This window comes from Papio anubis, chromosome 3 (genome assembly GCF_008728515.1).
Source record: "Papio anubis isolate 15944 chromosome 3, Panubis1.0, whole genome shotgun sequence".
Lineage (NCBI taxonomy): Eukaryota > Metazoa > Chordata > Mammalia > Primates > Cercopithecidae > Papio > Papio anubis.
Window position 1 is genome coordinate 96,044,056 of NC_044978.1, and position 111,139 is coordinate 96,155,194.

The 111,139-nt window shown below is 39.8% G+C and overlaps 3 protein-coding genes and 1 pseudogene across 5 annotated transcripts; 1 reads left to right on the top strand and 3 right to left on the bottom strand.

Moving 5' to 3' along the window:
- Positions 1–39,546: 39,546 nt before the first annotated feature.
- Positions 39,547–41,813, bottom strand: LOC108585966 (60S ribosomal protein L37a-like). The gene has a single exon (XM_021938625.2). The coding sequence runs from the start codon at positions 40,108–40,110 to the stop codon at positions 39,853–39,855; it is 258 nt and encodes an 85-aa protein (XP_021794317.1). The 5' UTR covers positions 40,111–41,813; the 3' UTR covers positions 39,547–39,852.
- Positions 41,814–48,201: 6,388 nt separating this feature from the next.
- Positions 48,202–79,823, bottom strand: LRRC66 (leucine rich repeat containing 66). The gene is made up of 5 exons (XM_003898904.4): positions 78,780–79,823; positions 78,019–78,519; positions 63,979–64,148; positions 52,306–52,495; positions 48,202–50,750 (listed from the first exon to the last, which is right to left on the bottom strand). The coding sequence occupies exons 1-5, from the start codon at positions 78,928–78,930 to the stop codon at positions 48,943–48,945; spliced, it is 2,820 nt and encodes a 939-aa protein (XP_003898953.3). The 5' UTR covers positions 78,931–79,823; the 3' UTR covers positions 48,202–48,942.
- On the top strand, positions 64,457–65,546 carry LOC108586002 (annotated as a pseudogene). The gene has a single exon (XR_001902647.3). The product of XR_001902647.3 is annotated as a 40S ribosomal protein S2 pseudogene (transcript).
- A 1,725-nt stretch (positions 79,824–81,548) lies between the features above and the next one.
- On the bottom strand, positions 81,549–98,962 carry SGCB (sarcoglycan beta). 2 transcript variants are annotated; one of them, XM_003898905.5, is made up of 6 exons: positions 98,347–98,962; positions 93,526–93,735; positions 89,835–90,020; positions 88,884–89,075; positions 88,435–88,566; positions 81,549–84,973 (listed from the first exon to the last, which is right to left on the bottom strand). In XM_003898905.5, exons 1-6 carry the CDS (start codon positions 98,374–98,376, stop codon positions 84,770–84,772), a joined length of 954 nt encoding a protein of 317 aa, XP_003898954.1. In that variant the 5' UTR covers positions 98,377–98,962; the 3' UTR covers positions 81,549–84,769. The 2 variants fall into 2 exon arrangements, with proteins under 2 accessions (XP_003898954.1, XP_017814312.1); XM_017958823.3 differs by lacking the exon at positions 81,549–84,973 and adding an exon at positions 84,985–86,384.
- Positions 98,963–111,139: the final 12,177 nt, after the last annotated feature.

Genomic DNA, 111,139 nt, shown 5'->3' on the forward strand with positions numbered 1-111,139 from the left:
AACACATGAGTGAAACTCAATATTCATCTTGAGGCAAATTGCTCTGATCTGCGAACCTGTGAAATCAAACAAGTTATGGGCTTTCAAAACACAATGGTGGAATAAGCATAGTATAGACATTCCCACTTCAAAGTGGAGAAATAGGATGGAAGAAGGATGTAACTTTTACAAAATAAATCCAAAATGCAACTGGACAAACAACATTAAACCTTAAGACTTGATCATCATATTCTCTGACTCCATGTTCTGTCTTCTGTACACCCTGAGGCAGGAGTTGGTCCCCCATGGCTCCAGGTGGCTGGGCTCATATCCATGGCTTTACTGGGCACCGCACACACTGCAGCCTTCATGGGTTGGAGTCATTTACCCGGGGCTCTCCCAGGATTGACTTGCACACCAGAGGGTCTATGCTTCTGAAATCTCAGGGAGGATCCACAAGATAATGTCTCATCATGGGGAGTGGAGGAGGGGATGTTCCCTGTGGGGCCCCACCACTCTGACAGTTCTCTTCCTGGGTCCTTGAGGCTCTTCAGGGCATCCTTTGAAATCTGGGTAGAGGTAGCCTTCCCCACAAAGCTGCACACTCTGTACACCAGTGGAGTGAGCACTGTGTAGACACTGTCATGGTTACCACCTGTGACTTCTGGAGAGACAGAGAGGTGTCACACCCAGGCCTTTTTGAGTCCCACAGCTGAAACAGCCAAGGAGTGCTGATGTGGTTTGAATTCATGTCCCTGCCCAAATCTCATGTTGAATTATAATCCACAGTGTTGGAGGAGGGGCCTGGTTGGAGGTGATTAGATCACAGGGGCAGTTTTCAATGGTTTATCACCATCCCCCTAGTGTTGTCTTGTAATAGAGTTCTCCCAAGATCTGTTTGTTTAAAAGTGTGTAGCACTTCCTCCCACTCCTCTCTCTTCCTCCTGTTCCAACCATGTAGGACATGCCTCTTTCCTCTTCACCTTCCACCATGATTATACGTTTCCTGAGACCTCCCCAGTCATGCTTTCTGTACAGCCTGTGAAAGTGTGAGTCAATTAAACCTCTTTTCTTTATAAATTATCCAGTCTTAGGCAGTTCTTTATGGCAATGGTAGTGCTGTACTGGAATGTCTGGAGAAGAGCAATGAGATCATTCTCCCCCAAAATGCTGGCATTTTGGGCCTGTGATAGGTGGGCAGACCCAAAGATCTCTGAAATGGCTTCAGGGTCATTGTATCATTGTCTTGATGAACAGCATCTGTTATCCCCCGATCCATACTAATCTCCTTATCACATGATCACTTGGCCATACCCTTGGTCTTCTCTCTTGAACATGCTTCTTCATTCTTTACAACATGGCCAGGCTGAGACTTCTCCAAATCTTTAAGTTTTGCTTCCCTTTTGATTATAAAGTCCATCTTTAATTAGTTTCTCCTCACATTTTACTATAAGCAGTCAAGGGAAGTCCTGTCATGCCCTGAGATGAAATTTCAGGTTGAAATAATGCATCATAAACTTTTTAAAGATGCATCATAAACTGTTATCTTTCAGTGAAAGGAAGTGTTTAACAAACAAGCACTTGTCAATCTGAAATAATCAAAAGAGTCAGGATCCAGTTTTAAAGAGTTTATTCACGTGAAAAGCTAGGAATGGAGATTCTGGGACACAAAACTCCAGAGAAACAGGGTCAGTTCTCCAAAGTTGAAAGTTAATTTCTTGCGTGTATAGGAAGAACACAAAAATTTTTTTTTTTTTTTTTTTTTTGAGACGGAGTCTCGCTCTGTCGCCCGGGCTGGAGTGCAGTGGCCGGATCTCAGCTCACTGCAAGCTCCGCCTCCCGGGTTTACGCCATTCTCCTGCCTCAGCCTCCCAAGTAACTGGGACTACAGGCGCCCGCCATCTCGCCTGGCTAGTTTTTTGTATTTTTTAGTAGAGACGGGGTTTCACCGTGTTTGCCAGGATGGTCTCGATCTTCTGACCTCGTGATCCACCCGTCTCGGCCTCCCAAAGTGCTGGGATTACAGGCTTGAGCCACCGCGCCCGGCCCACAAAAAAATTTTTAACAGGGTTACAAAATGTTCTATACAAGACTAATTTAAGAATTACAATAAATTAATTAGTTACAGTCTGTCTTCCCCTTGGGAATTGTTTTCTCTTTTTTATATAGCTTGTCTTCATTTCCTTTCCAATTTAAAATAATTTAAGGCAATGTGATAGCCATGAATTCTTTGTTTAAAGAGTAAGAGAGAAGTTGGACTGTCATAAAAGTCAACCTTGGAGAGGAAAGAGGGTCTTCCCTGGTACCCTTAGGCCATTTACAATGTTTTACAAAACAATGCAGGTAAGGGAAAAGGCTTAATCTATAATCAAAGAAACAAAACATTACAGCTTCCTAGGTTACAGCTCCCTGTCACAGTGACTCAGGTTTGATAATCATATTTTTCTAAGGCTCAAAATAACTTACAGTTCCAACATCTTAGATTTTTCAAAAGTTTATTCACTTATTTTTTTTAAAAGATGGTGTCTCACTATGTTGCTCAGAAGATGGTGTCTCAAATTCCTGGTCTCAAGTGATCAGGTCCTGCCTTGGCCTCATAACAGCTTAGATTTTGAATTACTTATTCTGACATTTTGCTTGGATATTTCTTCTACCAAATATCCTAGTTCATCACTCTTAGGTTCTACTTTCCACAAAACACTAGAACGTAAGTATAATTTAACAAAGTTCAGTGTCACTTTATAATAAGGATGCCCCTGAGGACTATGTTATTGGAAACTGGAGGAGAGGTCATGCTCATTATAAAGTGGATCTTTCTGAGATCTCATCAGAAAGATCTACCTTTCGTATTTCTACCAATATTCTGATTATGAAATCCTAGGGAATCTCTAAGAAGATTAAGGTATTTTCTCCAGCTCTCTTCTTTTTCTGACCTTCACCAGAGTCACCCTTTATAGTCCATTCACAGCTCTACAGGCTTTTTCTAACATGCACTTCAAAACTGTTCTAGCCTCAGCTGGGCGCAGTGGCTCACACCTGTAATCCTAGAACTTTGGGAGGCCGAGGCAGGCGGATCACGAGGTCAGGAGATCGAGACCATCCTGGCTAACACGGTGAAACCCCATCTCTACAAAAAATATAGAAAATTAGCCAGGCGTGGTGGATGTGCCTGTAGTCCCAGCTACTCAGGGGGCTGAGGCAGGAGAATAGCATGAACCCGAGAGGCGGACCTTGCAGTGAGCCAAGATCACGCCACTGCACTCCAGCCTTGGTGACAGAGTGAGACTCTGTCTCTACTTGGTACTCAGTTACAAAGCTGTATCCACACTTTAAGATACATTTTACAGTTTACTTATTTATTTATTTATTTATTTTTAAATTTTATTATTATTATACTTTAAGTTCTAGGGTACGTGTGCATAACGTGCAGGTTTGTTACATATGTATACTTGTGCCATGTTGGTGTGCCATTTTACAATTTATTACAGCAGCATCCTATGTCTCAATTTCTATCTCAGTCTGTTCAGGCTGCTATAACTAAATACTTTAGTCTAAAATATTCTGAGCAACATAGTGAGGGGTATGAATATAAACAAGAGAGGGGTAGTTTATAAACAAGAGAAATGTATTGCTCAAAGTTCTGGAAGCTGGAAAGTCCAAGATCAAGGCTCCAGCAGGCTTGATGTCTGGCGAGGGCTGCTCTCGGTTTCATAGATACGGCACCTTCTATGTATCCTCACATGGTGGATATGTTGCCAGAAAAGTAGTCTTGATCCAGACCCCAAAAGAGGGTTTTTGGATCTTGTGCAGAAAGGAATTCAAGGTAAGCCACAGAGTGTGGTGAGAAGAGAAACTACTCAGATACAGGGTAGGGTATCCTCAGAAAACAGGAGGAGGAATGCATGGCCTTTGTTTTATACTCTCCTTATATAGTTGTTTTTTTTTGTTTGTTTGTTTGTTTTTTTTTTTATTTCACAAATGTCATGTTTACTTAACATTCAAAAATAAATCAATGCAATACACAATATTAATAGAATAAAGAAAACAAAACAGTCTTTCAATAGACATGGGAAAGCCTGTAATGAATACAACACTCATTCATTATAAAACCCTTAACAACTAAGAAACTATCCAGAACTGCTAAGGAGCACTTATAGAGAACTCTCCAGCTAATGTTTTACTTAATATTGAACGACTGGCCTTCGTGATAGCTCAGGCGTGTAATCCCAGCACTTTGGGAGGCCAAGGTGGGTGGATCACCTGAGGTCAGGAATTCGAGGCCAGCCTGGCCAACATGATGAAACCCTTTCTCTATTAGTAATACAAAAATTAGCCAGGCATTGTGGTGCACGCCTGTAATCCCCGTACTCAGGAGGCTGAGGCAGGAGAATTGCTTAAATCCAGCAGGCGGAGGTTGCAGTGAGCCGGGATCGCGCCATTGCACTCCATCCTGGGCAACAAGAGTGAAACTTCATCTCATAATTATATATATATACACAAATATATATATATATATATATATATATATATATATATGTGGAAAGACTGGATGTTTATCTATAACTGCAAATGAGACAAGAATGTCCACTTTGACCACTTTATTCAACTCAAGCTGATAGTATTACCCTGAACTCATTTTTATTGCAAGTTTCATAAGCTTCTATATAAAAAGCTGTAAGAAATTAACTAAAATCCAGTAGAACGAGTTCAGTGAAATCAAAAGATACAAGATTAAGATACAAAATTAAATCACACTTAACTAAAATCCAGTAGAATGAGTTCAGTGAGATCAAAAGATACAAGATTAAGATACAAAATTAAATCACACTTTTACATACCAGTTATATGTAATCTAAAAAGTTTTAAATTCCACTCATTATGTCATCAGAAGATAACAGGAATAAACTTAACAAAAAAGTGCAAATCTTTTATACTGGAAAAAAAAGTCATAAAAAAATTAAAATAATAAAACAAGCCAATAAAACTGAAAGTAAAACAACATCCAATGTTCAAATATGTAATATTAGTAATTTCACATTACTTCTCAAATTGACCTAGAAATTTATGCAATTCTTTGAAATTCTGAACTGTAGTTTTATAAAAGTCGACCATCTCACCTTAAATGTTTTATGAAAATGCAAAGGAAACTGAATACCAGAACAATATTGAAAAAACCTAAAATTTGATGGCTCACACTTTTCTTTTTGGTTGTTGTTGTTTTTTTCATTTTATTTTATTTTTTTATTTTTATTTTATTTTATTTTTTTTTAAATTTATTTATTATTATTATACTTTAAGTTGTAGGGTACATGTGCATAACATGCAGGTTTGTTACATATGTATACTTGTGCCATGTTGGTCTGCTGCACCCATCAACTCGTCATTTACATCAGGTATAACTCCCAATGCAATCCCTCCCCCCTCCCCCCTCCCCATGATAGGCCCCGGTGTGTGATGTTCCCCTTCCTGAGTCCAAGTGATCTCATTGTTCAGTTCCCACCTATGAGTGAGAACATGCGGTGTTTGGTTTTCTGTTCTTGTGATAGTTTGCTAAGAATGATGGTTTCCAGCTGCATCCATGTCCCTACAAAGGACACAAACTCATCCTTTTTTATGGCTGCATAGTATTCCATGGTGTATATGTGCCACATTTTCTTAATCCAATCTGTCACTGATGGACATTTGGGTTGATTCCAAGTCTTTGCTATTGTGAATAGTGCTGCAATAAACATACGTGTGCATGTGTCTTTATAGCAGCATAATTTATAATCCTTTGGGTATATCCCCAGTAATGGGATGGCTGGGTCATATGGTACATCTAGTTCTAGATCCTTGAGGAATCGCCATACTGTTTTCCATAATGGTTGAACTAGTTTACAATCCCACCAACAGTGTAAAAGTGATCCTATTTCTCCACATCCTCTCCAGCACCTGTTGTTTCCTGACTTTTTAATGATCGCCATTCTAACTGGTGTGAGATGGTATCTCATTGTGGTTTTGATTTGCATTTCTCTGATGGCCAGTGATGATGAGCATTTTTTCATGTGTCTGTTGGCTGTATGAATGTCTTCTTTTGAGAAATGTCTATTCATATCCTTTGCCCACTTTTTGATGGGGTTGTTTGTTTTTTTCTTGTAAATTTGTTTGAGTTCTTTGTAGGTTCTGGATATTAGCCCTTTGTCAGATGAGTAGATTGCAAAAATTTTCTCCCATTCTGTAGGTTGCCTGTTCACTCTGACGGTAGTTTCTTTTGCTGTGCAGAAGCTCTTTAGTTTAATTAGATCCCATTTGTCAATTTTAGCTTTTGCTGCCGTTGCTTTTGGTGTTTTAGACATGAAGTCTTTGCCCATGCCTATGTCCTGAGTGGTACTACCTAGGTTTTCCTCTAGGATTTTTATGGTATTAGGTCTAACATTTAAGTCTCTAATCCATCTTGAATTAATTTTCGTATAAGGAGTAAGGAAAGGATCCAGTTTCAGCTTTCTACTTATGGCTAGCCAATTTTCCCAGCACCATTTATTAAATAGGGAATCCTTTCCCCATTTCTTGTTTTTCTCAGGTTTGTCAAAAATCAGATGGCTGTAGATGTGTGGTATTATTTCTGAGGACTCTGTTCTGTTCCATTGGTCTATATCTCTGTTTTGGTACCAGTACCATGCTGTTTTGGTTACTGTGGCCTTGTAGTATAGTTTGAAGTCAGGTAGCGTGATGCCTCCAGCTTTGTTCTTTTGACTTAGGATTGTCTTGGAGATGCGGGCTCTTTTTTGGTTCCATATGAACTTTAAAGCAGTTTTTTCCAATTCTGTGAAGAAACTCATTGGTAGCTTGATGGGGATGGCATTGAATCTATAAATTACCTTGGGCAGTATGGCCATTTTCACGATATTGATTCTTCCTATCCATGAGCATGGTATGTTCTTCCATTTGTTTGTGTCCTCTTTGATTTCACTGAGCAGTGGTTTGTAGTTCTCCTTGAAGAGGTCCTTTACATCCCTTGTAAGTTGGATTCCTAGGTATTTGATTCTCTTTGAAGCAATTGTGAATGGAAGTTCATTCATGATTTGGCTCTCTGTTTGTCTGTTACTGGTGTATAAGAATGCTTGTGATTTTTGCACATTAATTTTGTATCCTGAGACTTTGCTGAAGTTGCTCATCAGCTTAAGGAGATTTTGGGCTGAGACAATGGGGTTTTCTAAATATACAATCATGTCATCTGCAAACAGGGACAATTTGACTTCTTCTTTTCCTAACTGAATACCCCTGATTTCTTTCTCTTGCCTAATTGCCCTAGCCAGAACTTCCAACACTATGTTGAATAGGAGTGGTGAGAGAGGGCATCCCTGTCTTGTGCCAGTTTTCAAAGGGAATGCTTCCAGTTTTTGCCCATTCAGTATGATATTGGCTGTGGGTTTGTCATAAATAGCTCTTATTATTTTGAGGTATGTTCCATCAATACCGAATTTATTGAGCGTTTTTAGCATGAAGGGCTGTTGAATTTTGTGAAAAGCCTTTTCTGCATCTATTGAGATAATCATGTGGTTCTTGTCTTTGATTCTGTTTATATGCTGGATTATGTTTATTGATTTGCGAATGTTGAACCAGCCTTGCATCCCAGGGATGAAGCCCACTTGATCATGGTGGATAAGCTTTTTGATGTGTTGCTGAATCCGGTTTGCCAGTATTTTATTGAGGATTTTTGCATCGATGTTCATCAGGGATATTGGTCTAAAATTCTCTTTTTTTGTTGTGTCTCTGCCAGGCTTTGGTATCAGGATGATATTCGCCTCATAAAATGAGTTAGGGAGGATTCCCTCTTTTTCTATTGATTGGAATAGTTTCAGAAAGAATGGTACCAACTCCTCCTTATACCTCTGGTAGAATTCAGCTGTGAATCCATCTGGTCCTGGACATTTTTTGGTTGGTAGGCTATTAATTATTGCCTCAATTTCAGAGCCTACTATTGGTCTATTCAGGGATTCAACTTCTTCCTGGTTTAGTCTTGGAAGAGTGTAAGTGTCCAGGAAATTATCCATTTCTTCTAGGTTTTCCAGTTTATTTGCGTAGAGGTGTTTATAGTATTCTCTGATGGTAGTTTGTATTTCTGTGGGGTCGGTGGTGATATCCCCTTTATCATTTTTAATTGCGTCGATTTGATTCTTCTCTCTTTTCTTCTTTATTAGTCTCGCTAGTGGTCTGTCAATTTTGTTGATCTTTTCAAAAAACCAACTCCTGGATTCATTGATTTTTTGAAGGGTTTTTTGTGTCTCTATCTCCTTCAGTTCTGCTCTGATCTTAGTTATCTCTTGCCTTCTGCTAGCTTTGGAATGTGTTTGCTCTTGCTTCTCTAGTTCTTTTAATTGCAATGTTAGAGTGTCAATTTTTGATCTTTCCTGCTTTCTCTTGTGGGCATTTAGTGCTATAAATTTCCCTCTACACACTGCTTTAAATGTGTCCCAGAGATTCTGGTATGTTGTATCTTTGTTCTCATTGGTTTCAAAGAACATCTTTATTTCTGCCTTCATTTCGTTATGTACCCAGTAGTCATTCAGGAGCAGGTTGTTCAGTTTCCATGTAGTTGAGCGGTTTTGATTGAGTTTCTTAGTCCTGAGTTCTAGTTTGATTGCACTGTGGTCTGAGAGACAGTTTGTTATAATTTCTGTTCTTGTACATTTGCTGAGGAGTGCTTTACTTCCAATTATGTGGTCAATTTTGGAGTAAGTACGATGTGGTGCTGAGAAGAATGTATATTCTGTTGATTTGGGGTGGAGAGTTCTATAGATGTCTATTAGGTCTGCTTGCTGCAGAGATGAGTTCAATTCCTGGATATCCTTGTTAACTTTCTGTCTCGTTGATCTGTCTAATGTTGACAGTGGAGTGTTGAAGTCTCCCATTATTATTGTATGGGAGTCTACGTCTCTTTGTAAGTCTCTAAGGACTTGCTTTATGAATCTGGGTGCTCCTGTATTGGGTGCATATATATTTAGGAGAGTTAGCTCTTCCTGTTGAATTGATCCCTTTACCATTATGTAATGGCCTTCTTTGTCTCTTTTGATCTTTGATGGTTTAAAGTCTGTTTTATCGGAGACTAGGATTGCAACCCCTGCTTTTTTTTGTTCTCCATTTGCTTGGTAAATCTTCCTCCATCCCTTTATTTTGAGCCTATGTATGTCTCTGCGTGTGAGATGGGTCTCCTGAATACAGCAGACTGATGGGTCTTGACTCTTTATCCAGTTTGCCAGTCTGTGTCTTTTCATTGGAGCATTTAGTCCATTTACATTTAAGGTTAAGATTGTTATGTGTGAACTTGATCCTGCCATTATGATATTAACTGGTTATTTTGCTCGTTAGTTGATGCAGTTTCTTCCTAGCCTCGATGGTCTTTACATTTTGGCATGTTTTTGAGATGGCTGGTACCGGTTGTTCCTTTCCATGTTTAGTACTTCCTTCAGGATCTCTTGTAAGGCAGGCCTAGTGGTGACAAAATCTCTAAGCATTTGCTTATCTGTAAAGGATTTTATTTCTCCTTCACTTATGAAACTTAGTTTGGCTGGATATGAAATTCTGGGTTTAAAATTCTTTTCTTTAAGAATGTTGAATATTGGCCCCCACTCTCTTCTGGCTTGGAGAGTTTCTGCCGAGAGATCTGCTGTCAGTCTGATGGGCTTCCCTTTGTGGGTAACCCGACCTTTCTCTCTGGCTGCCCTTAAGATTTTTTCCTTCATTTCAACTTTGGTGAATCTGGCAATTATGTGTCTTGGAGTTGCTCTTCTCGAGGAGTATCTTTGGGGCGTTCTCTGTATTTCCTGGATTTGAATGTTGGCCTGCCCTACTAGGTTGGGGAAGTTCTCCTGGATGATATCCTGAAGAGTGTTTTCCAACTTGGTTCCATTTTCCCCCTCACTTTCAGGCACCCCAATCAGACGTAAATTTGGTCTTTTTACATAATCCCATACTTCTTGCAGGCTTTGTTCATTTCTTTTTCTTCTTTTTTCTTTTGGTTTCTCTTCTCGCTTCATTTCATTCATTTGATCCTCAATCGCTGATACTCTTTCTTCCAGTTGATCGAGTCGGTTACTGAAGCTTGTGCATTTGTCACGTATTTCTCGTGTCATGGTTTTCATCTCTTTCATTTCGTTTATGACCTTCTCTGCATTAATTAGTCTAGCCGTCAATTCTTCCACTTTTTTTTCAAGATTTTTAGTTTCTTTGCGCTGGGTACGTAATTCCTCCTTTAGCTCTGAGAAATTTGATGGACTGAAGCCTTCTTCTCTCATCTCGTCAAAGTCATTCTCCGTCCAGCTTTGATCCGTTGCTGGCGATGAGCTGCGCTCCTTTGCCGGGGGAGATGTGCTCTTATTTTTTGAATTTCCAGCTTTTCTGCCCTGCTTTTTCCCCATCTTTGTGGTTTTATCTGCCTCTGGTCTTTGATGATGGTGATGTACTGATGGGGTTTTGGTGTAGGTGTCCTTCCTGTTTGAGAGTTTTCCTTCTAACAGTCAGGACCCTCAGCTGTAGGTCTGTTGGAGATTGCTTGAGGTCCACTCCAGACCCTGTTTGCCTGGGTATCAGCAGCAGAGGCTGCAGAAGATAGAATATTTCTGAACAGCGAGTGTACCTGTCTGATTCTTGCTTTGGAAGCTTCCTCTCAGGGGTGTACTCCACCCTGTGAGGTGTGGGGTGTCAGACTGCCCCTAGTAGGGGATGTCTCCCAGTTAGGCTACTCAGGGGTCAGGGACCCACTTGAGCAGGCAGTCTGTCCCTTCTCAGATCTCAACCTCTGTGTCGGGAGATCCACTGCTCTCTTCAAAGCTGTCAGACAGAGTCCTTTGCGTCTGCAGAGGATTCTGCTGCTTTTTTGTTGTTGTTGTTGTTGTTGTGTAGCTGTGCCCTGTCCCCAGAGGTGGAGTCTACAGAGACAGGCAGGTTTCCTTGAGCTGCTGTGAGCTCCACCCAGTTCGAGCTTCCCAGCAGCTTTGTTTACCTACTTAAGCCTCAGCAATGGCGGGCGCCCCTCCCCCAGCCTCGCTGCTGCCTTGCAGGTAGATCGCAGACTGGTGTGCTAGCAATGAGGGAGGCTCCGTGGGCGTGGGACCCTCCCGGGCAGGTGTGGGATATGATCTCCTGGTGTGCCTGTTTGCTTAAAGCGCAATATTGGGGTGGGAGTTACCCGATTTTCCAGGTGTTGTGTGTCTCAGTTCCCCGGGCTAGGAAAAGGGATTCCCTTCCCCCTTGCGCTTCCCAGGTGAGGCGATGCCTCGCCCTGCTTCAGCTCTCGCTGGTTGGGCTGCAGCAGCTGACCCGCACCGATCGTCCGACACTCCCCAGTGAGATGAACCCAGTACCTCAGTTGAAAATGCAGAAATCACCGGTCTTCTGTGTTGCTGGCGCTGGGAGTTGGAGACTGGAGCTGTTCCTATTTGGCCATCTTGCTCCGCCCTCCAAATTCCGTTTTTTTTTTTTTTAATCAACGTAAAAGCTAAGCGAAGTTATGACTATGTGTGGGTGGGCTGACAGCATGAAAAAATTTGTTACTTTGTTGATTTAAAGAAAGTTATCCTTGACATTTTAGTGCATAAGTACATCAAAGAATGACTATAATAATCTTAAAAGCATATATTGTTATGTAATATTCGGACATCTGGACATTCTGCTGTCATAGGAGTTTGCGCTTGTAGTCATTATGAGGCAGCTTCCTTAGCCGTAAACATCTTATGACCATGGGTTGTGACTGGCAGGGAGAGTGCCTTGCTAGTTTTAAGATGGAGTGGGTTTTAAAATGGTGTCATCCTGTCTCTCCTATTCTATTTCCCTAATAGATGGAAAAAATAGGCTTTCTCAAGCCTATTTTATAAGGGAACTAATCCCTCATCACCTCCCAAAGACCCCACCTCTTAATAATATTACATTTGAGATGAAGTTTCAACATATGCTTATTTTGAGGGAACACATTCAGACCACAGCAGAGATACCAAACAAGTAAGAGGTGGATAATAACAATAACAACATGGGATATCGTATCCCAGGTGTTTCCTGGGTATTGCACATACATTATGTCATTTAACTCACTACAATCCCATGGGGTAGGTACTATTGTCATCCCTATTGTATGGATGAGTATCTAGGGCTTAGAGACAGTGGAGTGCTGGTAAATGTTTAACAGTTGGCTTGGGAAGGGAAGGAGATACTGATTTGTACTGTCTCCCAATTTCCATGGTGTAAAATATCACTATTGTGAGGTGTTAAGTGAGGTATTTGAGTTAGGTGTTGTCCAGTTTTGACACAGTAAAGGGGTATTTAGATAGGAATGGTGACAAGATTAAGTTTATTACTCACAGATCAGAGAGAGGAAGGCAGCAGAGCCCACAGGGTCAATGGGAAGAGGGGACTTTCCAGGACATGTAACCAGTCAGGGAAAGACAGGGAGGGATCTGTGGGCCGAAGGCTTTATGGGAGTCTAAGGTATTACTTAGGTCGTTTCCTGTGACAGAGCTGGACTGGTTCATTTTCAGGTGGGGTAAGGCTAAGTTTGGGAACTTGGGAGTTACATTCTTGGGTTCACCAGACTTAATGCAGAAGTAAGGTAGTCAAGTGGTTCAAGGTATGGCCTTATCTATCTAGAACATGAAACGGAACTGGGTGCAGAGACTGTCTTACAATATGTAGGCCAAAGGTGACAAGCCAGGGACACAACGAGCAGATAGATGCCAAGGTTGCATTAATGTGAAAGAGAGTTATGACAATCACCATAGCTAATTTCAAGCTACCAACATAATGTCACCGAACGTAGGATTGGAAAGAGATGCACAAAATTTGCTCCCATGTGCCAGTTAAAGCCATCTTTAGTACCTGTCTGCTTAGTTAAACAATTTCCTCAAAGCACTTCTCTGCACATTAATGGCAAAGCCGGGCTCAATCCTCGGTCTCACCCTGAAACACCTCTTAATCATTGCACTATAGCACCTCTGTGTTAAGTCACCCAGGATTTAAAACAAATCCACTTTGGAATGCCAGCAGTAGCAAAGAAGAGGAAAGGATGGAGGAGAGAAAACACTCAAAAGACAATGTTTTTAATTTTTTCAACCCAGCAGTCCTAAAAGCAGAGTTCAAAGATCAATGATCAATTAGTATCTAGCTGACAAAAGAGAATATTGCTTTGCGTTTAGCAGAAAATAATGTAAACTATTCTCTGGGAAGAGATTTCTTAGGGGGAATTAAGTAGCAGTACTAACAGAATTCATTTGGAAGGAACTGAGAAAACTTTCATGTTTAATCCGTAGATTTGCACTTAAAGCTGTGGAGTTGAGCACAGAGGGGTAACAATATAACATCTCTTGAGATTATGGGATTAAAGAATCAGGTTTTTATAGGTATTTCAAAGTCAAACTCATTGGGGGTTATAGCAGGGGAGTGCTGGGGGGTGACTCCTAAATTCTTCTGTGTCGCCTTCTATGCTCAAACTTGTTGATGGCAGTAAAAGCTCTGGCTTCATTGAGCCATTGGCACATGGTGCTTAATTTGATGTATATGGTGCTCAGTGTGGCACATTGGAAAGAGCTTCGAAATGGATTCTAATCTCAGCTTTGCCATTACTGGACTGGCTGACTTAGGGTATACTACACTGGGCCTGTTTTGGCCATTTGCAATTCAAAAGGGTTGGACTAGATTGGTTTTTAAAGTCTGTTCCAACTCTATAAGGCTTTAATTTTGTGATACTTAAATCGTTTCATGTCCTAAGCAATATGATTCATGTAGAAACTTTGAAGAAGCAAGATTAACTTGGAAACAGAATAACCATAACAGTAAACATTTCTATGGCACTTCTTAGTGCCAGACACTGTTGTAAGTGCTTTACACATGTTAAGTCATGAAATCTTTACAACAATCTTCTGAAGTAGGTAATATTATTAGCTCCATTTTACAGATGAGGAAACTGAAACAAAAAGTAGTTACATAAGCCAACGCATAGGGGATATTCTTTTTTTTTTTTTTTTTGAGACGGAGTCTCGCTCTGTCACCCAGGCTGGAGTGCAGTGGCCGGATCTCAGCTCACTGCAAGCTCCGCCTCCCGGGTTCACGCCATTCTCCTGCCTCAGCCTCCCGAGTAGCTGGGACTACAGGCGCCTGCCACCTCGCCCGGCTAAGTTTTTGTATTTTTAGTAGAGACGGGGTTTCACTGTGTTAGCCAGGATGGTCTCGATCTCCTGACCTCGTGATCCGCCCGTCTCGGCCTCCCAAAGTGCTGGGATTACAGGCTTGAGCCACCGCGCCCGGCCTCGCATAGGGGATATTCTAATCCTTACTATGTGGATGAGTAAACTAGGGCTCATAGGCAGTAGTGTGCTCCTAGCTTGTGGCAGAGATGGAACAGGTCCTGTGGGCTGGCAGCAGCCCCATGGATGGACTCAGGAGCACATGCCTAGGGGAACCTGGGAAGGCACAGAAATGAGGCCCAGTCCACCCTCATCCTGGGTCATTGTGGGATAAACCACACCACAGTGGAGCAGAGAGCAGCTGTGGACAGCTGGCTTCCAGCCCCTGTCTCCTTCACTGCACTGCACTGCTGAGCTTCCTTGGCTGTGGTAGCCCCAGGTTGGTGAGGTGGTGGGTGTCTGAGGTGGTCTCCTTCCCAGAGTCCTGAGGCTGTCAGCATTTTCCTGGTCTGCTCTAACCCACATGCTTACCTCTGTATTGAGAAAGCCCATCTCACTTCCTCTCTTATCGCCTCCCACAATCCCTCAAGGCCAGAAGGGGCAGAAGGGACAGGTTCTAAACTTTCCCTCCCATTATTTCATATCTTATCCTCAACAACAAGCTTGTGGTCCAGGCATTATGGGTAGAAAAGGGATCTTCCCTATTCATTGGAAGACACTGTGCATTCAGTCTTCTGAGACTGGTTCTGGAACTGATGGGAGATGCGATGGCCATGTAGGTCCCCGCAAGGTCTTATGGGTGTGCTGAATGTGGGGCTTTCACTCCTGTCTTGGCCACTCCTCAGGGTTATGTTTGCAGGGAGTAGCCTGAGGGATGAGGAAACATCTTCCCCTAGACAGAGAGCAGGGTTGCTGTGAAAGAGTTCTCCCTAAACTCAGTGATTCCTTGGCCATGACACAAATCATTCTCATTCTGCTCCAGTCTATTTGGTGAACTTGATGAGGTTTACTGAAATACTTTGGCAGTTGATGTGTAGCATTTATCACTTTTCTTACTGTACGCAGCTTTAATCTGTAGTTGTGGTTGAGCCAGAACATGTACAAAGCCAGGTGGTTAATTATTTCTAGAAAGAACTAGTTGTTTATTGGCTTCCTGGCTCCAGACAATCTGATTCATGATTTAATATGACCTCCTACAGACTAGTTGGAGGAAGATGAAGCACTATGAACTGTGCTTGCTTTTAAAGTTTGCAAGAGTTTTTGTTTATTTGTTTATGCCAGGGGTAGGCAATATTCCTCCAAAAGATTGTTTTAAGGTAGCAAAGTGGACAAAGGTCACGTGTTAGATGCAAGAAGGTATTTGGTAGGCTGACTACACCCACAGTCCCAGTTTTGTGGAATAAGCCACTGTACCAATACAATTATGTAAAACTGCTCTTTACCCTTAAGGAATGGTAAAACTCCCGGCAGACCCATTGATGAGACCACAGAGGATTGTAATAAAAGCCTTCCACTGCTGTGCGACTGAGCCTTTGGGCACGTGTGCCATGCAGAAATTGGGGTTGTGTCAAAGTGTGGGTGAAAAGCCCAGGCAAGTACAGGACTTTGGTTGAAGCACTGGAACGTGCCAAGTAAGGTATGCAGACTCAAGAGACTAAAGTGAAGTCAAGGGTGAGCTAGATACCACCAGGGACCTAGAATCCCCAGGAATCCTTACCCAATTCCTTTAACGATACAATGACAGGTGCATTTCCTTTCACCAAAGCATATAAAAGTTGGGTCAAAGCAACCACCTTCCAGTGGTGAAAATTGTCAGTATTTGGTAGCTCCTCCTCTACTGAAATTTTATGAAAATGTTTTAAGCAAAGAAAAAGACTGAGACTCAGGCATAGTAAACATTCTGCTGAGCCTTCAAGTTTTTGGAACATGGAGATGCTTCCCATAAAATCACATAAAGTCATTAATAGGGTCAGGCGTGGTGGCTCACATCTGGAATCCTAGCACTTTGGGAGGCTGAGGCGGGCAGATCACGAGGTCAGGAGATTGCGACCATCCTGGCTAACATAGTGAAGCCCTGTCTCTACTAAAAATACAAAAATTTAGCTGGTGTGGTGGCGGGTGCCTGTAGTCCCAGCTACTCGGGAGGCTGAGGCAGGAGAATGGCATGAACCTGGAGGTGGAGGTTGTAGTGAGCTGAGATTGCACCACTGCACTCCAGCCTGGGTGACAGAGTGAGACTCCATCTCAAAAAAATAAATAAATAAAATAGAAAATAAAGTCATTAATAAAGGAGATCGAATGCATTTTTCTTCAGTCCTTTCTGAATTTGGACAGTCTGAGACCTCATTCCCATCACTAATATGTGTGTCCTTTCTAATATAGTATGTTGAAAAGCATTGTTTCTATTTGGTTTATCTGGAGCCCAAATTTATTTGTTGAATCCACAAATGTTGACTGAGCACCAGTATACTGTGTGCCAGGCATTGTCCCTAGCCCAGGAGATGCTGTAGCAACCAAGACAAATAAGATTTTTACCTTTATTGGGAAGACGAATAATATACAAGAAAACACTTCAAAAACCAATAATTCTGTAGATCATTTTAGGGGGTAGGAAGACAGTAAATGCCAAAACATGATAGAGAATGTTTTGAGGTGAGTGTGCTACTTTAGACAGGGTAAAATGGAAAGGTCTGTGTGCACAGGTGAGATTTAACCTGAGATCTTTATTACAATAAGAAACTGGTCTAGGAAATATGGACAGTGCATTCCATGCAGACGAAATGGCAAACATAAAGGCCCTGTAATGGCCCCAGCTGGGATGTTCCGGGGCAGAGAGAAGCCACTGTGGCTGACGCGGTGAAACAGGGAGAATAGCAGGCTGGCAAGGTGGTGGTGGGGCAGGTCACATAGGGTGTTGTGGCCCCAGGAAGAAGCTGAGTTGAAAGATTTTCTACATGACAGCCACAAGATCTGGCTACCCAGTGGAAAGTTTTGCTTTGTAAAGAAAATGATATTTGTTTGTGAATGGGCATTGTAATGAGAATATACATGCCATAGTAAACTATGTACGTATTCAGGACAGTAAAGGAAGACAAAGTGTTTTAATATAAAAATGAGGATTACTTAATTGTTTTGAGACAATTACTGTCAGCTACAAGGATCAATAAGACAGGCAGTGCCAGTTTGAGGCTGGATAGGCAGTTATTGGGTAGATGTCCTTGCAGAAGTAGTTTTGGTGTGTAAGACTTTGATGGAAAGGTTGTGGTATTTGCAGAATCTTTTGTGATAGTTCTTGTTATCTGGCATTCATGCACAAAAACCCTGCATGCCTTCATGGCCTTCTCTGGCTCCATTTTGTCAGGGATTTTAACATAAGTGACTCCATTTTTATTTTGACAACTTTCACAATGGAAACTTGTGTGTGAAGGGCTGGCCTTTCCAGTTCAACTTGCAAAGTCCTTCACGCTGGATCTGTGTGCCATCTGCTGACAGGGAGTCTGTGGGAAGGTAGTACTTCTTGAAAAGTGCAGCCTCCTGCATGCCCATGGAGTTCTTCAGTTTCATGGTTGCTGCTTTAGGGCCTACTGAGATTTGGGCATTCTCCTTTCTCCTTCTTTTTTTTTTTTTTGAGACAGTCTTACTCTGTTGCCCAGGCTGGAGTGCAGTGGTGTGATCATAGCTCACTACAGCCTCCAGCTCCTGGGCCAAGTGATCCTCTCACTTTAGTCTCCCAGTAGCTGGGATTACAGGCATGTGCCACCATGCCTGGCTAATTTTTTTTTTTCTTTTTGTGTAGAGACAGTGTCAGAACATGTGTTGCCAAGGCTGGTCTCAAACTCCAGGGCTCAACTGATCCTCGTGCCTCTGCCTCCCAAAGCACTAGGATAACAGGTGTGAACCACCAACCACACCCAATCCTATTCTTTTGAAATAAATAATATGGCAGAGGTTCCGAGCTAGCAATGTTTTAATGAAGAGTAAAGAAAAGCAATCTGTGCATTCACAGTCAGAATTCACAATTTTTTAAAGGAAAACATTTCATATTTTGTGTGATGATAATCTTATTTTTATACAAAGGAATGCACATTTGCATTTCTTCCGGTGTGTTGAATTTTGCTCATGTATTGCAGTTTGTAACATTACATACTCAAAGATAAAATTTCCGTAAGCTTTCATCTGTAGATTTAGACTGTCCAAAGTGGTTAGGCCTTCATAAACTAAATGTATATAAAAGCTGGTTCATGAGTTTGTAAATCGATTTTTCTTCTACTGACTCACATAGGGCCATAGCCCACTATATTCTAGTAGTTTGGGATGTAATTTAACATCTATTATTTAGATATGTGGCCTAAACAACACATTGGCATTACTTCTGCATAAATCTATATATTACTTTAAAATACAGACAAAAGTCTTGCATTCATATAGTCCCCACCTCCCTAGGCTCTCACTTTTACTTCCTCTCCTCCATCCTTCCCTTCCCAAACATGGAGTTGATCTCTCTGGGCAGCATATGTTTGTACTTTTGGTGTACAAGTTTGCCTTGGTGAGTCTTTCCGAAGGATTCTAAGCTCTTTGAGGGCAGGGCTGTATGGGGGCAGCCCCTACCTCCATTCTCTCTCAAACCTCACTCTCCTCTCATGGCTTGCATTGCATTTTGTGCAGTAGATGTGTTCGATTGAATTGAGTGGTGAATATTTTTCGTGTGTGTGTGTACAATTGAGCAAGCCAATGTAGTGCTTATATTATTTTTTTTTAAATGCATCATGGAGTTAACTGAAAGTAATTCCTTCTAGGCCACTGAATCAGCCAGAGTAAGAGTGGCTGCATTTTGAAGTTGTGGGGATGGTAGTGGTGGAAATTACAGCATGCAAGATTCTCAGGAAGCCTCATCTTTTGAAATTCGCCAAGCTTTTACATAATCCACACTCTCCCTGAAAGTGACTCTCTGTTTCTGTGCAAGAAAGCATTTTTGCAAGTATTTTGTATTTTCATGTTTTATTTTGTTTTTCCTTGGCAACTGCAGGCAGTACTGAATGCTCTGGGTTTTCTCCCCATTGGATTTGGGTGTGAGTGAATTTATACTTCTACTGTTTTGTAAATCATTGCCTAGGCTTTAACAGAGGCACTTTTGTAGGCAGGGGTGGTATGTGCTTAGCATCTCATGCAGAACATACCAGACATGTAATCACTTCTTTGCTGCAGTGGATATAACTCAGCAATATTCACTTTCCTCCACCCTAGCTGGAACTGCAGAACCTTTCTGCACATTACATAGAAGGCTTTTTAGTTCATTTTATTTGAATACTAAAGTAGTATTGCCAGATAAAATACATTTCACCCAGTTGGATCTGAATTTCAGATAAACAATGAATAATACATTAGTATAAATAGTCTCCAAATATTGCATGGGAAATACTGAAATACTAAAAAAGTATTTATCATTTATCTGAAATGCAAACTCAACTGGGCATTCTGTGTTTTTATTTGGTAAATCTGGCAGCCCTAATTAAAATCACAGTTGCAGTCAGCACTGCTGGCTGATATTCTCCCTCAGTAAATGGGAAGAAAATGTTTGATGGAACATGCTGGGTTGAAACTGTCTTTAGCAGGAACAATTTCAGAACAAACACACTACAGCTACTTTTTAAAAAGGCAGTTGAAGGCCATTTTTTGCTGTTACTGCTCTTGTGAATGTAGAGATTCCCTGCTGCTGGCTGCAGGGTATGCCCAGGTAAACTCAAGGGAACGACTGTGTGGGAAAGGCATTGTGTGGAACTGGAAAGGGTGAACTGCAGGGAATGGTAGAGAAAGAAGGAGGATTGGGAAGTGCTCATCTTTGAAGCTGGCTATGTAGAGTCAATCTCAGATGTCAGAAAGATGAAAATTCAGGCTGGAACTGTGAACAGCACAGGCCTAAATACAACTGCATGATAACACCCACACATGGTGAAGGGAGCAGTTAGGCCATCAGATATGGCATTGCCGCTACAGGCAGCCAGTTCTCTTGGAAAGGAGTGTCACAGCAAGATGTTACAGCAAGTTACATGTGTACAGATGTACAGCAAGTGTTACAGCAAGATGCTGTAACATTGTGGATAGAATGTTTTCTAACTCCTGAGTGGCAGGGCTTTCCTATTAAGTGGGCAAGCCAGCAGGAGACAAACAGCAGGAGTGACAGATGCAAGGATAAAGATTGTCCTTATTGATGGGAGACATCCAAGGTAAATTCTAGTTGGAAACAAGAACTAGCTGGGTGACCTTGGGCCCATACATTTACTAATCGGTGCTTGGGTTTCCTCATCTACAGAATAGGTTGGTCAGAACGGTGGGCTCTTGAAAGTCTCATTTCATTATACAACTGGAAACTGCTCCAGATTGGAACAGCACTTCTTCACCATCAGTTCAGTTACCTACTTTAATCATAAGAAAGAGCAGAATGACAAGTTTGGGGGAAAAAAGGGGAGGGGGGTAAGATTTGTTATTCCCTGCATAATTCTCAACATTTCTCATCTTCCAGCATCAGAAGCTCATTCTCAGTGGCTGAAGGATGTGTGGATGACATTCAGGGAATTTGGTAAACATGAATGAATTGATGCTGAGGGAAAAGAAAAGATGTACCTATGGTGGTTTTGGTGTTTACAAGGTGTCCATAGATAATATTATTTCAGATGGAAGATATTTGTGACACAGTATGCATATTTCCCTATGTTTCTGAATTTTATGGACACCTTGTATAACTACTTGATTTCATGTATATATATGTGTGTGTGTGTGTATACAGATATATTTTTATATATTTATATTTATATAAATAATTTCTTGTTCAGAGACAGAAAAATATAATTAGAGAGACATAGAAAGAGAGGAGGCACATATGGCAGAAATGTTAGTGAATGTCAAAATAGTCAATGAAGGTATAGCTTTAGGTTTTCCAGAGGTGTATTCAGGTAACTACTACTTACATGGTCATAAAATTGAATTTGTATGCAAAATCAGCCTTTAAATCAATGAGCTAAAATAAATGACTGCAATATTAAGGACAAGTATAGAGAAAGATGACTTTACATGAATTCAAATAATTTATGGAAAATAGCTAGTATTAATAAAATGTTCTCCTTTCCAATAATAGACACTGAAGGAATAATTTTTGTTGTTTTTGTGGTTCATTTTGGAACTTTATATCTTATTTGAAAAGCATTTCCAATCCCTACACCAACATCTAGGCAACGTTGTAGGGATCATTGGGTCCCATTCCTCTCAACTACATCTGCATGGAGTGAGTCACAGTGCTCAACCTAGAATCAGTTAAGGCTCTGCTAATTCTCCTTGTTTATTAGCTAAAACCTTGCTGCTTTTCATGAAAACTAAGTTTGATGAGATAATTTGCCAGATCAGGATTATTTGAAATTTGGCCTTTCATTGAGTTCTGTTTTATATGTGATACTGTAATGTAGAGGGCAGGATAAATGTGCAAAACGTGATCCTTGCTCTCAGTGACCTTGCCGTCTAGATACTGGAGGACACAGGTGACACTAGTCCGAGGACTGAAGTTTTAGTTCCAGAGATGAAATTGGAAACAGGTTGTTTATCCTCTCCTTTCCCTCCCTCCCTGGCTACCTCCTTCCTTCCTTCCTTCCCTCCTTCCCTCCTTCCCTCCTTCCCTCCTTCCTTCCTTCCCTCCCTCCCTCCTTCCTTTCTTCCCTCTTTCTTCTCCTTCCTTCCTTTCTTCCCTCTCTCCTTTTCTCCTTCTTTCCCTCCTTCCTTCCTTTTCTTTCTTTTTTTTTTGAAGCAGGATTTCACTCTGTCATGCAGGCTGGAGTGTAGTGGTGTGATCTCAACTCACTATAACCTTCATTTCCTGGGCTCAAGCTATCCTCCCACCTCAGCCTCCTGAGTATCTGGGACTACAAGTATGCACCACCGAGCCTGGGTAATTTTCATAGTTTTTGTAGAGACGGGGTTTTGCAATGTTGCCCAGGCTGGTCTCAAATTCCTGGACTCAAGGGATCCACCCGCCCCAGCCTCACAAACTGCTGGGATTACAGGCATGAGCCACCACGCCTGGCCAGGTTCTTTTTTCTCTAAAAGAGTGGACCTTTATGCTACCCCACAAAGAATGAGTAAAACCCAGCAAGTTTCAATGCCATAATTCTAGGCTTTTCAGACAGAGCATAGTAGAGTATTCGCAAAGAAGGGAAGGTATTCTATGGTGTGTCTGTACCACCATGGCACACATTTACCTATGTAACAATCCTGCATGTTCTGCACTTGTGTCGCAGAACTAAAAGCAAAACAAAACAAAACAAAAAAAAAGGAAGAAGAAGAAGGAAAGGGAGAAGGAGTTGTTCTAATAACTTGAGACTTCCAAGCATTAGCAGTGGGACCCAGTGCACATCCTGTTGCCTTGAGCTACTCTGCAGAGAAAGCAGAGAGCCCTGTCTATTTGCAGGGTCAGTGGTGTACTCCTGGCTAAAATCAAGAGAAACCAGGTTTCAAGGCCTGGGTGGCCCCAGCATAATAGCACACCTGCCTATAAAAATACAAGGCAGGAAGTCAAATTCACTCTTACATTTCAAACATAACATTAGGGCCTAAATTTAAGCTACTATTGTTTTCCAGTTGCAAACTTTTTTTACTTATTTATTTTTTTAGAACAGTATTTATTTATGTATTTATTTTAATTAATTAATTAATTAATTTAAATTTTATTTTAAGTTCCAGGGTGCATGTGCAGGATGCACATAGGTTTGTTACATAGGTAAATGTGTGCAATGGTGCTTTGCTGCACCTATCAACCCGTCACCTAGGTATTAATCCCAGAATGCATTAGCTATTTTTCTTGATGCTCTCCCTCTTGCCACCTCCCCACTCCCACAGGGCCCAGTATGTGTTGTTCCTCACCCTGTGTCCATGTGTTCTCATTTTTCAGCTTCCACTTATAAGTGAGAACATGTGGTGTTTGGTTTTCTGTTCCTGTGCTAGTTTGCTGAGGATAATGGCTTCTGGCTCCATCCATGACCCTGCAAAGGACATGATCTCATTCCTTTTTATGACTGCATAGTATTCCATGGTGTATATGTGCCACATTTCTTTATCCAGTCTATCATTGATGAGTATTTAGGTTGGTTCTATGTCTTTGCTATTGTGAATAGTGCTGCAATGAACATATGCGTGCATGTATCTTTATAATAGAATGATTTATATACCTTTGGGTATATACCCAGTAATGAGATTGCTGGGTCAAATGGTATTCCTGGTTCTAGGTCTTTGAGGAATTGCCACACTGTCTTTCACAATGGTTGAACTAATTTACATTCCCACCGACAGTGTAAAAGCATTCCTATTTCTCCACAGGCTCTCCAGCAACTGTTGTTTCTTGATCTTTTAATAATTGTTATTCTGACTGGCATGAGTTGATATCTCATTGTGGTTTTGATTTGCATTTCTCTAATGATCAGTGATGTTGAGCTTTTTTTCATGTGTTTGTTGGCCCCATGAATGTTTTCTTTTCAGAAGTGTCTGTTCATATGTTTTCCCTACTTTTTAATGGGGTTGTTTTTTTGCTTGTAAATTTGTTTAAGTTCCTTGTAGACTCTGGATATTAGACTTTTGTCAGATGGATAGATTGCAAAAATTTTCTCCCATTCTGTATGTTGTCTGTTTGTTCTGATGATAGTTTCTTTTGCTGTACAGAAATTCTTTAGTTTAATTCGGTCCCATTTGTCAATTTTTGCTTTTGCTACAATCGTTTTTGACGTTTTCATCCTAAAATCTTTGAATGTGGCTATGTCCTGAATGGCATTACCTAGATTTTCTTCTAGGGTTTTTATAGTTTTGGGCTTTATATCTAAGTCTTAAATCCATCTTGAGTTAATTTTTGTGTAAGGTATGAGGAAGGGGTCTAGTTTCAATATCCTGCATATGGCTAGCCAGTTTTCCCAGCACCATTTATTAAATAGGGAATCCTTTCCCCATTGCTTGTTTTTGTCAGGTTTGTTGATCAGATGGTTGTCTGTGTGCAGTTTTATTTTTCAGTTCTCTATTCTGTTCTGTTGGTCTAGGCATCTGTTTTTTGTAGCAGTACCATGCTGTTTTGGCTACAGTAGCCTTGTAGTGTAGTTTGAAGTTGGGTAGCATGATGCCTCCAGCTTTTGTTCTTTTTGCTTAGGATTGTCTTGGCTATATGGGCTCTTTTATGGTTCCATATGAATTTTAAAATGGTTTTTTCTGATTCTGTGAAGGATGCCAATGGTAGTTCAGTTGGAATAACATTGAATCTATAAATTACTTTAGGCAGTATGGTCATTTTCACAATATTGATTCTTCCTATCCTTGAGCCTGGGATGTTTTTCTATTTGTGTCCTCCCTGATTTCCTTGAGCAGTGGTTTGTAGTTCTCCTTGAACAGGTCCTTCATTTCCCTTGTTAGCTGTATTCCCAAGTATATTATTCTTTTTTTTTTTTCTTTTTTTTTTGAGATGAAGTCTCACTCTGTTGCCCAGGCTGGAGTGCAGTGGCACAATCTCGGCTCACTGAGACCTCCGCCTCCCAGGTTCAAGCGATTTTCCAGTCTCAGCCTTCCAAGTAGCTGGGACTACAGGTGCATGCCTCCATCCCTGGCAATTTTTTTTTTTTTTTTGTATTTTTAGTAGAGATGGGGTTTCACCGTGTTCCACAGGCTGGGTTTGAACTGCTGAGCTCAGGCAATCCACCCGCTCTGCCCTCCCAAAGTGCTAGGATTACAGGTGTGAACCACCATACCCAGCCTATTTTATTCTTTTTGTAGCAATTGTACATAGGAGTTCATTTGTGATTTGGCTGTCTGCTTGCCTGTTGTTGGTGTATAGGAATGCTAGCAATTTTTGTACACTTATTTTATATCCTGAGATTTTGCTGAAGTTGCTTATCAACTTAAAAAGCTTTTGTGCTGAGATGATGGGGTTTTCTAGATATAAGATCATGTCATATGCAAACAAATATAATTTGACTTCCTCTCTACCTATTTGAATATGCTTTATTTCTTTCTCTTGACTGATTGCCCTGGCCAGAAGTTCCAATACTATGTTGTATAGGAGTGGTGTGAGAGGGCATCCTTGTCTTGTGCCTGTTTTCAAAAGTTATGTTTTCAGTGTTTGCCCATTCAGTATGATGTTGGCTATGGGTTTGTCATAAATAGCTCTTATTATTTTGAGGTATGTTCCTTCAATATCTAGTTTATTGAGAGTTTTTAACATGAAGAGATGTTGAATTTTATTGAAGGCTTTTTCTGTGTCTATTGATATAATCATGTGGTTTTTATCTTTAGTTCTGTTTTTGTGATGAATTACTTTTATTGACATGTTTATGTTGAACCAGCCTTGCATCCTGGGCATGAAGCCAACTTTACTGTGGTGGATACACTTTTTGATGTGCTGCTGGGTTCGGTTTGCCAGTACTTTATTGAGGATTTTTGCAACAGTGTTCATCAAGGATATTGGCCTGAAGTTTTCTTTTTTGTTGTATCTCTGCCAAGTTCTAGTATTAGGATGATACTGGCCTCATAAAATAGGTTAGGGAGGAGTCCCTCCTTTTCAGTTGTTTGCAATAGTTTCAGAAGAAATGGTACCAGCTCCTCTATGTACCTCTGATAGAATTCAGCTGTAAATCTGTCTGGTCCTGGGATTTTTTTGATCGGTAGGCTATTTATTACCGCCTCAATTTCAGAACTTATTATTGGTCTATTCAGTGATTCAGCTTCTTCCTGGTTCAGTCTTGGGAAGGTGTGTTTGTCCAGGAATTTATCCATTTCTTCTAGGCTTATTAGTTTATTTGTATAGAGGTGTGTATAGTATTCTCTGATGGTTGTTTGTATTTCTGTAGGGTCAGTGGTGATATCCCCTTTATCATTTTTTATTGTATCTATTTGATTCTTCTCTCTTTTCTTTATTAGTCTAGCTAACAGTCTATCTATTTTATTTTATTTTTTTTCCAAAACAAAAACAGCCCCTGGATCTGTTGATTTTTTTTTTTTTGAAGGGTTTTTAATGTCTGTATTTCCTGCAGTTCAGCTCTGATTTTGGTTGTTTCTTGTCTTCTGCCACCTTTGGGATTTGTTTGCTCTTGGTTCTCTAGTTCTTTTAGTTGTGATGTTAGGATGTCGATTTGAGATCTTTCTAGATTTTTGATGTGAGCCTTTAGTGTTATAAATTTCCCTCTTAACACTACTTTAGCTGTGTCTCAGGGATTCTGGTACATTATCTCTTCTAATTAGTTTGAAAGAACTTCTTGATTATTTCTGCCTTAATTTCACTATTTCCCAGGAATTATTCAAGAGCAGGTTGTTCAATTTCCATGTAGTTGTGTGGTTTTGAGTGAATTTCTTAATCTTGAGTTCTAATTTGATGTACTGTGGTCTGAGAGACTGTTTGTTATGATTTCAGTTATTTTGCTTTTGCTGAGGAGTGTTTTACTTCCAATTATGTGATCAATTTTAGAGTAAGTGCCATGTGGCGTCAAGGAGAATGTATGTTCTCTTGTTTTGGGGTAGAGAGTTTGGTAGGTATCTGTTAGGTCCACTTGATCCAGAGCTGAGTTCAAGTCCTGGATATCTTTGTTAATTTTCTGTCTCAATGATCTGTCTACTGACAGTGGGGTGTTAAAGTCTCCCAATGTTATGGTGGAGAGTCTATATCTCTTTCTAGGTCTCTAAGAATTTGTTTTATGAATCTGGTTGCTCCTGTATTGGTTGCATATATATTTAGGATAGTTAGCACTTCTTATTGAACTAAACCCTTTACCCATTATATAAAGGCATTATGTAATGCTCTTCTTTGTCTTTTTTTTTATCTTTGTTGAGTTAAAGTCTGTTTTGTCAGAAATTGGGATTTGCAACCCCTGTTTTTTTCTGCTTTCCATTTGCTTAGTAAATTTTCCTTTATTCCTTTATTTTGAGCCTGTGTGTGTCTTTGTATGTGAGATGGGTCTCTCTAATATAGCACACCAATGGGTCTTGACTGTTTATTCACCTTGCCATTCTGCTGTTTTTTAATTGGGGCATTTATCCCATTTACATTTAAAGTTAATATTGTTATATGTGAATTTGATCCTGTCATCATGATGCTAGCTGACTATTCTGCAGACTTATGTGGTTGTTTCATAGTGTGATTGATCTGTGTACATCAGTGTGTTTTTGTAGTGGCTGGTAATGGTTTTTCCTTTTCATATTTAGTGCTTCCTTCAGAAGCTCTTGCAAGGCAGGTCTGCTGGTGATGAATTCCCTCAGCATTTGCTTGTCTGAAAAGGATCTTATTTCTCCATCACTTATGAAACTTGGTTTGGCCAGGTATAAAATTCTGGGTTGGAAATTTTTTTCTTTAAAAATGTTGGACATTGGCCCCCAATCTCTTCTGGCTTGTGGGGTTTCTGCAGACAGATCCACTGTTAGTCTGATGGGCTTCCTTTTGTGGGTGACCTGGCCTTTCTCTCTGACTGCCCTTAACATTTTTTCCTTCATTTTGACATTGGAGAATCTGATGATTATTTGTCTTCAGGCTAATTTTTCTCATGGAGTATCTTACTGGGGTTCTCTGGATTTCCTGAATTTGAATGTTGGCCTGTCTTGCTAGATTGGGGAAGTTTTGGATAATATCCTGAAGTATGTTTATCAACTTGGTTTTGTTCTCTCTGTCTCTTTGAGGTACCCCAATAAGTCATAGGTTCAGTCTTTTTACATAATCCCATAGTTCTTGAGGGTTTTGTTTGTTCCTTTTCATTCTTTTTTCTCTAATCTTGTCTGCCTGTCTTACTTCAGCAAAATTGTCTTCAAGGCTGAGATTCTTGCCTCCACTTGGTCTGTCCAGCTATTGATACTTGTGGTTGCACTGTGATTTTATTGTGTTGTGTTTTTCAGCTCCATCAGGTCATTTGTGTTTCTCTCTAAACTGGTTATTCTGATTAAGAGCTCCTGTAACGTTTTATCATCGTTCTTAGCTTCTTTGGATTGGGTTAGAACAAGCTCCTTTTGTCCAGCAAAGTTCATTATTACCCACCTTCTGAAACCTACTTCTGTCAGTTCATCCATCTCAGCTTCAGCCCAGTTCTGTGCCCTAGCTGGAGAGGTGTTGTGATCATTTGAAGGAGAAAAGGCACTCTGGCCTTTTGAGTTTTCAGCAGTTTTGCATTGATTCTTTCTCATCTTTGTGAGCTTATCTTTGAAGCTGCTGACCTTTGGATGGGGTTTGTGTGGGATCTTTTTTGTTGATGTTATTGATGTTATTGCTTTCTGTTGTTTGCTTGTTTTTCTTTTAACAGTCAGGCCCCTCTTCTGTAGGGCTACTGTGGTTTGCTGGAGGTCCATTCCAGACTCTATTTTTCTGGGTCCTTCCCACACTTGAAGGTGTCACCAGAGGAGGCTACAGAACAGCAAAGATGGCTGCCTGCTCCTTTTTCTGGGATCTCCATCCCAGAGGGGCACTGACCTGATGCCGTGGGAATGCTCTTGTACAAGGTTTCTGACAACCTCTGTTGTGGGGTCTCACCCAGTCAGGAGGCACAGGATCAGAGACCCGCTTAATGAAGCACTCTGGCTGTCCCTTGGCAGAGTGGGTGCACTGCGTTGGGGGCAAATGCCCCTCGTCCAGACTGCCTGGACTCTTCAGAGCCACCAGGCAGGAAAGACTATGTCCACTGAACCATGGAGAATGTGGCCACCCCTCCCTGCAAAGGGCTCCATCCCAAGGAGGTCAGAGTTCTGTCCTTAAACCCCTGGCTGCAGTTGCTGAAATTCACACAGGGAGGCCCAGTCTGGTGAGGAGGGATGGATCTGGTTCCCACCTAAAGAAGCAATCTGGTCACGATCTGCCATAGCCGCTGTACTGTGGGGAATTCCTCCCAGTCCAAACTGCCCAGTCTCCCTGGTACCTGCAGGGAAAATTGCCGACTGGAGCTGCAGTGATGGCTGCAGCCCCTCTACTCCAGGAATTCAGTCATCTTAGGCAGTCTCCAGCCTGCTGCCTAGAGTCTGCATAGCTATGTTCTTGGGACCCAAGGTCGTGGTGACGTGGGCTCATAAGGGGATCTCTTGATCCACAGGTTGCACAGATCAGTAGAGAAAGTGTGGTTTCCCAGGCAAGGTAGCACCATCACTCACCCTTCCTCTTGGCTGGGAGTGGGAGCTTCCCTCTTCCCTGTGCAGGTCCTCGGTGGGCTGTCACTCCACTCCACCCTGCTTTTCCTCACTCTGCATGGATCCCACCAACCACCTAGTCAGTCTCAGTGAGAGAACCTGGATATCTCATTTGAAGGCACAGGATTCATTCGCCATTTTCGTTCTTTTCCTGTTTACTTTTTTTTTTTTTTTTAATTTATTTATTATTATTATACTGTAAGTTGTAGGGTACATGTGCATAACGTGCAGGTTTGTTACATATGTATACTTGTGCCCTGTTGGTGTGCTGCACCCATCAACTCGTCATTTACATCAGGTATAACTCCCAATGCAATCCCTCCCCCATCCCCCCTCCCCATGATAGGCCCCGGTGTGTGATGTTCCCCTTCCCGAGTCCAAGTGATCTCATTGTTCAGTTCCCACCTATGAGTGAGAACATGCGGTGTTTGGTTTTCTGTTCTTGTGATAGTTTGCTAAGAATGATGGATTCCAGCTGCATCCATGTCCCTACAAAGGACACAAACTCATCCTTTTTTATGGCTGCATAGTATTCCATGGTGTATATGTGCCACATTTTCTTAATCCAATCTGTCACTGATGGACATTTGGGTTGATTCCAAGTCTTTGCGATTGTGAATAGTGCTGCAATAAACATACGTGTGCATGTGTCTTTAGAGCAGCATAATTTATAATCCTTTGGGTATATCCCCAGTAATGGGATGGCTGGGTCATATGGTACATCTAGTTCTAGATCCTTGAGGAATCGCCATACTGTTTTCCATAATGGTTGAACTAGTTTACAATCCCACCAACAGTGTAAAAGTGTTCCTATTTCTCCACATCCTCTCCAGCACCTGTTGTTTCCTGACTTTTTAATGATCGCCATTCTAACTGGTGTGAGATGGTATCTCATTGTGGTTTTGATTTGCATTTCTCTGATGGCCAGTGATGATGAGCATTTTTTCATGTGTTTGTTGGCTGTATGAATGTCTTCTTTTGAGAAATGTCTATTCATATCCTTTGCCCACTTTTTGATGGGGTTGTTTGTTTTTTTCTTGTAAATTTGTTTGAGTTCTTTGTAGGTTCTGGATATTAGCCCTTTGTCAGATGAGTAGATTGCAAAAATTTTCTCCCATTCTGTAGGTTGCCTGTTCACTCTGATGGTAGTTTCTTTTGCTGTGCAGAAGCTCTTTAGTTTAATGAGATCCCATTTGTCAATTTTGGCTTTTGCTGCCGTTGCTTTTGGTGTTTTAGACATGAAGTCTTTGCCCATGCCTATGTCCTGAATGGTACTACCTAGGTTTTCCTCTAGGATTTTTATGGTATTAGGTCTAACATTTAAGTCTCTAATCCATCTTGAATTAATTTTCGTATAAGGAGTAAGGAAAGGATCCAGTTTCAGCTTTCTACTGATGGCTAGCCAATTTTCCCAGCACCATTTATTAAATAGGGAATCCTTTCCCCATTTCTTGTTTTTCTCAGGTTTGTCAAAGATCAGATGGCTGTAGATGTGTGGTATTATTTCTGAGGACTCTGTTCTGTTCCATTGGTCTATATCTCTGTTTTGGTACCAGTACCATGCTGTTTTGGTTACTGTAGCCTTGTAGTATAGTTTGAAGTCAGGTAGCGTGATGCCTCCAGCTTTGTTCTTTTGACTTAGGATTGTCTTGGAGATGCGGGCTCTTTTTTGGTTCCATATGAACTTTAAAGCAGTTTTTTCCAATTCTGTGAAGAAACCCATTGGTAGCTTGATGGGGATGGCATTGAATCTATAAATTACCTTGGGCAGTATGGCCATTTTCACGATATTGATTCTTCCTATCCATGAGCATGGTATGTTCTTCCATTTGTTTGTGTCCTCTTTGATTTCACTGAGCAGTGGTTTGTAGTTCTCCTTGAAGAGGTCCTTTACATCCCTTGTAAGTTGGATTCCTAGGTATTTGATTCTCTTTGAAGCAATTGTGAATGGAAGTTCATTCATGATTTGGCTCTGTGTTTGTCTGTTATTGGTGTATAAGAATGCTTGTGATTTTTGCACATTAATTTTGTATCCTGAGACTTTGCTGAAGTTGCTTATCAGCTTAAGGAGATTTTGGGCTGAGACAATGGGGTTTTCTAAATATACAATCATGTCATCTGCAAACAGGGACAATTTGACTTCTTCTTTTCCTAACTGAATACCCCTGATTTCTTTCTCTTGCCTAATTGCCCTAGCCAGAACTTCCAACACTATGTTGAATAGGAGTGGTGAGAGAGGGCATCCCTGTCTTGTGCCAGTTTTCAAAGGGAATTTTTCCAGTTTTTGCCCATTCAGTATGATATTGGCTGTGGGTTTGTCATAAATAGCTCTTATGATTTTGAGGTACGTTCCATCAATACCGAATTTATTGAGCGTTTTTAGCATGAAGGGCTGTTGAATTTTGTCAAAAGCCTTTTCTGCATCTATTGAGATAACCATGTGGTTCTTGTCTTTGGTTCTGTTTATATGCTGGATTATGTTTATTGATTTGCGAATGTTGAACCAGCCTTGCATCCCAGGGATGAAGCCCACTTGATCATGGTGGATAAGCTTTTTGATGTGTTGTTGAATCCGGTTTGCCAGTATTTTATTGAGGATTTTTGCATCGATGTTCATCAGGGATATTGGTCTAAAATTCTCTTTTTTTGTTGTATCTCTGCCAGGCTTTGGTATCAGGATGATGTTGGCCTCATAAAATGAGTTAGGGAGGATTCCCTCTTTTTCTATTGATTGGAATAGTTTCAGAAGGAATGGTACCAACTCCTCCTTGTACCTCTGGTAGAATTCAGCTGTGAATCCATCTGGTCCTGGACTTTTTTTGGTTGGTAGGCTATTAATTGTTGCCTCAATTTCAGAGCCTGCTATTGGTCTATTCAGGGATTCAACTTCTTCCTGGTTTAGTCTTGGAAGAGTGTAAGTGTCCAGGAAATTATCCATTTCTTCTAGATTTTCCAGTTTATTTGCGTAGAGGTGTTTATAGTGTTCTCTGATGGTAGTTTGTATTTCTGTGGGGTCGGTGGTGATATCCCCTTTATCATTTTTAATTGCGTCAATTTGATTCTTCTCTCTTTTCTTCTTTATTAGTCTTGCTAGTGGTCTGTCAATTTTGTTGATCTTTTCAAAAAACCAACTCCTGGATTCATTGATTTTTTGGAGGGTTTTTTGTGTCTCTATCTCCTTCAGTTCTGCTCTGATCTTAGTTATTTCTAGCCTTCTGCTAGCTTTCGAATGTGTTTGCTCTTGCTTCTCTAATTCTTTTAATTGCGATGTTAGAGTGTCAATTTTAGATCTTTCCTGCTTTCTCTTGTGGGCATTTAGTGCTATAAATTTCCCTCTACACCCTGCTTTAAATGTGTCCCAGAGATTCTGGTATGTTGTATCTTTGTTCTCATTGGTTTCAAAGAACATCTTTATTTCTGCCTTCATTTCGTTATGTACCCAGTAGTCATTCAGGAGCAGGTTGTTCAGTTTCCATGTAGTTGAGCGGTTTTGATTGAGTTTCTTAGTCCTGAGTTCTAGTTTGATTGCACTGTGGTCTGAGAGACAGTTTGTTATAATTTCTGTTCTTGTACATTTGCTGAGGAGTGCTTTACTTCCAATTATGTGGTCAATTTTGGAGTAAGTACGATGTGGTGCTGAGAAGAATGTATATTCTGTTGATTTGGGGTGGAGAGTTCTATAGATGTCTATTAGGTCTGCTTGCTGCAGAGATGAGTTCAATTCCTGGATATCCTTGTTAACTTTCTGTCTTGTTGATCTGTCTAATGTTGACAGTGGAGTGTTGAAGTCTCCCATTATTATTGTATGGGAGTCTAAGTCTCTTTGTAAGTCTCTAAGGACTTGCTTTATGAATCTGGGTGCTCCTGTATTGGGTGCATATATATTTAGGATAGTTAGCTCTTCCTGTTGAATTGATCCCTTTACCATTATGTAATGGCCTTCTTTGTCTCTTTTGATTTTTGATGGTTTAAAGTCTGTTTTATCAGAGACTAGTATTGCAACCCCCGCTTTTTTTTGTTCTCCATTTGCTTGGTAAATCTTCCTCCATCCCTTTATTTTGAGCCTATGTATGTCTCTGCGTGTGAGATGGGTCTCCTGAATACAGCAGACTGATGGGTCTTGACTCTTTATCCAGTTTGCCAGTCTGTGTCTTTTCATTGGAGCATTTAGTCCATTTACATTTAAGGTTAAGATTGTTATGTGTGAACTTGATCCTGCCATTATGATATTAACTGGTTATTTTGCTCGTTAGTTGATGCAGTTTCTTCCTAGCCTCGATGGTCTTTACATTTTGGCATGTTTTTGCCATGGCTGGTACTGGTTGTTCCTTTCCATGTTGAGTGCTTCCTTCAGGGTCTCTTGTAAGGCAGGCCTAGTGGTGACAAAATCTCTAAGCATTTGCTTATCTGTAAAGGATTTTATTTCTCCTTCACTTATGAAACTTAGTTTGGCTGGATATGAAATTCTGGGTTTAAAATTCTTTTCTTTAAGAATGTTGAATATCGGCCCCCACTCTCTTCTGGCTTGGAGAGTTTCTGCCGAGAGATCTGCTGTGAGTCTGATGGGCTTCCCTTTGTGGGTAACCCGACCTTTCTCTCTGGCTGCCCTTAAGATTTTTTCCTTCATTTCAACTTTGGTGAATCTGGCAATTATGTGTCTTGGAGTTGCTCTTCTCGAGGAGTATCTTTGTGGCGTTCTCTGTATTTCCTGGATTTGAATGTTGGCCTGCCCTACTAGGTTGGGGAAGTTCTCCTGGATGATATCCTGAAGAGTGTTTTCCAACTTGGTTCCATTTTCCCCCTCACTTTCAGGCACCCCAATCAGACGGAGATTTGGTCTTTTTACATAATCCCATACTTCTTGCAGGCTTTGTTCATTTCTTTTTCTTCTTTTTTCTTTTGGTTTCTCTTCTCGCTTCATTTCATTCATTTGATCCTCAATCGCTGATACTCTTTCTTCCAGTTGATCGAGTCGGTTACTGAAGCTTGTGCATTTGTCATGTATTTCTCGTGTCATGCTTTTCATCTCTTTCATTTCGTTTATGACCTTCTCTGCATTAATTAGTCTAGCCGTCAATTCTTCCACTTTTTTTTCAAGATTTTTAGTTTCTTTGCGCTGGGTACGTAATTCCTCCTTTAGCTCTGAGAAATTTGATGGACTGAAGCCTTCTTCTCTCATCTCGTCAAAGTCATTCTCCGTCCAGCTTTGATCCGTTGCTGGCGATGAGCTGCGCTCCTTTGCCGGGGGAGATGCGCTCTTGTTTTTTGAATTTCCAGCTTTTCTGCCCTGCTTTTTCCCCATCTTTGTGGTTTTATCTGCCTCTGGTCTTTGATGATGGTGATGTACTGATGGGGTTTTGGTGTAGGTGTCCTTCCTGTTTGATAGTTTTCCTTCTAACAGTCAGGACCCTCAGCTGTAGGTCTGTTGGAGATTGCTTGAGGTCCACTCCAGACCCTGTTTGCCTGGGTATCAGCAGCAGAGACTGCAGAAGATAGAATATTTCTGAACAGCAAGTGTACCTGTCTGATTCTTGCTTTGGAAGCTTCCTCTCAGGGGTGTACTCCACCCTGTGAGGTGTGGGGTGTCAGACTGCCCCTAGTGGGGGATGTCTCCCAGTTAGGCTACTCAGGGGTCAGGGACCCGCTTGAGCAGGGAGTCTGTCCCTTCTCAGATCTCAACCTCTGTGTCGGGAGATCCACTGCTCTCTTCAAAGCTGTCAGACAGAGTCGTTTGGGTCTGCAGAGGTATCTGCTGCTTTGTTATTGTTTACTGTGCCCTGCCCCCAGAGGTGGAGTCTACAGAGACAGGCAGGTTTCCTTGAGCTGCTGTGAGCTCCACCCAGTTCGAGCTTCCCAGCAGCTTTGTTTACCTACTTAAGCCTGAGCAATGGCGGGCGCCCCTCCCCCAGCCTCGCTGCTGCCTTGCCGGTAGATCACAGACTGCTGTGATAGCAATGAGGGAGGCTCCGTGGGTGTGGGACCCTCCCAGCCAGGTGTGGGATATGATCTCCTGGTGTGCCTGTTTGCTCAAAGCGCAGTATTGGGGTGGGAGTTACCCGATTCTCCAGGTGTTGTGTGTCTCAGTTCCCCTGGCTAGGAAAAGGGATTCCCTTCCCCCTTGCGCTTCCCAGGTGAGGCGATGCCTCGCCCTGCTTCAGCTCTCGCTGGTCGGGCTGCAGCAGCTGACCAGTACCGATCTTCCGGCACTCCCCAGTGAGATGAACCCAGTACCTCAGTTGAAAATGCTGAAATCACCGGTCTTCTGTGTCGCTGGCGCTGGGAGTTGAAGACTGGAGCCGCTCCTATTCGGCCATCTTGCTCCGCCCGCCTCCTGTTTACTTTTAATTTAGAAATAAACATTGTACATATTTATCACATGTAGCATTATATTTTGAAATATATACATTGTGGACTAGCTAAATGAAGTTAATTAACATATGCAATACTTCACATACTTATCATTTTTTTGCGGTAAGAACATGTAAAATCTATTCTCTCCGCAATTTTCAAAACTACAATACATTGTTGTTAACTATAGTCACCGTGTTGTGCAATATATCTCTTGAATTTTGTTCTCTAATCTAACTGAAATTTGTATCCTTTGACCAAGGTCTCCTTCACCCTACAACCACCCCATACCCCAATCCATGCTAACCACCATTCTACTCTCTATTATGAATTCAACTTTTCTATGAGTTTTGGGTCTTATATGTAAGTCTTCAACTTTTTTTGGATTCCACATACAAGTGAGATCATATAATATTTCCCCTTCTGTGCCTGGCTTGTTTAGCATCATGTCCTCCAGGTTCATCCATGTTGTCCCAAATGACAGGATTTTCTTCTTTTTATAGTATGAATAGTATTCTATGTTGTATTTTCTTTATCCACTCATTCATTGATGAATACTCAGGTTGATTCCATATCTTGGCTATTGTGAACAATGCCACAGTGAACATGGGAGTGCAGATATTTCTTCAACATATTGGTTTCATTTCCTTTGGATGTGTACCTAGTAGTGTGATTGCTGGATCATATGGTAATTCTATTTTTTATATTTTGAAAAACCTCCATACTATTTTCCTTAATGGCTCTACTAATTTACATTCCCACCAACAGTGTAAAAGGGTTCTCTTTTCTTCACATCTGTTCCAATGTTTGTTATCTTTCACTTTTTTATAACAGCCATTTTAACTTGTGTGAGGTGATAGCTTTTAATTTGGATTTCTCTGCTGATGAGCAATGCCGAGCATTTTTTCATAGACCTGTTAGCCATTTGTATGTCCTCTTTTGGGAAATGTCTATTCACATTTTTTGCCCATTTAAAAATTGGGTTATTTGTTTTCTTGCTATTGAGTTGTTTCAGCTCCTTACCTATTTTGGATATGAATCCATATTGTATTTTCTGCAAGTTGTTTATTCACTCTTGATTGTTTCCCTTGCTGTGTAGAAGCTTTTTAATTTGATATAATCTAATCTGTCTCTTTTTGCTTTAGTTGACAGTGCTTTTGGGGTCATATTAAAAAAAATCACTGTCAAGATCAATGTCATGCCATTTTTCCTCTATATTTTCTTATAGTAGTTTTATAGTTTGGGGGTCTTATATCTAAGTCTTTAATATGTTTTGAGTTGATTTTTGTATATGGTAGGAGATAGGGGTCTAATTCATTCTTCTATAAGTGACTATCTGATTGTCCCAACACTATTTATTTAAGAGACTGTCATTTGCCCACTGTGTTTTCTTGGCATCTTTGTTGAAAATCAACTAACCATAAATGTGTGCATTTATTTCTGGGCTCTATTCTGCTCCATTGGCCCATATGTCTGTTTTTATGCTAGTACCACATTATTACTGTTATTATTATTTCTCAAGATTGCTTTGACTATTCAGAGTTATTTGTGAGTCCATCACATTTTAGGATTGTTTTCTGTTTCTGTGAAAAATGTCCTTGGAATTTTGATACGGATTCCATTGACTGTAAATTGCTTTGAGTAGTATGGACATTTTAACAATATTAATTCTTCTAGTCCATGAATATGGAATATCTTGAGACCATGAACAGGGTCTCTCTCTGTCACCCAGGCTGGGTTGCAGTGGTGGGATTGCCCCTCACTATAACCTTGTACTCCTGGACTTAAATAATCCTCCCACCTCAGCCTCCTGAGTAGCTAGGACTACAGATGCATGCCACCATGCCTGGCTAATGAAGTCATCTTTTAAAATAAAATGTCTGGCATACAGGCTGGAACGTATGGGACAATTGGAGCAAGTTGGCAATCTCTGTCTTCTTGTGGCTTCTCCACGTGACTAAATTGAACTTCCTCATATATGGTGGACTTAGGGCATGGTGACTGGCTTCATCCAGAATGAGCATTTCAAGACACCCGGGTGGAAGCTGCAAAGCTTCTTATGACAATCTCAGAAGTGCTGAAGTATCACTTTCTCTGAACTCTATTGGTTAAAGCAGTAACAGGTCATTCCTCACAGAAATAGAAAAAAAAATTAAAAATTAATATCGAAACCACAAAAAGACCTTGAATAGCCAAAGAAATCCTGGACAAAAAGAATAAAGTTGGAAGCATCACACTAGCTCACTTTAAAAAAATGACTACAAAAAGCTTTGTAGTCAAAGCTATAATAGTCAAAACATCATAATACAATCATAAAAGCAGACACATAAGCCAGTAGAACAGAATAGAAAACCAAGAAATAAACCTACATATGTACAACCAACTGATTTTAGACAGAAGGGTCAAGAACATTCACTGGGAAAAGGAAAACCTCTTCAATAAATGATGCTGGCAAAACTGGATATTTATATGCAGAAAAATGAAGCTAGCCCTCTATCTCTCACCATATATGAAAATTAACCCAAAATGGATTAAGAATTAAATGACTACAAGACTTAAATGACTAGAAGAATGACTAGAAGAATTAAATGATTAGAAGAAAACATAGGAGAAATGCTTCAGAACATTGGCCTAGGCAAAGATTTCATGGAGAATATCTCAAAAACACAGGCAACAAAAGCAAAATAGACAAATGAGATTATAACAAACTAAAAACCTTCTGCAAAGCAAAGGAAACAATCAACAGAGTGAATAGACAACTTGCAGAATGGGAGAAAATGCCTGCAAACTATTCATCCAACAAGGGATTAATATTTAGAATACACAAGGAACTCCAACAGCTCAAGAGCAAAAAAACAAATAACATGATTAAAAGTGGGCAAATGAGCTGAATAGACGTCTTTAGAAATAAGAAATACAAATGGCTAACAGATATATAAAAAATACTCAACATCACTAATCATGAAGGAAATGCAAATCAAAGCCACAATGAGATATCATCTCATTCCAGTAACAATGGCTGGTATCAAAAACACAAAAATAACAAATAATAGCAAGGATGTGGAGAAAGGGAAACTCTTATACACTGTTGATGGGAATATAAATTAGTACAGCCATTATGGACAGCAGTTGTAGAGGAGCCTCACAAAACTAAAATTAAGCTGAGTGCAGTGGTGTGTGCCCATAGTCTCAGTTACTCTGGAGGCCAAGGTGGGAAAATAGTTTGAGACCTTCAAGTTGGCAGTGTGCAATGATCATGTGTGTGAATAGCCAATGCATTCCACCCTTGAGTCATGTGGCAACACAGTGAGAACCAATTCTTTAAAAAAATAACAAATAAAAAATAGAACTACAATATGATCCAGCAATCTCACTACTGGGTATATATCCAAAGGAAAGGAAATCAGTATGTTGAAGACATAGCTATACTTCCATGTTTATTAAAGCAGCGTTCGCAATAACCAAGGTATGGAATCAACCTACATGTCCATCAACAGATGGATAAAGAAATTATGGGGACTGGGTGTGGTGGCTCATGCTATAATCCCAGTATTCTGAGAGAATGAGGCAGGAGAATCACTTGAGGCCAGGAATCCAAGATCAGCCTGGGCAAAAAAGTGAGACCCCATCTCTTCAAAAAGGTTTAAAAAATTAGCCAGGCCTGGTGGCATGATGTACTTGTAGTCCCAGCTACTTGGGAGGCTAAGCCTGGAGGATGGCTTGAGGCTAGGAGTTTGAGGCTGCAGTGAGCTATGATCATGCCACTGCACTGTAAAAAAAAAGAAGCGAAAAGAAATTGTGGTACATATACACAATGGAATGCTATTTAGCCAGAAAAAATAACAAAAATGTCATTCATGGCAACATGGATGAGCTCGGAGGACATTGTGTTAAGTGAAATAATTCAAGCACACAAAAAAGATAAATACCACATGTTCTCACTCATATATGGAAGCTAAAATATTTGATTCATTGAAGTAGAGAGTAGAATGGTGGTTCCTAGAAGTTGGGAAGGGTAGAGGATAGTGAGGGAATAGCTAAAGGTTGGTTAATGGAGGAAGAAGCTCTAATGTTCTATAGCACTATAGGAGGACTATAATTAACAACAATTTTATTTATTTATTTATTTATTTTATTATGTAAATTAAGCCATTTATCATAGACTAGTGATGTCTCAAATTGTGGACCTTCTATTGGTCTTCCAATTTCTTCAGTATTCTGATGGCAACTTTACCATGACAGTAGAAGCGGTGTTATAGGTCCAGGCACCACCAGCTACCATTTCCATGCAGGAACCACAGTGCCAGGTTCCCACAGTTTGTCTCTTTATCTTGATTTTGCCACAGAAGGAGCAAGTGTCCTTGGCATGCTGGTAAATTAAAATTTTCTTCACTATTTTCTGGAGGGAGGTACCATAGTGGGTCCTGTATTTATTGATAATTCTGACTTTCTTATTAGCTTTAATCATTTCACCACCAACTGGGTCTGAGCCCAGACAGCAACAACAATTTATTGTATATTTTCAAATAGCTAGAAGAGCGGATATTGAATATTCCCAAAACAACAACAAAAAATGTTTGAGATGACAGATATGTTAATTACCCTGATTTGATCATTGTACATTGTATACATGTATTGAAATATCACCCTGTACCCCATAAGTAATTATTATGTCAATTAAAATTAATAATAAAAGGGAAAAAAGCAGTCATAGGTCAGCTAAGATTGGAGGTGAAAGAATAACCTCCCCCTCTCAATGTACCTTGTATGGTCAAAGACAGAGGTAATTCATGATTTCACAAATTCATGTGTTTCTAGAATATGATTAGTTCATATGTGTAGAGAGACTGATGTCTATGTAACCGAGAAGTCATGTTTGATCAGATCAGGTTTCTCCTGGGCAAGGGGAACTAGAAGAGCAGGAACAGAATCACAACTTTCAGCAGGAAAGGGAAAATACCACATCTCAGCTGCTGTTCTGGGACCAGGATTCTTTTAGCTGCATTTTAAGAAAATGAAAAATGACTGCCAGCACAAGGCTCTCTGGGGAGGCCCCCAGTGGTGTCCCAGCCTTGTGCCACTCTTGCTTGGTGCCTGTGCCCTGGGAGCTTCTGGCTTCGAGTTCCTTCAGTGTGCATTGTTCCAGCACCCCCAGCTCTGCTCTCACAAACCTGTGGTCAGTGTTTCCTCTCACTGGTTTAGGTGAATTTTTAGTCTCTACAGTTGTAGTCTCTAGCCATGCCCAGCTGCCTATCTGGAGCATCCAACCTACCAAGGATTGTTTTTCTTAGTGTTCTGGTTACAAAGTTGACTACATGTGGAGTGGTTTTCCCCACTTCATGTACCCCATAAGCTCTGTGACTTTTGGTGTTGATTTTGCAGAATGTGAGGCTTTTCAGTAATGTAAATTTTATATGATAGCAGAAAATTCTGAACTATTTATTCACCATTCATATAAAGCACCAGCCCTTGGAGAGAAGCTGCTTCCATTCTTGGGGTAATATTCTAGACTGGTTTGGAACATTTTTTGCCACAAAGAAATGATGCTTTAGAAATCCTGGAGAAAGATATAAAAACCAACTTAAAGGAGAATCCTATTGGCCAAGTTCTGATAATTTAAGTATACAAAATAAAATAATTATAATTAATTAAAATATGTTGGGTCATGAAAAGCCAGAGTCAACAGTATTCAAAGAAAAATGAGAGCTTTCTTTTAAAATAACACATGATATACTTGGATAGCATTTCTTCAAATGAGCAAAGATGTTATTGACTTTTAGTTGTATGAATAGTTCAGTATTGTAGATACACACATACACACACAAACACACACACACACACACACACACAAGTGGACAAAATACATGTCAGTCAAAGACTAAAAAGATTTTATGCCCAGATATGGGACGTCCTTGTTCATTATGGCAACTGAGATACATTCATCATATGCTGAATTATTAAGACAATCTGCAAAGCCTTAAAATTCACCAACACTTCCATATCACCTAGAAATTATAGGTAGCAGTAAAACATTAAGGTAGGAATTTGAAAAAAATAAACTGGCTAAGATATTTGCAGAAACTAGACTCAGACAGAGGTCTTGTCCTCAAGCTGTCATGAACATGAGATTATCAGGCAACAGAAAGATGGGACTCTTCCCCTTACTCTTGAGTGGACAGGCTCATGAAAGCACTTGCTTTCTTAAGCCTGTGGCCTGCCACTTACATTTATTTGATGGCATATTAATCTAGTGTAAAGCACTAATCAAATTCATCAAACCTTTTCACTCATAAGATGTAAGAACCCTTTCTCCCCCTCCTACATTTATCTCCCTTGGATCTGAAGGTACTCAAATAAAAAGTGTATCCTTGAGTGGAGTGGATTTTGTCTTTTAAACAGACAAATACATGGACATCTGCTTGCTGGCATTTATTTGCTGTTTTGTGATTCTAGCAGCTATTCCTGGTTACTCTTGGTTACTCCCTTGATTTTTTCCCCTTGTTGTGCATGGTCACCAAAAAGAACTGGACAAAGACTTCCCAGGAAGAAAGAGAGAATCTCAGGCCTCACACCCTGGACCACTGTAGAGGGATAGGGAAAAATTTTGTCCATCTAATCCCAAAATGACTTTATGGAACCTGAAGGGTTTTTAGGGAGGAACATTGAAAAGACAATTCATGCATGGCATTTGCTGCTCTTCAAGGAGAATAAGGTTTTAATGTTTCATATTTTGGGTTTGTGCCCAAAGGACCAAGACATATAATGGTTTTAGGAACATGTGAAGGTAAATTATACCAGAGATTTTCAAAAAGTATTTCTTGGACTAAAATATGCTGATACAGAATTGTTAGGCTCATAAAAACGTGTTTGAGTTACTCTGATAAAGAAAAGGAAAGGGGGAATATGTTTTAATGAAAAAATTAAAAAGGAATATGTTTTAAAAGTCACTTATGTAATAACTAGAGACATAATTGAGACAAGTGAAACTAAAACAGAGGGGAAAACTGGGGTAAAGGGACTCTATAGAACTTAGGTAAAGTTTGAGGCAATTTGAGAGCAGAGTCCAAGGGTGAGACATTAAAAATCAGAAAGTGGAAGGCTTCAAATATCACTCACATCAAGTAATTTTAGCCAAGCTTATGGCAGGCATAGTGACAAGGATTTTTAAAATTTGTTTTTGCAAGAAACAAGAGGCTTGCTGAGAAATCTGCAACACCTACACTATAAACTGTGACATTTATGCCACGCTACCAGATGCTTCTTTTGGAAGTCTAAACAAAACAAACAAAAATAGTGGATGCTGTATATTCCTTTTTTCTCTGTGTTGATGGAATAGGAAGTAATTTTTCACTTTATGAAATACCTGCCAGCTCTGAGATGACTTTATGGACTCCACATTGGGAGTGAACTCTTTGCAAAACTGAATTTCACCTGAGTTGGAAGTTGGCCAATAGAAGAGTCTCTAGCAGATCTCAGTAAAGTCATGTGAAGCCTTGTTTCTTTTATAATACACAAAACGGTACAGTGGAGATCCCAGGGAAGAAGGAAGTGATAGATTCTACTTGGGTGTAATGAGGTGAGAAAAACTCATGGAGGAAATAATCCACAAACAGCTTATTCAAAGAAGAGCCTCTAACCATGCCCAGCTGCCTATCTGGAGCATCCAAACTACCAAGGATTGTTTTTCTTAGTGTTCTGGTTACAAAGTTGACTACATGTTGAGTGGTTTTCCCCACTTCATGTACCCCATTTGCCAGGCAGATGAGATGGAACTTGGTGGGGAGGCCAGAGGTACCACCCAGAAAGCAGGCAGCAATATAGGCCAAGACATAGTCGAATGATATATATAGTCTGGTGAGTTTGTAACTGTAAGCAGTTATACTTGGTGCACCGGCTTGAACTTTGGATGTTAGGAATGGGGCAAAGCACCATGAAATACAATATGGGTGGTAAGCAGGGACAGATGCTAGATGTCCTTGTACACTGCACTAAAGTTTGCTCTTTCATTTATTTAATGAATGCATGTATTAAGGACCTACTGAGTTCCAAGTCTTGGGGAGACAGACACAATTTTTTTGTTTGTGTGGCACTTACAGTATTAAAGGGGCAGACAGACATTAAACCTAATCATATGACTAATTATTTATTTTTACTTGTGATAAGCTCTCATGTAGGGAGGCCAATGCTGTGTAATGACAGAATTTGTAACAGGGAAATCTAACTTAGTATGGGGTCTGAGATGTCCTCCCTGAGGAGACAACAATATGGCGGACACCTAAGTGGGAATGTGTCAGCTAAAGGAGTGCTTGTTTGTGAAAAAGTGCTTTGGGCGGAGCAACATGGACAGGAATGGGGAGATGGACAGGCATATGTATAACCAAGTACCCCCTCTTTTCTAAGAGAAAAAGAATGGATTATGTTTTATTTTTTTCCTTCTTTTCTCTTCCCCCTTTTCCCTTGTTCCTCACTTCTTAGCTCTTTATAAATGAAATTATAACCTTTACCTTCCCTTCACCAGACACTTCCTACAGAGCAAGCTTATCTATTAGCTTGGTGCCAAGGTAATCTGGCAAAAGTAATGGCAAAAACTGCAATTACTTTTGCACCAATCTAATAACTATGCACCAGAGAGGGAATTCTCCCACCAAGAGATGGCCTCAAGAGACAACAGTCAATTTACAACCTGAAGTGTTCTCGCAACAGAGCTCTCTCTCACCTGGAGTGGATCTCAAGACGGTGGCCACCTTACAACCTAGCTCTGCCCACGATGGTGCCAGCTTGGTAGATACAGCACCAAAGCGAGTCATGCAGACCCTACACCTGCTTGCTCCCTCTCCTGCATGCCATTCATGCCAAGTCCCTGCTTAAAAGCCTCTGCTTTCTGCCCCAAAAGTGAAGCGATATCCTTAAAGACAGGAATCTGTACTTCTTCCCCTAAGCTATGCTTTGGAATTAAGTCACTTTCTTTATGTCAGACTCAATCTTGTTAATTGGACTCTGCAGGTGGTGAGTGACTGAACCTCTTTCAGTTACATGTGGAGATTTAGGGAAACAAAAAGAACTATAGTCAATGGATGGTGTCTACTCAGGGAAGCCACATAATCATATTTGCATTTTAGAAACCACCCCCTGGCTGCAGTGTGAGGAATAGTAAAGAGATGTAGGGCGGGAGGTGTGATGGTTAATTTTTATGTGCCTACTTGATGGGTAAGTGATGCCCAGATGGCTGGTAAAACGTGGTTTCTGGGTGTGTCTGTGAAGGTGGTTCTGGAAGAGATTAGCATTTGAGTCAGCAGCCGAATAAAGATTGCTCTCACCTATGTGGGCAGGCAGCACCCAATCCATTGAGGGCCTAAACAGAACAAAAAGGTGGAGAAAAGAGGGCTTTGCTCTGTCTTCTTGAGCTGAGACATTATCTCCTCCTGCTCTTAGACATCAGCACTCCTGGTTCTCAGACATTTGGACTTAGACTGCAACTCACAACACTGGCTCTCCTGGTTCTCAAGTCTTTGGGCTTAAACTGGAACTCTACCATTGGCTTTCCTGGGCCTTGATCTTAGAGACAACAGATTGTGGAACCTCTCAGCCTCCATAATTATATGAGCCAATTCTTCATAATAAGTATTTTTCTCTCTGTATGTATCCTATTGATTCTGTTTCTCTGGAGAATAATGACTAATACAGAAAATACAGAAAGCACTGTTACGATAGATCTCAGAGTGTCAAGGTGAAAGCTTGTCAAGGCAAAAGCTGTGGCAATGTGGACAGAGAGGATGGGATATGTTTGGAAGGTACTTAGGAGCTAGAATTGGCTGTAGTTAGTGACTAATGAGTTAGATAAAGGAAAGGAGGAGAGAGACATCAAAAGAATGACTCAAATTTCTGGAAGGAGCAGCCGGGTAGCTAGTGAGATGAGAACACAGAGGATCAGATTCTGTGAGTGGGGAGGGTTAGGGAGAGCTGACGGGTTTCGTTTTGTATACACTTAGTTTGAGGTGCCCATGGAGATAGCTAATAGACAACTGGATGTGAGTGTAAAGCTCCAGAAAGATTTCAAAGCTAAGAGTTATAGAAAGGGGAAATATCAACACTTAGCTAGTGGTTGAAGCCATGATGATTGATAGCTCACATGGAGAAAGTGAACTGAGTGAAAAGACCAGAGGACCAAAGACCAAGCCCTGAGAAACACACATATTTATGAAGTTAGTATAAGAAGAGGGGTCAGAAAAGGAGCCTGAGAAAGAATCACAGAGAGCCAGAAAAATTAGGAGGAAGTGTGCACTGGATATTCTGTTTGCCCCTCCAAATCCACTATCCTTCTCCATCCTGCTCTGTGGCCTGGAAGGCTGATTGCTGTGGACCACATCAATGCCTCTCTTGTCCTCTGGCTTCAAGAGTTCAGCCACTTGGGGTCATGGCCAGGAGATTGGAGAGTGAGAAGAGAAAGGCTGGGGTGATCACCTTCTGGCTTCCTTCTGCTGTAAATGGATTGTTACTGGCTATGGTCTGCCAAAGACCAGGGCTCCTGCTAGGCAACCTCATGGTTGCAACTTTGCCTTATCTCTACATGTCTAAGGGTGTCAAGGCTGTCCCCTGCTGCTAGCCTATAGGTCCATTACCTTCCCTTGCTAGTTTACCTTAATCCTAGATCTTTGCAAATGATTCCTTCATTAAACTCTCTTCAGTCATCCCTGTTTCTTGTCATCTGTGTACTCCTGAGACCTCATCTTTACAGAGATGTATCACAAAAGCCACTGAAAATGAGTTTCAAGGTGGGAGTAGTCAATGGTGGTCAAAGAAGGAGCCTATACTTCTTCCTTAAGCTAAGCTTTGGGGAATGCTGAAGAGGTTTTCCTTGGTGAAGACTGAAGGGCCCATTGTATGTGGCAACTGGAGGTTGTTGGTGACCTTTACTGGCACAGGTCAAAAGAAAAGTGAGCCAAAGTCAGGCTGCAGTGTGCTGAAGAGGCCATGGCGAGTTGCTGACCATCACTTTGAGACACCTAGCTATGAGAGAAGAAGGTGGCATTTTGAGGGAGCTGCAGGGTGGCATTTTCTTTTAGTATCCAAGGGACTTGAGCAGGCTTATCCTGTGGGAAGAATACATTAGATAGGGGGAGGTTGGAAGAGCATGCAAGAGAAACATGAATGGACCCATGACCTTGGGTCATGAGAGGACATGAATGAGGGTAGGTGTGCACATAAGAAGTGCACATAGCTATGGAGTAGGTGAGTGAGGAGCTTCTTCCTAAATATTCTCAGTGAAAATTCAAGGACAGTGAAAGTTCAAAATAGCAATTGGGGAGAAATTGATAAGGGGCCCAGAAAAGGTCTAAAGGGTTTGCTGAAATAAATAAATGATTAATGTTACACGACATAAACCAGAATGTAGAATGTGCAGTTGAGTGACAATGTGATGAGATGAAGTCGGAAAGGTAGGGTGTGTCTAGATTATGGAATTTGGTTTTTATACAGGCAGTGGGAGTCATCAAACATTTTTGAGCAGGATCATGATGGGTTAGATATAAGATTATTTAGGGGTGAATGAGGGTCAAGGAGAAGTACTAAAGGTCACAATAATCTAGGTAATAGACAAGGGATGTGCTTTATTTGGGGATTGAGAGCACATGTAACAAAGTTAAGAGTCATTGAGGAATTAGATCTGGTTGGACTAGTGATGATGCCAACAGGTGGACTAGGGGGCTCTTAAGGCCCTTCCACAGAACCCCAACACCTTCAACCTTAGTCTACCCTAAATAAATATACACTGTAAGTAAAAACAGTGTGTTTTCTATGCAAACAATGGTTTAACACAAATTGGCTAGCCCTCCTCCATATTATCAAGCCTAAATGTCCACCTGTATAGACATTCAGGAACTTCCACCACATAGAGCTTAGAGGCTGCTCAGATATAGAAAATGAAAAGGAGACAGATAAGTCAGAAATTTTAACTGGGTTTACTGGGTGGATGCTATGATACTGTTGACCAAGAAAGGGAATATGAGAGATTATATTTGTGAAAGGAAAAGATGAATTTGGCCAGACACAGTGGCTCATGCCTGTAATCCCTGCACTTTGACAGGCTGAAGCAGGAGGACTGCTTGAGCCCCAGAGTTCAAGACTAGTCTGGGCAATATAGGGAGATTTTGAGTCTATTACTATTTTGTATAAAAAAACAACAATGAATTTTAGATGGTCAGATGACCTATATGAATTTGGGCAACTAGGGTTAAGAATGCGAGTCTGGAGCTTGGGAGGGAGGTAGGACTTGCCATGCAGGTCTGGCGTATCTGTGTAGAGCCGGTTGCTGAGGCAGTGAGGTTCAAGGAGAAAGGAATCATAAAGAAAGACTAGGAATAAACAAACACCCTTGAGGAGTGCTGTCTTTAAGAGGGCAAGCAGAGGGGGGATATCAAGAAGGAAGATGAGAAAATATTGTGAAGCAGAGGATGAACAGAAGGACACAGCTCATGATGGCTAGAGTGTAGCAAGTCATGCCAAGGAAGGGCTAGGCAAGGATATGCCAGAGAATCTTTTTCTTTATAGAAATCATCAATTCTTTTCTTGAAAATTGATTTTTTAATTTACACTTCATTCTAAAAAGTGGTCCCACTTCTCTTTTAACATAACTTATTTAAAAACATTTATAATTACTCAGAATTTTCTCAATTTTGCAGTTTCATGATCAGCCTCCAAAAAGTTGTGCTAGTGTGTGTTCAGAATTCATTAAAATCTATCCAGCATTTCCACTTAAGTGCTTCAATATGTATGAAAAAATGTCACTTGAATTCTCTTTGATGGTAAAGTTGAACATCCTTGTCTTTGTCATCCTAAAGCTGTTCTTTTCAGAGAGCCAAATCCCATCAGATTGCTCCATGTCTGTATTTGAGAAGGAAAGTTAGAATCATTTTGTCTAACTGCAACAGATTATCTTCTGAATATTTATCCCAACCTATTGATGAAGTGCTCCTGTGTTCTTAGTGAACTGGTTTCATTTGGGAGCTCTTGTAATAATGGTGCATGGTTCTTGGAATGATCTCAAAATATTCCCCTCTTTCTCTTTCACACTGAAGAGCAGGTTCATCCCCACAGGATGTTAACAAGTGTGTTTAGCTTATAACCCTTCTAGAATCATCCTCCTCAAGTGGGCCCACAAAACTCTCATTTGCATCAGTGTCCACCTGGTTGGAATTCATGTTGTCTCCTTCAGGATCTTGTTGTGAAGGTTTTAGTTTTCCCCTGCCATGATCATTAAAGGAATATTGTTTAGAGCTGTGAATATTTCCTTAATGAAAGTTTCTTATTTTAAAATGTCTGAGTCTCTTTCATGGAAGGCAGCCTTATCAGGATCTGAGGGAACTTCAGCAGAACATGGTGGTGTTTGTTGTAAAACATCCACATTAGAAAATTCTAAGTCTCTAAGTGAGCAATGCCATTCTGCTGCCTTGGATTGAAAAGCTGTGTCATAATTATAAGTAAACATGCCCGGAATCTTATCCCCTAAGGGACTATTCCCCAGTGACCTGGGCCAGGGTGATGGGCCCTCAGATCTGTCAGTGTCAGAGGCATTTTCCAGATGAGTCTTGTACACACCAGAGTCTGGAGTGGAAATGAGAGATTTTTCAAAGTGATCTTCCTGATTCTTGCATTTCCCTGGAATTGTTTGGAAGGTGACATTGTCCTCAAGACTGTCTATAGCCGTCACATTGTCCTTGCTTGCCCCTGAGCTCTCGTCCTGCAGGGGCTCCTCGTCAGGTGCTGCCTCTTCAGTCTTGCTCCTCGCACCTTCTGAACTTATGGAGCTCAGAGTGAACAGAGACCCCTCATCAGAGTCACAGTCACTCTCCAACTCACAGCAAGTGTCAGAAAGAGTGGATTTCTGCACTGGTTCCTTGTTAGCAGGAGTGATATCCAGGCCACCATCCCATCTTGGAGGAAAGACTGATGGGTCCGTGTCTCTTGGGTCACCGTGTGGAACCTCGCTGTAGTGGGCTGAAAGTGCTCCCTCAGCTCTTGCCCCCGAGAGCCTTGGCTGCTGTATGCTCAGCAAATCAATGGACGAACTCACTTGCCTTTCCTTAGAAAATTCCATCTGCAAGTCCCAAAGTGACTGTTCAGTGCCCCCTCTTTCCTTACTGTCTCCAATCCTCTGTGCTTCTGCATGTGTTAGCATTTTACAGAGGGAAGCTGTCATTTCTCCGGAGAGGGACGGGTCTAATTCATTGGAATAATAACAGCTTGAGCCAGAGACAGCGTGAGAGGAGCCAGAGACAGCACGAGACGTGCCAGCTACAGAAGAGACGCCCACTGAATGTGCACTGAGAGACTCTTCCTGGGCCACAGTTTCATAAGTCAGTTCTCCAAGAACATCATTCCTATGGATGTGATCCTGTGTTGCTGACATTAGTTCATGGTTACCAGCATGTGGGTATCTCTGGAGAATGGAATAGACTGCACTATCATTTCCACTTCCTGTCCCGGTGTTGTCCCCGCACTGTCCTGAGCTCTGCGGACTGCCAGGATCCTTCCTGCTGCTTCCCAGAGTTCTATCAGGAATTATGGTGGCATGTGAGTGTGGCTGTGTCGCCCAGAAAGGGGTCTGGTTCTTGTAGAGGCTTAGATGAGGAAATGCTTGGCGCAGATGGGACTCTGGGTGTGGTGTGTGCCCCACAGCTTGGATGTCATCGTAAAAGCCCTCGTTTGAACACGCGTTGTCCAGGCTAGGGCTTTTGTTCTGGCACTTTTGTTGCCACAGTCTGTCAACATAAGGCCTTGTGAAAGCCCCCAGGCAGAAGGCGACAAGGAATGTGATGAACACTGACAGGCACACTGCCAGAGCCAGGTCCTGGGGAGCGTCCTCCTTTCTGCCAGCAGCCTGCACATCGCGCGTGCTTCTAACACTCCTTGGCAGCCATCTCTGCTTCTCCCTGAGACCAGAGCTGGTCCTTGCCTTCTTCCCCAGAGTGGAAACACCCATGTGCCTTCCTCCCTGGGGCCTCTCTGCTTTGCTCCTTATGAGGCTTTTCTCGGGATGCAGATGAATGGGAGGAAGGCTGGTTTCCCTGGAAATCCTGCTCTGGGGAGTACCCCCATTGGCCTCCTCACTCCCTGAAAGTGGGATTAAAAAAATACACATTAAGCAAACATTGAAATAAGATTGCAGGGACTTTTCTTCTTTCTTTTTTTCAGAATTGGGGTCTCTGTGACCCAGCATGGAGAGGGGTGGCACAATCATAACTCACTGAAGCCTCAGACTCCTGGGCTCAAGCGATCCTCCTACTTCAGCCCCCAGAGTAGCTGGGACTACAGGTGTGTGCCACCACGCCTGGGCTGCTTTTTTTTTATTTTCCATTTTACAGAGACAAGGGTTGTAACTACGTTGCCAAGGCTGGTCTCAAACTCTTGGCATCAAGCGATTCTTGTTCCTTGGCCTCCTGAACAGCTGGGACTACAGGTGTGAGCCACTGCCCCCAGCTCCAGATTCTAGGGGTTTCAGAAGCTTCTGTGAGTCCTCCTCAGTCCTTATCTAGCTACATGTTAAAGTGTACATTACATCATGATCAGCAGTTTAAAAATATTGTTCATTCATTCGTTTTTGTTTAATGCCAACAGCATGTTTATGGTTGTATGCATTTATACATGGCTATCAGGCTGAGGTCTGTTGCTGAGAGGTCCTGGACGTTGTATGTACCTTAGGCTTTCTGCCTCACTGCTGCCTGTGGGAGGAAGAAGCCAGACTAGAGGGACAGCCACATGTACATGGCTTCTCCTTCCTCCATAATCTTACCTACTCCATGTACTAGTAAACAGCAAAAATATTCCGTTTTCTTTATTGGTTCCTGACATTTCGCTCTCTACCCTCAGAATGTCAGTTGTGGAGTGAAACAAATGTAGCTGATGACATTAAGACTTCTCTCTGATCTTCATGAACTTCCTCTAAACCTGGTAGGCATGGCCATGTTCCTACTTGAATGGCAGTCCTGAATAGAACAGAATCTATGACTCATTTTTTTTCATGGACTTTTTTTTATATATATATATGAGGTTGAGATTTAGCCAAGGTAGTTAATGTAAAAAAAAGCTTCCCAGAATGTTCAACCCCAGTAACATATTCCAGCACTTTGGGAGAGGGGCAAGGAACAAATCAAAGGAAAATATGCTTTTGTAATATGTGTGTGTGTTTTGTGTATGTAGAGGATCACACCTTTATAATGTTAGCAAACATCTAAAATAATTATATTTCTAATTTTAAAAGTTCTTTCTTTAATAGGTTATTTGTTAGGAATTTGGATAAAACTGTGACATTAAATTTTACTCAATTTTTAATTCTTGTCTAATGCCAACAGCCTGTCTAGGGTTCTTGAGAATAAAGTTTAGTGTGTCAGAACAAAACTCTCTTCTAGTGGAATTCCTCCTTTTGACCAAATCCAATTGATGCTGAGTGAGTTGAACTGTGTTTCTTTGACCACATGAAGAAAATAACTGATGAACTGAGGAAAACAGTTATTTGGCACCAGTGATTTTTCTATGACACAGACTGACTAATGCCAAGGATCAGCACTTTTGCTTTCAGGGGGACTGTCATTATTTCAAATGAGACTAAAATGTTTATGTGCATTTTTCAGTATAAACGGAGCCTTTCAGAGAGACGTTACTGACTTACCTATACACCTGTTGCAAATGACATTCCACGTTTTCCTCCAGGATTCAGAAATAAAATTTTGAAAGACTGTCACACTATCATCACACTGCCAGTGATTATCAGCCAAGTCAACCACTAGATGGGGAAATTCTAAAGCTATGATCATCATTGGTAGGATGGTGGACAGATCATTGTTGCTGAGGTCTATGACCTGTTTGAGAAGAAAGAAGTTTAGGATGGTCTGTGGATAAAGACATTTAGAGATAAAATAAATAAGTTACAGAAAAATACTGTTTATGTCTCTGTGGAGGCAATATGGATTTGACACTGGTTTACAAGTCACGGAATAGTGGGTTTTAAGTCTCTGTTCTACCCCTAAAAAGTTTACAAGTCTTGACAAATTGTTTACTTTCTATAAGCCTCCCTCCCAGGGTTGCTGGAAGCATTAAATGTATGTGAAAGCTTTAAGTATCATGCCTATATTTGACGCTTAATCATTTTCTCTTCCTTCTTTCCTAAGTGTAATTTGTATTGTTAAATAAAACCTAGATGCTCATGTTATCAAGGTCTAGAATTGGATACCAGGTCAAGAATTTCTAGAACTACACCAATCTTAAAAGCAGCAGAAAATACTGGATGATGAAAATGTAGAACACAGAACTGTGGTTGACCAGAAATCTTATTTATTTATTTTTTCTGGTAGAGATGAAATCTCACTATGTTGCTTAATTGGACTCAAATTCCTGGGCTCCAGTAATCCTCCCAAGGCCTTGGCCTCCCAAAATGCTGGAATTACAGGCATGCACCTGGCCTCAAAGAGAGGTCTTTTGAATCAAATATTATCTCAAGAGTAGTAATACATTTCTCTGCATCCGTGGCTATTCAGTACATGCAGTATGACTAATTTTTCTAGTCTGATCAGAAATCAAGGGGAAAGGGGAACAAGAAGGATCCAGTGTCTCTAGAAACAGAAAGCAGGATCTGTATACGTCGGACATGACAGGAGCATGACATAGCAGGGAAAGCACAGTTAGGAGGAGCTTTAGCTGCCATTTGCAGAGCCCTGCTGGGTCCCAGATATGCCAGTAGGTACTTCACATACATGACCTCTGATCTTAACAATTTCCTCATTTTCACCTATTATACAGAGGAAGAAGCTGGGTTAAGTCACACAGTATATCCTACATAGACCCTAGCACCTAGTACACAGCAGGTACTGTGTAAACAACAGAAAGGAAGGAAGGAATGAATGAAATGGTAGAGCTGAGATCTGATCTGGCTTCATAGTTGTGTGCCTTCCACTGCAGAACATACCCTCTTGGAGTCTGAGCCCCTGCAGCACTTGAGTGAAGGAAGGGCTGTGTTGAGGAGGCCTGGGGCAGAGGCACCAGAGTGGCTCATGAGGTTTGGCGAGAGGCAGGTGGTTATTAGGAGAAGAGAAAATCATAAAAATGAAAATACAGTCCTTGCTTTCAAAAAAGAGGATGATGAATAAAAGCTAGAAAGGCTGACTGTTATCAAGGCCAATTGTTTTATAGACACCTGGGAAAAATCAGCACTTACGTTTTGGGTTATGTAAATTCCTAAAGAAGGGCTTATTCAAGCAAATAATCAAACAATGCCACAAACAAGACCATTACATACAGAATCACAATTTTTTTGTGAATTTGGGTAGTAAGCGTGAATTTTCCATTAATGAATAGCCAAGCAGTGTTGACTCTCAAAAGAAGGTTGCCAGAAATTGGAGGTAGGAGACTGTGGGATTGGAAAGAAAAAATATTTGGCTTTAGCCTCATCTTGGTGAGGATCAGTAGCTTTCTTATATATTGCTTGACAACAGATTGAAATATTCTGATGTTTTTCAGGTAATTATTTTCTTTTAAGTGCATGTCTGCATTTATTTTTTGTCCTAGCATCTTATTATATTACAAATAATGGAACCAAAAGCAAAACTGGAGGGAGGATAGAAAAATTAATAAAATGACTCAGGAGGAACAATTTCTGAGAGAGGAGTAAAACAGAATGGTACAATTTGGCTAAAGAAATACCCATCTATCAGCATTTGAAAGGGGTATACATTATGGAAAGATTGGGAGAAACATATATAATATTGCTTCACAAATCACTGCATTTAAGAATGGGATAAGATTAGGAAAAGAAGTGCTAATTTGAAATGTCAGTGAAACTTATTTCATCCATCAAAGCATGGTGATGAATTTATGCTTGAAAAATCTATCTGGCTTCTGAAAAGATTTCCACATGGGAAATCACATAGAATAGTGCAAGTATTAAATTCATTGCCCAGAAGAAAACAACATCCATTTTGATATTCAGCATTTTTGGTACCAAATATGTTCATCATGTTCCAAAACCAGTTTTTAGAGATATTGCCAAACATGCAGAAGGGATATTAGAGGAGAAGAAATGGTATGATTCTAGGGCAGTTACAGTGCATTGAGAATTACAGCTGTATATAAAACATCCTCGAGGTTGACTTTTAGTCTGGCTGTGGCATCCATTACCTGTGAGCTGCAGAAGACTCATAGAGCACAATAAAATGCACAGGAAATACAACAGATGAAGGGCAAATTACATTTACAAGGAGTATACAATATACTACCGATTAACTACCAAATTAGGTGGACCTTTCCATCTGTCCTCATGACTACTGTAGCAGACACACTCTAGGATGGTCTCCAATGATCCTGCCTCCTTGGTGATCAGGCCCTTGAGTACTCTCCTCCCCTTGGGTGCAGGCAGGACCAGTGATTTGTTTCTAACCAACAGACTATGGAAAACAATGGAATGCCACTTCCATGATGACATTTATGAAGAATTATAACATTCTTGCTAGCAGACTCTCTCCCTCACTGGCTCTGAAACAAGCTGCCATATTGTGAACTGCCCTATGGAGAGGCCCACATGGCATAGAACTGAAGGCAGGCTTTGTCCAACAGCCAGCAAGAAATTGAGCCCTTACTCCAGCAGCCCACAAAGAACTGAACCCTGCCGACGGCCACATGAACTTGGAAGAGAACCCTTTTCTAGCTGGGCTTTTCAGTTAGATGCTAGCCTTTGCCAGCACTTTGATTGCAGCCTCTTGAGAGACCCTTAAGTGGAGACCCCAGGCAAGCCATGCCTGGATTCCTGTCTCATAGAAATTGTGAGATAATCTATGTGTGTGGTTTTAAGTTCGTAAGTTTGTAGTAATGTATTATGCAGCAATAGATAACTAATACTCCTATCCATGTCCATCACCAATTTATTCATTCCTTTGTTTATTTGATAAGTATTTTAAAATATGTGTTAGGTACCAGGCATATGCTAAGCATGGGAAAAGAAAACAGATACGATGTATGTCCTCAAAGAGTTTACCATAGGGTAGAAGGGTGTGAGGGCACAGGCATTAACAACTAATCATACCTAAAACTAAGTAATTTCAGCTGGGACAAGTGCAATGAGAGGAAATGTATAGCATATTATAAGTGTTTAGGAAGGGGAATTAATTTAATCTGGAGGCCCAGGGAAGGCCTCCATGAGGAAATAATATTTTAGCAAAACTGACAGGATTAACAGAAGTTGGCTCCAGGCAAAGGACCAGCAAGTGGGGAGGAGTTGAAGTGAAAACAGAGGCAGGAGTGCAGACAGCCAGGGAAGAGGCTTGAAAGGAGACTGGAGAGGCAGTCAGGGGTCAGATCCTTGCAGTGAAATCTTGGAAGGGTTTTAACCAAGAAGTGGCAGAATCAGATTTCTATGTTAAAAGAGCAGGAGACAGTGGCCATTTTAAAATTTCTATACACAGACTACATTTATAAAGTGCTTACTGTATTCTAAGCACTGCTCTAAGCACTGTATATGTATTAAAACAATTCTCACAAAACTCTGAGAGGAACTAAATTATCTTCATTTTTCAGAAGAGAAAAGTGAAACACAGAGAGATTTGATAACTTGCTTAAGATACTGTGGCTGGAAAGTGGCTGAGGTTAAGTTTAAGCGCAGGCAGCTGGCTCAAGACCACACTCCCCATCACTGCTTCACTAGTCTCCCTTCTGCAGAAGAGGGATTCCAGGAGCCATTCTGGTTGGAAGTGGGGAGTTGGAGGCTTATCTTGCAGCTATGCCTAAATAGCACTTTGCAGAACACTGGGAAAACCTGTTTTCTATGTTGGCATTGCTTAATATGATAGCCACACCAATAGATGACTAACACACCTATCCATGTCCATCAGCCACTTATTCATTCCTTTGTTCATTTAACAAGTATTTAAACATATGTATCAGGTACCAGGCATATGCTAAGCACTGGAAAACAAAACACATATCATATATGTACTCAAAGAGCTTAAACGTGGCTATCGAGCAATTAAAACAAGGGTGGTCCAAACTGGGATGTATGGTAAGTGCAAAATATCCACCAGGTTTTGAAGACTTACTATGAAAAGGGGATATGGGGGGGTGCACCCAAGATGGCCGAATAGGAACAGCTCCAGCCTCCAGCTCCCAGCGTGAGTGACACAGAAGACGGGTGATTTCTGCATTTTCAACTGAAGTACCGGGTTCATCTCACTGGGGCATGTCAGACAGTTGGAACTGGTCTGCGGCTGCAGCCCGACCAGTGAGAGCTGAAGCAGGGCGAGGCATCGCCTCACCTGGGAAGTGCAAGGGGGAAGGGAATTCCTTTTCCTAGCCAAAGGAAATTGAGACACACAACACCTGGAAAATCGGGTAATTCCCACCCTAATACTGTGCTTTACCAAGGGTCTTAGCAAACGGCACACCAGGAGATTATATCCCACACCTGGCAGGGAGGGTCCCATGCCCACAGGGCCTCCCTCATTGCTAGCACAGCAGTCTGAGATCTAACTGCAAGGCGGCACCGAGGCTGGGGGAGGGGTGCCCACCATTGCTGAGGCTTAAGTAGGTAAACAAAGCCACTAGGAAGCTCGAATTGGGTGGATCCCACCACAGCTCAAGAAGGCCGGCCTGCCTCTGTAGACTCCTCCTCTGGGGACAGGTCATAGCTAAACAAAAAGCAGCAGAAACCTCGGCAGAGGTAAATGCCCCTGTCTGACAGCTTTGAAGAGAGCAGTGGATCTCCCAGCATGGAGGTTGAGATCTGAGAATGGACAGACTGTCTGCTCAAGTGGGTCCCTGACCCCTGAGTAGCCTAACTGGGAGACATCCCCCACTAGGTGCAGACCAACACCTCACATCTCACACGGTGGGGTACACCCCTGAGACGAAGCTTCCAGAGCAAGAATCAGACAGCAACACTCACTGTTCAGCAATATTCTATCTTCTGCAGCCTCCGCTGTTGCTACCCAGGCAAACAGGGTCTGGAGTGGACCTCAAGCAAACTCCAACAGACCTACAGCTGAGGGTCCTGATTGTCAGAAGTAAAACTAACAAACAGAAAGGACACCCACACCAAAACCCCATCAATATGTCACCATCATCAAAGACCAAAGGCAGATAAAACCACAAAGATGGGGAAAAAGCAGTGCAGAAAAGCTGGAAATTCAAAAAATCAGAGTGCATCTCCGCCTCCAAAGGAACGCAGCTCATCGCCAGCAACAGAACAAAGCTGGATGGAGAATGACTTTGACAAGTTGAGAGAAGAAGGCTTCAGTCAATAAAACTTCTCAGAGCTAAAGGAGGAACTATGTAACCAGTGCAAAGAAACTAAAAACCTTGAAAAAAGATTTGACCAATGGCTAACTAGAATAATCAATGTAGAGAAGTCCTTAAAACAATTGATAGAGATGAAAAACATAACACGAGAACTACGTGACAAATGCACAAGCTTCAGTAACCGACTCGATCAACTGGAAGAAAGAGTATCAGCGATTGAAGATCAAATGAATGAAATGAAGTGAGAAGAGAAGTGTAGAGAAAAAAGAGTAAAAAGAAATGAACAAAGTCTCCAAAAAATATGGGATTATGTGCAAAGACCAAATCTATGTCTGATTGGGGTGCCTGAAAGTGACGGGGACAATGGAACCAAGTTGGAAAACACTCTGCAGGATATCATCCAGGAGAACTTCCCCAACCTAGTAAGGCAGGCCAACATTCAAATTCAGGAAATACAGAGAACACAACAAAGATACTCCTCGAGAAGAGCAACTCCAAGACACATAATTGTCAGATTCACCAAAGTTGAAATGAAGGAAAAAATGTTAAGGGCAGCCAGAGAGAAAGGTCGGGTTACACACAAAGGGAAGCCCATCCGACTAACAGCAAATCTCTCAGCAGAAACTCTACAAGCCAGAAGAGAGTGGGGGACAATATTCAACATTCTTAAAGAAAAGAATTTTAAACCCAGAATTTCATATCCAGCCAAACTAAGTTTCATAAGTGAAGGAGAAATAAAATCCTTTACAGACAAGCAAATGCTTAGAGATTTTGTCACCACCAGGCCAGCCCTACAAGAGATCCTGAAGGAAGCACTAAACATGGAAAGGAACAACACATACCAGCCATTGCAAAAACATGTCGAAATGTACAGTTCATTGATGCTAGGAAGAAACTGCATCAACTAGCGAGCAAAGAAACCAGCTAATATCATAATGACAGGATCAAGTTCACATATAACAATATTAATCTTAAATATAAATGGACTAAATGGTCCAATTAAAAGACACAGACTGGCAAATTGGATAAAGAGTCAAGACCCATCCATTTGCTGTATTCAGGAGACCCATCTCACATGCAGAGACACACATAGACTCAAAATAAAGGGATGGAGGAAGATCTACCAAGCAAATGGAGAACAAAAAAAAGCAGGGGTTGCAATCCTAGTCTCTGATAAAACAGACTTTAAACCATCAAAGCTCAAAAGAGACAAAGAAGGCCATTACATAATGGTAAAGGGATTAATTCATCAGGGAGAGCTACCTATCCTAAATATATATGCACACAATACAGGAGCACCCAGATTCATAAAACAAGTCCTTAGAGACTTACAAAGAGACTTAGACTCCCATATAATAATAATGGGAGACTTCAACACTCCACTGTCAACATTAGAGAGATCAATGAGACAGAAAGTCAACAAGGATATCCAGGAATTGAACTCAACTCTGCACCAAGTGGACCTAATAGACATCTACAGAACTCTCCACCCCAAATAAACAGAATATACATTCTTCTCAGCACCACATCGCATTTATTCCAAAATTGACCACAGTTGGAAGTAAAGCACTCCTCCGCAAATGTAAAATAACAAAATTATAACAAACTGTCTCTCAGACCACAGTGCAATCAAACTAGAACTCAGGATTAAGAAACTCAATCACAACTGCTCAACTACATGGAAACTGAATAACCTGTTCCTGAATAACTACTGGGTACATAATGAAATGAAGGCAGAAATAAAGATGTTCTTTGAAACCAATGAGAACAAAGATACAACATACCAGAATCTCTGGGACACATTTAAAGCAGTGTGTAGAGGGAAATTTATAGCACTAAATGCCCACAACAGAAAGCTGGAAAGATCTAAAATTGACACCCTAACATCACAATTAAAAGAACTAGAGAAGCAAGAACAAACACATTCAAAAGCTAGCAGAAGGCAAAAAATAACTAAGATCGCAGCAGAACTGAAGGAGATAGAGACACAAAAAACCCTCCAAAAAATCAATGAATCCAGGCACTGGTGTTTTGAAAAGATCAACAAAATTGATAGACCCCTAGCAAGACAAATAAAAAAGAAAAGAGAGAAGAATCAAATAGACGCAATAAAAAATGATAAAGGGGATATCGCCACTGACCCCACAGAAATACAAACTACCATCAGAGAAGACTATAAACACCTCTACGCAAATAAACTGGAAAATCTAGAAGAAATGGATAATTTCCTGGACACTTACACTCTCCCAAGACTAAACCAGGAAGAAGTTGAATCCCTGAATGGACTTATAGCAGGCTCTGAAATTGAGGCAATAATTGATAGCCTACCAATGACAAAAAATCCAGGACGAGACAGATTCATAGCTGAATTCCACCAGAGATACAAGGAGGAGTTGGTACCATTCCTTCTGAAACTATTCCAATCAATAGAAAAAGAGGAAATCCTCCCTAACTCATTTTACGAGGCTGACATCCTGATACCAAAGCCTGACAGAAATACAGCAGAAAAAGAGAATTTTAGACCAATATCCCTGATGAACATCAATGCAAAAATCCTCATTAAAATACTGGCAAACCGAATCCAGCAGCACTTCAAAAAGCTTATCCACCACGATCAAGTGGGCTTCATCCCTGGGATGCAAGGCTGGGTCAATATATGCAAATCAGTAAATGTAATTCAGCATATAAACAGAACTAAAGACAAAAACCACATGATTATCTCAATAGATGCAGAAAAGGCCTTTGACAAAATTCAACAGCCCTTCATGCTAAAAACGCTCAATAAATTTGGTATTGATGGAACGTATCTCAAAATAATAAGAGCTATTTATGACAAACCCACAGCCAATATCATACTGAATGGGCAAAAACTGGAAGCATTCCCTTTGAAAACTGGCATAAGACAGGGATGCCCTCTCTCACCACTCCTATTCAACATAGTGTTGGAAGTTCTGGCTAGGGCAATCAGGCAAGAGAAAGAAATCAAGGGTATTCAGTTAGGAAAAGAAGAAGTCAAATTGTCCCTGTTTGCAGATGACATGATTGTATATTTAGAAAACCCCATTGTCTCAGCCCAAAATCTCCTTAAGCTGATAAGCAGCTTCAGCAAAGTCTAAGGATACACAATTAATGTGCAAAAATCACAAGCATTCTTATACACCAGTAACAGAAAAACAGAGAGCCAAATCATGAATGAACTCCCATTCACAATTGCTTCAAAGAGAATAAAATACCTAGGAATCCAACTTACAAAGGATGTAAAGGACCTCTTCAAGGAGAACTACAAACCACTGCTCACTGAAATAGAGGAGGACACAAACAAATGGAAGAACATACCGTGCTCTTAGATAGGAAGAATCAATATTGTGAAAATGGCCATACTGCCCAAGGTAATTTATAGATTCAATGCCATCCCCATTAAGCTACCAATGAGTTTCTTCACAGAATTGGAAAAAACTGCTTTAAAGTTCATATGGAACCAAAAAAGAGCCCGCATTACCAAGACAATCCTAAGCCAAAAGAACAAAGCTGGAGGCATCACGCTACCTGACTTCAAACTGTACTGCAAGTTTACAGTAACCAAAACAGCATGGTGCTGGTACCAAAACAGAGATATAGACGAATGAAACAGAAGAGAGCCCTCAGAAATAATACCACACATCTACAGCCATCCGATCTTTGACAAACCTGACAAAAACAAGAAAAGGGGAAAGGATTCCCTATTTAGTAAATGGTGCTGGGTAAATTGGCTAGCCATAAGTAGAAAGCTGAAACTGGATCCTTTCCTTACTCCTTATACGAAAATTAATTCAAGATCTATTAGAGACCTAAAACCATAAAAACCCTAGAATAAAACCTAGGTAACACCATTCAGGACATAGGCATGGGCAAGGACTTCATGTCCAAAACACCAAAAGCAACGGCAACAAAAGTCAAAATTGACAAATGGGATCTAATTAAACTAAAGAGCTTCTGCACAGCAAAAGAAACTACCATCAGAGTGAACAGGCAACCTACAGAATGGGAGAAAATTTATGCAATCTACTCATCTGACAAAGGGCTAATACCCAGAACCTATGAAGAACTCAATCAAATTTACAAGAAAACAACAAACAACCCCATCAAAAAGTGGGCAAAGGACATGAATAGACACTTTTCAAAAGAAGACATTCATACAGCCAACAGACATGTGAAAAAATGCTCATCATCACTGGCCATCAGAGAAATGCAAATCAAAACCACAATGAGATATCATCTCACACCAGTTAGAATGGCAATCATTAAAAAATCAGGAAACAACAGGTGCTGGAGAGGATGTGGAGAAACAGGAACACTTTTACACTGTTGGTGGGACTGTAAATTGTTAAACCATTGTGGAAAACAGTATGGCGATTCCTCAAGGATCTAGAACTAGAAATACCATTTAACCCAGCCATCCCATTACTGGGGATATACCCAAAGGATTATAAGTCATGCTGCTATAAAGACACATGCACACGTATGTTTATCGTGGCACTATTCACAATAACAAAGACTTGGAATCAACCCAAATGCCCATCAGTGACAGACTGGATTAAGAAAATGTGGCACATATACACCATGGAATACTATGCAGCCATAAAAAAAGGATGAGTTCCTTTCCTTTGTAGGGACATGGATGCAGCTGGAAACCATTAGTCTCAGCAAACTATCGCAAGAACAGAAAACCAAACACCGCATGTTCTCACTCATAGGTGGGAATTGAACCATGAGATCACTTGGACACAGGAAGGGGAACATCACACACGGGGTCCTATTGTGGAGAGTGGGGGAAGGGGGAGGGATAGCATTAAGAGATATACGTAATGTAAATGACGAATTAATGGATGCAGCACACCAACATGGCACATGTATACATATGTAACAAACGTGCACGTTGTGCACATGTACTGTAGAACTTAAAGTGTAATAAAAAAAGGGGGATATAAAATATTTCATTAATAATTTCTATATTGATGACATGTAAAATATAATATTCAGTAAATAACACCACTAAGATGAAATTCACTTGTGTATTTTAACTTTTTCCGTCTAGCTACTAACATTTAAAACATTTCACTCTAACTACTAACATCTAACATTTAAAATTGCATGTGTGGCTCACATTCTATGTTTCTATTGAATGATGCTGGCCTATATAAAGAATGGGAGTTGTGGTGGAGGTTATGGAGATGGAGGACTAAAGACTCTTCCAAACCATCTCGTAGTGTTACACTGCAGGCCACTCCGGTGTTGCTAAAGGACCACTGAGAGGAGATTTTCCAACATTCTCCCAAAGGGAAGGGTGTGGAGAAAAGTGCTTGGAGGAGAAGGGGCTGAAGCTGCCAGACCTAGAACAGGGCTTCAGGAGTTCCTTACGCTTACAGCTATTGGCACCTTGGCAGATTAACTGCGATGTGCCAGAGACAGGAGCTATGGGGCCAAAATGTGACATAAATCTCCCCAATATGGGTTTGGACATTTAGAACTACATGTGGCACATGTGTTATACAAGTAGGGAAATATTATCATTATCATTTTTATTGTTTTGTGTCCAATTTTGAAATGGAAGCAACAGGGTCACTGGGTTTCAGAGGCCCATCTAGTCCTGGGTCGTTGACATCTTAGCATCAGCCAGGTTGGTTTACAGGGGCCTCCCCAAGTGTTCCATATTGCATAAGACCCCTGAGACCTTTCACCAATCTTGTAGCTTAGGGAGACAGCCTTACTAATAACTAAGATTTAATTTCTTGCCAACTGGTAAGTGGAATGTAGGAGTCGGATATAATTTGACTTAGAAAAATAATGTGTCAATTCTTGCTGTTGAGTATTATGTTGGAGTAAAATTCATGTGCCTTATTGTGGCCTTTGATTTTTGAGGCAAGAAAGAGACTTGAGCTCTTTAAGGGATCTTAAAATAGACTAATAGTTTTTGATTAATAGCCAGTACTACTGGACATGAAGAAACTCTTCAACAGAAATATGCTTCTAATGTAATTGCCCATGTGTCTTCCTTATTCAAATATTATAAAAATGATTTTAGAACCTGTAATTTTTTGAGGTCCTTGAAGGCTTGTGGGTGAATTTTGAATATCTTGTTGCTCTTTAAATAGAGATTCTCCAGTTGCAGGCAGTTGTGAAAATCAGACCACCCTATTTGCAATATCCCATTGAATGACAGATCCAAACTCTGCAATGACTTCAGTTTCCACAGTCCTGTTAAAATGAAAAAGTAAGTTAAAATCTAAACTGGTGAAATTTACTGCAGCACTGTTTGTAATGTTGAAAAATTGGAGACAACATTAAGAGTTCTCAACTGAGGTATTGCTAAACAAAGTATAGTATATTAATACTATGAAATAATATGTAATCTCAAAGGATAATGAGAGATCAACATGTAAACTGACTGAACAGGAAGAAAAAAGTTAAGTACAGAATAGTATAGAGTATAAGTCCAATGTCCTTGGGAAAAAGAGCCATATGCAAACACATACATAGATTTTGAGTGAGCAAGAAAAGGCCTGGCAGGAGATAAACTCAACTACTAGTAGTTACATTTAGGACTAGGATGATTGAGGGAAGTGAAGAGGGATAAGAAAAGAAACGTTGTTTTGAACACTTTTGAATTCTTTCTTTCAATGAGCATGTACTACTTTTAAAATAAGAGAATCACTTCTTCTCCAAGAAAACACCAAATGGCAGATGACGCCGGTGCAGCGAGGGGGGCGGCCCGGAGGCCCTGGTGGCCCTGGGGTGGGGAAGGGCGGTGGCTTCCGCGGAGGTTTCGGCAGTGGCATCCGGGGCTGGGGTCCCGGCTGTGGACGGGGTCCGGGCCGAGGCCGCTGAGCTCGCAGAGGCAAGGCCAAGGATAAGGAGTGGATGCCGGTCACCAAGCTGGGCCGCTTGGTCAAGGACATGAAGATCAAGTCCCTGGAGGAGATCTACCTCTTCTCCCTGCCCATTAAGGAATCTGAGATCATTGACTTTTTCTTGGGGGCTTCTCTCAAAGATGAGGTTTTGAAGATTATGCCGGTGCAGAAGCAGACCCATGCTGGCCAGCCCACCAGGTTCAAGGCCTTTGTTGCTATAGGGGACTACAATGGCCACGTCGGCCTGGGTGTTAAGTGCTCTAAGGAGGTGGCCACCGCCATCCGTGGGGCCATGATCCTGGCCAAACTCTCCATTGTCCCCATGCGCAGAGGCTACTGGGGGAACAAGATTGGCAAGCCCCACACCGTCCCTTGCAAGGTGACAGGCCGCTGTGGCTCTGTGCTGGTGCGCCTCATCCCTGCATCCAGGGGCACTGGCATCCTCTCAGCGCCTGTGCCCAAGAAGCTGCTCATGATGGCTGGTATAGATGACTGCTACACCTCAGCCCAGGGCTGCACTGCCACCCTGGGCAACTTCGCCGAGGCCATGTTTGATGCCATCTCTAAGACCTACAACTACCTGACCCCTGACCTCTGGAAGGAGACTGTGTTTACCAAGTCTCCCTATCAGGAATTCACTGACCACCTTGTCAAGACCCACACCAGAGTCTCCGTGCAGCGGACCCAGGCTCCAGCTGTGGCTACAACATAGGGTTTTTTATACAAGAAAAATAAAGTGAATTAAGCCTGAAAAAAAAAAAATAAGAGAATCAGTTAAAAACATAACCTTGATTGAAAGATATGAAAAATATTTATTTGACTGAACTATATAGTAAAACTAAATAATCTTGCTAAACAATAGAGGAAAAAAGTTGTTTTGATGCTTTATTTACATGGATAAATTCTTCCAGTTTTAAGATTTTTCTTATTCTATTTTTTTCTGAGGCAGAGTGTCACTCTGTCACCCAGGCTGGAGTGCGGTGGCACAATCCCCACTCATTGCAACTTCCACCTTCCAGGTTCAAGTGAGTCTTCTGCCTCAGCCTCCCGAGTAACTGGGATTATAAGTGCCTGCCACCATGCCAGGCTAATTTCTTTTTTTGTATTTTTGGTAGAGACGGGGTTTTACCATGTTTGTCAGGCTGGTCTTGAACTCCTGACCTCAAGTGATCCACCGCCTTGGCCTCCCAAAATACTGGGATTACAGGCATGAGCCACCACACCCGGCTGTCTTACGCTATTTTGTAGCCATGTCCTTTCTTGTAGCTACTTATTGTTGACATTATGACTATTTCCTAGGCATTCTTGTGTTTTCCAAAGGTAGTAAGTTATAGCTAGATTTTGTTTTCCAGCAAAATAATCAAATTGAATTTTGGTCTCTGCCTTTGTATTTCACTTGATTTCAGAGAGTAATCAGGAGGTCCATTTGGCACTGAAAATAAATAAAGGTTCAGAAGGAGGTGCTAGTCATAGCTGTCTCTCAAATTTCATTTCCCATATGGGTTTCAGAAGGAAATGTTTGCATTTTTACATTTCCTTCTGCTCTGTTCTTGCATGTAGCCTGTGTCTTTAATCAACAGAACAAGATCAGGTTGGTTCAATTACAGGAGGCTTTATTCCTTGCCTACTGTCTGCAAGCTACTTATTGTAAGATTGATTATACAGGGAGATGACTTAATTGAAATGGCTGCATCATCAAGATTGTCATATGTTCATTTAATTGTATACATGCTAAGCAAGAGATCATCAGGACAACGAATCGATCAAAACATTATGGGCAAGTCAGTCAGTGCTGAGGACAAGCATGGACAACATAGAATCTTTACTCTTAAAAGAGTTTAATCTGATCCAATGATAAGACATAAACTCAAGGTAAAGTTATTAGTTATACAGAGTAGTTCATCACATGGACCGTCCAACCATAAAATTAATTTTTATTTGTTTGTTTGCCTATCAGATGATCAAGTCCTCTCAGGGCAGAATTCACATCTTTGAACTTTTGCAATGCTTGGTGGAATATAGTATACATTCAATAGGCCAGAGGCCACCATGTCTGGCTTGCATAGAGATTTAAAAATCATTGTACTGACATTAAAAATTCAATAAAAATTTGCATTTCTGGCTTCTCTTAAGAAAACTGGAAGTTCTAATTGGCACAAGATGACATTTGGCTGGAGCTGAATGAAGGCTGCCTGCTGTCGACGAGGGTATGAGCTTATAGAAGATTATCATTTCTTTGTACTCATGTCTCTGTCAAAAACAAGAAAACAGACTGGGCACAGTGGATGATGCCTGTAATCCCAGCACTTCGGAGGCTGAGGCGGGTGAATCACTTGAGGTCAGGAGTTCAAGACCAGCCTGGGCAACATGGTGAAACCCTGTCTCTACTAAAAATACAAAAATTAGCCAGTGTGGTAGTGTTTGAGTCCGGGAGGCAGAGGTTGCAGTGAGTCGAGATCCATACCACTGTACTCCAGCTAGGGCAACAGAGTGAGACTCCGTCTCAAAAACAAACAAACAAAAAACAACAACAATGACAATGACAAAAAAACAGGAAAACAAAGGATAGGCCAAGAAGACTTTTTTTTTTTTTTTTTTTTTTAAATGGGAGAGAAGTAAGACATATTCAGCTTATTCTGGTAAAAAATATTTCCATATTGGTTTGGAAATGACCATTGCCGAAGTCCCTGTGCACTACCCTGCTGCCCTGAGCACTTACTTCAGTCTATCTTCTCCTTGCCCCCGGTCCAGCTGCACCTGGCTCCAGCACTACAGCCAGGAGGCATCCAACTGTGGAGCCCAGGCTGAAGGCCAGTTGTTAAATATTTTGAACATAACCTCTGGAGAAAAATGTTTCTTTGTGCATAGAAGCATATTCCTACATCTTTTAATATGCAAGCATGTGGGTCTGTCAGAAAAAAATGCAAAATAAGACACCAATATGAAAGAAGCTACAGCGTTCCTAACATTTTCAAGATACCTGCCTGGCCTATATAGGGATGCAAACTCATGATTCCTAAAATATCTCAGTGCTTAATTGAATTGAGTAAGTGCCCTAGGAGCTCAGTGGAGGCAGCGATCATGCCTAGCTTTAAAGTGACGGAAGAAATTATTTTTAAACTCCTAATTGTGTACTCTTTATGCTCTAAGCATTTCACAAACATCTCCTTTTAGCCTTCACAAAGCCTGAGGAGTTATCAATATTTTACAAACGAAAAAAAACTAGGTTCAGCAAAGTTAAGAACTTTCTCAACAACACCATGGTGGGTGGAGCTGGAATCAAAACCCAGATCTCTTAACCATTACCCTTAACCATGCCCATCTTTTATTAACTAAAAACAAACAAAAACAAACAACCCTCCCTCAAAGCCACAAAAGGGTGGTCTGGGTCATGGAGTACATAATGAAATTGCCAGATGTATTGGGGGTTGCTTAGTTAATCTGCTTGTGTCACGGAGTAATAGGGTGCTGGAGAGGAACTTAAGAGACTGAGGTTTATTCCACCTTTATTTGTGAGTTTTTGTTTGGTTTTGTTTTGAGACAGGATCTTGCTCTGTCACCAGGCTGAAGTGCCATGGCACAATCATAGCTTACTGTAACCTCGAGCTCCTGGGCTCAAGCGATTCTCTTGCCTCAGCCTTCAGAGTAGCTTGGACTACAGGTGTATGCCACTATGTCTGGCTATTATTTTTTTCTTTTAATTTTTTGTAGAGATAGAATCTCACCATGTTGCCCAGGCTGGTCTCAAACTTCTGGCCTCAAGCAATCCTCCCACTTTGACCTCCCAAAGTGTTGGGATTACAGGTGTGAACCACTGCTCTCAGCCCTGTTTGTGACTTTTGATGTGAGCCAAAGAAAATCACTTAAGGCCTCCATGCTTATTACATTCCTTAAAAATGGTTTCTCATAGCTGGAATTGAGACATGTCTTTGATTACTATGATCTTCAAGCTTTTGGAGTTCAGTGGAAGCCAGGTCCATTAGTTTGGATGATTGTTCATCAAATATTTATTGTCTTGTGGGCCAAATACACTTCCCCATCCCACTGAGTTGAGTTTGGCCATGTAATTTGCTTTGGCCAAAGGAATGGCAGCAGAGGTGGTGTGAGCAAAGATCTGAAACACGCTTATGTGGCAGGGCTTGCTTTCTTGGTTTCTGCTAGTGTCATTAAAATAACATGGCCTGGTAGCCTGCTGGTCCAAATGAGGGCCTTGTGGAACAGACTAAGACCCATGTGTAACTTTCAAGATAATAGGGATGAGCCCTTGAGGGATAACAACTAACTATATTAGAGTAGGGTTAGAGCTCTTGACTGTCATTTTTTTTTTTTTTTTTAATGTATAGAATCGAAGTTGTTTAGTGAGATCTGGCAGGAGTTCTACTAGCCTCAGGTGACTATGTGTGAATTATGCTGGATTAAGTTCTGTTAAATTCTGACACTATCTTGTGAATGGGCTGATGCTAGGATGAAGATGAAGACAGAATCTGTTTGATAGGCTAGAATCGAAGATGGCTTCCCAACTCTGGTCTGCAGAAAATTCAGGGCATGATACCTAGCTGGCCCTGACTAGTGGGGATGAGATGCTCTGACATCAAGTTTTCAGGAAAAGAGCTCCTGATTAAATAATTTGACCTGGGTGAATTCCAGCGATCCGCTGCAGACATTATTATAATCTCCACACAACAAAGTAAATTTCAGTTGGATTATAAGTATAATATGCCTGAAAAATCTTCTCTGACAATTTTGCCATCCATGGAGTTAAGGTACATATAAATAAAATATTGGTGTAGTTGCACATGGGGAAAGCTGTTTTTGAAGATTAAAAAAAAGAAATTATGAAGGAAAATATTAGTACATTTGATTGCCAAAAATTTAAATTGAGTGTATATCAGGAACACTATAAAAAGAATAAAGATAAGGATGAGAGTAGATTTCTTATTGGAAATAATGCAAATTCAAAATAATGGAGCAACATTTAAACAAACTGAAAATCTTTTAAAAGGTCAGCCTAGAATTCCTTATTGAGTAAAAATATACTTGAAAAACAAAGGCAAATAAAGACCTTTTACAATAAAGATTTGAAAGCATTCATCAGGAGAAGACCTAGACTAGAAAAAATGTTCAAGGAAGTCCTTTAGAAGAACAATGAAACCAGATAGAAGTCTGGATATAAGAAAGGAACAAAGAGCTCCAGAAATGTATGTACATTAATTTAAATATTTTTTTTTATATTTAAGTTTCTTTAAAAGCAACAGTGAGAAGCAAAGATAGTAAAAACATATTGTGGAAATTATAACATATATAGGGGTAAAATGTAGGACAATACTTGCACAAAGGACAGAAGAGGGGAAAAAATGGGAGAACGCCATTGTAAGGTTCTTATGTTATAGGCAAGTAGTATAATACCAAATAAAAATAGACTGTGATCTTAAGATATATATTGGAAACCCCAAAGCTAGAACTGTAGGATATCCATAGATTATTGGATATTCATAACACACTTCTAAATAACCCATGGTACAAAGAAAAATAAAAATAGAAATAAAGTATTTTGACTCAACTAAAAATGAAAACATCACATATCAAAATTTGTGGGATGTAGCTAAACCATTTTTAGAGGGAAATTACTAATTTATTATTAAATTGCACTAAATGGCTATTAAAGAAGAAATGCCTCAAGTCATTGACTTCAGCTTCTCCTTTAAGAAACTTGCAAGAATGAATGAAATTGAAAGTAAGCAGAAGAAAGGAAACAATAAAGACCAGAGAAGTAATAAAGTAGAAAATGTAAAAATAATAGAGAAAAATCAATAAAACCAAAAGCTGGTTCTTTAACAACAATAAAATTGATTTAAAAAGACTTCTAGTCAGGCTGATCAGAAAAGATAAGATATAAATTATCAGTATCAATAATAAGAGAGGTGGCATTACTACAGAGTCTATAGATATTAAAAGGATAATGAAACATTGTGAACAGCTTTATGCTAATAAACTACCAATACTCACTCAAAAAGCAATAATGTGAATACCCCTGCATCTATTAATGAAAGTAAACTTGTAATTAAATAGCTTCCATGAAAAAAACTCCTGTTCAGATAGCTTCACTGGGGAATTCTATGACACATTTATGGAAGAAATAAAGCCAATTCTAAACAAACACTTCCAGAAGACGGAAGAGGAATAAATATCTCCCAACTCATTTTATGAGGCCCGCATTACTCTAATACCAAAACTAGACATCAACAATATAGCAAAAGAAAATAATAACCCAATATTCCTCATGAACACAGATGTAAAATTTCTTAAAATTTTAGCAAATTGAATCTAAAATATATAAAAAAAGATAATAAATCACGACAAAATAGAATTCATCCCAGGAATGCAAAGTTGATTTAATATTAGAAAACACAATTCTCCAAATTAACAGACTGAAAAAAACCCCATATGATCATCTCAATGGATCCAGAAAAGGTCCTGGGCAAACTGGGAATAGAGAGAATTTCATTAACCTGCATACAGCATTTATGAAAGATCTAGCAGCTTTATTTTTAATAGCTAAAAAGACAACCTAAGTGTCCATCAACAGATAAATGAATCCTCAAGATGGAATTCTACACAGCAATGAAAAGGAATGAACTTTTTCCCCACAGTTCACAGAAGTTTTTCTTTTTGTCTTAGTTTTTAAAATAATGTCAACTTTTATTTGAGAGTACATGTGCAGGTTTGTTACATAGGTATATTGCCTGATGCTGCCAGGTAGTGAGCATAGTACTCAATAGGTAGATTTTCAGCTTTAGTCTCCCTCCTCCCACACTCCTCCTCCTTCTAGTGGTCCCCAGTGTCTATTGTTCCCATCTTTATGTTTGTTTGAACCCAAGATTTAGTTCCCATTTATAAGTGAGAATATATGGTACTTGGCTTTCTGTTCCTTCATTACTTTGCTTAGGATAATGGCCTGCAGCTACATCCATGTTGCTGCAAAGGACATGATTTCCTTCTTCTTTAGAGTTCTGTAGGAGTCCATGATGTATATGTACCACATTTTCTTTATCCAATCCACTGTTGATGGGCACCTAGGTTGATTCCATGTAATTGCTATTGTGATTGGTGCTGTGATGAACATATGAGTGCATGTGTCTTTTTTGTAGAATGATTTATTTTTCCTTTGCATATACACCCACTAAGGGGTGTGCTAGGTCGAACTGTAATTCTGTTTTTAGTAGGAATGAACTTTTAATATACAAAATGACATGGATAAGTCTCAAGATAATTGTGCTGAAAAAATAAGTTAGACCAAAAATAAAAGCATATATTGTATAATGCCTTTTATATAAAATTATAGAAATGCAAGTGAATCTATAACAAAACAGAAAGATCAGTCGTTACCTGGGTTGGGGAGAAGGGATGGGTGGAAAAGATAGATTACAAAGGGGGATGAGGAAGCTTTTGGGGTAACAGATAGTTCATTACCTTGACAGTGGTGATGGTTTCATGAGTCAATGTAGTTCAGAGAGTCAGAGGACAGATCAGAAAGTGCTCAGAAAAAGGAAGAGCAGGGGCTTCCAATATTATGCAGACCTATATTAATATCAACAGAGGCACCAAGACTGTTGGCAAATACTCTAAACATCTGAAGACAGAGAATGAGAATCCCCTTTAATTATCTATTGTGCCTGAAATCAAGGAAGTTACCATTATAGTAAAGACCAGGGCGAGAAATACAGAATTAAAGACTCAGGACAATCAAGTGGCACTAAAGAGGAACTAACACTTTTGAACACCTGTCGTGTGCCAGGCACTATGAGAGATGTTTTACATGTATCATCACTCTATGTGTTACAGTCTTGATATACACTGTCTCTAACCCTCACACCAACCCTATACATATAATTATTCCTAGTTAAAGATAAGGACCAGGAAGCTTTTTTAGGTTAAGTGACTTGTTTAAGGTCAATAAACAAGTAAATAGAGTAATATAAGATGTGTAAAAGAATTGTAAGAGTAAATAGGCTGAGGATGGTGGTTGATGCCTGTAATCCCAGCACTTCGGGAGGCTGAGGCAGGTGGATCACTTGAGGTCAGGAGTTCAAAACCAGCCTGGCCAACATGGTGAAACTCCATCTTTACTAAAAATACAAAAAAAAAAAAAAAAAAAAAGTTAGGTGTGGTGGCAGGCGCCCGTAATCCCAGCTACATGGAAGGCTAAGGCAGGAGAATCTCTTGAACCCAGGAGGCGGAAGTTGTAGTGAGCTGCAACCATGCCATTGCACTCCAGCCTGGGTAACAAGAGTGAGACTCCGTATAAAAAAAGAAAAAAAAAAATTAATAATTAAAAAGAATGGGAACTGAATATACCCAAGCATGTGGGGAGAGGGTGATTTTGATTTTGAATGCAGTTATTAGAGAATCCTCTTATTTAACTCCCCTCATAATATCAAGCCGAGATTTTCCAAGAGGAAGGTACATTTCTTCTGGAGATGAGAATAAAGACCAGGAAGTTCAGTTACTCCTCCTGGATGAAAACTTTTCCTTTACTTTCAATTTTAGATAATTAAGATTTTTTTTTTTTTTTTTTAAGGGAACTGGTTTGGTCCTTCAGATAACCTGGTTTGTTTAGGGTCTCTCAAGATGGAGTTGGAAAATTTAAGAAAACTCTTTCATGGTACTTGATTGCACTTCTCAATGGGAAAATGTGTTCTTTTAATATTTTTGCTTGGTGAGCCAATGTTCAGAGGGTAGTCAAATGAGTGAAAGAGGCTGTATGGTGCATTCATGGCTGGGGCTTGAACATCAGGGGTAGATTTTATGTTTCAAGAGAGGAGAGTTGAATGCCGGGAGGAAAATATAGAGGTACTTTGTGGAAAGGGAATTATTTATTGAACTGCCTTCTAAAGATTACAAAGGCCACAGTAGGCAGGAATTTTATTAGCCTTTGCATTTAAGTGGCCAGAGGCAGTTTTATTATTTCCAAGAAATGATCTATCAGAAAAAAAAGGCCACAGAAAGGATACTCAGACATTACACTTAGTAAATACACCCTCTGTACTATGAACTTCTTAAGTGCTCTCCCAAGTGTGATAACCTGATAACATAAAACAACAATATTCAGGGATTGTGGCTTTTAGTCCAAAGAGCAGTAAGAATTGGAATAGAGTCTAGAATGGTCCTGGGTAAGATATTTGATTCATTAGGTCAGATCTTACTGTGGTCAAATTATGTAGGTGAGCCAAAGGCCTTGCCTTCTTAGTTTAGTGTCTTACATACTTTTTGTTTCTTTAGAACCTGAATTAGTTGTCAGTACATTGCTTATTGATAATTCCATAATCCAGTAGCAATCAGGATGAAATCTTTAATTTTCTATGAATAAAGGAACACAATATACTTTACTTTTTAATAATACATTGTGTTTTTTTTTTTTTTTTAATTCCACCAGTTTCAAATGTTAGGTACTATTTCATCTTATTTCTAACACATTTATCTCTTGGGTTCTGGAACTTAGTTGGTTAATGTGAGGCTGCTACATTTGGTCTATCAACCTAACTGGAATCCCAACAAGATGTTGTTCCTGCTACATTTCCAGTTACTCTGTGAGCACTCCAGAAATACTGCTTGATGAAGGTAAGCCAGATTAACCAGAGACTGATCCCATTGTTTTCATGTTTTAAAACTAGTTTTTCAATTATTGATGCTATACTCCAAAAATATGGGAGGAAGATGGAAGTATTATTAAGATTAAATTCATGGTTGGCTTCTGTTCTATAAATTGCATTGGCCAGCACCTCTTCTGGGCGTTTTCCCAACATGAAGCTTATTGATGACACCACAACTGACTCTGAAGACAGGGTTAGTTCATGTGATATCTCGCCCTTACAAAAGTGGGCTTTCCTGAGTGAAAGAAACTTTTCATTGGTTCTAGAAAGAGTCCCCATTTTAAAATATGTGGTACATAGTTATGAAGGTTGCTTGACTGTTGCTTTCTGAGATGTCCCTAATTTATTATTATTATTTTAGATGAATGCAAGTGCCTATATAGTCAGACACAAATAATTATCTGCTCATGAATTATAGTGGGCTACTACTGCAATAATTGTTTAACATTTTAAAAAATAACTTGACGCCGGGCACGGTGGCTCATGCCTGTAATCCCAGCACTTTGGTACGCTGAGGCCTGCGGAGCACCTGAGATCAGGAGTTTGAGACCAGCCTGACCAACATGGAGGAGCCCCTCTCTCCTAAAAATACAAAATTAGCCACGTGTGGTGGCACATGCCTGTAATCCCAGGTACTTGCGAGGCTGAGGCAAAAGAATCGCTTGAACCCGGGAGGTGGAGGTTGCAGGGAGCCGAGATCATGCCATTGCTCTCCAGCATGGGCAACAAGAGTGAAACTGCATCTCAAAAAACAAAAACAAACTTGAGATTTAGACAAAAATTAATTATTTGTTTCTAAATATACTGTTATTCTCAATTTATGACAAGAGAATAATAAAAACTAGTATTTCCAAGATAAATCTTCAGACAAGATTCTGAAGTACTTTTCACATATTTAAATTATGACAGTTTATTATGCCAAATACCATGTTAAGTTAGGTCTTTGAGATACATTTTTTCATTTAATCCTCACAATGATCCAATGAGTAAATCTTACCTTATCCAGATGTCACCTATAAATAGACTTAGAGTGAAGAATTAAAGAACAAAGAAATAGGCCAAAAATAGGGTATGCCCTAGGCAGCATCTCTCTCTTACCAGCAGTTCCCTTCAAAATGAGATTTCAAAGTCAGAGCAACCCAGCCATAGTCACAGAATCATAAAATAGGAAAAGTTGTTAGATGAGACTCAACCTAGTGAAAACTAATATGATGATTATGGGAAAATAATTTAAATAACAAAATACTATAGATAAAAGGACTCTGAATTATATCCAGACTCATGCCTTACACTGAACTTCCAACATTTATATCTTTTCATTCATCTTTCTATGACTTCATTTGCTAGAATTTTAATAGAATTTCAGATATAGAATTTGCTCACTTCACTTCTTTTTTCCCCCTCCTCTTCAAGTTGAACATTTTTCTTGATCTTTTGGGAGGCAATAGCTTAACTCAAAAAAAGATGGATCTGTATCTGCATTTATAGGGATATTTGGTCTTTAAAAAGTGGAACTGTATTAGTCCTAATCCCCAGTTAGCTCAGGGGAATTCATTTGCCTTAAGGAGAGAAACTCAGCACTTCCCTATTTACTCTTGTGGTGGGATCATATTTTGACCTGTTAATCTCTTACCTTCCTATATTTTCCTCTTGCTCTTTCTCTCCATTCACACAGAGACTAGGCTCCACGTTCATTGTCCCAGGGAAGGCACATGGCAAGGCAGAAAGTAGCTGAGTCTACAAGTCTTTCTGGCTTTCGTTATCCAAAACCCTAAACCTTTAGAAGAAAGTGTTTGCCAGACAGAGGGTTTTGAAGAAAAAAAAAAAAAAACGGAGAAGAAATTTTCTCCAAACTGAAGAGACTGAAAAGAAATATTCTCTGGCTAGCAGGGGTAAGGAACATTCACACCTTGATGACTTGTTACGAGTATACGACTCTTGAGCTGGGTACAAATCCGGGCAAAGGCAGAGGAAAGCTGATGAAAGACTGATGTTAAGTATCCCTACGACTCCCCCTAATGGGGGCTCAGAATCAGAAATTATGTTACTACAGACAATAGAAGGTTATATCTCTAGTACACTTAAGTTTGTGGATTGAGATTCACATCTACCATACCAGTTAAAAATTTTTGTTATATTACATGTCTATATGTAGCTATAATGACGTCCATCAAAAAACAAAACCTGGAAATAACCTAGTGCTTGATTAAACCAGTTATGATATATGCATATATAAAAACTATTCAACTATTTGAAATATTTGTGAGGTGGCTTAATTATATAAAGATATTAAAATATTCTATGATATGAAAATACAAATAAGAAATATGGACAGTATGATCCAATTTTAAAAGAAAAAGGTACAAATAGGCATAAATAATAAACTAGAAGAATATATATAACATGAGTGACTTTAATTTTTCCCTTTAAATTTTTCTTCAGTTGTTAAATGTTCTATAAGTAACAGGTATTCTTCTTGTAATAAAAACAATACAATAAAAATCATAAAATAAAATGCATTTCATTTACACTGAAAATATGACACACTACTTTTATGGAGAAGGTCAGGGACAGAAGACTCCAACCCTTCTCAAACAATACTGCTGACATGGTGACTGTAATAATTCCTATACCTGCTAGGCTATTATTGCCAAAATGATGCTTAAAACAAAGCTGGAGAAAGAGCATGAAAATAAAAACATGAAATGTCAGAACTGGATAATAAGAAAAACCAAATATGCGCAACTTGGAATGGAGAAAGAGAACAATATCCTTATACATTTTTTTGTATCATGTCTTATATAAAGTAGGTGCTTAGCAAAGAGTGAATGAGCCTGGAAACAAACAAGGAAAGGACATTAATTGTCTAGCACTCTGGAATATAAAAAGGGCAAAGGAAGTTTTGCTTTATTAACTTGATATATTTTCTAAAGAAAACATTGGTGTTTACTGTTAAGGATCTCCAACATGGAGACTATTGAATGTCAGATGAGAATTTATGATAATAGGAGGCTATTTGGAGTATCCTGTTAGAAACTAGGATAAGGAATTCTGATTTTGACTTGATAACCAGAAGATTTACATACCAATATATAACATTAGGATACTTCTGCTGTACTTTTGGAGGACAACTAGATAGACTGAGGCAAAATGTACTCAAAGAAGAAAAATATTATGAATATGACATTTAATTTGAATTGCATTACATATTAAATATATTTGAACTAGTTATTGCTCAGTGCTTTTCTATATTAACAAATATATGATAACCAAAGTAGGTAACTTAGAATCACTCATTATTATTTAGCACTTACATACTTCCTAGTGTCTCGATAACTGCACATAACATTAATGTCAGATATACTAATGGGAGACTAAATTTCATTAGCTGTAAATTCCACACACTATAACTTCCAATGCCACTAAGAAACTTTATTATACATACTCTGATCAAATTGCTTTACTTTCGGCTGTGTCCTTGAAGCTGAAAACAAATGTGGAATTCTTATGAACATGAAACACCTCCATATAAGCATTGTTTCTCTGCCTAGTTAAAATTGTACTCACCCTTGGGAGCGTCACTGAGTTTATTTCTTTGAAGAATGAGCACCTTCAGCAATGGAAACCTATTTCTGAAGCTGCTTCTGTGGCGTTTCACCCATGAGGACTTAGGACTGAGTAGATCCAAGGAGAGGGAGTGGATGGCATTGTTGCTGAGGTTTAACACTTCCAAAGCATGTAAGTATGCAAAAGGGCTTAAGGTTATTTTTGATATGAGATTGTTACTGAGGTCCAGATGTTTTATTTTCCACTCTTCTTTTTTCATGTGAAACTGTAAGGTAACTCTAAAGAAACTGAAACTTACATCCACAGTGGCTGCTGTTTGTGGTGTGTCCACAGGTATATCATGCTTTCCGGTAAAAGAACAATTTGTCAGAACATATTCATTCCATTGGCATTCAGAATTGAATAAAATATTACTTTTTCTTGATGCATTTGTCATTATTCCAGTAAAATAAAGACCTATAACTATGGTAATGACTCTGAAACAGAGGTTTTTCATAATGCCTGGAAAAAGGAAAATGAATTGACTTATTCACAATAATATAAAAAAACTAACAGCAAATAAGCAGAAATTTTAATTTTCAATTTAAGATTTAGGAAAGTTATCCTGGTTGCCAATTTAAGCGAATGTTTGATTTCTTACTGGGGCATGAAAATGTAGCTACCAAAATGACATAGCCATAGTATAAAATTACATTTTTGTCACATTTTAAAGAAAGGACTCCCCTGATTTTTCGGAAAATACATATTCACTTAGGCCTTACCTCTGCATCTGCTTTTCCAGTATTGTTCACTCTGCAGTGTGCTTTGGGATGAATGAAACCTTACCAAGATTAAAGACTTCCCTGTTTCCTTGCAGGCCATTAATACAGAGCAAAGTCTACTATGCTTATCTACAACATCATAATCAACCATGTGGTTTATTACATAAATGACAACCAGTTACACTAAACCATGACCCTCCATAACTCTACGACTAAAAAGTTCAACTCACAAAAAGAGGCTCTTATTTTTCATAACTAGAAGAATTACAAGCTTTGCTGTGTGGCTTTTGTGACTTTTCAAATCATTATGAAATCATTTAGATATATACAACATAATGTGTTATCAAATACATGTTCTGGCTCTGAACCATGAAGATGTAATAAGATACAGAAACACTGAGTATCTTTTGTACCAAAAATTTTTGAGAAGAAATTGAAAGTTTTTATAAAAGAAATGTGTTACAATTCCTGAATGTATCATAAAAGTAATTTTAAAAATGGGTAATTTTTGTGATGTTTTAAACTAAATTCCACTTAAAAACCACTGTGTACAAATAATCCATTAATGAGTATATGAGTTTCCAAGAAATCATCCCTTCCTCTGTTCTAATGGCACTCAGTTTAGTTTTCATCACTGCAGCAGTCTGAAACACTAAAATGACTTAACTGAGTTTCTTGCCTCTGCCTCTTGACTTTTCTTCTTCATGATCCATCCTAGGTGACTCCAAAGGATTATTTTCTTACAATAATGTTTTCCCTATATTATTTCGCCTATAGTCCAAATCCCTCAGGTTGGTATTCAAAGCCTGTGTTATCTAGGTAAACTTATGACCTAGCTTGATAAGTTCATGTGGAGCCACTAAAAGATGTGGCTTGTGCAAAGAATGATCTATGCATATCGCATGCTGAAATTCACTTTCAGTTCATTCCCAGTTCCAAGTTCAATGCCTTTTCCTCTGAGCCATAGTCTTGAGATGGAGTTTCGCTCTTGTTGCCCAGACTGGAGTGCAATGGCACCATCTCAGCTCACCACAACCTCTGCCTCCCGGGTTCAAGCAATTCTCCTGCCTCAGCCTCCCGAGTAGCTGGGATTACAGGCATGTGCCACCACACCCGGCTAATTTGTATTTTTAGTAGAGATGAGGTTTCTCCATGTTGGTCAGGCTGGTCTCGAACTCCTGACCTCAGGTGATCTACTCACCTTGGCCTCCCAAGGTGCTGGGATTACAGGCGTGAGCCACGGCACCCGGCTAGCCACAGTCTTAAGTATCCTTCCAGGCTCACCTCACATCCTATGTCCTGGTCATTTTTCCTGCTTTAGCCTCCATATTTGTCTATTTTTACAGAAATCTTTCAGTAAACACTGAAGGAATGGATACATATTAGTAACATTCAGCATTGTGATTGTTTTGCTTTGTATCTGTTCTGAACTCCTAAAAAAGAGAACATTATCTATCTATCTAATGTTTTATATTTTTAATAGTCTGCAGTCTGTCACTGGGTTATGCTGTTTCTGTGTAAATGAATGCATGGAGTGAAGAGAATGAAATTTACAATATAATTTTAAAACTTTTGTTTCATACAAGGTCAATCCTCCCATATTTTCAAGGGCATTTAAATTCAGGTACACATGGCCATGAACAGCAAAGGTGCCCTACAGCATGGAGGAGTGATTTATTTTTACAGTGTGCTTCTTATGCAATACTAGAAATTGAATTGATTTGCCCAGGAAGAAAGACATTTTTTCTACATTCAAAGCTGAGATCATTATATATACAACTGTGCACCAAGCTAATGTAACAAAATCAGCAACAAAAAAATATAGTCACCACTCACAGGTACATTACTTTGTAGTGTTGAAGAGAAAGACATGGTTGAAAAATACTTTTTCTTAAGTGGACATGAATTAAAATTGCCCTGTTTCTTTTTAAGCTGAAGAGATTTATACATGATAGGTTTGAGTTCAAAACAGCTAGACAAGGACAATCTTATATCTTAAAGTGAAAGGTGTTAATTTGTTAAAAAGTTATACTATTTATAAATTTATACGTATTAGGTAAGCAACCACTGTGAACTCCAGAAAAAGTTGCTTAGGAAACTGGCAACAATTAGGCAAAATGTAAATTTCAAAAGGGACATAGTCAAGCTGAAGTATGAGGAAGCAGTTAGAAATAATGGGTGTGTATATTTGTGTGTCAGCTAGTGAAAGACAGGAAGAAGGCAGCAGAAAAAGCAAAGTATTATAGAAAGGAAATGAAGAGTTCATTTACACATAAAAGAAAGAGGGTGGGAAAACTGAAGGAAAAAAGCAACAGAGGCGACTTCAGGTAAGGACAAGATCTGGAAAGTAATATTGCTTCTAAGACATACCTTTGTATACTAAGTGGTTTTCAAATGGGTGGATTATCTGGATCAAGCCAGGTAGGGATTTAAGACCTGAACCTTTGAGGCTCCACCCATCCTGCCATCAAGGCTGCCCAGTGGCCAGCCCTCATCCTTTCACCTCCGGCTTTGGCCTCCTGCCATGGTGACAGTGTGCACTTTCCGCTAGGACACCAGGGAAGCACGACTGGAGAGAAGCCTTTTGCAATGCACAGAGGGGAGGGCATTCAAAACTGGGAATATACAACTTTCTAACTTTGAGTTCTAGGAGTCCAGAGAGATTACATAAACACTGACCGTGTCCCATTCTCAAGTCATATTTAAATTCATCACGTTTGCATGACTAAATAGAAAACAGTTAATATATAACCATTAAATAACAGCAAACAATTTACAGAATTTTTATTGTAAACAGAAGTTCATAACTAGTTATTACAAACTGAATCAACTGAAACACAAGTTAGCAATGTGAAACACATTTATAGGCTTATTTTTGTATGGCATAATTGGTAATTTTTGCCCCCTCAATACTTTTAAGAAGACTGCTAAAATTTTCAGCATTTCAATGATCTCTTCTTTGTCAAGTTTAGCTCCATGACATTCTCATTACCTTAAAAAAAAAACTCATTCAAATATAGGTAGAACTTCTACCTTTCATCATCAAAACTATCACACAAAATTTATTTTTTCACAATGCAAAAAGAAGACAAATGTATATTTTAAAACATTATCAGCAGACCCTGTTTTATGTTGTTTTTACATTTTTTCCATCTGCCCATTATTCTCTAAGAAATCTTGCACTAATTTCATTTGCCCTCCTTGTCATTGCAGACCGCCTCTAGAATACTGTGGTAATTGAAACTAGCATGTACCTGCGCCCCCTCCCAGGGTCCTATCTTTGTCACCCACCTCCCCCACGGCTACTGCTTGTCATATCTGTGCTCAGTGCAGGGATGAGTGTACAGCTGGAAGAGGCAAAGTCAGCATTTCAGTTTACAGAAAAATACCATCTGGTGGACAGAATGAGTTGCTGAAGATTTACTGTGAATAAAAATAAGCCGGCTGGGCACGGTGGCTCATGCCTGTAATCCCAGCACTTTGGGAGGCCAAGGTGGGTGGATCAAGAGGTCAAGAGATCGAGATCATTCTGGCCAACATGGTGAAACCCCATCTCTACTAAAAATACAAAAATTAGCCAGGCGTTGTGGCACATGCCTGTAGTCCCAGGTACTCGGGAGGCTGAGGCAGGAGAATCGCTTGAACCCGGGAGGCAGAGGTTGCAGGGAGCCGAGATTATAGCACTCCAGCCTGGCAACAGAGCGAGACTCTGTCTCAAAAAAATAAATAAATAAATAAATAATAAAAAAGCCATAAGTAAAACTGAGAGTTTGCCCCTGTTCTGCTTTCTAATAGATTTTCCAAGTCTACATTTCAGAGAAACAGCCAGGACTACTGTAAAGTATCCTAAAACGCTATGCCTGTTAACCATCATTTGTATAAAAACATCAAAATAGCCTCTCATGTCAAAAGCACTTCATGGAGATGTATCAAAAACACAAATATTTCCCAAAAAAGAGTAAAAATAGATTATTTCATGAATTACATTTAATAAATAATATTTTGTAATATAGCGTTTTCTGGGTTTTATAAAAATATTTACTTAAACTTTTAAAAGAAATCTAAATAGAGCAGACAAGTAATGAATATGCAATTTACAGAACATCTGAATGAAAATTTCGGCAACTTTTTTCTAAATTCAGATATTAAATGATATTGAATATATTCAAATGAGTTCAAATATCACTACAATGACACTCAAGAGGTTATAAATCTCATTCTTTTCATTTAAAAACTGCACTCAATGTTAGGTAGTAAGTCAATCCAATTTCAGTACAATTTAATGACTTCATAATCTCTAAGGTATTTGATTTTTCTACCAGAGAGAAATGTGACAATATCGAATACAAATTGTTTTTTGTATTGGTTTTCTTATGTACACAATTCAAAGTGACCCCGATAGAATGCTGTTACACTTGACTGCAGGGTTGTGCCCATGCCACATCTCTACTGCCTATTTTACAGTAAACTCCTTTGGGGGCCCTGTCCCTGATCCTGTGGGAGTCTTAATAATACCAGAGAGTTCTTTTCCAATCAAATATATTAAAAATCAACTAGCTTGAGGGTTATAAATAATTACAATGAGATAGTAATATTAGGAGCAGAGATAAATTATTATCCTTATCTAAAAATTATGTGTATTATTTCCTGTATTAGCACTCTTTAATCCAGTGCTTCTGGACTTATTTTCAAGGCATGGTGTACTTACCAGGCCATGCCTGGCCCAAATAACTTGTTTGGGTCTATGGCCTCCCCACTTTCCACTGTGTTGCCCCGAGTGCTGAGGGTATAAACATCTTGGCAACTCTGTTATGTATTGTTAACTCCAGTGTGCCAAGGTCCATTGTTGGGAAACTGAGATAATTCACAAGTAGGTAAATTTGACCTCTGCATCGTATAATATTTTGGAATTGGCCCAACATAGTTTAAAATCGGACAGTGATTGGTCCTTTCTGGGTCTGACATGAGGTTTATTTTCTTTTTAAGTAGAGTAAGCATACCTGTTTTGTTTGACTCTCATCTTCTTATGTAAGTTTAAATTAACCTTTGTTCATCTTTCTAGAGTTTTAAATAATTAAAAAGTCAGTGCAGACAGTGAAAACAACATGGCATTTGGAATCAAGTACATCCAGGTTTGAATCACGCCTGAATTCCAATCCCATCTCTGCTACTTACTATGTGATGTTGGCCAAGTTTCTTCACTTCTCTGAGCTTCAGTTTCTTAATGGGTAAAACCTGGATAATACCACCTACTTGCAGGGTTGTGGTAGGAATTGGGGATATAAACATGCAACGCCTAGGACAATCAATGCCTAGGATGTAGAAGATGCTCAATAAAAATAGTTATCATTATTATTTAAAAGTTAAAGCTCAGATGGTATTTTAATTTCTACCACATTGTGAACAATTGATAGTTATCATTATTTCAAATAAACATTATTTTACAAAATATTTTCTTCCTAGTGCAAAACTAAGGAACCATTGTTTCTATCTCACATATGTAAAGTTCTTTAATGACTTCACTTACATGTGAGAATATGGCTCAGGCTTAATGCACTAGAAATCGGCATCTTTCCTTTTAGAAGCCAAAAGGCAGAGCATGAAACATTGATTTAAATATCCTAAGTGGATCTATCCCCATTAGAGTTACCAAAGTATACTTACAGTGAGTCTAAACAGCTGCTTCAGCCTTTTAATCTTTAGAAAAGGAATAGTGGACTTTTAAAAACACTTCTTTAAACATGAATTTTCATTTGCTTCTCATAATTATTTTAGGGAATAATAAATATGAAGATCAGCGTAAATTAATAAAATGTATTAGAATTTAGGCTCTCTGAGAAGATTTTAACTATGTAGATCATAAAACAGATACAGCAATGCTATGCCATTAAAATAATTATGAGTTATTACAAACTCTGTAAAAATAATGATTTGCATGCATAAAAAAGTCAAGTCAAGATATAAACAAGTTGGTGACCTCTGGGGTTCTTCTAATGAGTGTTTCCACAAGGGTTGTCTGAGATTTGGCAGCCCATGTTCTGGCTGGTTACTTGCACCTTGAAGAGTGTCCCATCAGCACACACGCAGAGCTTGTATCGCACCCACTCACCACTACCCAACTGGTCTCCACTGGAGGAACTGGGTAGGCGGGTGGTGCTGACCATCACAGATCCATTTAGGATGATACTGTTTTCCTATTAGGAAAATACTAATATGATTTATTTACCTCCATGAGTGGGTACAGAACAAAGTCAGTAAACAAAACTTACTGAAATATCAATGAGAAAAGAAGGCAGTAAGAAAGAGTAAAGACACAAACAAAAAAAGAGCAACAACAAAAAACAAACTCAATATCAGGATTCAACAAGTGACTTCTTCGCTTCATATATCCATAATGTATGTAAATAAATCTGCAACATAATTTCTCTATTATTAGTTAAAATTACATCAAAATTCCTAGGTGCATAATAAAACTGATGTGGATAAAGTGTCAGATCATTTTCAGTTTTAAGTCCTAAGAGAACTATAACAAAGTTACTGATTGATAAGTTTGTGATCATGAGTACGAAAAGACTTTTCCTCCGTAAGGGAATTAATTTTAATTTCCAATGTTTTTGCAACACTGCAAATGAAGATTCAAACCATGTAATTTGAAGACCAGGCACTTCCAGTCTGGAGGTTCTTCACGCCCACTGTTCCAGAAACATTATTTTATTGTGGCTCCTTAAAATCCTTCTTGTTAGGGACTCTTAGGCCTCTCTTGCTTTCTCCCTTTCCTCCTTTCTTCTTTTCATTCACTCAACAAATAATTACTGAGTGCCTGCTCCTGCTACATGCCAGACACTATTCTAGGTGCTGGCGAATACAACAGTAAGTAAAATAGGCAAAGCCCAAGTTCTTATTGAGTTGATGTTTAATGAGGTAGGGGGAGACAATAAAAAAAATGAATAGTAAAACACATAAGACATCAGGTGGGATAAATCCTATGAGGAGAAATAAAGCAGGATAAGTAGAGAGAGAGTGAGCAGGTGGGGACTGAGTTTTACATAGGACTACCTGTGGTTTGATAAGGTCACATTCCAACAGAAACTAGAGGAAGTGAGGGAGGAAGCTGTCTAGGTAACTGGGGAAGGGTACTCCAAGCAGAAGTAACAGTGCCTGCAAAGGCCCCGACGTGAAGATGTGGCTGGATTCCAGGGACAGCTATGAGGTCAGTGTGAAAGAAGCACGGAGAGTGAGGGGGAACAACTGGTAGGAGATGAGTCAAAGAAATACCTGAGGATCAGACATGTAAGCAGGGAATAGACTTTAGATTTTATTCCAGATTACACGGGAAGCTTTGGAGGATTCTAAATACAGAAATGACTTGATCTTTTTAAAATGGCCACTCTGGCTGTTGGGTAGAAAACAGACTGTGGGAGTGAATATTTGGAAGTAAGATCAGCTAGGAGGCTGTTCCAACCATCCAGGCAGGAAATGACAGCAGTTTACACCAGGGTGGTGATGGCGAGAGGTGGTGAGAAATAGCCAGACTCTGTATCTTCTGAAGGTGGAGCCAGAAGGCTTGCTATGGACTGATGGGTGTCATTTAATGGTACAGGAATACTGAAAGAAATGCATGCTTGTGGGTAATGGAGAATCTAAATTTTCAACTATTAAATTTGAGATGCCTATCAGATATCGAAATGGAGAATGTAAGTAGGCAGCGAGATATGTGACTCTGAGTTCAACGGAGAGGTTAAAGCACAATTCCAAATTTGGGAGGCATCAGCTTACAGAGGGTATTTAAAGCAAAGAAAGAAAATTGGTTATAAACAATGGAGATGGCTAATTGATTATGCAGTGGTAGCATATGGAATAGACAGCAATTCTTAAGTGACTAGTTTTCCAATTTGTTCCAATGCTGCCATCTTGTGGTCATTTAATTTTACTTTCTGTAAATTTTTTTTTTTTTTTTTTTTTTGAGACGGAGTTTTGCTCTTTTGCCCAGGCTGGAGTACAATGGTGCAATCTCCACTCACTGCAATCTCTGCCTTCCGGTTTCAAGCGATTCTCCTGCCTCAGCCTCCTGAGTAGCTGGGACTACAGGCACCCGCCACCACGCCCGGGTAATTTTTGTATTTTTAGTAGAGATGGGGTTTTGCCATGTTGGCCAGGCTGGTCTCGAATTCCTGATCTCGTGATCCACCTGACCCGGCCTCCTAAATCCCTAAAGTGCTGGGATTACAGGTGTAAGCCATCGTGCCCAGACTAAATTGTTTCTTAAACAGCTTTTTCAAAAAAGCAGTTTAATTGATAAAATTATTTGTAATGATTGGCTTATACACTTTAACCACTGATATTAACAAAGTTATAAAGCTAATTATCTTCTTAATACTAGGTTCTTTTCCTTTAACAGTGAAGAAACTGATATGTGTATATGTATATTTCAAAGTATTTAAATACTTGTCATATTAACTACAAGGTAGAATGGGACAAGAAGTGGCAGGTAGAAAAAAAAAAGGTGTGGTAAGTTGCTAAAGGTCTCTATACAAATATCTTGCTTCTGTGACTTTCTACTGCTGAGAATAGCAGTCGTACTGTGGCTATTCTCCAACAGTGTTCTTAGAAGAATGGCTTCTTACACCACAATATACGTAAAAATTAACTTGGTAGGTAACTGAGTTTCTGGCAATAATTACATTTTATGTTCATCTTTACTATTTAGAGATGGGATTATGTGTTGTTGGGGGGAAAACTGCTTACGAAAGTAAAACAGCTACTTTTAAACAGTGTTTTTCCCAAGAACTATGAAATTGAAATTTTTTTAATAAGGAAGAATGATAAGTCCCTATGTTTAAGTTCCCTTTTGTCATGTAATGCTTGGTAAGACAAATTTAATTCGCTTTAGTTAAATAATATAGTGTAGGTACCCAAAGCCATTTTGAATAAGTATACTTTGACCAGAATTGTGAGCCATTAAAAGTTTTTGGACTTACAGCACATGAAATACCATAACTGTAGAAGTTCAGATATAATCTGTTAAACACAAAGAAAATTCACTTTCAACAGCCACAATAAAGACAAAAACCTTTTTCCTTTACAATTAATAATAGATTAAAATACATTTTTAATAAATATGTCTAAATAAAATAATTTTATACATTTGCTAATTGTTTTTTTTTCACATCACTGGATATGAAACTCAGGAAGGGATCTGAAAAATCTTTAATTAAAAACAATAACTCCAAGGCATGAATATTTACTTTGATCTTCCAGAATTCTCTTTTAGAAGGTTTTTGGGTTTTTTTTTTTTTTTTTTTTTTTTTTGCCTTCTAAAACAATACAAGCAATCATTATACAAGAAAAAAAAATACAGGCTACTAGAAATAAAAATAAAACAAATAATCTGTTATCTTGCTATCCATAACTAAATATTGTTGACATTTTGGCATACCCTGCCAGGTTTTTATAAACATACATATGTTTTGAAGAATGAAAATGTATTTCACGAACTGTTTTGTAACTTTCTTTTACTTCACAACCCACTTTGAACATATTTCCATGTCAAAAAATAGACAATTATATCATTTTCAATAATTGTGTACTATTCCACATATGGATTTATGTATCCAAGAACCTAATAATTCTCTTAAGCTCTTAAAAGAATACTCACCGCCTTTAACTCCATATTACCACCCATGTGAAATTCAATGGTTTTGCCCATAATGAATACTCCTTCATTTCCACGCACAATAGCACGCCCATCAACTTTTATATTTAAATCACTGGTAGCATTGCTGGTAATCTGAAAATTTAAAAAACAAGTACTAAAAAAAGTTTCTAAATTAATGTGAGAATTGTTATCAGAGGTAGAGAAACAGAAGTTTCAGTCATGAGACATGAAAGATGTTTCTATTAATGTTTTAGAGATGTGGAAACTGAGATAAAGATGACTTGATAATGATCACACAAGCTAGTTATTGACAAATCTAGAATTAATCCTTTCCAGTGTTCTGGAATATATTCCTTTATACTACTTTAAAATAGTACAACTCTCCATCCACTTTATAACTGTAGAGAGTAACTCTCTCCCATTAGTAAAGCAAAGCCAATAAATCATACCCTTTCAGTAGATGCTTTTTGAACATTTAAACTTTTCACTCCGCTTGGCAAGTGAAACTCATGAGTTTCATAGTCTGTGCTGAATAAGATATTTTGAGTCCTCGGGTCAAAAAACTGCATGCCGATGTCACTTGTAATAGAAGTTTTGTTGTTTTCTACACTGAGCTTTGTTGTCCCTTGCTGAAAAACAATCTTAAAAAAAAAAAACCAGTTAATTGTGAATATATTTTCAAAGAAGACTGCAAACAAAATTCCTGAACAATATATTTAAAAAATTACAAAAATTACAGAAATTTAAAAACCACAATAATAGGCTAACTTCAAATACTTTTAACTGTGTCTGTCTGTCCTCCCTCCATCCACTTGGAAGAAGAGTTCTTTAGAATGAAGGCTTATACGTTTATTTGCTTATTAGCGATGCAAAAATACATGAGTCATGGAGGAACATGGCCCAAGGCCTAAGATAGGCAGGGGTGGTGGTAAGAATACCTCCTTGAGGTTTTATTCAGTTGAAAACTATGTTTTCAACTCTTGGCATGGGATGCCACTGACTAGATTGGCATATTCTCTTCCAGAGCCCCCAAAACTACAGAGTATTCTCACTGGGGAAAGTGCTTTCTTAATGGCTTCCTCATATGGAGAAGCAAATAGTAACCTACGTATTCTCATACTAATTACATCTGTCATAGAAAATGCTACCATTGAACAAAATATCAAATATTAAGAAATCATCTAACAGATTATAAAAGCAATAGTATTATTAAATATTAATATTTATGGATGTTTTAAACTGTATTCACTATATTCATACATTGATAGATATATTATAAATACACTAATTTTTCCAAGGGAAAATATCTCTTTCCAATAATCAATCTAGGTTTTTGCAAAGTATTTTTCTCTAATGCCCCTCTCCTGTTTGCATTTCTTTCAGTTAATGTGGCAACTTACAGGCTGGTTGTTGCCAGTGATGACCAAATTTTCATTTCGCCTTCCTCCTACTGTGCTTTTATAAAGAGGATGGATCACTCCCATGTCAGATACTTGCTTAAATCGAAGCAGGCCACTTTCATGAAACTCCATACTATCACAGCCATTTGGTCCAATGCGAATCACAGCCCAAATAACAAGTGTTATCTGAAAAAGAACACAAGTCCACTGTTGGTAGGCTGCATACATTTAATGTAATTGGAAAACAAATAGAAAATATTATCGCCAAAACGTTAAAGACCTCCTAAAATGTTTAATCAGTGAGGTAAATATATCAATTAGTTTTCCACTTATAAACAAAACCAATTTTATTTTTATTAAGGTATTACATGCAAATAGCTAAAAGTCAAAATGTGCTAAAGGTCTATAATTTAAAAAGAATAGTTTCTTATTTTTTCTACCCTCTCCATATCTCATTCCCAAGAACAACCACTTTCAACAAATTTAGCTATTTCATCCAGAATTTATCTCCTTAGTTCTAAATATATATATTTCTTCTAAATATATGTTAGTTTTTCAATTATCATAATTTAGGTTTTATCTACTCATTTTCTATTTTAGCAGATGAGAAATTTAGCTCATTTATATCTCTTTTCTTTTCCAGCTCCAATCTCAAGTTTTAATTAAATCCAAGGTCATTATTTTCAGTATTACAACCATGTAAATATTGTTCATTACCAAACCAAATACTGTCCTATAATGGCAGTTTCTTTCCTGTACCTTGTCTCTCAGAGTTTAATACTTCGTTTTCCTTAGTTTCTTTAAAAATCTAATTAATCTCAAATCCTCCAATATTTCTGTAAAATCTCTCAATACAATATTCTGTAGGTCTGAGCCTCTCAGATAATGTATTAGGTCTATTTTTCTCTCTCGGGAAATCTTTCTGGAACCTTTATCTTTCTGGTTTGGTCTGTGTGGGCTGGACTGGTCTGTATGGGCCCCCTGCACAGCTGTAATCATAAACTTTCCCTTACTTTCATGCTGAACTTCCTTTTGTTCTTCTCCTGTGACAGACACCCAGTTTCCTATATCCTCGTCTTTCTTTTGGTAGAGCACATCCTCCAGTGGCTTCTCAGCAATGAATGTATGAGAAGTAAAAATTTTTGGAAAGTGTGCATGGCAAAAATATGTCTTCATAATTCTACACATTTGCTTGCTACACTGGCTAAGTCTACAGTTCTAGACGGAAAATTATTTTCTTCCTGAATTTTGAAAGTCATAGATTTATTGCCTTCCAGGTCCCAATGCTGCTTTTGGGAGGTCCTATTCCATTCTGATTTTGTATTCTTTATAGATAACCTGTTTTTTTTCCTCCTCTGGAAGATATTAGGATCTTTTCTTTATTACTGGTTTTCTTAAATTTCATAATGGCCTTGTGTCTTTTTATGCATTACACTGGACCCAGATGGTAGTTTTCAATCTGTTCTAGGAAATTTTCTTGATTTATGTATTTGAGCATTTTCCCCCCAGTGTTTTCTGTGCTCTTTCTGAAACACCCATTAATAGCATGTTAGAGCTCTGGAGTTGATTCCTTAATTTTGTTGAAATTTCTGGAAGAGTTTTTTTTTATCCTCTAATATCTTCTGTCTGTCTGTCTGTCTGTCTATTTATCTATCTGACTACTTATCCATCTTCCCACCCACCCATTTATCTCTGTGTGTGTGTGCATGTGTGTGTGTGCGCATACACATTTCTATGAGTTATTAATTGTTCCTTTTGATTTTTGATTGTTTTGTTTTGTTTTTTGGTAGAGACAGGGTCTCACTTTATCAGGCATGAGCCACTATGCCTGCCTTGGTCCTTTAAAAAGGCATGTTATTCTTGTTTCATTGATGCAGTATATTCTTATTTATCTGAAAATACTGAATTCAGGTTTGGTTTTTTGGTGTTTTTTTTTTTTTTTTTGGTAGTTTTTGTGGCATTTTCTCTATTCCATGAGTTTCTACTTTTCCCATGGTTTAGGTGTTTTCATCTCTATCATTTTTCAATTCTTCCCACTTTCCTCAAAAGTCTATTGATCCCCGGCTCAGTATTCATACTTAGTGATGAATTCATAGAAAAAGGGGTGGGGCTTGTGACTGACAGGTGTCATAAGAGGGATATCAGGTGGCTTTTTCACTGGGACTTGCCAAATGACAGTATCTTCAGATCTTTTTCCTACATGCATCAGGAATCCCAGAGAAGGTTCTTCTGTCTCTTGCCTGGCTGCCAGGGAGCTGAAGGTGGAGGATGAGAATAGAATGTGGGAAAGGAAGTCGCAGGACCGAGACTTCCCTGTTTCGGTATGGAAACCCAACCCCTACCCTCCAGTATCCTCAGGCAGAAAGAATCCTCTCTGGTCCAGTGTGTCCAGAGACATAGTAGTTTTGTGTGACATTAGGAGGGGTAGCTGTCTAACTGCTGGCTGGAAGGGAGAGGAGGCCTAGGGATCTCACAGCTTCTTATACAGATTTTTCAAATGACTTCTCTGTTTTCAGTTCTTGCCTCACTTCTGCTTTTCAAGGTACTGGAACTTCTAATTCCCAGGGCTTTTTAGGGTTTTACAAGGTACTTCCACCAACATCCCTTCCCCAACAAGCAGATTCTCCTCTCTGATAAGTTATCTGCCATTGTTCCTCCTACTTTGTATCTTCATATATTATGGTTTAGGATTTCAGTTGCTTCCCACTTTCTTCAAAGATATTTCTGTTTCTTGACATTGTTACTTTGGAATGAGCTTTTTAGAGAAAAAGATAAAAATGTCTTTATGCTGCCATCTTGACCAGAAGTCTCCGATAAATTTATAAAATGAAATCCATTCAGAATTTGTGCTCCTAGTAAAAATGTACATATCTAATATGAAATTTATGTAGGAAGAGGTCTTTCTGATTTGAGTGAAGAATTAGACAGAAGTACTTTGGACATACATAAATACAAAAAGACTGCCTTGCATGCATTAGAAGTAGAAAATAACACAAAAAGAATCACTTTAAGACTGCTGCAGACTACGTTCATGATCTGAAAATATCTGTACAAGCACATGTCAGAGAGTTTCAAATTTAACCCCCAGATAGTGACAACTTCCGATTAAAAGGATTTCTTCATTAAAAAAGCAAACATCTTTGGAAAAGGCATCCTATCAGGTCCTCAGCACTTCAGTGCAAATCCGTCTACCAGATCCTTGCATCCTTTGACAACAGGGACTTAGGACTATAAAATATAACCTTTTACTGCCATCAAAGGGTTTAAAATTTTAAAATCCAGCTGAGGAGGCAACATTAAATGTAGGAAAAGTTAAATGAAAACAGAAAGGACTATATTTTTAAGGACATGTGAAAGCAATAAAATCATCTTGGCAAAGTTCTCTTCTATTGAGTTGATCCTATCCTTATTAAAAGCCTCATGCTCTAACGACTGAGCTAGCTGGGAGCTACACAATTCTACCCTTGCTAAAAGTTAAGTCCATTAAAGGGATAAACTCATGCACATTTTTTTCTAAATGAAATTAATATGTGAAAATATTAGCACACTAGTTTTTTATAAAGTATTCATTAAAATTCAATAAGAGACAAGACGTATAGAAAAGGAGAAAATAAAGTCTATGATTTCACTATAAAGCAGATAAAAAATTCCCCATGGCAATTAAAAGGAGTATTCTGTACAATATACTCACAATTAAATTGATGACAGCCAGGATAAACAAGAGGATAATCACACAGATGGCTAAATTGCCCTTTCTTCCTCTCAACCCTGTTTTGTGGAGACGATCTTCATCAATCGGAATGTACCCAGCTTTAAAGTTACTGTTGTGCTCCTTATTGACATTCCTTCTCTCAACAGCCTTCTCACGCATGGACTTCTTTACAGGACCATTGGAACTTTGCTAAATATGAAATACAACATAATGGAACAGTTATACCCTCTCATTTTGTGCATTTATCTATTAGGTGCAAATTCATACCTATAGCAAGCTGAACTGGTTACTGACACATTTTCCATGAATCAACTGCAAGTCACATTGAGTCGCAGTTCCAACTAAGGGCGTAACTGTTCTTAGAGGAGAGTATAGAAGAAACTTCAAGGTCACTATCTGATAGTTTTCCTCTCTGCTTTCAACAGTCCCACTGTCAAAGTATACAGCTTGTTTCTGAGCAGAGTTGTTATACATAACCTATAGTGAGTAACTGCTTTTATTAATAATTTATTAATTTTTGTATATATAAATCTGGCCCTCCATATCCATGGGATCCATATCCATGGATTTAACCACTGTGGATCAAAAATATTTGTGGCCAGGCGCAGTGGCTCACGTCTGTAATCCCAGCACTTTGGGAGGCCGAGGCAGGTGGATCACAAGGTCAGGAGTTCAAGACCAGTCTGGCCAAGATGGTGAAACCCCATCTCTACTAAAAATACAAAAAAATTTAGCCAGGCATGGTGGCACGTGCCTGTAATCCCAGCTACTCCAGAGGCTGAGGCAGAGAACTGCTTAAACCTGGAGGGACGGAGGTTGCAGTGAGCCGAGATCGCACCACTGCACTCCAGCCTGGGCAACAGAACAAGACTCCGTCTCAAAAAAAAAAAAAAAAAAAATTGGAAAAAAGGTGAATGGTTGCATTTGCATTTGTACTGAACATATGCAGACTTTTTTCTTGTCATTATTCCCTGAACAATACAGTATAACAACTGTTTACATAGTATTTACATTGTGTTCAGTGTTGTAAGTAATCTGTAGATGGATTTAAAGTATACAGGAGGATGTGCAGAGGTTACATGCAAAAACTACACCACTTTATATAAGGGACTTGAGCATCAATGAATTTGGCTAACCTTTGGGGGTCCTGAGACCACAGATTCTGAGGGATAACGGTATACATTTTCATTTATATGAAAATAAGACTGGGAAGGCTGACACAGCTTTTTACTTATGATTTCACTGACTAGAGCTCACATTACCCTAGATCAGTAGTTTTCAAATGCAGAATGGGGAGTCCTGGGAGGGTTCCATGAACCCCTTTGGGGATCTGTATTTTCAAAATAACAATAAAACAATAACAGATATTGTTTGCTGTTTTTACTCTCCTAGGCCCATGAATGTAAAGGCTACATGACCAACGTGATGACATCATCACTCAATGGAATGTGTGCTTGTATAGCCCAGTACTTTAAACATTTCTCCGTTTTAACTTCTCCTACAGTGAATATCAATGAATATAATGCACACAAACCAAAGCTCTTTGGAATCCTCTGTTTTTTAAGATTGTAAAGAGAACCTGAGACCAAAATGATTTGAGAACCTCTAACCTAGACTATGGTTGAATGACATTTTGGGTAATAATCTTGAATATCAAGAGCACAAAAGAAGTGGGCAGAAATGGATACTGTCCTACCTATTTCTTAGAGCTCTGAGAAAATTCAGTTGTTGAATATGCGTGTATTAAGCGCTTTATGCTTAAACACTAATTCCATAGATACGAATACAAAAGAACTATAGGAAAGGGTCTTTATCCTCTATGTATTAACAGATATGATTTGTGTACATGTTAACATAAAATAGTTAACAATGCAATAAAGCCTGCTGTATGTTCAGGTGCCAAAATTAATAGTCTAGGCAATACACGCTGCAGAGTTCAAAGGGAGGAGAGACAGGATGACCTGGAGTTGTTAGGAAAATGGGGAGAAGTAGATGGGTCAGATATGGCAAGGCAGGGAAAAGAAAGTTGGAAAAGTAGGGCCAGGCCGTGAAGGTTCTTGGACAGCAGGGTACAAATTCTAATCTTTATGTTCTATTTAATTGGGAGTCACTGGAGGTTTTTGAGCACAAATTCAGAATGTTAAATGTGCAGGCATTTGTAGGAGAGGGAAAAAACAGGAGTACCAGTAAGTAGGCTGCTGGGGATGTTGTAGTAATGGAGGATTAAGGTAAGAGGACCTAAACTAAAGTGGTATGAAAAAGGACAGATTAAGAAGATACTTTAAGAGAAGACCTAACTGAATTTGTAGTCAAGTTCCAAAAAAGAACCTCAGTATGGGCTTCTGACAATCCTAATAGATGGGCAACTTAAAAGTGTTAGCCAGAGTTTGAATATAGGTCCCATGAAAGACAGAAAGGACAAAATTCATCCCTCCTGAGACGTAGTCTTTACTCTTCTCTGCCAAACCATGCACATTACTGTCTTCATCTTGATGCATTTAACATTTATTGAATAGTTACTATAAGCCAGATGCTCCAAGCTACCAAGATGAACATAATGTCCACCCTCAAGGAGCTTAATTACAGGCCAGTCAGGTAGATGGACAAGGTCACTAACAGTTCACACAGCATGGCAAGTGCTGGAGTGGAGCAATGCACACAATACAGAAAGGGTACAGAAGAGGAATGCATCTCCACCTAGTAGGCAAGGGCATCAGGGAAGGGTTCTAAGAAAAGCTGAAGGTTGAGTTGACTCTTGAAGGATGGACAGGAGCTAACCAGGCAAGAGAGCTGAGAAGGTCATTCTAGGCAGAGGAAGAAGCGTGGAGACTTCGAGAGGCAACCATCTCTGGGAGAACTAATTTTGGTCACTTTATGTGGATGGTGAGAAGGATAGGTGTAGGGAGAAGCAAGAAATACAGTAAGAGATGTGCTTAGGGGCCAGTAAGCGACATAAATACCATGACAAGAACAATGGACTTTATCCTGAAGGTAAAGGGGAACTACTGAAGAGTTAAAATAGGTTCCCTATACAATCAGATTTGCACTGTAGCAAAATCACTCCAAAAAGAGATGAACTGGAACTGAAGAGCCTAGAAATGAAGATATCAACAGCAAGTTTCTCTAAGAGTCCCAGTGAGGTACTGACTGAGGTTTGACTCTGAAGCTGAAGTCTGGGGAAAGGTGTTAAGAGGCAGAACTGTCAGGATTTGGTGATTGTTTGGATATGAGTGTGGCACAAAGAGGTCAAAGATGACTCCCAAATAGGACTGGCTATATAATTTGTGGGACCCTGGGGAAAAAGGAAATGTGGGGCTCACTGTTTAAATCTCAAGACCCGGACAGCAGAACATTAAACCAAGTGCAGGTCCTTCTCAGCTCCCTTAAACTGGCCTTGGTCCTAAGTTTCTGGCTAGGTTAAACAAGTTAATGGAGGGTTGTAGTCTTTTTAATAGTAAGTATGACAGAGTCCAGTTTTGAACATTTTTGAGTTTGAGATCACTGTGGAAAATTCAGTTAAGTTCAGGGCTGGAGACGTAATGCGTAAATTTGAAGTGGAGACTGAGAAATGGGTCAGACTGCCCCACTTATGTGTAAAGCAAAAACAGAACCAGATGGAAAAAGAATCATCTGAAACAGAAGCCGATAACTTAGGCGGGAAATGAGGAAAGCCAAGGCACAATTCAAATCCCAACAACTCCAAGAAGTTTTGTCTCCTTTCAGTTTCACTCATTCCTCTACGTTTTATTTTACTGTTACAAATCTGCAGCCTGCCTATTGTCTTTAGCTGATTTTTCTGCATCTATTTGGCTGTATGACTTTAAGCTTCTGGAAGGCAGATTTTCCGTCTTTTATCTTCAGAATGAGCCCTCCAGTGACATTTATCTAATAGGTCTCTAAAAAGTTAATTATCTAAGAAAATGGTTCCAAAGGTCAAAACTTGACTCATTTTTTTCAACAATGTTTTAGAATGAGACTTTTTCAAGAGAAACTACTATAATTGTTCAAAGGAAAAGTAAGTTAGGTAAGGGCGAAAGTGACTGAAAATTATTTGTATTATAATAAATCACCCTAGCGATTACATGTATGTATATATTAATACATATATATTTGTGCACGCACACACATATGCATGTACATGTATGCATACGGATAGCTAGATTTTGGGGGGATAAGAAGCCTTTTAAACCATTCTAAGTTACAAGTTTACAGCGCAGGTCAGGAAACCTTGGTTAAATAATTTTTAAAAGTGGACATCAGATAGTTTTAGACTGGTGACGAAATCTTCAAAAACCAAAGCGGGAGGGGAAATCTGGGATGTCTGCATATTGGAGATGGCAGAAACAAAAAGCGGCTGCAAGCTGACACCCGGGCAACAGCTGACCCGTTTCTTGGCTAGTGTCAGGGGAGCCTTCTCGCTGGGGCTGAGGTTATTTTTATCCGAATCGCTGCTGGCGGCTGAACGGGGTACGTCCCTGAAACGTCCCAGCGCAGGCTTCCAGGCTGGCTCCACAGCCTCCCAGGCTCTCTGGACGGAGTCCCCTCCTCACCCAACCCCGCCGAGGGTCAGCCAGGCCAGGCCGAGCCGAGGCCGAGGCCGCTGCTGGCTCCTTGTCCCTAGCTTGTGCCAGCATCCTCGGCGGGGGACAGCTCCTCCTGCCCCGCACCGATCGGCCCCGCCTAACCCAGACCCTGCGGCCCGCGCGCCCCGCACCCCCGGCCAGCCCTCCCGCGGGCCCAGCCGGCAGGACCCGGCCTCCTCAGCTCCTCCAGCCCCCGGCTGGGGCGGTGCTCACAGACCTGCTCGGCAGCCGCTGCCGCCGCCGCCATCTTCCCGCGCCCGCCGCCGCCGCGCTCCCTGCCGGGCCGTGCCCGCCCCTCTGCGACCGCACCCCGCGCGCCTGCGCCTGCGCCCTGGCGGTGGGACTCCGGGAACCCGCTGCTCACACCTTCTCCTCCCCAGCCCGCATCCCAGAAGATCCATATCCCGGCCCTGCGGGCTCAGGCTCCGCCGCGGCCCCTGTCCCTAGGACAGTGGCCTCGGGCGCGTTGTATCGCGCAGGGGCCAGAAGGGGCCTATGGGGATTCTGCGCCACCTCGGGCCACCTGCAGATTCCTCAGAAAAGGCACCCTCAAAAACCGACGACGCTTCTCCCCGTCCCCTTTGTTCCCCACCGCTGAAACCTGGGCACCATCCGGTGCCAAAGAGAGCTCTGACGCTCTCTTTGCTTCTCGGACCAAGGTCTCGTAGGCTAAGGTGGGAGGGGCCGATATCAAGACCACAAGTGGACGCGGACCGGCGTGGTGACTGCGTGGGCAGAAGTGAACAAGTGGTCACTTAGGCAGCTGGAGTCTTGAAGACAGAGTCATCAGGGAGGAAGTTGAATCACTTAGGGCTGCTTAACTTTGGAGGCCTGTGAAGTCTGATGTTTTTATCCTGCGATACTGGGGATGCATTTTTCATTTAGTGTTGGAGATAGTGTTACCATGTATATCCTTGGGAACCTAATTGAACGGACATTTACCGAACACTGGGAAGCCACTCAGATGTACGAGTTACTTGGGTAGATATTCATTGTTCCCTGTTGCAGATATAATCCAATAATTATTTTAGCTGAAAAAAAAATGCAGTGAAGTCAATAGCAACTGTTCCTCATGTAGCTGAATCACTTCTAATAAGCATCTTTGGGCCCTAGTACTGTCTAATTCAGTAGGAGTCAGTACCTAGCTGGTCATCAGTCTCTCTGCATTTCTTTTGTCCCAAATGCTGGAACCACTTGACTCATATTTCTAGACTCACTCCTCTCTGAGTCTGTGGGACAAATCTGCATTTTAGGCAGGAAAACTCTTAAGTTAAAGCCCAATGATGCAGGAGTCAGCAGTAAGGCTCTGTGTTAATATTCTGCCTGTGGTCGCCTTGATCAATTTGCACAACTAGGCTCTTAACTGATTCTGCGTTCCTGTCTCCTAGTCCTTAATTCCTACGCTTTGCATTTTTCTCTCTGCTGGGAAAGTTCTTCTTTCCTGGCTCGCACACTCTTATTCATCCTTCAAGAATCTATTAAACATCGTATTTTCTGTAAAGGCTTCAGAGGCTCCCACAGATTTATTCCTTAACTCTGTGCCTAGCCTTTTGTAGCACTTCAGATTGCATTCTATTTTTATCTTGTCTACCTGCTGACTTCATTCAAAAGATGGTGTGTTCTATCTGGAAGGTAGGTGTCTTACTCAGTAATTAAACAATGTCTGGCACAGTAATTAAACTTAATAAATATCTTAGAAATCTGCCCAGTATCCCAATTTCTAAGCCCTGACTTGATTTTGCCAGCCTCCCTCCCACTTAGGTGGTAAGACACCTGGTAGCCAATTTTCCTGAAACCAAATGCCCCTTTGGCTATCTGAACATCCACTTCCCTTGGATTCTTTCGTCATTGCTGATGTCCGTCTCTGACAGGACATCCCACTATTCTTAATGCCAATTTCTATTCTCTTTTAAAGAGATCCAATTTACTCACATGACCACATTTTAATGTGGGTTATTTTCAAATGTACTATTGTCAGCTTTTTTTCTCCCTGAAATAATGACATTTAAAGTCAACTATGTGCCTGGCAATGCCTCTTTTACAAATGAAGAAATCAAGGCTTGTAGAGGTTAAATGGCTGACCATATTTTCAACTACTAAGGAGCCAGTATTGAATCTAGGTTCATCTGACTAGTCTTTGCTCTTTCTGCCATACATCACAGCCTTTAATTTTGCGCTTTTTTTTTTTTTTTTTTTTTTTTTTTTTTGCCTTTTGCATGATATTAGCATTTGGAAGCACAAAACAGAGCTCCCCAGGGCTGGAGTATGAGTCAGATTATGAAGACACTTATACCTTTGTTCACTTTTCAGTGGTTTGAATAGTGCCCTGCAAAAAGACATATCCAAGTCCTAACCTCCAGTATCTGTGAATGTGGTGTTACTTTGAAACAAAGTCTTTGCAGATTGTTATAGAATGAATGTTTGTGTCTCCCCTGAATATTTCATATGTTGAAATCTTAGCCCCTAATGTGATGATATTAGGTGGTAGGACCTTCAGACGCTGACTTAGTTCATTTTGTGCTTCTATAACAGACTATCTGAGAATGAGTAATTTATAAAGCACAAAAATTTATTTTCTCACAGTTCTGGAGGCTGAGAAGTACAAGCAGGTTCAGTTGTCTGACAAGGATCTGGTCTCTGATTCCAGGATGTTACCTTGAACACCTTGTCATCCTGAGGGGAGGAATGCCATGTCCTCACATGGCGGAAGGGAGATAATGGGTGAAAAAAGACAAAACTCCATCAAGCCCTTTTGTAATGGCATTAATCTATTCATGAGGGCCAAGCCCCCATGACCTAAACACTTCCCAGAAGGCAACACCTCCCAATGCTGTTGCATTGGAGATTAAATTTCCAAACATGAATTTTTGGGGACACATTCACATTATAGAAGGAAGTGATAGGTGATTAGCTATGTTCTCATGAATGAGATTACTGCCTTTATAAAATAGATCCAAGAGGATGGGTTTGTTCCTTCCACGATGTGAGGACACAGTGACATCTATGAATCAGGAAACAGGCCTTCACCAGACACTAAATCTCTAAGCATGTTGATCTTGGAGGTCCCAACCTCCAAAGCTGTGAGAAATAAATCTCTGTTGTTTATAAGCCACCTAGTCCATATTCTGTTATAGCAGCCCAAATGGACTAAGTCAGATGTTATTAAGGATCTTGAGATCACTGTGAATTTAGGATGAGCCCTTATCCTTATCCTTATAAGAGGACAGGACGGCAACATACACAAAGGTGATATGAACATAGAAGCAAAGATTGGAGTGATCACTGTACTAGGCAAGGAATACTAATAATTGCCAACTGCTACCAGAAGCTAAGAAAGAGGGATGGAGCAGATATACCCTTAGAGCCTCCAGAAGGCTCTGATTTCTTCCTTCTAACCTCCGGAACTGTAAGACAACAAATATGTGTTGTTTAAAGCCACCAAGTTTGTGTGTTACAAATACACACTTCAAGCCCAAGAACTCAAAATCTTTCTTCCCAGTCTGGTCCCCCTATGTTCCCTTAGTGAATGATATCACCATCTAGTCAGACACCTCAAAGTAGTTCTACACTATTTCTAGAATGATCTTTCTAAAATACAAATCTGATCATGTCACTCCTCACCCTCAAGCTTATCATACTCCAAATAAAATTTAAGCTCCTTATATTAGTGCATAAGGTCCTTCACCAAAAGTTTAGAACCTTTTGGTCCTTCTGCCCCTTGTTAGCCTTGTTTCCTGCATGTCCCACAAATACATCCAACTACAGAGGAGTCAGAGAATCAGAGACAAAGTAATCTATCCCTTTATCCATGTGCAATATTTGCAGCCCCCATCTAGTTGCCTGAGCTCATCAAGTTCTTAATGGCTCTGTTCCTTTGCTTATGTGGCTCTTTCTCCTTTTAATCTAGCTGTTCTCTACTTGTCCACTAAAACTCAGATCAAGGGATATCTCTTCTGAAAAGCCTTTCTTAAACCTTCTCCCAGTCATACATTTCTGATTTGTGTGCCCCTCTCTGTGATCCCCAACCATGCTGCTATTGTCACATCACACTATACTGAAATTTATGTATTTGTCCATCTGTTTTACTTATCTGTGAATTCATGCCTCTCCAGATTCTTCCCATTTTTCAGGACGAACCTCAGTCCTATCTCCTCCTGACAATCACAGCCTGTCCTTATTGCTCTTTCCTTTTAACTTTTCACTAATTTGCTGTAACACCCCATTTAATACTTAATGCAGTATCTCATTACTTTACTTTTCATGATATACAGTTTGCTTCTGATTAGACTGAGTTCCTTACAAAGCAGAGGCAATGTGTTATTATTTTCCATGTTGCTCTAAGTCCTGAACACATTAAGAACCAAGTACATAATACATACTTATTAACTCTGATGAATATTAAATTAATTTTTTCTACTGGGTAAAAAATATTACTAGCATCTAAGTATTTCTGACGTCGGTGTCTAATACTCACCATACCGTACCCCAGAGAAGGCCACTAGACTAACTCTCATCTCTTTGTCTTCTGTGTGCTCTTTCTGGGTCCAGTTCTGCCCCTTCCATACTTAACCTCTGTGACCTCCAATGTGATATAAAAGAGACCCAATCATACAGTTTTTCTGTTTACAGCCCTTTGCTGCCTCCCCACTGCCTATGAAATAAAGATCAATTCCTTTAGCCTGATATATAAGTTGAAACCAGGACTATCTTTGCAGTCTTGTCTCTGATTCCCTGACTACTCTGTAGTTACATTGGACTACTATTTGTCATTTTCTGCCGCTCCATTCAATTTCATGCCCCTTTGCTATGATTCCTCCTGTTTCAATTTGCTCTTCTCTTCTTGGTGAACGTCTCTCCATCTTTCCAAAACAGGATCTAAACATCACCTTTCTATGACTTTCCCTGATCCTTTTTCAGAAGATGGGAAAGGAGGCAAAGGAGGAGTCATTGTTTCTGCAGAACATTTATCTACTCTAACTGATCACATTGAACTATGGTTGTTTTTCTCTCTCTTGAATAGATTATGAGATCCTAGGGAGCAGAGACTGAGCTTAATTCTACCCATGCTTAAGGCAGATGGTTGTGTCACACTAGAAATCCAGTAAATGTTTATTAAAAGTGCTGAAAAGGATCTATTTTAACATTACTCATCCTAGGGATTGTCTCATGCTATCCCATATCCCTCTCCCGATGTGCTTAAGGACATCTTGCAAGGTAGACCATACCCACCGTGTCTCTGCAATAGCTTAATGTGTCCTGAGCTCCTCCTCTGGGGATTTTCACATAACCATGACCTTGCCATTGCATTTAGCTAGCAGAGCTGAAAAGATGGAGGGTGAGGACGCCTTCTTTTCTGAAAAACCTGTGATGTAAACCTGGGTTGCGATAGGAAAAATAGTTTTCAGCTCTCTAAAATCACACTACATCTACCTTGGGTTTTTTCTCCTTCTAATCTGTATTTGTTGCAAATGTTCTATAGTTTATTTAGGTGCTAAGGTGATACACTTGTGATATATTTAAAATTTCCTCTTGTTTTTATAGTTTAATCAATAGTGCACATGAAATAATTGTACAAAAAAATTCTGAACTGCTGCTCTGAGTGGGTAGTGCTTGATATGACACAGGAACCAGCATTCTTGCTTCTGTCAGTGGGGTAACCTGCCTCCCGCTCAGTTCCCAATAAATTCATTTGTTCTCCAAGGGGTGTTTTTTAGAAAATATTTTCCTTTCCCTTAATGTGTCAGAGAAAAGGACAAAACAGAACTCCTGAAAGGAGAACACAGAGCACTTAGGTTAGAAAACACTTAGTGGACAAAGAAGTGTTTTGCTACCTACAAGAACGAAGTGCCTCTGAGCACGAAGGGCCTAAGCATTACCTTGGATAAACATTGCATTTAAAGGCAACTTTATGCAAGTGGGTCAGCAAAGACTAAAAGATTTTCTTCAAATAGTAATACAGGCCCTGATCCAAAGACACAAAATCCAAACACAGACAGCAAAAGGACAAGAATACCATGGCTCAGCCAGGAAAGGATGAGGAGTGCTTACAAGAGCATCCAAGCCAAACATAGGTTGTTCTTATCAGTCCCTTGGCTAAGGGTTAGCAACTGTCCTTAGGAAGACTAGAAATTAAGATGAAAATCCTACTGCATAATATAATCCCCTGTAATTTATTGCATATATTTATGTTTGGTGTAGTGTGAACTAAATATACATAGCTCTCACTTCAGCTCAGTTCAGGCAGTGGATTCAGCTTATCTTTTGTTGGCTTCTTAAAATACCCAGTTAAAAATCTTTTAAGCTGGCTGATGTAGGTAAAAATCCAGGGTAGACAAAATTAAAATCTATTCCAAGGCTGGGCATGGTGGCTTACGCCTGTAATCCCAGCACTTTGGGAGGCTGAGGCGGGCCAATCACTTGAGGTCATGAGTTGAGACCAGCCTGACCAACATGGAGAAACCCCATTTCTACTAAAAATGTAGTTAGCCGGGCGTGGTGGTGCATGCCTGTAATCCCAGCTACTCGGGAGGCTGAGGCAGGAGAATCGCATGAACCCAGGAGGTGGAGGTTGAAGTGAGCCAAGATGATGCCATTGCACCCCAGCCTGGGCAACAAGAGTGAAACTCTGTCTCACAAACAAACAAACAAACAAACATCTAGATGTTCCATCTAGATACTCAACACATTACCCTTTCTAGAACAAATCACTCCTGGCTAGATAGTAGAATTATGACACCGTAAGAAACACCAATTGGTTGTTAAAATTGCCTTCTATCTCAGTGGATTATGACATCAGATACAAAGCAGCCAATCGCATCCTTTCCTTTGCATTCCGTTGCCTTTTCCTTCCTCCTTTCCTCCTCCTGGCCCCCAACTTGTTTCTTCTTTCTTATATGCCAGTTGCTGTGCTGAGGATATAAAGCTAAATAAACCTCTCTCCTTTTCTTCATGAAACTCAAAAGCTTAGATAGGAAGTAAATAAATATAATATAGCACGATAATTACAAGAATATTAACATGTCCAAAAGTTAAAGAGAGAAAGCATAAAGGAGAAAGTGATGAGCTCTGAGGGTTTGAGGTAATTAGGAAAAGTTTATCAGTTTAAGCTGGGTTTAAATTTATTAAAAATGCAACTATAGAGAAATTCCTTGTTTATTGACTGGAGGTTAGAAATAGTAGTTATTCTAGCAAGCTTGCAGAATAAATTTTACTAAAAAAGGTTGCCCAGCTTTTGGTGATTGTCTAATGTGCTCAAAATCAAGGCTTGACCTAAAGTGAACTGTCAACCAAAAATTGAAACAAAGAGCAAGATTTGCTCAATCATGAACCTAATCAGTATGGCAAAACAGTATTAAAGACTGTTAGAACTGCAGGGGATCTTGCAGCTCATCTAGTCCATATTACTCATTTTATAGATGAAAAAAAAAATGTCTCCTAGTGATTAAAGATTTATATAAAGTCATAAGAATTCACTAATTGGCAGAGTGTGAGATAAACCAACAGTGTTCATGTTTTGAGTTTGCTGTTCTTTCAACTTCTCCTAAAATTGCTTAATTAGTAATATCCTAAAATAATCAAATTGGGACAAAATTTGAGCATCAAAATATTCCCCAAAGAGAATCATTACTTCTCTGGTATTTTCTGTCATATGTGAAAAAAAGGAGACTTATCAACATTCATTTATTTATTTATTTATTTATTTATTTATTTGAGACAAAGTCTCGCTCTGTCACCCAGGCCAGAGTGCAATGGCGCCATCTTGGCTTACTATAACCTCTGCCTCCTGGGTTCAAGTGATTCTCATGCCTCAGTCTCCCGAGTAGCTGGGACTGCAGATGTGCACCACCTAATTTTTACATTTTTAGTAGAGACAGGGTTTTGCCACGTTGGCCAAGCTGGTTTCAAACTCCTGGCCTCAAGTAATCTGCCTGCCTTGCCCTCCCAAAGTGCTGAGATTACAGGCATGAGCCACCACTCCCGGCCAAGGCTTATCAACTTTTAAAATAGAATCGCAGTCATATTGACTACATGCTTATAATTTAAAACACATGGACTCTTTAATCAGAAATATAAGCTATTTGCACTCCAGGCTTTTGCTCTGTCTTAAATTGATTGCTATTTAGCACCCACCCATCAAAAGCTCTGCAGAGGGGACCATCATTAAGGGCACTTATGAAGACATCCACTTATTCCAACAGGTATGCAAATTCTAAGCTTGTATCAGATGACATCACCTGAGAACTAAAAATGGGGTGTCAATTACTTGGCCTGCTCTTTGATGCTCTTTCTAGCATTACTCTAGTAATGCTCTCTAGCATTTCTCTCTAGTAATGCTCTCTAGCATTTCTAGTAATGCTCTTTCTAGCATTACTCCTTCAGCATTGATCAAAGATGGTTTCACAAAACAATAATATCAAGATTTTTTCTATATATTTTTTAAAAAGGTTTATTAAGATATCTTTCATCTAGGTTGTCCAATACTCTTTGGAAATGAGCAAATACATTTTACATTGGTACCAAGAAAATGTGTTTTCATTGAAAGAGCTCGTATGTATACTTTAAACATCAATCATTATCATAAAACTCATTTTCCTTTCTGCTTTGCCTTCCACTAAGCCCAGAAAGAAATATGAAATGTGGCTTTTAGTACATGGGCATACATTTTGGGCATATTTGCTTTTTCCTCTAAAAATATTACTAATCTGACAGTATTTTCAAGTGTCTTGCTATCAGCCATCTCAGACACTTTTTTTGGAAGCACTGGGGTAAGGAGGGTAAATAATGAATAAACATATGAAACATTTCCTGTATTTTGATCATCAGGAGAAAGACCAATGCTTCTTATCATAAACACAAGTTCCTGCTATACACAACACATCTCTTGAATTCTAGTGAAGCCAGGATGTACATTAAATGACTGCAAGCCTTAAAGGTCTTGAATCTAATTGTGAAGCTGGGGCATATGTAGAGATAAATATCAGGGAGCATATGCTAAGGTGATTTCAAAGATCCGTTCTATCTTAAGACACTGTAAGTCTAATTATTAAATGAGCAATACAGACATTTAGTCAAAGCATGTTCTGTTTTGAGGGAGCTGCTTAAATATTGATATTTTAGCTGACATTTTTCTTTCTGAGGGTGGTAAAATTTTGGGGTAACTGTATTAGTCCATTTTCATGCTGCTGATAAAGATATATCCAAGACTAGGCAATTTTAAAAAGAAAGAGATTTAATGGACTTACAGTTCCACATGGCTGGGGAGGCCTCGCAATCCTGGCAGAAGGCAAGGAGGAGCAAGTCACATCTTACATGGATGGCAGCAGGCAGAGAGAGCTTGTGCAGGAAAATTCCCCTTTTTTAAAAACCACCAGATCTTGGGAGACTTATTCACTATCATGAGAACAGCATAGGAAAGACCTGCATCCATGGTTCAATTACCTCCCACCGGGTCCCTCCCATAGCACATGGAAATTCAAGATGAGATTTGGGCAGGGACACAGCCAAACCATTTCATTGCGCCCCTGACCCCTCCTAAATCTCATGTTCTCACATTTCAAAAGCAATCATGTCTTCCCAACAGTCCCCCAAAGTCTTAACTCATTTCAGCAGTAACTCAAAAGTCCACAGTCTGAAGAAGGACTAGAGAAGGCAAGTCACTTCCACCTATGAGCCTTTAAAATCAAAAGCAAGTTACACGTTGTGCACATGTACCCTAGAACTTAAGGTATAATAAAAAATAAAATTAAAAAATAAAATCAAAAGCAAGTTATTTACTTCCTAGGTACAAAGGGGGTACAGGCATTGGGTAAATACAGGCATTCCAAATGGAAGAAATTGGCCAAAACAAAGGGGCTACAGGCCTCATACAAGTCTCAAATCCAGTCGGATGGTCAAATTTTTTTTTATTTTTTAAATTTTTTAAATTTTTTTTCTTTTTGAGACAGAGTCTTGCTCTGTTGCCCAGGCTGGAATGCAGTGATGTGATCTCGGCTCACTGCAACCTCCATCTCCCTGGTTCAAGTGATTCTCCTGCCTCAGCCTCCCAAGTAGCTGGGATTACAGGCACCCACCACCACACTCAGCTAATTTTTGTATTTTTAGTAAAGACAGGGTTTTGCCATGTTGGCCAGGGTGGTTTCAAACTCCTGACCTCAGGTGACCTGCCTGCCTCGGCCTCCCAAAGTGCTGGATTACAGGTGTGAGCCACTGCATCCTGCCAGTCAAATCTTAAAGCTCCAAAATGATCTCCTTTGACCCCATGTCTCATATCCAGGTCATGCTGATGCAAGAGGTGGGTTCCCATGGTCTTGGGCAGCTCTGCCCCTGTGGCTTTGTAGGGTACAGCCTCCCTCCGGGCTGCCTTTACAGGCCAGTGTTGAGTGTCTGTGGCTTTTCCAGGCACACAGTACAAGCTTTCAGTGGATATACCATTCTAGGGTCTGGACGACAGAGGCTTCTCACAGCTCCACTAGGCAGTGCCACAGTAGGGACCCTTTGTGGGGGTTTGCCCCCACATTACCCTTCTGCACTGCCCTAGCAGAGGTTCTCCATGAGGGCCCCACCCCTGCAGCAAACTTTTGCCTGGGCATCCAGGTGTTTCCATACATCTTCTGATATCTAGGCAGAGGTTCCCAAACCTCAACCCTTGACTTCTGTGCACTCACAGGCTCAATACCACATGAAAGCTCTGAAGGCTTGAGGCTTATACTCTCTGAAGCCATGGCCAGAGCTCTATATTGGCCCCTTTCAGCCATGGCTGGAGTGGCTGGGATGCAGGGCATCAAGTCCCTAGGCTGCACTGGAGACATGCCCTGGAGATATTTTCCCCATTGTCTTGGGGGTTAACATTTGGCTCCTTGTTACTTATGCAAATTTCTGTGGCCCGCTTGAATTTCTCCTATGAAAATGGGATTTTCTTTTCTATTGCGTTGTCAGGCTGCAAATTTTCTGAACTTTTATGCTCTGCTTCCCTGACAAAACGGAATGCCTTTAACAGCACCCAAGTTACCTCTTGAATGCTTTGCTGACTTACAAATTTCTTCTGCCAGATACCCTAAATTATCTCTCTCAAGTTCAAAGTTCCACAAATCTCTAGATCAGGGGCAAAATGCTGCCAGTCTCTTTGCTAAAACATAAAAGGAGTAACCTTTGCTCCAGTTCCCAACAAGCTCCTCATGTCCACCCACCTCAGCCTGGATTTCATTGTCCATATCATTATCAGCATTTTGGTCAAAGCCATTTGACAAGACTCTAGGGAGTTCCAAACTTTCCCACATTTTCCTGTCTTCTTCGGAGTCCTCCAAACTGTTCCAACCTCTGCCTGTTACTCAGTTCCAAAATGTTACTCAGTTCCAAAAATACTTCCACATTTTTGGGTATCTTTTCAGTGGAGTCCAACTCCCCATAAGAATTTACTGTATTAGTTGGTTTACGTGCTGCTGATAAAGACATGCACGAGACTGGGCAATTCACAAAAGAAAGAGGTTTAACGGACTTACAGTTCCACCCAGCTAGGGAGACCTCACAATCACGGCGGGAGGCAAGGAGGAGCAAGTCACATCTTATATGGGTGGCAGCTAGCTTGTGCAGGGAACATTCCCTTTTTCGAAACCACCAGATCTTGTGAGACTTACTCACTATCACGAGAACAGTACAGGAAAGACCTGACTCCATGATTCAATAACCTCTCGCTGGACCCCTCCTACAACACGTAGGAATCCAAGATGAGATTTTGACAAGGACTCAGCCAAACTATATTAGTAACTGTTTTGTGTAACTTTTTTCTGAATAAGCTATCATAGAAACAATTCATGTTCATGGTAGAAACTTGAAAAAAATCAGAAAAATATAAAAGAGCAATTAAAATAACCCACAATTGTACCTTGGGTTCACATTGTGCAGTTTAACACAGTATATACAATTTAGTGTTCTGCCTTTTTCGTTATAGTGAAAATTTCTAGATAGTATATATTCTACAATAACAAGATTTTTATTGTGCAACATTTCATTGAATGATGTGCTCAACCATTGCCCTATTGTTGGAGGTTTAGATTGTTTACAACTAGTTTTCTTTATTAAATATAAACTAATACTAATCTACATTCCTAATAATAGGGAACATAGGTCAGTATTAGTTTATATTTAATAAACAGCAATTACTACAGCAATTTCTACAGCATAGGCCCTGCATTGTACTAAATACTTTACATGAATTATCTTACTAAATTTCATAATAATCCTATGAAAGAATTATTTTCCTTTTACAGATGATGAAACCAAGGATTACAGGCGAATTAAGGTGCTCACAGTGAGAAAAAATACTTTACGTCTAATTTATCTGACATAAATGTTCCAATATGATTTTTTTATGAATAAGTAAATGGGACTGTTCAAAGATTCCAAATGCCTATTGAAATATGTAATTATTAGGTCCAAATTGAGAAATTTGAGGCTTTTCTCAATTCATTATATACATATATGTGTATATGTATGTTATATACATATATGAAGTTGTTTAATGAATATTTAGTTGTTTTGTTGAGGGGGTATTTTTAATATTAGAAATTATTATTCTACTCCGATCAAATAACATGTTACCCTTATAACATATACCCTTACTATACCGTTATAGTCCTTATTTTGTGGTCTACAGAAAATAGTAGAAACACAGGCTCCAAAACTGAGCCTTTCATTTTCATTAGCAGATAGTAAAACCTGTAATCAAGAGAAATAAAAAACAAGAGGTGGTGAAAATTCTTGATTTTACAATACTTGAATATATGCAGTGTTCACAGATTTTCAAGTACCTACAGAGGTGAAACTAAGTTAAACTAGCTAGCTAACCAGCTGAGGCTCTGCTCCCCACCGCTGTTTTAAAGAATGGATAGGAATGGTTTACAATCAGCACATTTTTTGATGGTATATAAAAGAGCTTGCTTCGAAAGCGCTTAAAGATGGTCGAAATGGTTTCCTAAGTAGTTGAATCCATTTCTGTAGCAGAATACACACTT

Coding starts and splice junctions, on each gene's coding strand:
- LOC108585966 (XM_021938625.2), bottom strand. CDS start 40,110: ATGATTAAAGCTAATAAGAAAGTCAGAATTATCAATAAATACAGGACC.
- LRRC66 (XM_003898904.4), bottom strand. CDS start 78,930: ATGGTTGATTATGATGTTGTAGATAAGCATAGTAGACTTTGCTCTGTA. Junction 78,520..78,779: donor CTGGAAAAGCAGATGCAGAG/GTAAGGCCTAAG, acceptor TCCTTTTTCCAG/GCATTATGAAAAACCTCTGT. Junction 52,496..63,978: donor AGGACCTCAAAAAATTACAG/GTTCTAAAATCA, acceptor CTTCTCAAACAG/GTCATAGACCTCAGCAACAA.
- SGCB (XM_003898905.5), bottom strand. CDS start 98,376: ATGGCGGCGGCGGCAGCGGCTGCCGAGCAG. Junction 88,567..88,883: donor AAAAAGCATCTACTGAAAGG/GTATGATTTATT, acceptor TTAAATTTTCAG/ATTACCAGCAATGCTACCAG. Junction 84,974..88,434: donor GTAATATGGAGTTAAAGGCG/GTGAGTATTCTT, acceptor TTTTCCTAATAG/GAAAACAGTATCATCCTAAA.